This window comes from Peromyscus maniculatus, chromosome 21, assembly GCF_049852395.1.
Source record: "Peromyscus maniculatus bairdii isolate BWxNUB_F1_BW_parent chromosome 21, HU_Pman_BW_mat_3.1, whole genome shotgun sequence".
Lineage (NCBI taxonomy): Eukaryota > Metazoa > Chordata > Mammalia > Rodentia > Cricetidae > Peromyscus > Peromyscus maniculatus.
Genome location: NC_134872.1, coordinates 3,493,675 through 3,637,853, shown reverse-complemented (window position 1 = coordinate 3,637,853; position 144,179 = coordinate 3,493,675). Strand labels below are relative to the sequence as shown.

The 144,179-nt window shown below is 44.0% G+C and overlaps 4 protein-coding genes across 5 annotated transcripts; 2 read left to right on the top strand and 2 right to left on the bottom strand.

Moving 5' to 3' along the window:
- Positions 1-6,546: 6,546 nt before the first annotated feature.
- On the top strand, positions 6,547-13,469 carry LOC102911902 (rano class II histocompatibility antigen, A beta chain-like). The gene is made up of 6 exons (XM_006997038.4): positions 6,547-6,705; positions 8,285-8,557; positions 10,593-10,874; positions 11,231-11,341; positions 11,718-11,741; positions 12,715-13,469. Exons 1-6 carry the CDS (start codon positions 6,615-6,617, stop codon positions 12,726-12,728), a joined length of 795 nt encoding a protein of 264 aa, XP_006997100.3. The 5' UTR covers positions 6,547-6,614; the 3' UTR covers positions 12,729-13,469.
- Positions 13,470-46,989: 33,520 nt separating this feature from the next.
- LOC102913696 (H-2 class II histocompatibility antigen, A-R alpha chain-like) lies at positions 46,990-53,862 on the bottom strand. The gene is made up of 5 exons (XM_006997389.4): positions 53,708-53,862; positions 48,535-48,783; positions 47,845-48,126; positions 47,427-47,601; positions 46,990-47,263 (listed from the first exon to the last, which is right to left on the bottom strand). Exons 1-4 carry the CDS (start codon positions 53,787-53,789, stop codon positions 47,447-47,449), a joined length of 768 nt encoding a protein of 255 aa, XP_006997451.1. The 5' UTR covers positions 53,790-53,862; the 3' UTR covers positions 46,990-47,263; positions 47,427-47,446.
- On the bottom strand, positions 46,990-130,278 carry LOC102912661 (H-2 class II histocompatibility antigen, A-F alpha chain). 2 transcript variants are annotated; one of them, XM_015990498.3, is made up of 5 exons: positions 130,120-130,278; positions 127,156-127,404; positions 124,615-124,896; positions 124,202-124,376; positions 46,990-47,263 (listed from the first exon to the last, which is right to left on the bottom strand). In XM_015990498.3, the coding sequence occupies exons 1-4, from the start codon at positions 130,202-130,204 to the stop codon at positions 124,222-124,224; spliced, it is 771 nt and encodes a 256-aa protein (XP_015845984.1). In that variant the 5' UTR covers positions 130,205-130,278; the 3' UTR covers positions 46,990-47,263; positions 124,202-124,221. The 2 variants fall into 2 exon arrangements, with proteins under 2 accessions (XP_015845984.1, XP_042121511.1); XM_042265577.2 differs by lacking the exon at positions 46,990-47,263 and adding an exon at positions 123,768-124,043.
- On the top strand, positions 104,435-110,496 carry LOC102912969 (rano class II histocompatibility antigen, A beta chain-like). The gene is made up of 6 exons (XM_006997388.3): positions 104,435-104,595; positions 105,970-106,242; positions 108,219-108,500; positions 109,068-109,178; positions 109,574-109,597; positions 110,143-110,496. The coding sequence occupies exons 1-6, from the start codon at positions 104,505-104,507 to the stop codon at positions 110,154-110,156; spliced, it is 795 nt and encodes a 264-aa protein (XP_006997450.1). The 5' UTR covers positions 104,435-104,504; the 3' UTR covers positions 110,157-110,496.
- Positions 130,279-144,179: the final 13,901 nt, after the last annotated feature.

Genomic DNA, 144,179 nt, shown 5'->3' with positions numbered 1-144,179 from the left:
GACTTCTCTGGATCTTAATATGTGTCTCTTGTTTGATATTGTTTGAGTTGGTTGTAGTTCCATCTTACCTAGGTCATTATCCATTATTCCTCCTGGACAATATTTGATAATCATTCCTATTGTATATAGTTTTGTATTAGGTTAGAATTTTCTTATTTAGACAAAAGAGGGAGATGTAGTGGGTAGCTGTTACATCTTTGACCTCAAAGCACTGCCCCTAGTGTGGCAACAAGTAACTCTTACACCTGCCTATGACCTGCCCCTGGGGCGGGGCTGAGATAGGACCTCTTAAGACCCGAGGTGCTTACATGCTTGGTCTCTTGATTCCTCGTGGTCCTGGAGGCTGGATTGCAGACCAAGTCAGAGTTCTCCAGAGAACTATGCTGGACTGCACCTCATCTCTCTAAGATTCTGTAATCGACCCCTTACTGGTTGTAAATTACCTCTGAAATAAATCTCATTTAATTACCAGATAAACTATGTGGAATTGCCTCATTAATTGCCACTGTAGGTATGCACCCTTTTGCTAAGGGAAATCTTTCTTCTCAGCCTCTCCTTCCTCCTCATCCTTTTCCTCTTCTTTTCAATGCCAGGTTAGTTCTGACTTACAAAATACCATAGGTACATCTATAATGTAACTTCCCACAAATGTGGAGAAAGAAAGTATAGCACTGTAGGTTTTCTTTTTTCTGTTTTTTTTTGGGGGGGGGTTGTTTTTTGTTTTTGAGACAGGGTTTCTCTGTGTAGTTTTGGTGCCTGTCCTGAATCTCACTCTGTCGACCAGGCTGGCCTCGAATTCACAGAGATCCTCCTGGCTCTGCTTCCGGAGTGCTGGGATTAAAGGCATGCGCCACTGCTGGCCGGCTCTTCATGGGTTTTCATCTTGAAGAAGTTCCTGTAATTTATGAGAATTTACTGGTGCTCACATTTTGCCAGTTTGACTGAAGTAGGAAACCTTACCTCCTTTTATATACCTTTTGAACACTATCTTAGTGTTTCTATTGCTGTGAAGAGACATCATGACCACAGCAACTCTTATAAAGGAAAGCACTCAGCTGAGGCTGGTTTCAGAAGTTTTGTCTATTGTCATAACAGCAAAGAATATGGTGGCACACAGGCAGACATGGTGCTGGAGAAGTAGCTGAGATTTCTACATGCAGATCTGCAGGCAGCAGGAAGAGAGACTCTGGAGTTGGAATGAGCTTTTGAAGTCTCAAAGCCCACCCCCAGTGACATGCTTCCCCCAATGAGACCATGTGTCCTAATCCTTTCAAATATGTCACTTCCTGGTGACTAAGCATTCAAATCTCTGAGCCTTTGGGGGCCATTCTCATTCAGACTACCATACCCAATTACAATAGAACATCCTCAGCATTTCCTCTCTATAAGTGAGAACTACATAAGACACTGTGAAAGTTTTACTTCATACACAACATAATTTAGAAATCACAAAGGAAACAGAAGGCTTATACTTACATGTTTCTGCTCTTTTCACTGTTCTTTTCTCCTTCACTCTTTTTGTTTTTAAGTGTTTGTGGGTGTGTGTATGTGCATGTGCACAAGTGCACATGCATGTATGTGTGGGTGTCCTCAGAGTCCAGAAGAAGGCACTGGTGCCCTGGAGCTGGAGTCACAGGGACCTGTGAGCCAACTGATATGGATGATGGGAACTAAGCTTGAGTCCTGTGTGACAGCCTATGTGCTCTTAAGCACAGAGCCATTCTCCAGTCCATCCTTCAAACATTCTAAAAGTCCCCTTCAACCTTTTACAGATGTTTGGGTAAGCTCCTTTACCATCCTTTTGTAGCAGAGCTGGTGGTGAAAGATTCTCACAGTTCATTTTGGAAGGCATCTTCATGTCACATGTGTTTTTGAGTTCACAGTTTGTTTCTTTCAGCACTTGAAGACATGGAGCTGATTCATTCTGGCTTCAATAGGAAATCCACTGACACAGAAATTATTTTCTCTACATAGGCAATATGTCTTTTCTTTTGCTATTTTCCACTTTGTTAAAGCTTGATTTAGTTTTCACTATCATATATCTTCCCATAGATTTTGTGATTAACCTGTTTGGTTTAGTTCTTGGTGAATAGGTAGGTTTATGTTTTTAGGTAAATTGGGGGGGGGGTTGTTAGTCAACTTTCCATTACTCTAACAAATATGAGTTCATAGAGACAAAGGTTTGTTGTGGTTTAGACTGTTGGAGGTCTCCTCAGTCCATGAGCAGTTCCTGTTGCTTTGGATGTGTGGTAGGACAGGGCATCAGGGTGTGAGTGCCTGGCAGGGGAAACCTGTTTACCTCATGGCTGGGTAAAGAGAAGAGAGGAGAAGGGGAGAGGGGGGAAGAGAGGAGACATAAGAGGAAAGATAGATAACCTGTGGTTCCCATCCTCCCTCCCTGACTAAAAAGCTCCCAGTGGAAGTCACTAACGGTTCCACCACCTCCCTAGACCACCAGGCTGGAGACCGAGCCTTTGGGGACATTCCAGGGTCACACAGTAGCAGAGCACATGGAGCCGTTGTCTTCTGAGTGCTTTTGAGCTTTGTTTTCTCTCCAGAATTTCAGTGACGGGGAAGTTAGATCTCGTGTCTCAGTTCTACTGGTCACTGGGGCTTTTCCCCCAGGATTTCTTCCTATTACCTGGATTGGGTCTTTCTGTTCACATCTTCTAGTTTGATCTCTTCCCACCCTCTGTCACTCCATTCTGCTACTAAGTCCACCTAGTAAATCATGGTCATTTACTTTTCAACTCTCTAAGTTCCATTGGTTTTCCTTTATGACATCTGGTTTTGCTGGTTGAAATGGCTTCTTAGAGCTATCTTATGATTGTTGCTTTAAAATTCCTTTTGCACAATTCTAAAAGAGTTCAGTAAGTACTTAGAATTCAGGGTTAGATTTAAATTTAATTTAACGTGTGCTGTCTTTCAGTTGGCATACATGTTGTCATACTGGACTTTCAGTATTTTTCTTTTCTATTTATTTATAAGACTGGGTTTTTCTATGAAGCTCTTGGTGGCCTGGCACTTGTTAGACCAGGATAGCCTCAAACTCATGGTAATCCTCCTGTCTCAGCTTCCTAATTGCTGGGATTACAGGTGTGAACCACCACACCTGGCAATTATTTTTTTTTTCAATTTTAACCTGGACATTTATCTATGATGCTATGGGAATCCAGACCCTGATTCAATCTTTGGCTTCACTAAGTCTCTTCAGTAGATTGTGGTGTTATCAGCATCAGTCTACAAGGCGGGAAGTTTGCTTTGGCTCCCAGTCCAGAGGTTTCCTCCGGTGGTCCCCTGTCCCCATTACCTTCAGGTTGTAGTGAGGCAGATCCTTATGGTGGGACACAGAGGGAAAGAAACTGATTGCTTATGGAAGCCTTGAAACAAGGAGAGAGGAAGGGGCCAGAGCCTCTGTATCCCCAACACACTGATGGCCGATTTCCTCCTAGGCTTCACCTGCTGAAGGTTCTGCTGTCTCAGTAATGTGCTGGGCTAGGAACCAAGCATTTGATATGTGGATTGTTGTTAGCCATTCAAGATCAAGGCTCTACAGCAGAAAGTGATGTGTGTACAGGTTATCACAGATCACAGGAGTGTTCACAAACTACATCTGTGTGGTGGTATTGTGTTCCCTAAAATATTGTGCACCCCAATAAACCTATCTGGGGTCAGAGACAGAACAGTCACTAGATACAAAGACTAGAAAATGGTGGCACTCACACCTTTAATCCTAGCATTCCAGAGGCAGAAATCCCTCTGGATCTCTGTGAGTTCAAGGCCACCTTGGAAACAGCCAGGCATGGTGACACAAGCCTTTAATCCCAAGAAGTGAACCTTTAATCCCAGGTAGTGTGGACAGAAGGCAGAAATATAAGGCGTGAAGACCAGAAACTAGAAGTTTTTGGCTGGTTAAGCTTTCAGGCTTTCGAGCAGCAGTTCAGCTGAGATTCATTTGGATAAGAACTCAGAGGCTTCCGGTCTGAGGAAACAGGATCAGCTGAGGAACTGGCGAGGTGAGGTAGCTGTGGCTTGTTCTGCTTCTCTGATCTTCCAGCATTCACCCTAATAACTGGCCTCAGGTTTGATTTTATTAATAAGACTCTTTAAGATTCATGCTACATATCTGCTTCATGCAGTGGCCTGTGGCGTGCATTCTTTCTGTCAGTAAAGTTGATCTTCTGAGCTGAAATGGCTTTTCTGGATTCTCTGCTGCCCTTTGACTCTTTCTTTGGATTTCTAAAATGTGACTTAAAGAGAAAAACTCTGAATAATAATAAAATACATGTTTTATATTTATAACAGAAGTTAATATGACTCATTGCTCAAGAGTTGAATAGTGGAAATTTGTAAATAACTTCAAATAGACTAAGGAAGCTTGTGGGTAGTTGCTTGATATATTTTTTATTAAAGGAAAACCCAGGAGCATCCTTCCTGTTATATTAATACTGGTGTTAGGAGCCTCAGGGCCCCACAGGTGCACTTGACACAATGGAGTCCTGGATGACCGTTCTGGTGACAGATTGATTACTAGCTTCACACTTAATCCCACCGACTAAGTACTGATTCCCAGTGATGCTGGCTGAGGAGAGGGTTTCTTCTTGAGTTCCCTGGAAGAAATCCACAACTTTTTTCTTCTATGTCTATTGAACCGAAGGTGTTCCCTGTAAAACCTTGGCCAGTGTGAACAGCAGTTTATCTTCTACAGTCAGATGGAGTCTAGCCTGTTCTCATTCTAGGTGTCCTGTCCTCACAGAGCCCTACAGTGTGATCCAGGGGAGGCACTGTGGGGTGAGGTATTGGGATTCCCTCCCTTTCAAACCGGGACAGTAGCAGGTGACCATCCTGAGTGACACAGGAGGGACAGGAACCCTGCAGAGGATTCTAGAGAAGGCTGGGCTAGGCAGAAGGGGCTGGCAGAAGGCCAAGGCACCACATACCTCATGTGATTTCAGCCAATCAGAAAAAGCTTCCTGGTGACGCTTTTGTTGCTAGGTGAAAAGCCTGCGTGAAGAGGCCTGGGAGAGCTGGAAATCCCCTGTGTGACACAGACTTCGCTCCACAGCCCCAGGACAAAGCTGAGGAGCTTCTCCTTAGGACAGGAGTGGGAGAGGCAGAGCCCTCAGCTGATTGTTGGAGGTCTGAGGTGGGGGTGAGGACACAGAGAGCATCCATCTCCAAGGTCCCTGTATGGCCATGTTTGTCTGCCAACGGCTTACACCTGAGTTTATGATCCTCCTTTATGCTCCCTGCACAGGCTGAGTGATCTGTGTCCATCCTGAGCACCACTGCTGGTGGGAGCCCAGGGCTGTCCCTGTCTGGTTCTCTGCATCAGGGTGAGCAGTGTGGACCCCAGCAATGCCGCAGTTCACCTGCGCTGCCAGAGCCCTCAAGGGACATTCTTGCTGCCCCCCCCCCCCATTTCCCTTTTCCCTGGTCAACTCTGCTTTTAGGTCCTGTGCCCTGTTTAACTAGAATCTAAAATGATATAGTGTTATTGAATGAGGGGAAGAGACTTAATGTTTAGTCATTGGTGTTTGTCAGACACCGCTCTAGATGATTGATAATTAGACTTGGTAGTATCTGCTTAGATGAGGAGACATGTGTTGGAAGCACACACTGATGACTGCCACTCAGGCTGGCACAGTGGGACAAGCCTGTGGACATCCTTCCTGAAGCTGCTGGTTCACATCTTTGGCTCTTTTGTCCTTGAAACTAAAGGTGACTCTGTCTGGAAGTCCTAAAATGTTAAGGAGTTTTCCTTTGCTGACATCATTGGACCTATTTCATGGTTGTGGAGGATTTGAACAGCAGAAGAATTTATAAGAGAAAAGTTGGATTAATTAACTTCTGAAGTATTTTTCTTGGAATTTGAATACAATAGATTCCTGAATGAGGAAGATTCCTGAGTCTATAGGTCTGGGTCACACATTAACCTGCTATTTCCAACACACACACACACACACACACACACACACACACACACACACACACGCATGCACGACAGTTTTCATTATTAACCACATCACATTACTCTTTACTGTGTGTGTATGAAGATGTAGGTGTGCAGTGCATGGGGCATGGTTTACATTTGACAAGAAGTCCAAGATTAGAAAGAGGTTCAGTGACTTGTTGACTCCCCAAGAACTCTGCTTTCTCACCTGAGGCTCCTCAGAGTGTCAGACGTATCAAAGGCTAATCTCTCCCCAATACATGGCTTCTACTTAATTCCCCTACTAAACCTCTTAAATATAAGAACAGTAGTTTTAAAATAACTATCCCGAAGTTGTCTATACTTGACTCACTTTTCTCTTTTGGTTCTTTAGACCCCAAACACAGTGAGTCTGCAGTTTGGACAGTCTTACCCTGTAACTGAGAGGATCCGTCACCTCAAATGTTCACCCAGTGGGGCTCCATGAAGATATAGATCATGCACAGCATAGAGAGCCTTTGTAAACAAATGTCTGCCCAGAGACAGATGACACGCTTCAGCTCCTGTGCTGATTGGTTCCTCTCCTGGGACCTACCCCAGTACTCATAGAGGCATCTACAGATTTTTGCTCTCTGAAGGGGCACAGCAGGTCCTGGTGACTGCCATCACCTTTTCCTTCAGGATGGCTCTACAGGTCCCCAGCCTCCTCCTTGCAGCAGCTGTGGTGCTGACGGTGCCGAGCAGCCCTGGGGCCGAGGGCAGAGACTCCCCAGGTAAGTCCTGGGCAGAGCTCTCCAGAGGCAGCACCCTGGGGGAACGCCTCTGAGGGACCCTGGGATGTGGATAGGGGTGGTGGTGGTGGTAAGATCCCGGTTTTAAGAGTCCTTTATTATAGATCTCCTGTCTCTGGAAGAGAAGGTGAGGCTACATTCTCATTTCCATATTCTAGTATTGAAGTCAGAATCGTGCCTACTGCACAGGCCGAGTCTGGCCTATTAACGTAGGAGACAGAGTTAAAATCTAATACTAAGGACAGGACAGAGGGGCGCGGCGTTATGTTTGAGGAAACAGCAGGGTTTGCCAGAGCAGTCCCCAACCCCTACCCCTGCATTTTGTGGGGAGAGGAGGAAGTGCTGGATCCTGAGATGGGGAAACAATGGTCAGTGACGGTCTTGTAGTCCTGGTATTTGAGGAAAATACCTGATGTGGAGTGGAGGGTTAAGGGAGGCAAACTCTCGTCTAACCCTGAGAGAAGCCAGCAGACGGAGTCTTAGGTTCTTCATCAAATGAAATCTTGAGGCTCAGATACTTGGGTTGGTAAATCGAATCTCCAAGAAAAAATTAGACATAGAAAGGAAATATGTGATACATACAGGGGAGACCCCTCAATTCAGAGACAGGAGCTTTATAGAAAGCTCCCCTCACGACCCCCACCCCCACCACTTGCAGGGTGGTGACTTACCTTCCGCAGTTATTCTTAAGATGCTCCTCTGAATGACCCGTGCAGGCAGCCAGTCCCTCGAGGTCACCTGGGTCTCCTTTGTCTGTTTTGTAGTACAGACTCTCTCTGTGAATAAATGCCCCTAGGGTCGGGGAGAGCAGGGCTGTTTGAAGTCAGGAGAGACTCTCCCGTGGTTGGGTTGGGGTAGCAGAAGCAGCCAAATACTGTTTTTCTTCCGATCATTGTTTTTTGTTTTTGTTTTTTAAAGATTTATTTATTACACATACGTTCTGTCTGCATATATTCCTGCAGGCCCGAAGAGGGCATCAGATCTCATTACAGATGGTTGTGAGCCACCATGTGGTTGCTGGGATTTGAACTCAGGACCTCTGGAGGAGCAGCCAGTGCTTTTAACCTCTGAGTCAGCTCTCCAGGCCCCATCATTGTTTTATTAGTTCGTTGAAAATTTCGTACAATGTATTTTTATCATATTCACCTCATCTTCCAACTCCACCCAGACCCACCCCCCTTTCTACCCACTCAACTTTGAATGTTCTCTTAAAAAAAAAAAATTAAAAAAAATGCACCCAGTACAATTTGTGCTTCCAGGGATATTCTTGTCCGGACGAGCTCGGTCCCTACACTCCCTCTCTTGCACTCTTCTTTATGAGTATAGAAACCTCTCCGACATTCACTGGAGCCCCGTGGAGGCGGGGTCCACTCAGTCCCAACCCCTCTAAGTCAGGCGGGGCGCCCTCCCGACTGCCCGTCCCGAGGCTCTGAGGTCCGGGGACCACGTCGTCCCCTCCTGAAGCTCCGGCGCGGGGTCAGGCGGGGCTCCGGGGTCTCCGCTGCCCGGCGCCGCCCCAGGCTGACCGCGTCCGTCCGTCCGCCGGTCCGTCCGTCCGCAGGGGATTCCGTGTACCAGTTCAGGGCCCTGTGCTACTACACCAACGGGACGCAGCACATGCGGCTGGTGACCAGATGCATCTACAACCGGGAGGAGTTCGCGCGCTTCGACAGCGACGTGGGCGAGTACATCGCGCTGACGGAGCTGGGGCGGTCGTGGGCCGAGTACTGGAACAGCCAGAAGGATCTCATGGAGCAGACTCGGGCCGCGATAGAGACGGTGTGCAGACACAACTACGAGGTGACGGAGGCCATCACCTCCCTGCGGCGGCTCGGTGAGCGCGGGGCGGGTCCCACGGGAGGCGGCTGTGGGGGGCGTGGACCGGAAGGGACCCAGCGTGAGGAGCTGCCACAGACTCCCTGTCGGCTCTGACCCACACAGCTCCTCCCTGGAGTCTCCCTCCTTCCTCACCTTTGCCCTTTGCCCTGTGCCATTTGCTCCGTGTGGCCGATGCTCCCCTCTGACCCCAGCTCTGCTCTGAGACCTGCAGCCAGGACACCCGTCAGCGTTGCCAACTCAGGGAAGCTAAAGGAGGGAGAGACCACGATCCTGTAATAATGATTTTAACTTTTGGCGCCAAATTATTCACCGGTCTTTGTTTTCCTTGATTGTCTCTTTGAGGCCGAGGTTGTTTTGTGCCTGTTGTTTGCTGCCTGAAACTGACCTAAAAGCGGTTCTGTCGTGCTCTGCAGTAGACTGTGTTGACTTGGATCACGTAGATTTGTGTGACTCAAAATCTGAGGGGAAAATACTAAACACAACAGAAGAGGTGTCATCACTGGAACTCTGGAGCTGGAGTTACAAACAGTTCTGGGAACTGAACCCAGGTCCTTTGCAAGATCAGCAAGTGGCCCTAACCCCAGCTCTCTCGAGCTGACCTAGGCAGTGTCTCCTTGTGGAATTAAATCAGGAGACTTGTTATTACTGTTAGTCTTGAAAGTGGCTAAGGGAGAATCTGATTCCAGAGAAGGCCTTTCCTGAGGCTGTTCTCCAAATGCCTTGAATGTGTATGTCCAGAGAGTGATCAGTCCACACTGTTAGTCCTTCTTAGGGGAAAGTCAATTGGAAAAACTATGAAGGCACACATGATTTTCATAACAGAAGACAGCTGATATATAACAAGCCAAATAACACCAAATTGAAATTTGGCTTCCTCTGGAGGAATTCCTTTGCCATAACCAGCTGAGTTCTTATGATACATTCCTTCAGCCTACAGCAAGCAGTCTCTTTAAGGGATCCTGTTTCCATCTCGTGGGGACCAGGTGTATTCTGGATGAGTCCATGGCTGTGTGGGCATCATTACTTTAGCCCAGTAGACATCGCCTTCCTTGGCTCATTTCTACTTCTAACACATTTTCTTACTCTTGGAGAGCCTCTTAGACATGATGCCAATTAAAGGTTCGTGTGAGGCATCGTGTTCAGATTGAATATTGTACATCACAACTATATGAACAGTTAACTCAAAAGGTATGACTTTCCAGGCAACCTTGCTATTCAACTGAAATAGTCTGATGTTTGGTCCTGTTAGCAGCTAATTCCTCACAGCAAAGGATCACAGTGATGACAGCAGTAATTAACTCACTTGACTGTGGGGGAAAATGCGGGAGGAGAAAATGAGGGAACATAAGTGTGTCCTTAATTCTGAAACACATTAAGTACTTACAGTGTTTTCACCCTGAAAGGATAAAGGGAATGCAGAGAGATGGCTTCTGAGGTAGTGGGCATGGTGTATAAAGTCAGTCACAATTGTCGATTGTACATGATGGTCTGAGAAGAAGAAGGAAGTGATGTGTTTGAGTTATTTTTTCATTTCTTCTTCAAAAATTGTAGACTTGAAACCACAATATTTTTCTTTTGTTTTATATACATTTCATGTTATATAAGAGCAAGTTTACTGGGGCTGGAGAGATGGCTCAGTGGTTAAGAGCACTGACTGCTCTTCAGAAATCCTGAGTTCAATTCCCAGCAACCACATGGCAGCTCACAACTGTCTGTAATTCCAGTTCCAAGGGACCTGACACCCATGGCAAAACACCAATGCACATAAAATAAAAATAAATAAATTTTAAAAAAGATACAGTATTAAGAGCAAGGTCACTCATTCTTAAAGGTCCTAGTGACCTATATAGTGACCTTATAATTGAGGATCTTTCCTCAATGGATCTTTATTCAATATTAGAACCTAGGCATTCCCATCTTGCCTCTTCCTTCATGGGGACTTTCCACATGGATCCCATCTCACTCACTATGTTCCTATCCATGTGACCCCACATACTCACCTCACTGTCTTTTCTTATCTATTTCTCTAGAGCAGCCCAAGGTGGCCGTCTCCCTGTCCAGGAGGGAGGCCCTCAACCACCACAACATGCTGGTCTGCTCGGTGACAGATTTCTACCCAGCCCAGATCAAAGTGCGCTGGTTCCGGAACGGCCAGGAGGAGACGGTGGGGGTCGTGTCCACACAGCTTATTCAGAACGGGGACTGGACCTTCCAGATCCTGGTCATGCTGGAGATGACCCCTCAGCGGGGGGACATCTACACCTGCCATGTGGAGCACCCCAGCCTGCAGAGTCCTGTCACCGTGGAGTGGCGTAAGGGAAACTTTTTTCTTTCTTTGTGGGCCCCACAAGACATGGAATCTTTGCTGATATTACCCCATCCCTCTGAGAGATCACTACATACACTGGGAACTCGTCCCTAATATCCAGAGGAATTGACGGTGATAGCTGCTGACTGGGTATTCTAGCCCAAGATTATAGATAAGTCTGTGAGGTGCAAACATCACTTAGACCCTCTCACTCACTGCTGTATTTGACACTCCCCCACCACCCTGTGTTCTAGATCTCCTGGGTCCTCCTAGCTCTTTGACCTCTTATGACTTCAGTCTCTCAGTCAGGGCTGTTGTGATGTGTGGGGACAGAGCTGACACTCAGTTTCTGCTCTCCAGGGGTGCAGTCCGAGTCTGCCCAGAGCAAGATACTGAGTGGCGTCGGGGGCCTCGTGCTGGGGCTGATCTTCCTGGGGCTGGGCCTTTTTGTCCGTCACAGGAGTCAGAAAGGTGAGGAGCTCTGGGGAAACTGAGGGAGGTGGGCTGTGCTGAGGGAGGGAGCTGGGCTGGGAGGGCCACAGGAGACCCCAGGAGGGGGACACTGGAATCTGATTTTGCACAGCCACTCAGTCATGGTGGAGCTCATTCTGGGACATCCACCACTGTCTCACTGGCTCCTTTCCAGAAGTTTCCACCACTGAGAGAGCACGGGCCTTGCTTCCTCTCCTTCTGGCGCCAGTTTCACACAGTTTTTTGGGGTGCTCAGGGTCTTAGTGGACAGATGAGAGAACAACTTCAGCTAAGGCTCATGTCCTGTTGCCTCTTGGGCTACATGAGAGATCCCTGTTTTTATAACAAGACCTTTCTCTGTGACTTCCTTTTGTAGGACCTCGAGGGCCTCCTCCAGCAGGTAATATTTCAGCCCTTATCTGGTGTGGTGTGGTGTGGTGGTGGTGGTGGTGGTGGTGGTGTGTGTGTGTGTGTGTGTGTGTGTGTCTGCATGCAGGGGCATGGGTGTGAGGGAAAGGCATGAGACAGGTGTACCTGTCAGAGTCCTGGTTTATAGCCTTTCTCTGCTGTGGGGTTGAGAGTGTCACAGCTGCTGTCTTTAGGAAGCTCCAGAGGTTGTTCCTGAGCAGGCCTTTGCCACTGTAGCCAGAGGGTTCTCCCCCACCCACCTGTCCTGAATAATCACTCAGAGGCTTATATTAATTATAAATGTTTGGCTGATGGCTCAGGCTTATTGCTAGCTAGCTCTTACACTTAAATTAACTATTTCTATTAATCTATGTACAGCCACGTGGCCCGTGACTGACCGTTCTTTCACATCTTGCTTCTGCCCCAACTCTGCCCTTCTTCTCCCTGTATCTCCATTTGGCTTTCCTGCCCAGCTTTATTCTGCCTGGCTATAGGCCCAAACAGCTTTACTTATCAACCAATGAAAGCAACACATATTTACAGCATACAGAATGACATCCCATAGCATTCTTCACTTGAGTGGCATCTTAAGTGGACCCTGAGTCTCATCTTGAGTTTAGACACCAAGATGCTGCCTGCTCTGTGCCCCTCACTGGAGACCCTGACCATGGACATTGATAGTGACAGGAAGAGGCCAAAAGTCCTGCGGAGGAGATGGATCCCTCTGACTTACCAAAAAGATCGGATCCTTCATATTCCCTGGGGGGGTGGCTTCTCCTCCCCCCACCACATTTGTGTCCTGTGAAGCTCCTGCCCCCTTCAGCTGCCTTCCCCTCTGCACAGGTGATGGGGAAGGTGGCGTGGCCTGGACACCAGCTTCCTTTGTCTAACTCTGGGGATCCAGGAAAAGAGGCATCTCCAGGGGACCTTGTGTGACCACCCCTCCCTCCCTCTGTCTTCCACAGGGCTCCTGCAGTGATTCGTGAGAGTGTTCTGACTGAATTGGCTATTGCACTGTAAGGCTTACATGTCCCTGACCCCAGTTCCTGTCTGTGCCAGCCTGCCTGTCCTTCTCTGGTTCAGAGTCTAGCATGGTGCTAGTGTATCCACCAGTTCAACTTTTGTGATCCCCAAATCCCCAAGGCTCTGTTTTGCTCTCCTCCTGGACTGATTCCAGAGACCTTTTGTGTACTGCGGCCTGATCTACTCAGACCCCCAGGCCTTCTGTTTTCACTGTCCCATCCAGGCTGCTGAAGAGATGAGCTGAAAACATTTGTCTCTTTTTCATAATTAAACATGATTCTGAATCATGTGCATCCTGAATCTTCCTGAGCAGGGTTGGGTGGGAGTGGTGTGGGACAAGGTGACCTGTTGGGGTACCCTGCACTTAAGGTTATAGTCCACCATGTCTGGACAGCTCTCTGGGCATGGCACAAAATGGAGAACTCCCTTTCCAGCAGGGCCCCCTCCCTGAATAGTGTCGCTAAGCTCAGAGGCCTGACCTTATCTGGTAGCTGTCCCTAAACCTGGATGCCTATCTCAAGAGTGACCTTTGACACAGATGCTCCCCCCCCCCCAAGCCCATATGATAATTAGGTTTTGTGCTCCAGCTGTATGGTAGGACCTGGCTGCCAAATTCAAATAAGATGATACCCTGGCTGCTGTCCCCATTCTATGTATTTCTCCTCACTCTGGAATAAAGCTGAGCTTTAACACTGAAGCAGTCTCCCGGAAAGCTGTTTCCTCCTGCCGTATTCACAGGCTGTACAAAGCATTGCTTGCCGCTTCTGCCCACTTTGCCTGGTGGCCAATTGACTGAGGGGAAGAAGGGAATCCACAGTGGTCCAGCCAAACTGTGGATGGAAGTAGAGGTTTCTTTCTTTTTTAATTTAATTTAATTTTTTTTATTTTACAATACTATTCAGTTCTACATAATAGCCACAGATTCCCTTGTTCTCTCCCTTCCTGCCCCCCTCCCCTTCCCCCCAGCCCACCCCCATTCCCACTTCTTCCAGATCAAGGTCTCCCCCAAGGACTGGGATAGACCTGATAGACTCAGTCCAGGCAGGTCCAGTCCCCTCCTCCCAGATTGAGCCAAGCTTCCCTGCATAAGTCCCAGGTTTCAAACAGCTAACTCATGCCATGAGCCCAGGACCTGGTACCACTGCCTAGAGAGAAAGAGGAGGGTTTATATGAGCGAGAATTGTTGAAACCAAGGTTGGATAAAGCACAGGGACAAATAACCAAACAAATGGAATCACATGAACTATGAACCAAAGGCTGAGGGGCCCTCAACTGGATCAGGCCCTCTGAATAGGTGAGACAGTCGATTGGAAGTAGAGGTTTCTACTGCAAAGGTGATCGGAAGCACCCTGGGCTCCTGGTTAAGGTGGACTGAGGAGACAGGGACCAGCTGTCACATTTTCATGGCAGGTACTTCTGCTGTTTGGTGAGCTGTTCTCACACCACCCCAGCCTCTTCCAGGTTGGTGAGGACAGTGCAACCAAACATGATAGAATTGTTGGGGATGGATGCTGTGACCTCTCATCACCGGTGTTCCAAATGTGTCCCGTGAAGTCACATTGATTAAAGCTCACTTTGATTTTTTAAAGATTACAGTCAACAAAAGGTACTTTTTCTGCTTGCAAATGATAAGAACCCAACTTAATCTTATTTTGTTGATGTTGTAAGGAAGCTGGGTGTTGGTTTCAGAACTGACTAGACACATGTAACTAATGAGAGTCATCTCCCCTCAGCTGTCACCTCCATCTGTACTACCTCCTCCACTGCCTCTCCTGTCCCTGTCCCTGTCCCTGTGCTCTCTCCCTCTGTCTCTTGTTCCCCTCAGGTCTGTTTCATTGCACTGAGCCTTTTCTCTCCGTTTTCTCTGTCTACTCCTTTGTCATTTGCTCTTTTCTCTGTTCCTTTTGCATCTCTGTTTCTGTATCTCTCCTGTCACCTCAAATCTTATCTCTTGTTCTATGTGCATTTCTGACTCTGTTGTATGTCTACCAATGTTTTGACAATTTTAGGGAAATCCTTATGACCAATCCTGGGCAACATACACAATGTTGAAAGACACTATCACATCCCCAAGGATGTAAACAGCAGGCATTGTGTTCATCCTTCTTACTAGGGAAATGAATTTCCTCAGCATGGAGATAGTTACATCAGCCTCAGGGAGCACCTGGTCCTCCAGATCTCATCATGGTGTGTGGGGTAAAAAGTGGTTTGGTTTTGGTAGGCTTGTGATGATTTATGTTGACAGTCAATTTGGAGGAACATCTCTGGGCATGTTTGTGAGATGTTTTCTAGATTAGGTTGTGGTGGAAAACCCACCTTAAATGAGCTGAGGTCCCCAATAGGGAGAAAACAAAAGCAAGGGCAAGAGGGCCTTGGGCAGCCATCTCTCTCTGCTTCCCGACAGTGGACTCACTGTGACCTCCCATCCTGACACCAGGCCTTCCCCATTATAACCAGCTGAACCTCCTTGAACTGCAAGCCAAAATATACCCTGACTCCTGTTCTTCATTTTCAGATGTTTTGGCAGAGCAACCAGAAAAGTAACTAAGGTAAAACCCAACAGATGTAGGATAGCCATTTGTGGTTGTTGGTCCCCTCACTGGAGGAGCCAGCTCACATGTGGACCATATTACACAAGCACATGCTGTCATCGCTGAGCTGAAATTCTTAAGGGTTGGAGCCCCTATCACCTGTGAACATTGTGACTTCTCAATCTTAGTGTTATTCTCTGCCTGGTTACTAAGGAAGTCACCACACACAGTGGCCTCTTTGAAGTGGTGTCAACCCTGAGAGCTGGAGAACACAGTGAGCCTATCACTGAGATCATGAAAGACCGCACTTCCAAGGAGCATGCCCTCACTCACATACCTTGTCTACAGGATGTTAGCAGGATTTCCATCTTCTGGACCAGGTCAGAATGGGGAATAGCCCTTCATATCTTCTATGATCAGACTGCAATGCAGGTCGTCAGCCAGGGGCACTATGGGAGTTCAGATTGCACTTGGGGTTCTGCTCCCTGAGGTCATAGTCTGAGTTTTTCCAGAACACAATGTACACACACACACACACACACACACACACACACACACACACACTACCCACAGAGGCCAGAAGAGGCACCATATCCCTGGAACTGTAATTACAGATGATTGTGAGCCATCATGTGGGTGCTGGAGACTTAACTCAGTCCCTGCCAGAGCAGCCAGTGCTCTTAACCTGTGAGCATCTCTCCAACCCCCCAGTTAGAAGATTTGTTATCATCCTCAGTGATCATTGTTGCTTACATTATGGGACAAAGTGGGTGCTTTCCTCTTTCCCAAATTGACCAAAAAGACCACTTTTCTATTGGTTGTAATGGAAATAATGTGTGTTGGGTTTTCAGAGGAGCTCCCAGTCCTGTAGAGAGAACATTGCTTTTGATCTTGCTAAGGAAGGAATCAGGGCTGGGAGTAATCAGCATTTAGGGAGAACCTGAGGTGTGCTTTTTCTAGTTGAAACATAAAGAGGAGAGTAGGAGAATACATTCTAAGTCCAGCACTATCACACCACAGGCTGGAAAATTCTTGGGGTTGGGTCCTGGCAGCTGTATAGAAACATTATTTATTAGTGGACAGTATAATATTTAACTGATAATTCAATAAGTATCAAGAACAACATTTACAAACATATTTGGTAAGAAAAAGAACTAAGTCTTAGCAGGCACAGAGCTTGGAGAACAGCATATGGGTGACTAGAAAACAACAAATGGTCAGTTTTGAGCATTTAGTATTGAAGAACATCACTGAGAAGATGGGCATGGTGGTGCATGCCTTTAATCTCAGAAGGCAGAAGCAGGAGTCTCTATAAGTTTGGGCCAACTTGGTCTATAGAAAGATCCAGGACAGCCAGGGCTATATAGTGAGACCCTGTCTCAAACAAACAAACAAACAAACAAACAAATAAATAAATAAATAAATAAATAAATAAACATTAACATATCCTTTTGAACAATGATAATCATCAATATTGTATAAATATCTGCAAAAATTCCCAGGCTCCTCTGCTATTAAGTGAAAGTCAGGAGACTAGAACCAGCCAATAGGGTTCAAGGGGGTATGGCATGTCTGCATTGTCTCCTGCCACCAAGGATGTGGTGTCATCACTGTAGTGACGGTGTGTGACGTGATGTCATCACTGTAGTGACGGTGTGTGACGTGATGTCATCACTGTAGTGATGGTGTGTGACGTGATGTCATCACTGTAGTGATGGTGTGTGGGATGCTAGAATATCCACAACCTAAGGCTCTTGAATGAACTAAGTATTTTTTACTGAATTAAGCCATGGAGATTCACTCACTGTTGTGAGCTAAGAATTACTGCAGGATGACTTTGTTCTTCCTGACTATTGTGAAATATTTTGCTTAAAGAGGTGACTTAATAGTTGAGTCAACTGAGATCATAAAAGCTAAGAGATGCTACCCATCACCTCACATGTTTAATTTTGTGTGTTGTGAGAACATTTGAAATTTGCTCTTGTAGTAATTTTTAAACATACAGTACAATGCTAATGATAGATAGCATGATACATAATAAATTTCTAGAAATCACCCTTTCAGTCTAAGTAAAAATTTACTCTTGACTGACATCTCTTCTTTCCTCCTCCCTCCATTTCCACCCTCTGCCCTGGGAACCACCATTCCATGTGTGAGCTCATGCAGTACTGTCTTTCTGTGCTGCTTATTTTATTTCCTACTCACCCTTCAGGCTCATCTGTGTTTCTATAAATGATGGCATTGTTTTCTTTTTGAAGGTCAAATGGTAGTCATCACACACACACACACACACACACACACACACCACATTTTGTAATCCATGGAAATTTAGATGGTTTCTATGTCTTAGCTCTTTGTGAATATTGTTACAGTAAACATTGGCACGTAGATATCTCTTCAATATACTGATATTTTTGCATATGTACCTGTAGTCCAACTTTCTTTGGAATACCAGCTTCAAATAATGACACAGAGACTTCCTTTTTTTTTTTTTTTTTTTTTTGAGACTTCTTATTAAGCATGAAAGCTTGGCCTTTAGCTTAGGCTTGTTCCCAACTAGTTCTTAAAACTGAAATTAACACATTTATATTAGTCTATGTTCTGCCATGTGGCCCCTTACCTCTTCTCAGTACTGTACATCTGACTTCCTCTGTGTCTGGTGAACCCCCACCTCTCAGATCCCCCATCACCAGTTCCTCTCCTTACTTGGAAGTCCCACCTATCCTCTCCTGCCTAGCTATTGGCCATTCAGCTCTTTATTCAACCAATCAGAAGGTGCCTTAGGCAGATGAGGTAAAACAAAGACATCTTCACACAGGGTGACCAAATATCCTATAACATGTACCCACAAGCAGGATTGCTGGATTATATGGCAGTTTTATTTAAAATTTTAGGTGGTGAATTTTCAAAAGGATTTATTTGGGTGCTTTCTTTCACATGACTGGAAGTGTGTTTCTGTACTGGGTGCTGTCCTGTTTTCACACATCCTTATGGATCCAAAGCATTCTTTCATTCAATTAATCTCCCCAGGAATTGCCTGCTGTGGATATCGCTCTATATAAATAAAACACTGATGGCCAGTGACCAGGCAGGAAGTAGGTGGGACAAGGAGAGAGGAGAATTCTGGGAAGCAGAAGGCTGAGGGAGAGACACTGCAGCCACCGCCAGGACAAGCAGCATGTAAAGACGCCAATAAGCCACTAGCCACATGGCAAGGTATAGATTTATAAAAATGGGTTAATTTAAGATAAAAGAACAGTTAGCAAGAAGCCTGCCATGGCCATATAGTTTATAAGTGATATAAGCATCTGAGTGATTATTTTATAAATGGATTGTGGGACTGCGGGGCTGGGGGAACCAGGAGAAAAGCCCTCCAGCAACAAATGGTGCCCAACGGCTCAAGTTTCCACCTTAAACCTGAGAATATTTAATAACCAATTCTAAACAGAGCCAAAAACAGGTTCCTGCTTCTTGTCTCATACGGGCAGCTAGACGCTGCAAAATGCAGGTTTGAACACTGGTGGGTTCCTGGCGTGTACGTTTGACCGGCAGTATGGTGGAAATGAGGCGTCTGCCAGCGACACATTAAGCTGTGTGGAAGATTTAGTCTTTACTAGTATTAAAAAAAAAAAAAAGAGGTTTCTGGGCTACACGCTGCTTTGATAAAAGTGTAGGCCTACTATTTCTGAGAGTTGATGACTCCCAGAGCTGGAGAAAATGTACCACTGCCATGTTGGGAAGCTGAAGTGGGAGGAGCCAGCAGCCACAGCGCCTTTTCAGTCTTAGAATGGTATAGTTTAAATCAATAGGCTCAAGGAAATATAAAAAATAAGCCATGTAAAGATGGCTATCACACAAAGAATCTGGATTATGTTGTCTTTGATATTCGTAACTGAAGAAAAACATTTGATTACAAAAGCTGTTGAGTTATGCCAAAATGTATATTTTAAAGGTACCTTGACTTCAAAATTTGGATTTAAGGATATGTTGCTTTGGAAAAGAGGTTCTGCTTTTGTTTCCACAGAAAGCCAGAGGCTGTGGATTTGTTCCAGATTAAGATACATCAGGTTTCACCAGCCAAGACCCCCTGAAAGGTCTCCGATGACACCACGGCCCAGATGATCCAACATCCAGAGCGGTTTCAAGGCAACTGGTTCACACAATACAGCCTCACGGACTACCCCATAGGCCTAAAATTTTCTTTGCGTCCCCATAAGATACAGCGCCCCCCTCCAGCAGGAAGTAGTAAGAGATGCTACGCCCAAATTCCCAAATATACCAAGCTGGCTTTAGAGGTGGAATTGGCTCACTCCCCCTCTAAACCCAGATATATTGCTTAAAAAAAAATGGTTAAGAAATTCTTGTGTCCCAAATTAGAAGAGCCCTCTGGTGTGGGACAGAGAAAAACCAATATTTTTATTTAAAACAAGTTGATTATAAATGTGATCTCTTTCTGAAAAAGAAAAGGGGATATGATATAGATATATAGGAGGATATAGAGATGATAAGATAAAAGGGTAGATTAATGAACCTACTTTTAAAGAACAATTTGTTTAAAATGTTTTACATTGTTATAGATTTTAGTTTATGTTTAAAATGTTTTACATTGGTAAAAATTTTAGTTTATTGATACAAACTTAAAGTTAATTTTGTTATACTGTATATATATATATATTTATTTCCATTCTTGTTTGAGGTATTATGTTTAACTCATTTAAAATTGTAATGGATAATTAAAAATAGATTAATAATTAGTCATCTATGATAATCATATTTGTAGCCATGTTAGTTAAGTCTTCTAGGTATACATAGATATATTTCAGATAGATAGGTAATCTTCAAACACTTCATAGACCTAGAGAATATGGCATTTGAATAACTTAGAATTCTGTTGACATGAGACACAATTGCTCCTGGCTGCACCAATTGATCCCGAGAGAATGTTGGGCTTCTAAGACATTTCCATTTGGAAGTTTGTCTTTTTGGCACAAAATGGCCTACTGGGCAAAGAACTGCCCTTGCCTTGATGGCTGACAGTACAAATATAATGCTGTCCTTTCTGGACAAGTGGGACACAAGGAAAGCAACCACTGTACTCTGCCAAGACAGGGTAAGATGGCCTTTCAGAATTCCTGCTTCTGAAAATGGTCTGTCAGATACTCTAGGCCTGTAGCCAATTTGAATACACCAACAATGCTGAAAAACATTAGGTGACTGTCCAGGCTGCCAGCTGTCTTGGTCTACTCTTGCAAGATTCCCAAAAGTTGCTTGCATCCATCTACCATTTCTCAGGTACCATTATGTTCCTTCTCAGGTCTTTGATGTGGTTGAAAACAAGATAGTTGTAATTTCCTCAGTTATGATAAAAGATAAGTTAGATATAAAACCTTAAACTCACAAATATAAGATAGATAGGACATCTTCTTTAATATTGTAACTATAATTCTTGCTCGGTAATTGTTTTGTTATATGTAATTTTACCATGTTAAAGTTAAAACCTTCCTTTTTAAAAAAAGAAAAAAAAGGGAAGTGCTGTGGATATTGCTCTATATAAATAAAACACTGATGGCCAGTGACCAGGCAGGAAGTAGGTGGGACAAGGAGAAAGGAGAATTCTGGGAAGCAGAAGGCTGAGGGGGGAGACACTGCAGCCACCGCCAGGACAAGCAGCATGTAAAGACTCTGGTAAGCCACCAGCCACGTGGCAAGATATAGATTTATAAAAATGGGTTAATTTAAGATAAAAGAACAGTTAGCAAGAAGCCTGCCACGGCCATACAGTTTATAAGTGATATAACATCTGAGTGATTATTTTATAAATGGATTGTGGGACTGCGGGGCTGGGGGAACCTGGAGAGAAGCCCTCCAGGAACAGGAATTGCCTTAGGTGATGAGAGCTGCCTCATTGGATTTTGCTCCACTTGTTTGGGGTATAAACCTAAAACTTTACTCTAGTTTTGGCAGCCTCAGCTGCCTGTGGTTTAGATTATGTGTAGCTGGGCCCCACATTGGGTGCCATTTGTAGCTGGAGTTTTCTCCAGACCTCCCAGCTCCTGCAGCTGCTCAGACCCAAGAAAACACACAGAGACTTATATTACTTATAAACTATATGACCGTGGCAGGCTTCTTGCTAGCTAGATCTTATATCTTAACCCATTTCTATTGATCTATAAGTTGCCACATGGCTCATGGCTTACCAGTATCTTTACATCTTGCTTCTCATGGTGGCAGCTGGCAGCGTCTCTTAACTCAGCCTTCCACTTCCCAGAATTCTTCTCTCTGCTTATCCTGCCTATACTATATGCCCCGGCCACTGGGGTGTCAACAGGGGCGACCCACCTGTGGGAGAGAATGAAAGGGACGGGGGAGACACAAGAGAAGATAGCAAGACAGTGTTCTGATCAAGCTGCAAATTTTATTCCCCTCAGCAAGGCTTATATAGCATGGGAAGGGGAAGGAAGGAGGGAAGGGGTGCAGGACGTGCTGTATGTGCAGGTGAGGGGAGACGTGCAGGTGAAGGACTATGTGCAAGTTGTGAGGCTGCTTGTTGGTAAGGTCACTGGTCAGGGCCCATTGTTCTGTTGCTATGCTACCTGACCTGCTTGACCTGTTCTTTATCTTTGGGGGCATCTGGTTTAGGGCAGGGGCTTGTTCTCTGGCCTAGCTAGTACTTTTCCATGGTCCGTGTTTGGTCCCTGACATCTCCCCCTTCTATACGTATAGCAAGACAAAGAAAGGAGTCCCAACTGGTTTGCCGTGACGGGGGAGAGGTGACAGAGGCTCTATCCCTGATAAGTTCCATTGTTAACCGACGGTCCATGTAGGCGTCCCCACATGTCCCGAAGGAAGCTGGAATGATGCAGTTTTTTTTTTTTTAAACAGGGGATGGGTTTGAATCCAGGAGGAAAGAGTATAGGGTCTGCATAACTGCCGTGCAATAGAGCATGTCATCCAAGGCACCCAGGATGGTGGAGCACTTTAGTCTCCCTGCCTTCTGCAGTCCCAGCTGCACCCTCAATTCCCTATGCAGTGGGCTCCAGCTCCTAGGCACAGGTGCATCCTCCCCTGAGCAGAGGGGTCTGTGCTGATACAGAGTCTTTATCTGGTTCATCGAGACCACAATCATGGAGATCAAGGCGATGGTAATGAACCTGAATTTGTTTTGCCTGAAGTTCGGCCAGCTGACCATGCACAAATCGAGTTAGTCGAGACAAGGCCCAAGGGCTGAATGTCAAGACAAGAATGAGGTCAACCAAGGGTCCCAGAAGGGACGGCAGGAGGGTGGTTAACCAGGGAGATGCAGAGAACCAATTTTGGAACCAGCAAGCTCTTGATCTCTTTCTTTTTTGTGCTTTTCTAACTCTTCGCGGACCTTGGCCTTGCTACTCCTGTGTGATCAGTATAGAAGCAGCACTCTTCCTTAAGAGCTGCACAGAGGCCTCCTTGCTGTAAAAAGAGGAGGTCAAGCCCCTGGCGGTTTTGGATGACCGCCTCTGAAAGGGAGGTTAGAGAGGATTCAAGGGTGGAAATGCCTCGCTCAAGCTGCGCTATATCGTCATCTATGGAACTTCTAAGCTCTGAATAATGTTGATAGAGAAAACCAGGGAAGCTATGCTTGTACCAGCCCCTGCAGCCCTGACCCCCAGGAGGACAGCCAGAGTGACTACAGTCATGGGTTGGGGCATACTACGCTTTCCTCCCTCCAGTAAATTTTGCAATTGTGGGCAGTCTGACCCCACCCCCAGAGAAGAAAAAGAAAATTTGTAAGTGGGAGATATAAACTGTAGTCAGGTTGTATTCCTCCCAGTCCTTCTTGGCTTGTAGGCATTGGCAAATGTTGATCGCGTGCCATCACCGCCAGCGTGATCTCCTGAAGCTTATAAGAACCTTCTTAATAAACAAAATCTTAGACATGTTAGTAATATAACAGTGGTGAACTTTATCGGAGCAAAATTATGAATCCTTGGAGCCTCAACAAAACATCAGGATAGCCAGAGAATGAAATCTGAAATGTGTCATTTATATATCTCTCAAGTCTCATATATATTTTGACAAAAATTAATAAAATACATTTAGAACAGAATTATTAGTTCTAATCATATTTCTATAAGTTTTGATGAACAGTTCATCAAAAGGATCTGGAATTGTATCAATTTATTTATTCAAGTATGGTGGTATTCTATTTGTACTGAAATGTGATTTTAATTGTATATTAATAAATAAAGTTGCCCGGGGGTCAGAGCTATTAGAGCCATAGCAAGAGCGTGGTGGTGGTGGTGGTGGTGGTGGTGGCGGCGGCGGCGGCGGCGGCGGCGGCGGCGGCGGCGGCGGCGGCGGCACACGCCTTTAATCCCAGCACTTGGTGGAAGAGCTAGGTAGATGTCTGTGTGTTCAGGGATACAGCCAGCATTGGAGACACACGCCTTTAAGACCTGGAGGGCTATACATACAGGCAGTGACGAGGCAGTCACGTGTTTGGGTTTACAACCAATGAGAAGGCAGAACAGAAAGACTATGTAAAGACAAACACACGGGAAGTAGCTCTCTTTCGGAGAGGTAGGACCACCGCAGGAGGAAGGGTGAGATTTTAGCTCTGAGCTCTGACCTCTCGGCTTTCCCTTTTACATTGGTTCTGTGTTTCTTATTTAATAAGACGGTTGGTTACATCTACATCTGGCACCCAACGTGGCAAGAATCCATTAAAAACTGCTTGGCTTGGTGGCAGGTCTGGTTTCCTGCAAGGGTGGCTGGCTCCCTAGCCAGGCCGAGGTCGACTTGGCCTCAGGCTGGAATAACTGTGAGCTACTTGCTTAAAGCCGGTGCTACAAACAACTCAGGCCTGCCCTGCCTAACAGGGCTCCTGCCTGTAAAGCCAATGCATGTGGTCGGAGCTTAAGGAAGCCAGAGCCAAGCCTTGACTTGGCTCAAGAGGGAACACGTGTCTGGATTTAAGCTTTAGCCAGCTATGCTTTCTTGCTCTCTCTCTCTCTCTCTCTCTCTCTCTCTCTCTCTCTCTCTCTCTCTCTGCATTCACACCTCAGACACTAGGAGGCTGTTTTGAAATTCCCTTGGTTTTCTACTGTTCTATGCAGATTTGGTAAGTCACAACATATCAGATATTTTAAAGGAAATTAAAAGAGAAATTTTTTCCACATTTTAAAAAAATGTTTTTTTTTTTTGTTTTGATTTTCAGCTCTAGATGTTGGAGGCGGGCTAGGTTCTGGTGATGCTGTATTGCTCTTCATTTTGTTGTATGTACTTCTGCCTGATGTCTGCCCATCTCCTTGTGGTTCCTTCTTGGTCTTATCAGTGTACTTGGTTCAGACAGAGCTGACAGATTCAGGAAGTCTCTCTCTCTTGTCCAGATGGGAGTTCTCTTGTCCAAATGGGAGTTCTCTTGTCCAAATGGAAACTCTAGGGTAGGATGGAAGCTCTTATCTGGACTGGAAGTCTGGGAAAGGATGGGAGCTTTTGTTCAGACAGGAAGTCCAGGGTAGGATGTGCGCTCTTGTCCAGAAGGGAAGTCCAGGTCAGGATGTGAGATCTTGTCCAGGAGGGAAGTCCAGGGCAAGATGGGAGCCCTATCTCTCTGGTCCAGAAGGGAAGTCAGGGGCAGGATGGGAGCTGGGGGCCTGTCTCTAAGTCTCAGGAATTGGCTGGGGTCTCGGGCAGATGGGCGTGGGGGCAGGGCGTGGAGATTCCAGGGGTTGCCAGGGGGGGCTTGGAAAAGAGGATCCCTCCTGGTGGGGCTAGAAGGGGACCTGCCCAGTGGCCAGAACCTGGGGCCAAGTTGGGCAGGTCTTCCTGGAGTGGCTGGTGCCCAGGGATGGGGTCCGGGTTGGGCCCGGATACTCACCTCTGGTCCAGAAGGGAAGTCGGGGGCAGGATGGGATCTGGGGGCCGGTCTCTAAGTCTCAGGAAGTGGCTGGGGTCTCGGGCAGATGGGTACGGGGGCAGGGTTGGAGATTCCAGGGGCTGCCAGGGGGGGCTTGGAAAAGAGGATCCCTCCTGGTGGGGCTAGAAGGGGACCTGCCTGGTGGCCAGAACCTGGGGCCAAGTTAATAATAAAAAAAAGAAAACTACTCAAATTCATATGGAAAAACAAAAGACCCAGGATCTGTATGAATCCTGTATGATAAAGCAGCCTCTGGAGGCATCACCATCCCTGACCTCAAGCTCTACTATAGAGCTACAGTAATAAAAACAGCTTGGTACTGGCATAAAAATTGACATGTGGACCAATGGAATTGACTTGAAGATCCTGACAATAATCTGCACACCTATGAACATATAATTTTTGACAAAGAAGCCAAAACTATACAATGGAAAAAAGAAAGCATCTTCAACAAATGGTGCTGGCATAACTGGATATCAACGTGTAGAAAGCTGCAAATAGATCCATATCTGTCACCGTGCACAAAACTTAAGTCCAAGTGGATCAAGGACCTCAACATAAATCCAGCTACTCTGAACCTGCTAGAAGAGGAAGTAGGAAGTAGTCTTGAACGCATTGGCATAGGAGATCACTTCCTAAATATAACACCAGTAGCACAGACACTGAGACAAACAATCAATCAATGGGACCTCTTGAAACTGAGAAGCTTTTGTAGAGCAAAGGATACAGTCAACAAGGCAAAGCGACAGCCTACAGAATGGGAAAAGATCTTCACCAACCCCACATCTGACAGAGGACTGATATCCAGAATATATAAGGAACTCAAGAAATTAGACATCAAAACGGCCAACAGTCCAATTGAGAAATGGGCTATAGAACTAAACAGAGAATTCTCAACAGAGGAAACTCAAATGGCTGAAAGACATTAAAGGAATTGCTCAACATCCCTAATCATCAGGGAAATGCAAATCAAAACAACTCTGAGATACCACCTTATGCCTGTCAGAATGGCTAAGATCAAAAACACTGAAGACACTTTATGCTGGAGAGAATGTGGAACTAGGGGAACTCTCCTCCACTGCTGGTGGGAATGCAAGCTTGTACAACCACTTTGGAAATCAATATGTCGCTTTCTTAGAAAATTGGGAATCAATCTCCCACAAGATCCAGCTATACCACTCCTGGGCATATACCCAAGAAATGTTCAATCATACCACAAGAGCACTTGCTCAGCTATGTTCATATCAGCATTGTTTGTAATAGCCAAAACCTGGAAACAACCTAGATGCCCTTCAACTGAAGAATGGATAAATAAATTGTGGCACATATACACAATGGAATACTACTCAGCAGAGAAAAACAATGACATCATGAGGTTTGCAGACAAATGGATGGATCTAGAAAAAATCATCCTGAGTGAGGTAACCCAGACTCAGAAAGACAAATATGGTATGTACTCACTCATAGGAAGATGCTAGATGTGGAACAAGGATGACTGGACTGCTACTCACATCACCAGTGAGGCTACCTGGAAAACGGGACCCCAAAAAAGACATGGAGAAACAGATGAGATCTACATGAACAGCCTGGACATGAGTGGGAGCAATGAAGGGCGAGGGTCGAGGGAAAGAGAGCAGGAGATCCTAGCTGGATCAAGAAAAGAGAGGGAGAACAAGGAATAGGAGACCATGGTAAATGAAGACCACATGAGAAAAGGAAGAAACAAAGAGCTAAAGAGGCCCACAGAAATCCACAGGGATACCCCCACAAAAGACTGCTGGCAGTGGTTGAGAGACAGTTGAGACTGACCTACTCTGGTGATGGGATGGCTAAACACCCTAATAGTTGTGCCAGAAACCCCATCCAAGGACTGGGGAATCTGGATGCAGACATCCACGGCTAGGCACCGGGTGGAGTGCTAGGAGTCTAATTAGTGAGAAAGAGGAGGGTTTATATGAGCGAGAATTGTTGAAACCAAGGTTGGATAAAGCACAGGGACAAATAACCAAATGAATGGAAACACATGAACTATGAACCAAAGGCTGAGGGGCCCCCAACTGGATCAGGCCCTCTGAATAGGTGAGACAGTCAATTGGCTTGATCTGTTTGGGAGGCATCTAGGCAGTGGTACAAGGTCCTGGGCTCATGGCATGAGTTAGCTGTTTGAAACCTGGGACTTATGCAGGGACGCTTGGCTCAATCTGGGAGGAGGGGACTGGACCTGCCTGGACTGAGTCTATCAGGTTGATCTCAGTCCTCGAGGGAGACCTTAATCTGGAGGAGGTGGGAATGGGAGGTGGGCTGGGGGGAAGGGGAGGGGGGCAGGAAGGGAGAGAACAAGGGAATCTGTGGCTATTATGTAGAACTGAATAGTATTGTAAAATAAATAAATAAAAAAAATGGTTTTTATGTGTACATTGGAAGAATGGGTTTTGTTTGAAATTTTAGGCATTCTGACAATGGAACAACTATATGAGAAGATTAATATTGATCAAATTATGCAGTTTATTACTATGCTTATCCTCATTTTAATATTTAAAAAGATAGTCAATTTAAGTGCCAGGATGTCAGCTTTAGAAAAACTTGTTAAACCTGTAAATTTCAGACAGAAAAAATTAACAGTGAAGTTGTTTCAAGTTTGGATCATAAGGTTACAGAAAGAAAGCCTGTTTTCACACAGTCACCCTTAATTTATCCTGTAACCATACAGCAGTTGCCTGATCAAATGACTATACAAAATATTTGGGCTCCAATTGAAATGTTGGATTTAAAAAGGTTTAAGGAGGCAATAGTATCTTATGGCATGCATTCCCCATATGTAAAGCAAACGTTAAACTCTTGGTCAACATATAATAGGATTGTACCACAGGACTGGCGGGAGCTGGCACAAGCTGTTCTTGAACCCAGACAAAGGCTCCAGTTTTTAACTTGGTTCAAGGATGAGGCTAAAAACATAGAAAAACAATGGAGGGATAAAGGAATACAAGTTTGCCAGGATCAGCTTATTGGAGAAGGCCAATATGCTTCAGTACAAACACAATATTTATATGATGTCCAAACCCTAATTCTATGTTGAACGGCAGCCTTGAATGCATGGGACAGAGTTGAGGAACCAGGAAAAAAAAATGAGTTATTTACAAAGGTTATGCAAGGCCCAAAAGAATCTTTCACAGATTTTTTCCAAAGACTGACTTCAGCAGTAAAAAGAATGGTCTCGGATTCAGAAGCTAGTAAGATAATAATTGAATCTTTGGCCTTTGAGAATGGGAATGCAGCATGCAAAAGAATAATCAGGCCATTAAAGGCAAGATCTGCACCTTTGGAAGACTGGATTAGAGATACAGTTAATGTTGAGGCTCATGAGGATGATGATATGTGGGTAGGAGAAGCAATTTCAAAAGGTTTGAGAAATGTTAGATGTTTTGATGTGGAAAACAAGGACATTTGAAAAGGGACTGTAAACAGGTCATTCCTAGAAACAATGTTTCTTCAAGGAACAAAGGCAACAGAATGCCCCTTCCTTTTGGAGTATGCAGAAGGTGTGGTAAGGGAACACTGGACCAATGAATGTAGATCAACAAAGGACAGACAGGGTAATCCTTTGCCTCAGTCTTCAGGAAACTCCCAGAGGGGCCTCATGCAGGCCCCCATAGCAAATCCAGTTCAAACCTTACTGCAGCCATAGAGGAAACCCCTGCTCAGAGCAATTAAATAACCAAATGCTTATTGGAATAAGTTATGCTGGTCAAGAGAGAATAGAAAATTCAGGAGAAAACATAAAAATTTTTGGCAAACTTCTATTAATGAACAAAGACCAAAATTAACGATAAGAATAAATGGTGTTTTGTTGTCTGGTCTGGTAGACACAGGTGTGGGCATTACCATAATTGCACCAGAATTTTGGGATCCAACTTGGCCTCTTCAGGAGGTAAATGTTCAACTGTTAGGAATTGGGACATTATCTCAGGTGAAACAGAGTGCAAGATGGCTCAAATGTATAGGTCCAGAAGGACAGAGAGGAAAATTAAAACCATATGTGGCTAACATAACTATGAACCTGTGGGGTCGAGACTTGTTGCAACAATGGAATACTCAGATTAACATCCCTCCAATCTCAGAAACAAATCATAAACTAGCACATGTTTCTGAGAGAAATGTTAGAAGATATTGTTCTAATGAGTGGTCAACAGCCATGCATATTATACAAGAACAGGGCACAACAACTGATGATCTTCCAAAGACACCAACAGCTCTACCTTTAAAATGATTAACAGACAAGCCTGTATGGGTTCAGCAATAGCCCTTAACAACAGAGAAACTCCAGGCTTTAGAAGAGCTGGTAGAAGAACAGTTAAATGCTCAGCATATTGAAGAATCAACCAGCCCTTGGAATTCTCCTGTATTTGTTATTAAAAAGAAGTCTGGTAAATGGAGAATGGTAACAGACCTTAGAGCAATTAACAAAGTAATTCAGCCAATGGGCTCTCTACAATCTGGAATTCCTTTGCTTACTCTGTTACCAAAAGGATGGCCTCTCATAGTTATTGATTTAAAAAACTGTTTCTTTTCAATACCCTTATAAGAAAAAGACAGAAAGATTTCCTTTCACAGTGCCTACTTATAATAATTCTCAACCGGTTAAAAGATTTCAATGGAGGGTCCTCCCACAGGGAATGTTGAATAGCCCAACTCTGTGCCAATATTTTGTACATCAGCCATTGGAAATTATATGTAAAAATTTCCTAAATCTATAATTTATCATTATATGGACGATATTTTACTAGCTGACTCAAATGCAGATACTTTAGAAAGAATGTTTGAAGAAGTAAAGAAAATTTTGCTGGGGATTACAAATTGCTCCTGAAAAGATACAAAGAGGAGATTCTATTCATTATTTAGGATATAAAATAGAGCTACAAAAAATTAGACCCCAAAAGGTGCAAATTAGGAGAGATAGACTACAGACTCTTAATGACTTTCAAAGATTATTTGGAGACATTTCTCATCTACAAACTATTGTTGGGGTAAAAAATGATGAACTGAATAATTTGTTCAAAACCTTAGAAGGTGACAAGGACTTAAACAGTCCAAGAGAATTATCACCTGAAGCTGAGAAGGAATTGGCCTTGGTAGAAAAGAAAGTACATGAAGGGCACATGGATCATGTTGATCCAAAGCTGGATTGCATTTTGGTTATTTTACCTACAAGGCATTCTCCTACTGGAATATTAATGCAGAGGGAAGATATTATATTGGAATGGATATTTTTACCAAATAAACCAAATAAAAAATTAAAAACTTATGGGGAAAAAAACTCTGACTTGATTTGGAAAGGAAAATTGAGACTTCATCAATTAGCAGGAATTGTACCTTTAACTAAGGAGGACATTGAAAAATTATGGACAGAAAGTGGACCTTGGCAAAGAGCTTGCAGTAATTTCTTGGGAGAAATTAACAGCAAATATCCCAAAAGCAATAGAATTGATCTCATGAAGAGAGCTGATTGGATCTTGCCTCGAATTGTACGGCAAAAACCCATATCTGGAGTTCATACATTTTATACAGATGCCAACAAAGAAGGAAAGGCAGGTTACAAATCAGAAAATTTAAAGTGGTTCAAAGTCCTTATAATTCAGTTCAAACATCAGAATTGTATGTTATTCTGTTGGTATTAATGGATTTTTCAGAATCTCTCAACATAGTAACTGACTCTCAGTATGCTGAAAGAGTGGTATTACATTTTGAGACTGCAGAATTTATCCCTGATGCTTCAAAATTAACTTCACTATTTATTCAATTACAAGATACAATCAGGAAAAGGAATAATCCTTTATATATAACTCACATTCGAACCCATACTGGTCTGCCAGGCCCTCTAGCACAAGGCAATGATGAGATTGATAAATTATTGATAGGAAATGTGCTGGAGGCCTCAGAATTTCATAAAAAAACATCATGTCAATAGTAAAGGTTTAAAAAAGGATTTTTCCATAACCTGGCAACAAGCCAAAGAAATAGTAAAGAAATGTCCTACTTGTTCCTTCTACAATCAAACGCCATTACCAGCAGGATGTAACCCAAAGGGTACTCAGAGGAATGAAATCTGGCAGATGGACGTGTTTCACTTTGCAGAATTTGGAAAATTGAAATATGTACACCACACCATCGATACTTATTCAGGATATCAATGGTCAACTGCTTTGAGTTCTGAAAAAGCTAATTCTGTAATCACTCATTTGCTAGAAGTTATGGCTATCTTGGGTATACCTGCACAAATCAAAACTGACAATGCTCCATCATATGTCTCTGTTAAAATGAAACAGTTTTTTGCTTATTACAATATAAAGCATATTACAGGCATACCACATAATCTTACAGGTCAAGCATTTATAGAAAGATCAAACAGAACTCTAAAGGATATGCTAAATAAACAGAAAGGGGTAACAAAAACCCCCCAGAAATAGACTGCATAATGCTCTATTAACTTTGAATTTTCTCAGTGCCAATGAGAAAGGAACAACAGCTGCAGAGAGACATTGGATAATAGAAAAAACTACAGAATTAAATCAGCCTATATACTTTAAGGATGTGCTGACCTCAGAATGGAAACCAGGGTATGTGTTACATTGGGGACGAGGTTTTGCTTTTGTTTCTACAGGAGAAGATAAGCTGTGGGTACCATCAAAATTGATAAAGGTTTGATTTGAACAGGAGAAACCTCTTATTTAGAGGAGGTGATAGCTCATCAACCAGCATGAACATCCAATTTAAACTAACTTATACCAGTAACACATGCCTTTTCATTTAATCAGATAATAACTTGCCAAAAAGGAACATCCCCAAAATTAGTCTTGGGGAAAGGTTTTTGTTTTTGTCTTTTAGGAGAATGAAGGTTAAGGAATCTGAACAACACAAGACAAATGAGACCACTGAAGTAAAGGGACAAATCATCTATCCCAAGAAACAGAGTGAAATGGCATATGGGTATATATTATCTAAAAAATTTTATGTCTTCCTAAATGTTTGTTTCTGCTTTTCTCTAAAGATTTAACACTATTGGTCTTCTATTAGTCCCAGTTCAATTAAAATTTAAAGCTGACTTTGGAGTTGGAGAATGGCTCTCTCCTTCTTTAAACTCAAGCATGTTAAAAGGAAAATACAAACTCCCTGAAACATGCCAGAATAAAAGAGCCATCTTCTGCTATGGGACAGGACAAAAGCCAAATTAATTAAGGGACTATTCTATTACTAATCTCAACTCTTTGATTCTATTCTGATTCTTTAAACTTTTCATAAAGTATGAATTTTATATCAAAATTTACAAGATTAATATATATAGATATATATACATTTTAAACTTTGTTAAGATATGAATGGTCATAGAGAGTACTAACTAATTCTAGAAAAAAGGCTTCAATTAGCTGCATATATATGTCTTTGTGTTTGAGTCTCTTATCAGTTTTCTGCAGGAAATCACGGCCAGGCCTAACATCAACTGAAGTCTCCAGGAAGAAGATGGGGCCCCACAACAACAACAATTCCACGTGGACAATAATAATATCATTAAGCTGACAAACATCATCCACAGATCAGCTTTGAACTACAAGGTGCTTAGAGCAATTTTGAGATGATCCAGTCTCAAAGACTACTTGAATAAGGACTTGAGATAAACCCTGAACTTTGGCATTATAAACAGACTGGATAATGAAGGATATAGTTACCTTTCCTAGCATTTGACAATTAACCTAAAATTTTTCTTTCAGGATAAAGATAACTTCGCCCATACCCAGCAGGAAGCAATTTTAAGAATACGACGCCCACATTCCCAAAGAGGTGGTATGGGGCATGTGGTTTTTGTCCTTTTAATGGGTTTTGTGTCTGGGATAATTTTTCTTGTTTAGGGGGGTTGGTTACAAGTTGTTGTCAAGGGTTAGGAAAAAGGCTAAGCAAAGGAGATTAGATTTAAGGTTCTTGTTTTTTAAAAAAAGAAGAAGAAAAGAAAAAAGAAAGAAAGAAAGAGAGAGAGAGAGAGAGAGAGAGAGAGAGAGAGAGAGAGAGAGAGAGAGAAAGAAAGAAAGAAAGAAAGAAAGAAAGAAAGAAAGAAAGAAAGAAAGAAAGAAAGAAAGAAAGAAAGAAAAGAAAAAGACAATTACTAGTTTTAAATAGTCTACATTGGATTGGATTGTTTTATATTGTATACAAATTTGAAATTAATATTGTTAGAAAATGCTATATGTATATTTCTAATTGTATTTATACCATTCATTTAACAATGTAATGCAATTTTCTGATCTTTGAATGTTATTATTACCAACTATTAGGATATATAGAAATGAAAGTTAGTAGTTAGACATTACAATAGAACTTGTAGTTATATTAGATGTGTTTTAAAAATTGAGCAGATATATTTTAGACAGGTCATCTTCAAACCCTTTAGAGATCTACAGAATATGGCATTTAAAATGTTTTAATAACTTAGAAAATTTTCTTTTTTGAGACATGTTGGCTCCTGGCAGTACCAATCTACTTCAGAGAAAATATGGGCATTGAAGAAACTGCATATGGAGTTAACTTTCATTGTGGCAAAATTTACCCACTGGATAACAAAGTATCCTCGAATCAACAGGACAAAATGGACAGACAGAACACAAAACAAAGGACTACTGATTCTTTCCAAAACAAGTGTGGATATGGCTTTATCAAAAGGCTTCTTCTGAGGCCAGGACAATATGGCCCCATCCCTTAAGTGGCCTTCACAATCCGGAAAAGGTACAGTGCCCTTTTCTTCTAAGGCAGCTTAACAGGCAGAGGGCCGATGGCTTCTGTTGTGCAATGGAACAGCAGCTGAAAGCTCACACCTCTCAATAGTAGACTGGCACTTAATAGAGGGATGTGGAGAAGAAGGGGATGCTGAGATGAAGCCATATATACACAGCCAAGAAGAATGGACAGCTGAATTCAAAAACCATCAACAATTTCCAAAATTTAAAATTCTGAATCATGACATGACACTAGTGGAATTCAGGTGTTTCTGGTACATGGACTGCTCTCACCCAATGTGAGGTTGAACTGTTGACCTTGTGTACATCCTACTTCACAAATAATTCTGCCAGATATGCTAAGCCTATAGGCTGAAAATGATGCCCCAACACTGTGGAGAAACCTCAGGTGACTGTCAACTCACAAATTGACAGGTTTCTGTCAACTCACAAATTTTTTGGAAGTTGCTTGCATGCACTTCCTGTTTTTATTTTTGTTAGCTAATATTATTTCCTTCTTGGGTCTCTGAGGGAGTTGAAGATTAGTTAGTTATAGTTGAAGATTAGTTAGTTATAGTTGAAGATTAATTAGGATAGAAAGTGAATTAGATATATTTTGGACTTACCAAAATAGGATAGATAATGGAATTATTTTCTCTGATTTGTCACATACAAATGGACTAGACATTATTTAGGTATTTATTACTTGTATATATTGTATATAGTTATTGTAGTTTTGTATATAGTTTTTCTTTTGTTAGTTATAACCTTTTTCTTTTTTTTTCTTTTATTAAAATAGAAAAGGGGAAATATGATGGTGTTCTATTTGTACTGAAATGTGAATTTAATTGTATATTAATAAATAAAGTTGCCCGGGGGTCAGAGCTATTAGAGCCATAGCAAGAGCATCGTGGTGGTGGTGGTGGTGGTGGTGGTGGTGGTGGTGGTGGTGGTGGTGGCACACGCCTTTAATCCCAGCACTTGGTAGAAGAGCTAGGTAGATCTCTGTGTGTTCAGGGATACAGCCAGCATTGGAGACACATGCCTTTAAGACCTGGAGGGCTGTACATATAGGCAGTGATGAGGCATTCACGTGTTTGGGTTTACAACCAGTGAGAAGGCAGAACAGAAAGAACATGTAAAGACATACACACAGGAAGTAGCTCTCTTTTGGAGAGGTAGGAGCACCGCAGGAGGAAGGGTAAGGTTTTAGCTCTGAGCTCTGACCTCTTGGCTTTCTTCTTTACATTGGTTCTGTGTTTCTTATTTAATAAGACGGTTGGTTACATTTACATTCAAGGCTCAATATTTAAGAATCTAGAGGTAAATATCAGCCTGTATTTAGACTGGCAGCTTTAGAGTGCCTTTGTCCTGCAGCTGCCAATATATGGTGTGACCAGGCAATCCAGGGTTCATAAAGGTGGGTCAATGTCCTGTGAAGACATGTATCCTCCTCCTGACATTATGAAAACATCAGAACCTTTTTAAATACCAGTGAGGAGATCATAGAAGCTTAGGTGTAACTTTGTGACTTGGCCTGGTGGTGATGAAGAATACCTGTAGTGAGGGATATGAAAAATTAAGCACCAATTCTTAAGAGCTCTTGGAGTATATGTAAGGCTGTTGTCTATATATGAGCCCAAGGCATTCCTAAAATTAAAAAGCAGTGAAAGATATGGTGTATTATTTTTATTTCATAACCATAAATCTGTTAAATTTGTAATTGTTGGACAGACATAAAAGGTGCCAGTATATCATGTAGTGGTATCTGCCAATCCATTGACTCATAAGTTTCATAGTTTGGTATAACTATAATATCATCTGTGTAATAAATGTATTGCAAGATATATGTATATACATATATACATACATATATATATATATACATATTGTTAGGTTGGGGGACTATGAGGAAGCTATAATTGACAGTTTTGATAGTTAATCTGTATATATAATGAGGAACTTTGCTCAATGAATGAGTCCTGGATAAACAGAACTCGCATTTCCTGCTCTGTATGTCAGCTTTGGCCTGCATCATGGCAGGGTGAGTACGCAAGTTAAAAGCAAAATGATGACAATCTTTAGGTTGAGAAGGTATGGCAAAGAAGCAATCTTGTATATCTATGACAATTTTTTTATTTTTTTATTTCTGGGGATAGCCCTGGGAGATGGCAAGCCAGGCTGTGAGACTTTCCTTGGCTTTAATAAATTTTATTTAATTTTTTAAGGACCTGTAACAGTCTATAAGCCTGATTTTCCTAAATAAAAAGATATTGGGGTTATTTAAGGGCTCGTGGGGGACTTTATATGCCCAATATTTGTTTTCCTCCACCAGACAGGTAGCAATTATAATTTTCTCAACATTTAAAAGCCATTATTTGATCCAGATAGGAGCATTATATGTTCCTGACCTTCTGGCTACATTATTAGCTACATTATTAGCCTATAAAAGACAAAGAAGTAATAGTCATCTTAAATACTTGGCCAATCTTTTTCTGAAATATAAGAAACATCTATGTTTATGTCTAGCAAGCCAATTATCTTCTTTCCCTATATTTTAAGTGTTTAGTTGTTTGGAATATTTAATTTCCTGAACCCAGATGGCCATATCACTAGAATCCACACCAGCAGCTCCCTTAGGCACTGCTCTGTATGAATCTGAATTGTACAATGATCTTAATCTCTCCAGTAAAGTCAGAATCGCACATCCCTAGGGCAACCTTGTACAGCCGAGGAGCTACAGCCTATAATGAGCCCCAGTGTCCCTTCTGAGGAAGTCCATAGACTTTTGTACTAAGGCATACATAAGTTTATTTTTAAAGCCTATATATCTATCTCAGACCTCAATAAAAACTTTATCTATAGATCTAACTTAGGCATACATCCTCAATATCTTTAGGTTATTTATTGAGATTTATGTATCATTTTTAACATCTAGATGTTTATATGTTATATTTATTTCTCTATCCCAATTACTTGCCTTACATATGTAATAAATTATTTCTTAATGTTCTTAAACATTCTTTATATCTAATCCTTTATATCTTATAAAAACTTTACATCTAAAAGCATTTTTGTATTTAATTTATCAGGAGATAATAGGTGATTGATTACTGAGAGCAGCCAATGTGGTAAATTCCTTTAAAAAAAGGAACAAAGTTTATTTTGAAATCTGTTTGGCAAGCTACCTTTTCTATGAATTTGGATAGCAAGGCAAATTATGTTTTAGGCCTGGTAAATGGGGATATAATGTAAATGATCTCAAAGCATAGTTTGGACAAAAACCTGGCAATAAGGGGTATGTTAATTTTGTCCAAAGGTTAAACATTTTAAATGTTAGGGGGCTAAGTAATGAATTGATTATATGAAATTTAGCATACTCAGCATGTATATAAATATGATTTTGCATACATTAGAAGGTTTGATAATTTATGTTGATTAACCCTTAATTTGTATCCTAATAATTATCTCTAGTAGCTTATAGCTTAACTACAACTTATCCTTAACAGTTTACAGTTTAGGTCAGCCAATCAATCAACAAGTTTTACTTTTTAATTAGCTTTAATTAAAGTAAACTTATTCTTAACAATTTTTTTTTGTTTGTTTGTTTTGTTTTTTGTTTTTCGAGACAGGGTTTCTCTGTGTAGCTTTGCGCCTTTCCTGGAGCTCACTTGGTAGCCCAGGCTGGCCTCGAACTCACAGAGATTTGCCTGGCTCTGCCTCCCGAGTGCTGGGATTAAAGGCGTGCGCCGCCACCACCGCTATTCTTAACAATTTATAAGTTAGTTGTCTTTATAAACTTAGAACTTAGGTTTTATACCTGTCAGCTTTAGTCTTAAAAATATTAAGTTATTTTAATATAGAAACAGGAACTCATTTAAAATATAGTATATAAGGAGAGTAACAATTTAATAAATCCTTTAAGGTGTATCATGAAATGAGATAAGCACAATAAAACAGTAAAACAAAGGAGGATTTTTTTTTTTTTTTTTTTTTTTTTTGTAGCAGCTGCACCCAGTCTGTATCAAGCTAGATAGCCACCAGATATGGCAAGGTGAGGAGAAAGGAGGAGACAGGCAGAAGTGAGCTGAGATGCAGATAGCAGGTAGTTAGGTTCAGAGAGAAGAAGGCAGATGTTTAGGATTCCAACCCCCAAACGTCTTGGAGGTGGGGTGTCTGATGAATCCATACAGGTCGTAGCAGGGTGTCCCCTAAGCAGGACCTGTTTTTGCGATGAGTTAACTGAAGTTCTTGTACTTGGCCAAGATTTTTGTAAATTACCAAGAACTTCAAAGTCAACCTAAAAGGAGGAAAGAGAGAGAAAGGGACACTTTTTAGGAGAGCTAGGAGTTACCATTAGTTTTTAAACCGGCTCTGGCTGTGGCGCTTGCATTGTTATTTAAATGATGGCTGTTGGAGTGAGCGCCTAGTTAGCAATTTAGAAGTTTAGGCTCAAGTTGGTCCTTAGATCCATTTAGTTTTAGCAAAAAAAAAAAAAAAAAAAAAAAAGAAAAGAAAAGAAACCTGTTTGTAGCAGGACACTGCTGCTACGGAGAACATAGTGAACTTCATTAACTCTAGTTTACACTCTCAGGAGGTCGGTAGTGTGATAATATTGTGTTACCTCCTTGTAAGACCCTGAATGAAGTAACGGCAGGTTTCTCCCTAAAGGGAGGGGTTAGAATCTCTGCCACTTATCATAGCCTGACAGTAAATGAATTTCATAAGGTTGGCAGCTTTTAGGGGTCTCCTAAATATTTATTTATTTATTTATTTATTTATTTATTTATTTATTTATTTATTTATTTATTTATAAACTTTTGGATATCATTAACATCAATCATCCCTTCTTGGGGAAACCAGGGACAACAGTCCTCTAAGTGACTAAAGAATTTGTTGAGGTCTTTTTTTTACGAGGGCCTCTTTAATGCCCTTAAGGAAAAGGTCATGGGAAGAACTTCCCTGTCCCATGGTTAAGCCTAAATTTAGACTAACCTCGTCCTTCCCGCTCTCCTCCGGATCGTCAAGAAAGGGCGTCGAGTAGGGCAGTCTCAACGGACGATCAGCAAAAATATCTCCACCAGATGTCTGGACTTTCCTGGAGAAGGACGTTCAACTCCCAGCGAGGCGAGGGTCGAGCCATCACGTTGGGCGCCAGTTGCCCCGGCCAGCGGGGTGTCAACAGGGGCAACCCACCTGTGGGAGAGAATGAAAGGGACAGGGAGACACGAGAGAAGACAACAAGACAGTGTTCTGATCAAGCTGCAAATTTTATTCCCCTCAGCAAGGCTTATATAGCATGGGAGGGGGCAGGAAGTAGGGAAGGGGTGCAGGACGTGCTGTATGTGCAGGTGAGGGGAGACGTGCAGGTGAGGGGAGACGTGCAGGTGAAGGACTACGTGCAAGTTGTGAGGCTGCTAGGTGGTAAGGTCACTGGTCAGGGCCCATTGTTCTGTTGCTATGCTACCTGACCTACCTGACCTGTTCTTTATCTTTGGGGGCATCTGGTTTAGGGCAGGGGCTTGTTCTCTGGCCTAGCTAGTACTTTTCCATGGTCCATGTTTGGTCCCTGACAACTATACTTCTTGCCTGGCTACTGGCCAATCAGCATTTTATTTCTCAATCAATCAGAGCAACACATTAACAGCATACAGAAAGACATACCCAGCAATTATGAACTTGTGGCTGAAATCAGTCCACCTTCTAGAACCCTGCTTGATTTCATGGCTCACCTTATGAAATCCACAAGTTACTACAGTCAGCTAAATGTATTGACCTCTGTGTGTTCTTCCCTTACATATGGTTAATTAACAAATTCCTCCCAAGTGCCTGCCTTGAGGAGGATCCAGAGCAGATGCTTCAAGCAGCTAGGATACTAATCTGAGGGATATTCAATGAATCTAAGCACACTGAGTTCTTTAGTCCATTCACTTTATTCTTCTAAGTAAATTCTATCTACACAGTTTCTTTTCTGTTCTCATACTTAGCTCCTCTCTGTCCCTCCTGCTCTCAGTCCCTTCTGCTGTTCTCTCATCATTCTACCTAGTTCTTTCTGTCTTCATTCTTGTCTTGTTCTTTTCAATTTTCCAAATACTCTGAGGGAACCGTATATATATACATGCAGTAATTCTTTGGCAAAGCAATGCAAGGCTTGAAGTTTTCAGGGTTGCAGAGAGAGGTGATAAGGATCCACACATAAAGCAATAATTGTCATCTTCCAATTACTACCCCAAAGAAGAAGTGACTAAAGGAGAGTTCTCTGTTGGGGTCAACTAAAGGCTAAGATCAATCAGGGAATTTATGTGTTCAAACTATAATCTAGAAATGGCTAGGTACAATATTAGGGGTTCATAAATCACTAGAAAGTAAACTGTCTTTAGTGATGCTTTTCCTTGCTTGTCCTGGCTGCAGTTGCTTTCTGATAGGGAAGGGGACATATGCTTGGTGGCTAAGCAACCTATGTCAGAGCATGTAGCATTTGGTTAGTAAAAGTACCTTCGCTCAGAGTAATTGCTGAGGAGAAAATCTAGGAATAGCACCTGACTGGAGAGGAATTAAAACTTAATTTGCATAAGAAAGAAGCTTGGCACCTATGCCTGCCTGGCCTGGAGGCAATCTCCTTGGGTCAGTGGGAAGTAACTGCCTTAACTCAGTAACTAGCCAGTGACTAAAACTTCATTCCAGGAAGGCGAACTGTAAATCTCTTAAGTTAGGGTCTTGTATAAATAACCTAGGGTGAAGGTAAAAAGTTGAGGATTTAATTGTTAGTGGTTCTTTTCTCTATCTGTGAAATGAGCTAATGTTTATCTGCATTTGTCCTTGGAAAAAACGGTATCTTAGCTGAAATACTTTTGTCCAGAGAATGACTCTGGCCAGATTTATGTTTCCTGATTGACAGTTGTGCTTTACTATTTCATAACCTGAATCAACTTCCAATAAAATTATGTGTTAAGTAAATTTTATATCCTCTCACATCCAAAAGTATTTTCATCCTTTCTGCCTGTGCTTTAGAAAATGTGCAAAGTGTTAATAACAAACAGTTTTCTTTTAGATCTTAAGACTTTCCTTATAATCTTTTTTTGTTTTGTTTTGTTTTTTATTTTTGAGACAGGATCTCACTATGTAGCTCTGGCTGTCCCGGAACTCACTCTGTAGACCAGGTTGGACTCCCACATGCCTCTGCCTTTCAAGTGCTGGGATTAAAGTTGTGCACCACCACTGCCTGATGGTAAAATAATCTTTTTAAGGTATTTGAGTGTTTTGTATCTGTTTGTGCACCACATGTGTGCAGTGCCCAAGGAGGTCAGAAGAGGATGTTGGGTATGCCATAACTGGAATTGTAGAAGATTGTGATCTGCCATGTTGGTGCTGAGAAACAAACCTGGGCCCTTTGTAAAAGCAACAAGTGCTCTTAACCACTATCCAACCCCCAATATTTTACATTCCTTTTAAATTATTAGACCTATTATAAATATTTCTTTCTTTCTTTTTTTTTATGTGTATGTGTATGCTCCTGATATATACTTGATCCTGTGGAGGTCAGAAGAGGGTGTGTATCCCCTGGAACTGGAATTATAGCAGCTGTGAGCTGCCATGTGGGTGCTGGGAATTGAACCCAGGTCCTCTGGTGGAGCAGCCAGTGCTCTTAACTGCTAACCCTTCTCTCTAGCCCCCCCTTTTTTTTTTTACATTCTTGATTTTGTAGTTCCTGATTGTATAAATTACTTTTCTGTTGCTGTGATAAAACATCATTACCAAGGAAACTTATAGAAGGAAGGGTTTATTGGTTCCAGAGGGTAAGAGTCAGTCACCACCACAGTGGGGAGACATGGCAGCAGACAGGCATGGTGGTTAGAGCAAGGATGTTGAAAGCTCACATCTTGAACTACAAGCCAGAGGCAGAGAACAAACTGGGAAAGGCAAGTGAGAACCCTCAAGGCCTGCCCCCTGTGACACATTCTTCAGACACCACTATCATTCCATTTTTCCCAAGGCTCAGATAACATTGGAGACAAAGAGACAGGAAGACTGTAAGAGCAGGAGAGTTGGGGTGTGCTGTGCTCTGGACATGACTTGGCTACTGCACTCAGGGACTGCACAAGATCAAGCCAGCCAGAATTCCTGCATGATAGTTGGAGCTCTCCATTCCCCGCCCCTTGCAGAGAGGCTGTTGGCAGGTAGTAAATGCTGGAGGAGGGGAATCATTCTTTTTTGAGAGTATAGCCACTGGTGGGTTCCCACACCCCAGTGGGTGGCTCCGCAGCTTTGCACATTAACTAGACGTGAAGTTGAGATGGGGATGTTTTAAGAAAGTATTTGGGGGTGTAGAAAGGGGAAATGGTGGGTGTATATGATCATATTTCATTGTATCTATGCAGGAAATTCTCCAGAATAAAGAAAACTTAACTTTAAAAACCACTCATTATGATTTTAAAAAATCCCACTCAAGCAGTGTATTTGTTACACTATGTTAACACATCATTATCATTCTAAATATGGTCTATATTTCACTTAAAATATTTATTAAATTTATGTATACAGGTGTTTTGCCTACTTGTATGTCTATATATCATGCGTTTGCAGTGCCCATGGGGACCAGAAGAGGGCATCAGATCCCTTGGAGCTGGAGTTAGAGACAGTTGTGAGCGGCTGCTGGTATTGGGAACTGAACCTGGGTCCTCTACAAGAGCAGCCAGTGCTCTTAACCACTGACCATCTCTCCAGTCCTGTGATTCACAGAATGTTGGTACATTCTGAGGATTTGAACAAGTGAATGACATGTACCAGTCATTATAGCGTCAAATAGCTGTTTCACTGCCTTATAAATCTGTGCTCTCTAATATACATTTTTATGTTCAGATTCCCTGGGCTTAATAATTTCTATCTGATTTTTAAATTATTCTCTTCTACCTCATAGGTAACTTTCCCTTCTTGAATCTTGCCCTTCCCTTCCCTAAACAAATAGACACATAGAGTTGTCACATATAACATGGTTTGACTAAAAGCTGACAGGTCACAGGAGGGAACATACCTTTACTAGAAAGAAAAAAACCTAGCTAGACAGTCTACCCTCTTTTCATAAGGGCTCCCTTACCTGTTGGACTGTGGTGTCTCATAGACATTATCACTCTGTCATAGGTAATTTCATTTTAACTCTTTTTATGTTCACGTGTGTGTGTGTGTGTGTGTGTGTGTGTGTGTGTGTGTGTGTGTGTGTGTAGCAGGAATCTTAAAGAGTCTTATTAATAAAATCAAACCTGAAGCCAGGTATTGGGGTGAATGCTGGAAGATCAGAGAAGCAGAACAAGCCACAGCTACCTTACCTTGCCAATTCCTCAGCTGATCCTGTTTCCTCAGACTGGAAGCCTCTGAGTCCTCATCCAGAATGAATCTCAGCTGAACTGTTGCTCAAAAGCCTAAAAGCTTCACCAGCCAAATGCTTCTAGTTTCTGGTCTTCATGCCTTATATACCTTTCTGCTTTCTACCACCACTCCCTGGGATTAAAGGCGTGAGTCACCATGCTTGGCTGTATCCTTGAACACACAGAAATCCAGGTGGATCTCTGCCTCTGGAATGCTAGGATTAAAGGTGTGTGCTACCACTGCCTAACCTCTATGTTTAATATTGTGGCTGTTAAATTCTCTAACCCCAGATAAGTTTATTAGCGTGCACAATATTTCGGGGAACACAATACCACCGTGTGTGTGTGTGTGTGTGTGTGTGTGTGTGTGTGTGTGTGTGTGTGTTTAGGAAGCTTCTATAGTAGTAGATTTCCATAGGACTTTTTTGAAAGGCCTTTAGTATTATTTATCCTTCCCCACATGCCCTCACCAAATTTAGCCCTCCCTATCCCACTATTCTCCTCCTCACTTTATCCCACTACATTATCTCCCCCATTTTGGGAACTCCTCCATGGTCACAAACTAATTTCCTGACCTCTGTGGGTATTCCAAAAGAAACATATCTGAAGATTCAAATTAATTTTAGCCTATGAATAATGACACCGTGACAGTCTCTCTCACACACATCAGATGGATCATGCTTTTGTTTCCCTCCACTATATTCTACATCCCTCTCCCTCACTTGTCTCCTTCCTCCCCTTCAGATATGCCGTCTGCTTTCATTTTATAGCACAGTCCATTCCTTTAGATAATGTAATAATGGATATAAATATGGAATATTGAGATGCTTATCAATAATTGTAAAGAAACTATAATAATTCCCAAATTGTAGATGGGATAAGACTATGAAATATTAGATAACTGATGTGAAGTTTAATGTATTAGCTATAATGTATTGAGTCCTGCCTGTGGGTGTAGGTTTCTTTGCACTAAGCTGTTCTGTGTATCTTCTGTGCTAGCATTTTGTGTTTCTAAGCTTACCAGTGCAGTTGACATGGACAGAAATGCTCTCAGGTTTTATAACAACCTTCATTGTCTTCCTAGTGCTAATCATGCAGCCAGCAGTTGTGGGGGGATGGGAAAGGGAAGGGGGAGACAAAGGTAAGATATTTTAAATGACTTCAGTGACACAAACTTTCAAGTCAGGTGACATAACTCTCAAAAGTGAGTCTTGGACACACCCAGGAGAGTCTGGGATACACATCTGTTGGCTCAGTTCCTCTGGAAAAAATTTCCCTGGGGGACTTTGGGGACAGTGTGTCCAGAGGAGGATGCAGCACCCATAGGTGCTGCCACAGATTCTAAACTGTGTCTGCTCTCCTGGAGTTTCATCTCACAGACCCATGTCTCTTTCACCAGGAGGAATGAGGGGCATAGGGCTGGGGTGAGGTGTTCAGTTACTCCCAGGACAGAGGGATATGTACAGGGGATTCTGTGAGCCCCACTTGGGCTAATCTGCCTAAAGGCATCCTATAGTTACATTCACCCCACTGTCTTCAGCAGCCTTTTGTGGTGCACAAAATCTATATGGCATCTGTTCCAGCTTCACTTAGGAGGTGAGGCACCCACACCTCTGTCTGGCTGCTAAAAGCCTGTGGTTCCTCTTTCCTCTACTATACCCACATATTTTCTCTACTTCAAGTATTTACACTATTGTCCTTTCTGATGCTCTTGTAACTGGCCTCCATCTCCTTTCCTGCCTTGGGAATTCTTATCTTTTTATTGCGAGAACAAAGGAAATTCACCTTGTCACCTTCACAAACATAAAGCTTTCTATACTATGTATTATTTTAATACTCATCTGTATATTTTATGAAAGTCTAAAATACAGTCATAGCCATATATATATATATGTATGTATGTATGTATGTATGTTTGTATGTATGTATGTATTAGACAGGACCTTCCTATATAGCTCTTGCTTGCCTTGTGTAGATCAGGTTGGTCTTAGACTTCTGAGGATTCTTCTGCACCGTCTCTGGAGTTCTGGGATTACTGGTGTTCGCCCTGTGCCTTGGCATTTTCTTACAGCAAGTGTACACCAGAGGCAGATTTCACACCCTACCTCCCTGGTGCCTGACTGGGGACAGATGACAGTGGTCAGGGCTGGGAACAAAAAGAAGAAAGTTCAACAATGGGTAAGATTCTCAAGCATCCTAAGGCTGTATTTGGTTGTTCCTGTGTTGCTGCGGGCTGCAGGAATATATCATAAGAACTCAGCTGGTTATGGCAAAGCCACTACCTGGAGGGATCAAGGAATTCCTTCAGAGGAAGCCAAATCCCAAGGAGCTTTTGGTGTTGCTTGGCTTGTTATATATCAGCTGTATTTGTTATGAAAATCATGTGTGCCTTCATAGTTTTCCCAATTGACTTTTCCCTAAGAAGGGCTAACAGTGTGGACTGATCACTCTCTGGACATACACATTCAAGGTATTTGGAGAACAGCCTCAGGAAAGGCTTCCTTCCCTCCAGCCCATCTGTTTCTCCCCCTTCAGCACTGGAATCAGATATTTCCCTTAGCCACTTTCAAGGACTAATGGAAATAACAGTCCAGAACACCACATGCTAGTCTCCTGATTTAAGGTAAATTCCACATGGAGACACCGCCTAGGTCAGGTGGATGTTAAGTAATAGCTTTACACAATTTAGCTCGGACCCTCCTTTCTTACAGCCTTACTAAGTTTATAGACCTCTAACTCCTTACCTAACCACTTCTAGGAATACTTAGATAACCTTCTGTGCTGACAGCTATGCTCAGCCAGAACCCCAGTTCAAGCCTCCCTTAATTATCATAATTGGCAGCATCTGGCCAGGTCCATCCCCAGATGGAGGAAAGTACCTTATCAGAGATACCTCTGTACTCTCTAAGAACAGACTTAAGCATCCAGACTACCTGTTTGAGAAGGCCTGGTGGATGTGCCAATTAAGCTTAATTACCTCCTTTCCCAAATCTTACCTCTAGTTCCAGATCTCCCTTTAACTATCACCAGAGACATCTAGCTGTACACAGGTTGCCTAGAAACTGAGCACACTTTCCCCCACCCTGCAGAAAAAAATGGCAGATAGCTTGGACAGATAGGAGCCACAGGAAAAAAAAGAAGGCAGTTTTATTTTCTCCCATTGACCTAGCAACTTATAGATTCTTAACATTTTCTACCATTCACACTTAAGATTATAGTTGAGCACATAAGATCCCTCTTCTTAGATATTACCTGAATTTAGCCTTTAGTTAATTCATTTCCCCATTAGTCACTTCCCTTTGGGGTTGCAAATGATAATTAACAATTACTGCCCCTCTATGTGATTCTTATCACCCCTCCATTTGACCCTGGAAGCCTGGCTTTGCACTGCCAAGGGATCACTGCTTATAAGTGTATCTATACCGGAACTCCCAGGGCACAGGAGGATGGAGAAGAAGATTTGGAAGAATAAATGACTGGACTAAGAGCTCTGTGTGCTGAGATTCTATTTCCCAAAAATAGTCCTTGCCATTTGTAGTTCTCTCTCCTGAGCCCCTGGGATGTATAATATTAAGGCTGGTCCCGCTAATATTATGCAAGACTGTGTCACTGGGCACAGTAAGCTTCAAGATGAAAGACAAGAAAAACAAACAAAACAAAAACCAGTAAATGACTTATAAAAGGTAATTTATTGGTTTTGTGGAGCTACTGAATCAGGGTCACTGAGAGATGCTACAGCAGATATGATGTGAAAGATGCCCAAAACCAAAACTCAGGTCAGGGAGAATTCTGAGGGTCTGTGAGCTGTGAGGGGGACAGCCTCAGGTCCAAGAGAAAAGGGAGATGGAGGACACTTGGGGAAGACATGATCAATATTTCCCCCCCAAAACACCCTGTGTCAGGTCATCCAGCACACCACTTCTGCCCTGGAGAGGGCCACACACCTGCAACAAAACAGATAGGAGAGGGGTGTGTTCCAGAGCCTCCTGAGTGTGATCACACCAGTGCACAATCCTCCAATAATGCTCCAACCATGTTTTCATCAGCATCCCCTCCCCTTGCTCTCCCTGTCTGGTGGCTTTGGCTCCCACAAACACAAACCCTTACCTTCCTTCCCAGGGTGTGGCTCACAAGGGCCCTGGGTGTCTGGAGGGGCCGCCTGATCGCAGGCCTTGAATGATGAAGACGGTGCCCACCACGATGCCCACGATGCCCACGGACAACCCCAGGGCGCAGACCACAGTCTCCGTCAGCTCTGACATGGGGGCTGGAACCTCGGGTTCTGGGAAAGTGAAGTGTCTGAGTCAGGAGGGAGTGTGTTCATGTATGTGTATGTAAGAGGGCCTGTGTGAGGATGGAAATCAATCCACACAGACTTTGGGGCTGGGCTTATGGGAGAACATGAAGTCTACCGCTAGAAACTCTATAAGAGTGGAGATGAGTTTGGCCACCAGCGCCAGAAGACAGGCTGTTCTAGAGATGACATGTTCAAGGAAGTGCAGAGGTGGGTAGAACTCACACATACCCCAGTGTTTCAGCACGGGCTCCTCCAGGCCCCAGTGCTCCACCTTGCAGTCATAGACGTCATCGTCAGAAGGGATGAAGGTGAGGTAAGCCATCTTGTGGAAGGAATAGTCACGGTTGGTGAGAAAGCTGGTCTCATAGATACCTTCTGTGACTGACTTGCTGTTTTTTAGCCACGTGATGTTGATCACAGGAGGAAAGATCTTGTCCACGAAGCAGATGAGGGTGTTGGGCTGACCCAGCAGCACAGGGGACTTGGGGAACACAGTCACCTCGGGAACCTCTGTGAAAAGGGAACAGCCTAGATGTGAGTGGCTGATGGGAGTTTCTCTCCTCGATGTTCTGCACTGTCTGGTGTGGAAGCCCCCTTGACAATGCCACATGCATAATTGATCACCCAAGAACCTGAGCGTCCCTTCTGCTTGGAGCTAATGTGTATTGCATCTACTTTATCCCTGTGCCCTTCTCTCTAGGGTGTTAGGGTATCTGTTGGGGCCTCTTCAAAAGTTTCAAGGAGTGCATTATGGGGACAAAGAGCTTCATATTACATGGAATATGTGGTGTGTAAGAAGAGAGAGGATGAAGGTTCAGCGATGAGGAGATCTGGGTGCTCCTTAGAAAGGATTTTGTAGAGCAGTATATCATGTTCCTACCAGGGAAGGGAGAGAGGAGCAGGGGGCTGAGCACCTACCATTGGTAGCTAGGGTATAATTGGACCTCTTGAACAGGATATCCAAGCTGTGCTTCATTATAGCTATATTTTGCAGTCCATGTTGTGGGTCAAAGCTCAACAGTTGGGCAAACTCAGGAATCCTCCAGACTGTCTCCTTCTTACCCAAGTCCACATAGAACTCCTCATCACCATCAAATTCATGTGTGTACTGGCCATTGGGTCCATAAGACTGATAGACATTTATACCATAGGAGCCTACATGGTCAGCTGGTGAATTGAGATGGAAAACGGAAAGAAAAAATAATGTTATTAAACAAAATGATAGAAAATACTTTAAAAATACCATGAACTAGCCAGGCAGTGGTGGCGCACACCTTTAATCCAGCACTCGGGAGGCAGAGCCAGGCAGATCTCTGTGAGTTCGAGGCCAGCCTGGGCTACTAAGTGAGTTCTAGGAAAAGGCGCAAAGCTACACAGAGAAACCCTGTCTCCAAAAACAAAAACAAAAAACAAAACAAAAACAAACAAACAAAAAAACCCATGAACTTCATTTTTTGGCACATTTTCATCATCTGCTCCCCGAACCCTCTCAGTGTTGGTTACAGTCATGTCTTTTCCTCTATGACACATGCCACACAATGGTGGAATGTCATGTGTGTAATTTCTGCTGTCCTGACTCCATCAGTGTCTGGTATATGATGACCTAAGCCAAGTAGCTCACAACTGAACAAAGAGGAAAATGTCCTTCCAAAGAGTCAGTCTGTCTGTTTGCTTCTTATGTTTTGTGTCTCATTGATCTTTCATCAGTTAATAACACATCTATTTGATATTTCATTTCCCTTCTAAAAAGAACATTTTCCTCACAGAGATCCCTTCTCATTTTTTTAACAAAAGGAAAAATATATAGAATTCTATAGATCCTAAAGAGAACATCATTACAAAATATATAAAAACTATTGTGTCTAAAGTTCCTGCATTGTTGAACATGAGGGTCCACAGGACAGTTTTCTGATTTCTTCTGGAATAAAATAAATAGAGACTTTATTGGATTCTATGCTTCTGTCAATCCTTACCTCTTAATTTTTTTCCAAATCAGCACTGACATTCACTTGCAGATTCATGGTGAATTAAATAAAGCTTTTTCCCCAACAGTGAGCATGTGTGAGATGCCATAGTGAATGGCTGCCAAGCAGGCAATTCCACCCAAAAGATGCTAAATAGACATTATTGTTAAGGTATGGTGGTATTTTATTTGTACTGAAATGTGATTTTCATTGTATGTTAATAAATAAAGTTGCCTGGGGGTCAGAGCTATTAGAGCCATAGCAAGAGTGTAGCAGTGGTGGCACATGCCTTTAATCCCATCACTTGGTAGAAGAGCTAGGTAGATCTCTGTGTGTTCAGGGATACAGCCAGCATTGTAGACATATGCCTTTAAGACCTGGAGGGCGGTACTTACAGGCAGTCATGTGTTTGGGTTTACAACCAATGAGAAGGCAGAACAGAAAGACTATTTAAAGGCAGACACACAGGAAGTAGCTCTCTTTCAGGGAAGCTAGGAACACTGCAGGAGTTAAGATTTTAGCTCTGAGCTCTGACCTCTGACCTCTCGGCTTTCTCTTTTGCATTGGTTCTGTGTTTCTATTTTAAAAAGACGGTTGGTTACAGTGAGCATGTGTGAGATGCCATAGTGAATGGCTGCCACGCAGGCAATTTCACCCAAAAGATGCTAAATAGACATTATTGTTAAGGCATAGATTTTAGTATTTAGTTTTTTATCTTTTCTTCAATCTTCATTTATTAAGTTTCAGCAAATGTCAGACATGGTGCTGTGTAAGGAGTCACTGGTCTGCACTCACCATGATTGGTGAATGCTAGGAGAGGTGGGTTGGTAGATGACAGAGTACATGAAATGTGCTGTGAGTGGCTGTGGGCAAGTTATAGTATGGTATTCTGCACAAGCAACTGCCAGTCAAAATTAACTGCATCATCCTCTCATGGCTCTGCTGTCTGCAGGGACCTCATTGTAGGGAAAAGGGGCTGGCTAAAGAAACCCACCCTGACCCTGGAGCCCAGAACTAGGGAAAGATGGCTCAGATCAGGGTAGAAAGAAATACAGTTTGGCTTAGTCAGATCAGAGCCATCTCTGCCCCTGGCCAACTGACTTGTGAAACCAGAGCAGGATAGTACAACCCTGGGCCCGGGGTTGACTCCACCCCCAAGACTTCCTGTGTAAACCTCCCTGCCTAGTCAGAAAAAAAGGCTGTTCTCTCTACCCTGGTAGAGGCAGCTACTCTCCTGGATTCCTCCTTCCCAAATAAAATCTCTTTCTCAAAAGAGTTTTGGGTGTGAAGATCTTCATTCACTGGCATAGAGAAGATCCTTGCTGAGACGTCCCTCAGTGGACAACACAAGAGAGCTGAAAGAGCAGAGCAAGGAGAAGATCTTTGCTGAGATGATCTCAGTGGACACAGCTGAAAAGTAATGCTTTTCTTTGGAGCCAAAGGAGATTGCTACATTTCTGCAGGGGTTTCCCCTTTTGCAGAGTGAAGCAAAAGAAGCAACATCTTAGGCCAGAGAAGCAGAGCTCTGCTAGGAAGCCCCATTAAGTGGGGGCTGAGCAAAGCTCAGCTGCAGAGGCTCTCCAGGAGAGGAACAGAATTGCTGTGTCCTGGGGGGAGACCATCCCCCATCACACCAGGTATACCTTGACTTTTCAGAAGAGTCAGGATACCCTTCCCTGCTGAAGCAGTTCCAGGCCTGACTTTCCCAAGAAGTCAGAAAAATTTCCCTTCCAGGGTTGGGCTGCTTCTTAGCAGTTCCAGCCATCAGAGCTGTACTAAACAGCTCCAGGTGTCCGAGACACCTCCAGGGCAGAGCTGTTGTTCTGAGCAGCTCAAGGTGTCCAGGATACCTCACCCTCCAGGGCTGAACTGTCTTCTAGCAGTTCAGCCATCAGAGCTGTCCTAAGCAGCTCAAGGTGTTGCCTGACTCCCCAGGTAGTCAGGACACCAAACCCAGAGTTTTTGCAACCAGTTTACTAACATTTTTGGTGCCAAACCTGGGACATCAAACCCACAGAGTTGCAAAACTCATGTTTTGCGACCATTTTACTAATACTCATCCTCTCATGTCCTGCTGTCTGCAGGGGTCTCTTTTTCTCATTGAACCAAGGTTGTTATTGTTTTTCGATGTGCTGAAATCTCTACTCTGGAGGTTTCTGCTCAATTTTAATTAATAGGCTTCCAACCACAATATGACCCCCAGCCCTCTTTCTCTCTATCCACATTTGACTGCTTCTTTGGCTCTTTACTTTCCAGTATGGCCATTTTGGTTGGTCTTATCAGCCCTGTGCCCTGACACACACACACACACACACACACACACACACACACACACACACACACACCACATCTCCCCCTCAAAGTTTTCTTATTCATTATTAATAAATCTTCTTGACTTCTTTTCCAAATATGGATGTACACAGAGTTTGCTCCAGCATGTGCTTGTCCTGGGCCACAAGTGCTGCTGAGTCACACTGCAATGTCTCCTGCTGTTACAGTTTTGGCTTCAGCTGGGTCCACACTCCTCAGCAATGGCCTTTCTGCTTCCTGACCTTGGCCTGTGTCCACCACTGGTCTACACATTTCCCAGGGGAAGGACATTTACTAGGGACAGGATACCTCCTAGGGGCAGGCAGCGGTGTTTATATATTTCAGCACTCACATCTTAGTTGAGCTTTACAAAGGGGAGCATTGAAGTATCATTGCTAGTTATGGACCATGAATGAATTGGGAATGACACACAGGTGGCAGAACCATATGAAAGTCAGGTTCTGTAATGAGCCAGGCTTCATTAAGACCTGTGCACCCCAAGCATTTAGCTTTGGGGCCCTTCCTTGATGAAGTATTGAAAGTCATATTTTATATATAAGACACATGTAATATAGGCTGAATTAAAAATCAAAACATTTTCTTAGATCTTGAAACTTCACTTTTTTTCTTCTAAACTCGAAAGAAATGGGGATATTTTCACACAGCCCCCAGGTCTGTGGTTCCTCGGAACGGTGCCCCCTGTGTCTGCTCACACCTGGTTGGGGCACTCTCGTGTGACACTGAAGAAATGAACTGGGGGCAAAAGAGCCAAGGTCCCTGGAGAAGCAGGTGGACGTCCACCTCCCCACAGAACCGGGGTGAGAGCAGCCATGGGTCACAGGTCACTCCATCCTTCACTTCCTGTTTCAAACATCTGACTTTTCAACCAACACTTTACAAAGCTACTATTAATATCTGTAAAATGGCTCAGATTTAGGGAGGGATCCTGAGAGAGGGCAAGGAATGTACACAGGGAGTGTGGAGAGAGGAGGGGCAGCACAGGCTGAGGGACCACAGGCTCCTGTGTCTTGTGTTCTCCTGTGTTGCTGTTATAGAAAGTCAGTAGATGGGGTAATAAAATAGACAGCCTATATTCCTTTCTTTGTTACAAAAATATAAAACTATATCTGGAATGGAAACAAGGAAGAAAAATTAACATTTAAAGGCATTTACTAATGAATTAAGGACTAAAGTCCTCAGCCTGTAGCCCAGGCTGTCCTTGAACTCACGATCCTCCTGCTTTGGCACCTAAGCACTGAGTTCCCAGCATGCACTGCCAGGCCCAGCCTGGTTTTCACTATTTTTAAAGTACATGTACATATGTGTTTGCCTTGGTCACTTGTGAGGTGACTCATGAGGAGGACTGTCCTGTAAAATGGTGGCCCCTTCTCTCACTTCCCACCAGGGCCAGTTCCTAGGGTGACGAATACAAACTCCAAACACGAGGAAGTTTTTTCCGTACATTCGTGTACATGATTCACGGAACTGTTTTCCCTAGGATACACTGCAGGAGACTGGTGCGAAGGGCTTCAGACACTCTTAGGGAAATTTGAGAGTAAAAGTTCGTGGATTTTAAAAATGAAAAATCATCCTTTTGTGGAAACACCCCCAAGATCCCTCCACACTTCCCTCACCGGACCCACTGTTAGAATCATGGCTTGGTGAGCACAGCTCGCCAACCAGAGCCTCCTGAAGACGGGGTCACAGAGTTCTTAGACCGCCCAATACTGAGAATTCGTATCTCAGCCGATTTGCGTCTCCCTCTTCTCTCCATTCCCATTTTCCGGCTCCAGGCGTCCCTCAGCCATACAACTCACCCTTAATGTCGTCGTCACCTCCGCAGGGGCTGAGCACGGTCAGGGCGAGGATCCCCAGAACCAGAGCTCTGCTGGGCGTCATCCTCTTCCCTGGTGGTCTCACAGCTGCTGCTCTGAGTCCTCAAGAGAGTGTGAGGATCCAGCCAAGGAGGTCTGACACCAACCCAAACCCGCCAGACCCAATCAGAAAATTCCTTCGTGATGACGTCACAGTTGCCAGGTGCAGAGTTTGTACTGAGAGGCCTGGAAGAGGCCAGGGGAACTCCCTGACCTGCTGCAGCCTCTGCTCAGAGAGGAGCTGAGGGAACGCCCTGGGAAGGAGGAGGTTCCACGCCAGACTCTTTCTTGTGTGCATGTGTGTGCAGCTGGCAAGAGAGGAGGGAATTTCTGAAAAGCCTCATGGACAGGTGAGCTCTTCTATAATAATGATGTTCTTTAGAGTTTTCTGGGCTGTATGGTCCAGGAAGTCTCCCCTGAATTTATTCCTTTCCTGGGGCTTCCCCAACCCCTACACCCAGCCACTTTCTCAGGCTCACATACATGAGTTAGCTGTTTTTTCTTTTCTTTATTTCTTTTCATAGTGTGTACAGAACACTCCAGATTGTGAGCTGACCACCTAACCAAGGGTCCCCACAGATGGTGGCCAGTCAGTGTCTTTGATCTTTCTACTGTGTAAACCCGAGTGGGGAGGCTCTTTGCTCCAGATCAGAATCCCTGGTGTTTCAGGTTGGAACCAAGAGGCTTGGGGACCCACAGCTGCCATCAGGACTTCGTGGTGTTTTATCCAGATTCCTCCCCTCCCTTCTTTTGAGTAATCTTTGTGCTCTGTGTGTTGATGCACTGACTATGTCTAAAGGATGTTTAGGGGAAGTGAACACACAAAAGAAAGTTCTGGCTAGCTCAATTACTCTTAAAATATTTTTTAATGTAAGAATGTTCAGTCAAACAATGAACAGAATTTTTATAACTTAGGAAAGTCTTTCTTCCCCAAACTACTGGGTTTTCCACATTTGTTATTCTTTTATGTGAATATTTCAGACAAATGTGAGGGATTGAGGATTAAAATCAAGGCAACCATTAGGGGTTCTGTTCTTCATAGAGACTGAGTTTTCTGCTTTCTGTGGAGGCCACAAGTTCCTGATCAGTCAGGACCAGCTATTCTGTCCTCATTACAGTGTGTGAGCCCTGGTCTTCACAGAGGCGGAGACTGTGGAGGGGTGAGACAGGGCACCCCAGCGCCTGCCTGGGTGCAGTGAACTATGTGCTGCTTCAGCTTTAGCCTCACCGTGGACTTGGCTCCTTCTGGGCAAATGTATTAAGGTAAATTTTATTAATTTATTAAGGTAATCACAGAGTTTTCCTATTTGCCCCACCTGGTGATAGAATGAGGGAAAATTCCCTTTTTATAATGTAGGGACCAGTTTTGAGTGTCTGGGATACAGTGCTCTGTTGTTCACCCATCCAGGTGACTGTGAAGGTATTTCGTGGGTGTGATTAATTCTGTAATCAGTTGATGCTAAGTATGAGAGATGACCCTGGACAATCATGGGCTGAGTTGGCCAGAGCTGGGAAGAGTGAGAACTGAGACTTGACTGAGCAGGGAGAGTCACTGTGGCCTCCGCCCTGCTGAAGACCACCTGCCCAGGGGTCCTCGGACATGCTAGTTCATTCCCACATCCGTGTAAGCAAATTTCTTTAAACAGTTTTCCTAGTATATATCCTCACAGGCTTTACTTCCTTAGTTCCAATAGGCCGATACCCAGAGAGGCCCTGGGATTCTCGCTGATGAGTTTTCTCTTTTGTTTCTTGGCTGATTTTTGCCTAGAGGTGTTAACAGACCTTACTAGATGTTTCTGTAACTTCCTGCAGAGACCTGAACAAATTCGGGACCCAACAGGACACAGACAGCACACTAATGAGATGACTCCACCCAAGTCAAGCTTGGTGAAGCTGCTACTTTGTCAGAATTCCTGACAGGATCACAGGAGAGGAGTTGCTTACAGGCACATGGTGACCCAGAGGCAGCTAGCTACACACACACACACACACACACACACACACACACACACACACACACACCACCCCAGCATGGGGAATAACTCATGAAAGCTGCATCCCTGCAGTCCCCTGCACAACTTGCTTGTAGCTCCATAGGAGAGCACCCTGTGGAGAAAAGAGGGAGGAGCAAACTGTGGTTAAGTTCTTACTGAGGAGCTCCACTCAGCAATAAACAGGAAAAACCACAGACAGAAATCCAAAGCAGAGATGAGGGGTGGAGAGACGGCTCAGCCTTAAAGAAGAACACTGGCTGCTCTTACTGATGCTGGGAATTCAGATCCCAGCACCCACAAGTCAGCTCACAAACACCTGGGACTCCAGCTGCAGGGGATCTGATGCCCTCTTCTGACCTCTGAGGGCACAGCACACACATGTGCTCATGGAGAAAACCAGGCACACACATACAAATAAATAAATGTAAAAATAAATAAAAATAAATCAATGTAAAAAAGAATAAAAGCAAAGATGAGCACAAACAAAACAAAGAAAAGCCAGGCCCATGAAGACATTCCATGAGGTCAGAGACATGGCTCAGTGGCTAAGAGCACTGACTGCTGCTACAGAGGACCTGGGCCCTTCCCAGTATCCACATGGGGGCCACAGCTGCCTGGAACTCTAGTTTCAGGGCACCCTGCGGCCACTCTCAGCACCTTAATGTGTGTGGTGCACATAAACTCACATAGGCACACACATGAACATAAATAAAAACAGTAAGTAAATCTTTTAAAGAGAATATATACTCTATGATTTATGGTGGTATTTTTATTTGTACTGAAATGTGATTTTCATTGTATGTTAATAAATAAAGTTGCTCGGGGGTCAGAGCTATTAGAGCCATAGCAAGAGCGTGGTGGTGGCGGCAGCGGCGGCGGCGGCGGCGGCGGCGGCGGCGGCGGCGGCGGCGGCACACGCCTTTAATCCCAGCACTTGGTAGGCAGAGCTAGGTAGATCTCTGTGTGTTCAGGGACACAGCCAGCATTGGAGACACACGCCTTTAGTCTCAATACCAACCATAGAAGACCTGGAGGTCTGTACAGACAGGCAGTGACTAGAGGTCATGTGGTTGGGTTTACAACCAATGAGAAGGCAGAACAGAAAGTCTATATAAAGACAAACAAACAGGAAGTAGCTCTCTTGGCTGAAGAGGACAGCTGCAGCAGTGAAAGGTAAGGCTCTTAGCTCTGACCTCTTGGGCTTTCATCTTTGCATTGGCTCTGTGTTTCTTATTTAATAAGACAGTTACTTCTACAATGATTCCTTCTATTAGAAATCTCAGAGCAGACATGCTTATTCTATAATGTAAATTGGGATAGTATCAGGTGTGCTAAGTCCACAGTGAACTCTGTGTGAAGTTCATGAAGCATATTTCTCTGTTTTAACTATTGTTTTTATTTTTAATTATGTGTATTTGTGTGTCTCTGTATTTGGATAAGTGTGTGCATGTGGATACCCGTGAAGTCCAGAAGAGACATTGGACCCCCTGGATCTGGAGTTACAGGCAATTGTGAGACACCCACCGAGGGTGCTGGGAACTGAACTCAGGATCTCTGCAAGAACAGTCAGTGCTCTTAACCCCTGAGCCATCTCTGCAGCCCCCTCATCCCTTTTAAAATAAATTGTTATCGGAGCACAGTCCTTGTACATGGTATTAGGTTATGCAAACACACTTTAATACAAATGTGTCAGGCACCTTGACATGTTCCTCCACCATTCCCATTTTCCTCCTCTGCTATTTCCAATCATTCCCCTAGACAGTATCACTCCTACCTGACCCCACAGATATGATTTTTATATGTATCTAGAAAACCATATTGTGGTGGTATTCTAATTGTACTGAAATGTGATTTTGGTTGTATGTTAATAAATAAAGTTACCCGGGGGTCAAAGCTTTTAGAGCCATAGCAAGAGTGTGGCGGTGGTGGCACACGCCTTTAATCCCATAGATCTCTGTGTGTTCAGGGATACAGCCAGCATTGGAAACATATGCCTTTAAGACCTGGGGGGCTGTACATACAGACAGTGACGAGACAGTCACATGTTTGGGTTTACAACCAATGAGAAGGCAGAACAAAATACTATAAAAAGACGGACAGACAGAATATAGCTCTCTTTCGGGAAGCTGGGACACCGCAGGAGGAAGGGTGAGATTTTAGCTCTGAGCTCTGACCTCTCGGCTTTCTCTTTTACATTGGTTCTGTGTTTCTTATTTAATAAGACTGTTGGTTACATCTACATCTGGTGCCCAACGTGACAAGAATCCATTAAAAACCGCTTGGCTTGGCAGCAGGTCTGCTTTCCCTCAAGGGCGGCAGGCCAGGTGGTCGGCTTCCTAGTCCGAGCAGCAGCCCCCTAGTCCGAGCGGTTGGCTTTCTAGCCCGGGCCTAGGTCTGCTTGGCCTCAGGCTGGACTAACTGTGAGCTGCTTGCTTAAATCCTGCTTGCATAAAGCTGGTGCTACAAACAACTCAGACCTGCCCTGCCGAACAGGGCCCTGCCTGTAAAGCCAATGCACGTGGTCGGAGCTTAAGGAAGCCAGACCCAAGCCTTGACTCGGCACAAGAGGGAACACATGGCTGGATTTAAATAAACAAAGCAGGCTTTAAGTGTCTACAATCTCATGGGACAATGAATCTGGCTGCATCCTCAAAGACCATGGACTATCCCTCCCCAGAAGTCATCAGCTACTGCAGCAGCTCCTCAGCTAAGGGTAGGACTTTAGGAGTTCCTCCCATGCTGGAATTTTGGATGGCTTGATCTTGGGCATGTAGAGACTTTCTTAATGACTCTTAGCTTGTTTTGAAATAAATTGTAGTTTAGTTGGTGGGAGATTTTTTTCTGGTGCATTTTCATTGTCTGAAGGGATATTATTCTGTCTTAAATGGTCTGAACATTTGTTCCACATTGCCAGTAAAGAACATCAACTGCTTGAAGTAGATAAAGCCTGAGCCATTTTCTAGTGCTTATTTTTAATGTAAAACTGTTTTCCCTGCCTTTTCTGAGGACCATGTGCCTCTGTGCCTCCTGTGTTCTGCCACAGAGTCCAAAAGAAACTCGGCGATGCCCAGCTTCACTTCAGTTCTTCTTTCCAACTCCTTCCTGGTTTAGTTTTGATTCTATTCTCCACAATTTTCATTCTTTGGATATTCCTGCCTGAAGATTTTTCCTCTAAAAGTCTTATGATTTTATATTTTCTGCTGTAGTCTATAACCATCTAAGTTTTTAAATATAAAATGTAAAGCTTTTTGCCTGTAGTTGTTTTTTTTTTGACAGAATCTCACATAGCCCAGGCTGGCCTCAATATCACTGTGAAGCTGAAGTTGGTCTTGAACTCCTGACTCTCCTGTTTCCACCTCTCATGTGTTAAGTTTACCAGCATGTGCCATCAGGCATGGTCCTTTTACCTACAGGTGTTTAATTCCTTCAGTACCACTTGTTGAAAATTCTACCTTCTGTGGTGATATTGTGTTCCCCAAAATATTGTTCACCCTAAACTTATCTGGGGTCAGAGAACAGAACAGCCACTAGACATAGAGGCCAGAATATGGTGGCACTCATACGCCTTTAATCCTATCTCTTGGGAGGTAGAGATCCCTCTGGATCTCTGTGAGTTCAAAGCCACACTGGAAACAGCCAGGCACGGTGACTCACGCCTTTAATCCCAGGAAGTGATGGCAGAAAGCAGAAAGGTATGTAAGGCGTGAGGACCAGGAACTAGAGCTGGTTAATCTTTCAGGCTGTGAGTAGCTGAGATTCATTTGGATGAGGACTCAGAGGCTCCCAGTCTGAGGAAACAGGATCAGCTCAGGAATTGTTGAGGTGAGGTTAGCTGTGGCTTGTTCTGCTTCTCTGATCTTCCAGTGTTCACCCCAATACATGGCTCCAGGTTTGATTTTATTGATAAGAACTTTTAAGATTCGTGCTACAACCTTCTCTAGAACATTTTACATTTTTGTCAAAAATTATTTAGGAGCTGCAAGATGGCTTGATTTGATCCCAGGGACCCACACAGTGGAAGGAGAGAACTGACTCCCACAAGTGGTCTTCTGACCTCTGACACAGCACAGTGGCATGCACACACTACATACACATACATACATACATACACACACACACACACACACATACACATACATACACACATGCTTGTGCACATATACACTCCTACACATACACATGCATACATGTGCACACACACACATACACACATGCACTCCTACACATACTCGTGTACACATACATGCATCCCTACATACCCCCCACATATATACACACATACACACATCCACCCCTACACACATGTACAACATGCACACATATGAACACCTAAACACACATGTACATACGCACACACAGGATATAATAAACAAAATGCTAAACATTTATTTGTGCACACTGCACTGGCCTGTATCTGGATTTTTATCCTATTCCTTGGCCAGTGTGACACATCTTCATTTCTGTAGCTGTATAAGTCTTAAAATTGGGCAAGTGAATTTCAAACTCTTTATTCTTTTTCAAGATAGTTTTAGCTGTTTGAATCCCTTGCCCTCAGTCTATGTTTGCAGAGACGGTGACGAGTTTGAAGACTGTCCCCGTCTTTACTGTGCTAATTCTTCCAGCTCACAATCAGCATGCTTCTTCATTCATTTGCCATTTCATTTATTGATTAGATTTATTCACTTTATTTTGTGTATGAGCATTTTGCCTGCATGTGGGTGCAGTGCCTGTAGAGACCAGAAGAGGGCACCAATGCCCTGGAACTGGAGTTACAGTTGTGATCCACCTTGTGGATGCTGGAACTGAACCTGGGTCCCCTGGAAGAGCAGCCAGTGCTCTTAACCCCTGAGCCATGTCTTCAGTCCCTGTGACTTATTTAGTGTGTAGTTTTCTTCAATAGTGGGTTCTCTGTTAGACCTACACCTAAATATTTAACTTCTGGAATTAGTTGACAAAACAACCTCATGGTGTCAGTATGATTTCCTGCATTTTTCTTCTCAGTGCTGAGAGTGAAGCCAGGGACCCTGTGACTGCCGCACTTCCACCCTGAGCTACATCCCTGCCCTCTCGGCCATTTTACTTGATTTAAATTTAAAAGCAGGGTCTCACTAAGTCGACCTCAGTGGCCTTGAGCTCATTTTTCAGCCCTTGTTTGGCCTTGATCTTTGGATCTTCCTGCCCTAGTCAAGGACTGTGCTGTCAGCATGAAGTTCATGGTTCCACACCCAGTGATACAAATAAAGTGACAAAATAAAACCAAATTAAAATCAACCTAAAACAGACAAACAAAAATTGACAAAACCAGAAAATGTTCAAAAACTTGGACCTGAATCCCACGGTGCCGTTCTAAGGATGCAATGCTGAACTCAGCCGCTAGGTGGCGATGGAAGAAGAAATTAAGTCAGTTTTTCACCTTTCTCCCCGACCTTAACCCTGCAGACTATGCATGTAAATATAATAATAATAGATATATGTAGAATATAATGATATAATAGAGTTCCTGTGGTCATGATGTCTCTTCACAGCAACTGAACACTGACTAAGACAGATGATGTGTTTAATCCCCCTTTGTCAGCTTTTACATTTTCCTGAATATACATATGCATACCACCGTGTGATATTTATTGAAAAACATCAAAGCCCTTTATTTACCTGGAGTATGCTGCAGAGTTCAAATTTACTTAAAAAAATTGGGACAAACTGCAATTCAGTTCTTGTTTTTCCTTTTTTTTTTTTTTTAAGTTAGAGCCTCATGTTTTTAAGGAAATGGGAATGAAACACTATTATCTGACCGATCATTACACATTTTGTACATGTCTTATTATCACATAATAGCTCATCGATATGTAAGGTTGTTACATATACATAGAAAAACTAACTTATTGTAGATAACGAAAATGCCCTCTTGTGTTCATTAAAAGTTAAAATTATGGGTTAGAAGCGTGACAGTTTTGTCACCCTGACACAGCCTAGAGTCACCTGCACAGAGAGGCTCAGTGAAGGACTGTGAAGATCACCTTGACCTGTGCGCACATCCGTGGGGTCTTGTCTTGCTTGTGTGTTAAATGATGTGGGAAAGCCCAGTCCACTGTGGGTGTCACCATTCCCTAGGCAAGAGATCCTGCACTGTGTGAACACAGAGAGTGAGCTGAGCACAAGTAGACACACACACACACACACACACACACACACACACACACACACACACATTTGTTCTCTCTGCTTTGGATGATGCTTCAAGTTCTGACCTTGGCTTCCCTCTTGTGATGGACTGTAACCTGGAATTATGAGCTAAAACCAACCTCCTCTCCCAAAGCTGCATTTTATTGGGGTGTTTTTTAAAATCACAGCCACAGAAAAGAAACTAGAAAAGAAAGTGAGGGATGATCCAGATTAGCCCTGAGTAGAACCCAGGTCAGGAGACCAAGCTGATTGATGAAGAGAGGAGTAGACAGGGGAGGGGATGTTGGGACGCCCAGGGTCACCAGGATTCAGGAGACACAGACATGTCAGGGACACCTACAGAGAAGAGCACCTGGAGAAACACCTCTGGGCACATCTCTGAGAGAGTTTCTAGATCAGGTTAAGTGAGGCTGGACGACCCATCCTAAACGTGGGCAGCACCTGGGCAGCACTTTCCATGGTCTGGGGGCCCAGAATACACAAAAAGGAGAAAACTCAAGTATTCATCTCTCTTTGCTGCCTGACTGTGGATGAGTGTGAGCTGCTACCTCAAGGTCCTGCTGTTATAACTTTACCACCACGAAGGACTGTCCCCTCAGACTGTGAGATAAACCAGCTCTCAAGGGTTTTGTCACAGCAACAAGGAACTTAACTGATACCGTCAGATACAGAGGTGAAGGAGCCTCTCTAGGGACTAAAGGTGGCAGAGGTGACCTTAGCTCTTGATCGGCGGCATTCAAGTCCCGACAATGGTGAAGTGCCCACCCTTCACTTTGACATGTTATTCACCTTTGTGATCAATTCCACTGCACTCCCAGGGTTTATGTTCTGAAGCAGACCAGGAATGTGGACTGTTAGGGACTGTGTAAGTGGAAGAAATACGAAGATGTTCGACTTAACGTACCCACATGTCGACATCCTTAACCCCAGCAAACTGCCTGGATGCACGATAGAACCTGGAGAAGACACGGGAGGGGCCTGGGGGCAACGGGCAGAGAGAAAATTATCCTTGCAAAAATAACCTTCCAGCCCGTTGTGGTGGCGCACAGCTTTAATCCCAGCACCCGGGAGGCAAATACAGGTGGATTTCTGTGAGTTCGAGGCCAGCCTGGTCTACACAGTGAGAGTTCCAGTACAGAAGAGCTGCATAGTGAGAAACTGTCCCCCAAAACTATAACCTTCCGTTCTGACCGGGTTCATTATGTAAACAAGTCTGCGCCTTCCACACAGCTGCGCTGTATTCCGGGGTTGCTGTGGGGTCTGAAGAGGGAAAAATGGGGGCGGGGGGAAACCGGAGGAGACTGACTGTCTTGAGAAGCATTAATCTAGGGAGTGAATTAATGAATTCAATGGTGGAAACTCCGAGAATCATGGTTTTAAAGAGAAAAAGGAAGATAGTGGGCCAAATTAATCATTTCCAGAAACAAGAATCATAGAGTCAGAGGACATCGACTTTTCCCACATCGTTAATGAAGCAGCACTGCACTGCGGTCACACTAGAGGGCGACCTTGAGCTAAGAAAGCCTTCCATGTTAACCTGGAGGCAAGAGCTGACCATGGAGGGTGCTGCTTACTAGCTTGCTCATCATGGCTTCCTCAGCCTGCTTTCTTATAGAACTCAGGACCATCAATCCAGGGATGGCCCCACACCTGGGCCTTCTCACGTCAATCACATCAATTAAGAAAATGCCCTACAGCCAGATCTGATGGAGGCATTTTCTCAATTGAGGTTCCCTCATCTCAGATGATTGCAGCCTGTGTCAGGTTAACACAAAATTAGCCAGCACAGGAATAAAATTCCAGAGTTGTGCATGCTAGGCAAGCACTCTACCACTGAGCCATATTTACAGCTTGGAGAGAGAGAGAGAGAGAGAGAGAGAGAGAGAGAGAGAGAGAGAGAGAGAGAGAGAGAGAGAGAGAGAAAGAGAGAGAGAGAGAGAACAAAATTTGTGGTGTTTAGTAGATTTCATAATTTCAAGGGGAGACAGAAGGGACAAGGTGGAGACAAGGTGGAGAGAGGACCCTGAGCAGAAGCTGTGGGAGGCAGACGGGGAGGACAGAGATCACTAAAATGTTTTCCTAACTTCAGAATTCTCACTGCCACACAGTCAGAGACTCAAGTCCTATTTGGTCTTTGTTTTCATGTCAAACTGTGACAAAATACATTGCCTCATGACATTCCCAGAACAGCTACAGCTTTGAGTGTGAAGTGGACCACACACCAGCAGGTGGCCACAGTGTGCTTCTGACAGTCAGGGCAAGCAGCTGAGGTCCCTTCCCTGACTCACAGGTCTGGACCGGGGAAGGCCAGCATTCCTGTCCCAAGGGTGTGGCCGGGCGCTCATCTCACTGACTGCTCCATCAGGGTTCCAGTGGACTAAGCTGCCTGAGAGGTGGGTTTGGATGCTGCAGAAGGAAAGAAGCATGAGACGGAGGAGCTTGAGTACACTTTAGTGTGACTGCACTGAGCTCCGAGAAGACAAAGTTACACATTTAAAACCGAAGCTTGAGAAAGGGCTGAACAGATGGTTAAGGGCACTTGTTCTTGCAGAGAACCTGTGTTCATTCCCAGCTCCACATGGTGGCCACAGACATCTGTAACTCCAGTGCCAGGAGATCTGACACCCTCTGGGCTGCTCAGGCACCAGGCACACACATGGTGCACAGACATACATGCAGCCTAACATTCATACATGTGAAATAATAAATAAATATATAAAAACAAACAAATGATAAAAAATATCCGCCTCTGAGCTGTCACTCAGTGACTCCGTTTCCAGATTGAGTTTTTGTAATTCTTTGTCAAATGTATTCTTGATTAGCAAATGTAATATTTTATCATTTAAAATTAACAGGATATATGCACATAGTTCAAAAATTAAACAACAGGTATGAATTTTAATGAAAGTAAGAGCCCTTCCTACATTATACATACTATACACTCCTGTTTTATTGGGTAATTTTATACATGGACCCTGAATTATGTCAAATGGTTTTTTGAGGGGATATCTAAGGATCTGTAAGGATTCAAATCACAGGAAGCTTTACTATGATTTACTGTGTGGGTTAGTTTCTTGTCAACTTGATATGAACTGGAGTCACCTGGGGAGAGGGACACACGGTTGAGGAATTGACTCCATCAGAGTGGCCTGGGGGCAGGTAGTCTGTGAGGGTGTTTTCTTCATTAATGATTGGTACAGAAGGGTCCAGCCTATGCTGGGCATGTGGTCCTGGGTTCTATAAGAAAGCAGGCTGAGCAAGCCATGAGGAACAAGCCAGCAAGCAGTGTTCCTCCATGGTCTCTACTTCAGGTCTTCCCTCCAGGTTCCTGCCTTGAGTTCCTTCTCTGACTCCCTTCATGATGAACTATAGCCTGGGATGTGAAATAAACCCTTTTCTTCCTGAGTTGGTTTTGGTCAGAGTTTTATCACAGCAACAGAAAACAAGCTGGGGCATTTATTTGCTGACAAAAATGAAATTCAAATTAGAAGTTAATGCAAAACATGTCATCATATATTTGTAAGTGAAAAACTGGGCTTCTTTTGAATGAAATCTCAGGCAGAGGAGAAATCAGGACAGGAATTTAAAGGTTGTGGCACATGCGTTTAATCTCAGCACTCAGGAGGCAGAGGTAGGCAGATGTCTGAGTTTGAGGCCAGCTTAGTCTACAGAGAGTGAGCTCCAGGACAGCCAGGGCTGCACAGAGAAACCCTGTCTTGAAAAACAAAACAATATTTTGTAATGAATAAAACAAACTGCAACATGACACAGTGTTTCAATCAATAGTGAGTTTGCCCCACAGGCCAGAAGTGAAGAAGGGCTCAGGTCAGCTGGCTAAGGTTTTCTTTAAGAAATAAGAACACGAAATAAAAGCTTTCACCCAAAGGATCAGAAGAAAAGGGATAACAAGAACCAGAGCACAAGGCTAGGGTGTGGAAATCAGAGACAATCAGTGGAACAAAACCATGACCATTTAGGAAGTCACTAACACTTGTGATCTCCAGTGAGAATGATAGACCAGGAGTTAGACAGACTCCCTGGCAGACAGACAGATAGGGAGGGGCCAAGGTTAGGTAATAAAGGTGGTGACTTCCATGATGGCCAGTGTCTTCCTTCCTCAGCCTCCTGATTTGAACTTTTGTCTCCACCAGGAGGCACCCTGAGGATGGAGTGGCTCACGAGGTTCAAGGCTGGATCAGGACATGTCACACAACAGTCGTGGACAAGTCAACCACCTGTCTTCAAACTGTCAAACCTGAAGAAGGGCAGGGAAACTCTCCAGAGCTCTGAACCCCAACCCTGGATAAGAGACTGGGTTTGCTGTGCAGAGTCCTGTTCAAGTGTCTGCTGTGTGTGTGTGTGTGTGTGTTTTCTCTCCACCGTAAATGCCTTCCTTTAACTGATCCTGCCTGTACTGCTTGAAATTTCTGCTGCTACCTGTTGAGTTTCAGAGTTTTCCTACTTTTTAGTTCTTTAACTGGCAGAGAAAACAAACCTGATCCAGACCCTTAGGCTCTATCATCTTGAGACCCCTAGACTCTATCAAGACCAACCAGGAAGAAAGAAAAACACAATAATATCAAGAACAAGAGAAGGGACATAATTATATATTGTGAATAATTATATACATGTATAACAGTCTAAGAAAATCTTCATGTGGTTTAAGAAACAAGGTCGAGGTTTTTATGTAGACATTCAATAACCAGTCCAGACACATCCAGATAAAAGTATCAAAGCTCATACACCTCAAAAACAGGCACCGACTAGATTTGGTCAGCTGGCCACTGCTTGTCAGTCTCCTATATGAAGTCTTCATAGAGTCCACATACAAAAGAAAAAATGTAAAGGAAATGCTTCAGGACACAAACTCAACAATGGTTGTCAACTTAATATCCATGTATCCATAATAAATTCAAAAATTAAAATGTATAATTTTTACTAATAGTGCATCAAAGATTTTTATTCGGAATACCACTTATTTAAGGATAAATTTGATAAACAGTATAGGCAACCCATATACTGAAAACTATGAAACAGAGCTGAAGAAAATCACAGAGTAGTAAAATATTGGAAAGATGAACCATGTTCATGGAGAAGAGCCAGTGATGTTGATGATTAATTCTCTCTTAATTTATGTATGGACTGGACATAGTTTCAGTATAAATCTATGTGATTTTATTGAAGAAATTGATAAATTTACATGGGAAATGCAAAAGATGGAATAGAAAGAACAATTTGGAAAAAATAAAGGATGGAGGATTAGGACACCCGATTTATGAGACTTTTTATACAAGTTACATCAAGACAATGTGGTATGAATGTAAATATATATGTGTATATTGTTATGCCCAGATTGTGACCCCAAAGAGACCACCGAAGACCTTGGATGTCTAGAATGCAACAGCAAGGTTTATTCTGTAGATACAAGTCTAGACAGGGAACTCATTCCTACACCCAATACAATGAGGCAGGGAGGAGTTGCTCTTTCTTTGTGGGGCTAGCTTTTTAAAGGCAAAAACCACAAGCTCTTCAGGGCGGTTGGGGGGGGGGTTTGCACGGGTGCAACTCGGATTGGTTTATATTTTATCTGTGTTCTCTTTTAACTGGGTAAGGGTATGTAACCTTTGAATTTACTGGTTGGTGGTTACAATTATCACTTTGGGGGCAGTCCAGCACAAGTCCCAGGCTTTGTCCTTGAGCCGCCATGGGGACTGGCTGGCCAAGCACGTACTGACTGTGGGGGCTGGCTCAGTGGTCTAGGCTCTGTCCTTGACTCACTCACATAGCTCTAAGTTGGTGAGGGATCACAGACAGTAAACATCTGGCTGAACTTTGAGCAGTCGGAGTACAGGCAGAAAGGGAGCTACTGCAAGGACTGTGTCTTTTGTTCACGGCCCTCCCAGAGACTGCTTGCTCAGTCTCAGGAAACTGAATTGAGGCCTGATCTCTGAGAGAAGACTGAGCAGCCTGTTAAAGCATCTACTTGGTTCTTTCATATATGTGTGCGAGAGACACACAAATATTAAGTATTTAATCAACCATTCTTTGACAAAAGTGTGCAGTGGAGAAGAGTTGGTGCTGGAATAACTGAGTAGCTGTGCACAACAATTGAATCAATACCCTATCTCACATAAAAGTTAGCCAAAGATGGATCACAGCTGTCCAGGTTCCAATGTGAAATGTCCCCCACAGGAGCACATGTTTGGACATTTGGTCACCAGCTGGGGGCGCTGTTTTGAGAGGCTGCAGAACTTTAGGGACAGTGGCCTACTGAGCAGAGTGGGTTGCTGGGGATGTCACCTTGAAGGTGACATCTTGAAGGTTGCATCCACTTCGGGTTCCTGTCCACTTCCTGATCTGTCAAGACGTGAAGAAGCTGCACAGGAAGCTGAAGTCGCTATAGAGGAAGCTGCCATAAATGGCACCATCATCTCGCCCGCCATGATCACCTGAGCCCCTCCTAAAGGAAAGCAGAAATTAGTCTTTCCACCTTGCTTCTGTCAGGTGTTCATCCCAGGGACCTGAAGAGTGATAGGATAGCTCTTCACACAATAGGGAAAACTTAAAAAACAAAAACAATTCAACAAGACATGAGTGCCCAGGGGCACACATAGCAAGCCAGTAGGGGGTGGTGCTTCAAGACCAGGAGTGCGCCGGAGACTGAGGAGGGCAGGGTTGCCAGGCTCTCCATCGCTTCCTCTGAGTCCATGGAAAGCCTTGACTTCAGATAAGAACCGGAGGTGAGGATCAATGGGGCCAGAGAGAACCCAGCACTCCAGTGGCTGCAGAGGGATTTACAGATCGTGCCAGGGAGGGTGAAGTGGGAAGACTGTGCTGACTGATGATGTCAGGAAGAGGATGGATCTGAAAACAGGGTTGGGATTTTTGATGGATGAGGTGCAAACCATCTGAAATGTGTTCAGTGTGGACACTGGGCACCAGCTCACAGATGACTAAGTAGCTAGCTAACTATATAAACTGATCACAAGGACTCTGTGGTGAAGACATGAAGGACACAGGAAGCAGCTGGAGAAGGGAGTCCTCCTCTCGTCTCCATGAGCATCAGCACACATGTGACATTGACTCATGCAGACACACAGACATAGACATAAATAAAAATAATAGAACATCAATCTTAAAACTTTCAAAAATATTCTGGGGATTTTGATTGTTTCTTTAAATCTCTGAATATGACGCATCTTCCCTTTACTATAGGATCCCACATGTTTATAATTTCAAATAATCTCACCTATCACTTATTCTATGCTTCTTCCCCTAATTGCTCCTCTGTTCTTCTTGCTGGCAGTCTTGGTGACTTAGTCTGCTGGAGACCAGTGATGCTGCCTCACACTCCCTTCTCATTGGTTGGATCAGAAACCACCATCTGTAAAGCTTCTTTGCCGTTGATGTCTTTATTTCAGCTTTCGTGATAAGTGTGGTGTTTAAATGTTAGAGTTTTGGGGAAGGAAAACAGCTGTAGGAAGTCCCCTCCTACAGGCTCCTGCCTTTCAGAGTGTCCTGCTCTGTGTCTACAAAGTTTTCAAAGGGAAACAGTGGGATCAGTAATAGGATTGGGGGGCACATTCCTCTCTAAGTCACTATCAGGTCATTGACCTTAATCTCAGGGTGGTCTACATTAGATATGGTAGAAGTAAATGAGTTTTCAGGGTCACTGCCTCAGTGTGCTTCCCTGTGAGGAAATCTAGGAGACAGTCTAACGGGATGAGACTGACTCAGAGTCACCCGTGTGCTGTTCCTGGTCTCGGCTCTAACCAGTGAAAAGGAATGGCTTAGACCCATTGTGAGCAGCTGATTCTCACAGCTTCTGAGGCAAACAAGATTTCATGGTTTGCTAGGAGTGAGAAGAGAGCTGGGGACAGGAGGGACAACTAAGCCTCCATGACACCCAAGGAGTCTAGAGGGCTGCAGAGGGAAGGAAGAAATGACTTCTAGTCCAGTCCTCTACTCCACTCAGCATTAAAAACAAAACCCAAATCAAACCTGGCTTCTTTCTGTTCTGTGCTCTTAGAACTGGGACCCTGTTCCCAAACCCACAAGGATCCTTTGGAGTCAGACATGTGGGCAGGTGCGTTACCAGGTCCTGCAGCCACAGCGGTATCTACAGTGTCTCTCTTCTTCTAAGAAGTTTTTCTACTTTTATTGTGGGAAGCACACCTCTTGCCAAGTACCTTGCTGTGTACTTACAAATACTCACTCCTCGAGTGAGGAGGGATTGTGACAATCACTGTTCACATTTACAGTTGAGGAAGCTGGTGCAGAAGAGCTAAAGAACCTGTGTGAGGTCACATGAGTGAATAATGAGACCACAGTCAGCATCCAGGCAGTCTGGTTTCAGTGGAACACATTTTAATGATCTGCTCCACGCACCTGACCTTGCTGTGGGCCAGTCTTTTATATGACCACATTCACTCCTCACACGAGACAACTGAATGAGTCTGCCTTGACTTCCCTCTACCTTCCCCATGTCCTGCATGATCCTGTCTTAGAGAATGGATATTTGCACTGCTGTTGCTGAGTGGGCTGTTTCCTCCAGGTCCCTAAGGGAGAAGTCTGTGCAGACAGCTGTGAGGACAGCACAGTGTCCACAGTTGTTATAATGTCTGGTGTCTGCTTAAGTAGCTGTCTAATGAATAAAATCAAACACTTTAGAAGTGAGCATAAGCATGCAGGCATGAATACTAATGTACACAGTAATGATTGTGCAGGTTGGGTGTAGCAGTAACACCCACGTTACTACCCGTTCACCATGTCTGAGCAAGGGGCTGAGGATTAAAAACAGAGACAAGACAGTGGGGTCATTCATCTCAGCAGAATGCCAAATGCCATTTATTGAAGGAGGGAGGAAACCTTAAATACAGGCTTACAGCACAATGGGAGAACCCCAGAGGGCAGAAGTTTGCTACTTGCATTCTAGCTGTTTACACAAAATGCAGAATACACAAACAAGGAACCTCTGTAAACTGTTTCAGGGGGAAGGGAACTGGCAGGGAGTCAGCATAGGGAGGATATCTGGTCAAGATCAGCAAGCAAACAATAGTCATCCAAGGAATGGGGGGCCAGAGGCCCAACAGTTGGGGAATCTGAAATTATACTTAACTTTTTTCTTTTAGGTAGAATCTTATTATGTAGCCCTGACTGATTTATAACTTGCTCTGTAGACCAGGCTGGCCTAGAACTCACAGAAATCCACTGCTCCTGAGTGCTGGGATTAAAGGCGTGTGCTGGCTGGCCCAGCTATACTACATTATATAGACATATAAAGGAACTGACACCATCTAAGGTTAATAAAAATTGTGTTTTCTTTTTGCATAAAGAATTAACCACAATTTAAGCTGGAGATGCTGAGCTGTGGCATAGTATATGATAGTTTGCTAGCCCTCCCCTCCCCGGAGGGCCTGCCCTCTCCTAGTTTTCCCATCTCAGCATTTACATTTTCCAAATTGATGGGGCTTGGCTCATGTAGAACATGAGAACTCCTTATCTTCTCTATTCTGAGTGACAGATGAGGTAATGGCATTCTGATAGAAGATTTCATGTGAGAGGAAGGAGAAAGGCTGATGACAAAGGTCATGGAAAGGACTGGGACGTGGGTTTAGCAGCTCACATGACACTGAGTGTTGTCGTGACTGCAGGAGACCCCACAGCCTGATGGAGATGAACACGTGGAAGATTTGATTCCTTGGCTCTGGGAATTCCAAGTTTTTGTGGCCGCTGGCTCTCGTTTGGACTCTGGTTTGGGGCAGTGAGGAATGACTGGGTTAGAGGAAGGTGGGAAAGAGCTATCTATCTGTCAATCCTGTCTGTGTCCGGGCCGGGTTTGGTTTCTCTAGACAGGCCCTGGAAAGCTGAGGTTGTGCTCAGCAAGGCCACAGGTGTCACCAGGAGGCTCCCTCTGACCTCTGCAGGGTTCTGTCACCACTTCCTTCAGCTCTCAGGCTTGAGATGTTCCTGGTTTCTTTTCTGTTGCTGTGATAAACATCCTGACTTAGGAGAGAAGAGTTTATTTTGGTTTTTATGATCCTAGCAGGATAGAGTTCTTCACGGCAAGGATGGCCAGTCAGCAGGAGCAGAGAGCTGGCTGGCCACACTTTCATACAGGAAGCAGAGAGAGGAAGAACAGGAAGAGAGGCAAGGCTATTCACCCTCAAAACCCACCCCCCAGTGACATCCTTCCTCCCATAAGGCTCCACCTGTTATACCCAGATCACAACCCCAAAGAGACCACTGAAGACTGTGGATGTCCAGAATGCATCAGCAAGGTTTATTCTGTAGATACAAGTCTAGACAGGGAACTCATTCCTACACCCAATAAAGTGAGTCAGGGAGGAGTTGCTCTTTCTTTGTGAGGCTAGGTATTTAAAGGCAAAAACTGCAAGCCCTTCAGGGCAGTTGGGGGGTTGGGGGGTTTGGCACGGTGCAACTCGGATTGGTTTATTTTTATTTTTGAAGATCTCTGTTCTCGTTTAATTGGGTGAGGGTATGTAACCTTTGAATTTACTGGTTGGGGGTTACAGTTATCATTTGGGGGCAGGCCTGGACAAGTCCCAGGCTTTGCTGAGCTGCCATGGGGGCTGACTGGCCTAGCATGTACTGGCTGTGGGGGCTGACTCAGTGTCCCAGGCTCTGTCCTTGAGCTGCCATGGAGGCTTCCTGGCCTCGCACGTTTACATTGACCCATGCACATAGCTCTAAATTGGTGAGGGGTCCCAGACAGTAAACAATTGACTGAACCTTGAGCAGTCAGAGTACATGCAGAAAGGGAGCTACTGCAAGGACTATGTCATAGTTCTCCCAGAAACTGCTTGCTCAAGTCTCAGGAAACTGAAATTGAGGCCTGATCTCTGAGAGAAGACTGAGCAGCCTGTTATGGCGTCTGCTTGGTCCTTTCACACCCTCTAAAAGTTCTGTGACTTTTCCAAACATCACCACTGCTGTGGACCAATTGTTCAAATCCATGAGCCTATGAGCACATTTCTTATTCAAACCACAAGACAGTAGCTGAGGCAGCTGTAAACTGCTCCCCCTAGCCCTGTGCGCCCCTGTGATTGGCTGTTCTCAGATGTCACAGCTAGTAAATAGGTCCTGACCAGACTCCTCTCAGAGAAACAAAGCTAAGTTTGCCATCTGTTTCCTGCCTGGACCCTGGCTGGTGCATGTGTGAACCCAACTTGCAACTGCTTCCCAGAGTGCCGCCTGCTCTCAGGCCCAGACCCTGAGTGGTCAGCTCCCCTTCATGTTAGAATCATAAAATTCTAGTACCTGCCCCCAGCCACGAGCCTGAGCAGGACACACCGATGATTTCTATCTGTGGTGTCAGTAAACAAAGTTCTAGGATAAATGATTCATTTTCAATGTGAGAAATGCATGAATAACGAAAGTGTAAGAAATGAAGACACCCACCAAGGCTGCAGTGACATGTGGTGGGAAGCACATCACCTACACTAGACACACAAGTGTGTCAGAGAATTAACACAACAGAAACACACAGGGCTCAGCATTCAATAGAGGTTTTAAGCTGTCAGCCACAACCAGAGAAACCGCAGCTACCACTGTGAGTGAAGCTGACACACAAGCTTCATGAAGATATCAGATGAGGATGAACCACACTAGGAAAGCCAGAATTATTCCCTGAAGCTCAAAGAAACAAGAAACAGCTGTTAAATTAATTTAGAAATTGTTAGACAAGGTCAATGTTGCTACGGGCCGTAGGAATATATTATAAGAACTCAGCTGGTTATGGCAAAGTCACTACCTGGAGGGATCAGGAAATTCCTCCAGAGGAAGCCAAATTCCAAGGAGTTCTTGGTGTTATTTGGCTTGTTATATATCAGCTGTCTTCTGTTATGAAAATCATGTGTGCCTTCATAGCTTTCCCAATTGACTTTTTCCTAAGAAGGGCTAACAGTGTGGACTGATCACTCTCTGGACATACACATTCCAGGTAACTGGAGAACAGCCTCAGGAAAGGCTTTCTCTGGAATCAGATATCTCCACTAGCCACTTTCAAGGACTACAGGAAACACCGCCTAGGTGGGCGCCCAACTTCCAAGGACTAACAATGATAACAGCCCACAAATCTCCTGACTTAAGGTAAATTCCACAAGGAGACACCGCCTAGGAGAGGTGGACGTTAAGTAATAGCTTTACACAATTTAGCTTGGACCCTCCCTTCTTACTTATACTGGGACTTCCAGGGCATGGGTAAAAGAAGAGAAAAGAAAATGGAAAAACTAGATGGGTAAGAACTTGAGAGGAACAAACTGAGATGGGGAAGAACTAGATTGAAGAGCTAAAAGAGAGGACAAGAGGAACGAGATGGAAGATAAGAAAGAGTCAGATGGGGAAGAACAAGATGAGGAAGAGCCAGATGAGAGAGAAGGAGACGAGAGAGGAGCTGATAGGGGAAAGAACTAGATGGATGAGAACCTAGAAGGGACAGAACTAGATGAAGGAATTAAAATAGAACCTAGAGGGGACGGTAGATAGATGTAGAGAGAAATCAGGCAAGAAAGGAGCTAGGCATGAAAGCAGGATAGAAGCTGTGTAGAGAGAGAACTATCACAGAATAATAAACTGTATGAACTAAGGAGTTTCGTGTACACAGATTCATTTCTTTTCATTAATTATCAGCTGGTTGTAGATTCTTTCTGGACCCTGGGAGGGGACTATCGAGGGGCTGGACCCCCATAGTCCCCAATACACTGTCAAATTAAATAACTAAAAATTTTAATTGCTATTAAAACAAGAGCAGACAGCAACAGCTCATTATTGACTATTTTCCTAGCTGTTGTGACGATACAAGTCTGAGCTTACTATGTCTACCATAGGGAATTATGGAAACATTGCATGTCAGTGAGGAGGGTGGGGTGTGGCTCTGGGGCAGAGCATGTGCAAGGGCCTGGGGTGGATCTCCAGCAAAACACATTCAAGCACACACACACACACACACACACACACACACACACACACACACATATGAATGCATAGGCATGCATACACAAACTCATACACTCATACACATGTGTACACACTCACACAAACACACACACTTCTATACCCTCACATATGCCCACTTACACTACACACATTCATGAATACTCATACTGACACATGCACACATGCACAAACACAGGTGCACACACCACCTACACACTTGAACATGCACACATGGGCACACACATGCACACACACTCACACATGCACACTCACACGTGAGCTACTGTGCACCTCTTCCCAGCTATGCATGTGGTGACATAGACTACTAAGTTAAAATTGGTGGCTTTGGAGTCCTTGCTATGGAAGTTGTTTCAGAAAGGCACAGGACAGTCTCTGTCACAACTGGATCCTCAGGACTGGGCAAACCCATCTGTCCCACAGATGCAGCCTGATGCAGGGACGGCAGCTCAGCAAACAATGAAAGAGCTGCAGTGTGCGCATTTGCACCAGCGCTGAGCAGGCCAGGATGGAGCCTGCTGCCTCCTCCTGTGCAGTCACATGTCAAGTCCTGCTCAACCTGATGAACAGGTTCTGTGTAAGACGAATTGCTAAATGGTCTTATTAATAAAAAAAAAACTCAGAGTCAGATATTGGGGTGAAAACTGAGAGATCAGAGGAATAGGACAAGCTATAGCCAACCTCACCTCACCAACTCCTCAGCCTCCAGAGAGAGCTACTTCCTGTATACCCACACCTATATGCCTTTCTGTCCCTGCCATCTCATTTCCTCTCCCCTAGCTACATCACTTCCTCTTTCTGCCCATCTCAATCACTTCCTGTCTGCCTATAGAGACCTCCAGGCCTCTATGGTTAACTAGTGCTGGGATTAAAGATGTGTGTCACCATGCCTGGTTCTGTTCTCAGTGTGGCCTTGAACTCACAGAGATCTGGATGAATTTCTGCCTCCTGAATGCTAGGATTAAAGGCGTGTGCTACAACTGCCTGACCTCTATGTTTGATATTGTGGCTGGCTTTTTCCTCTGATCCCCAGGTAAGCTTTATTGGGATACACAAATAAAATATCACCACAGTGAAGAGGGGAGTGTGGAATTGGGAAATTCTAGCTATGAAATATAGAGATAGATGAGGAAAAAGAGACACGGGGTAGCTTTAGGAGTTTCTGGGTCAGTACTGCAGTCAAAGGCTCACAGCCTTTATATACCCAAAAGGAGGGGGGAAAGACCTCCCCCTTTCAAGGACATTACGTTTCAAAGTACAAACTACTGTTAAGTATGAACACCTCCTTAGTACTCTAGACATCTGGTGACTACACCTTTCAGCAAAGCATTCTGTAAATAGGCCTTGAGGTATAAGATACCTGATAACCACACCTTTGGCCAAAACATCCTATTATGCAGCCTTGCAGAGGAAAACAAGCTCAGGCTCTCTGACCTTGAGTCAAGATGAAAACAAGCCACAAGCTGGGGTCTCTGTGAGCTCCCACAGTCACAATAAGGTCCAGTTTCCTTTGATCATCTAGAAAGAGAGTGTGACTCCGGCCCTGACGTTTCTTTATCTGTTCTCCCTGGCAGATAAGGCACCCAGGTAAAGGCCTTCCTGTCTTGGTAGCACCAGAAAAATGTAAAGAAGGAGCTGGAGAGTTGGCTCCATGGTAAAGAGCACTGTCTGCTCTTACAGAGGACCAGGGTTCAGCTCCCAACACCCACTCCCCCACAGCCTAAAATCACCTGTAGTTCCACTTTAGAGGACTGACACCCTCTTATGGCCTCTGCAGGTGCTGCATGTATGTGGCACACAAACATTTAGGCAGGCAAAGCACTCATACACATAAAAGAAAATAAATCTTTTTTAAAAGAAAGGAAGAAGCCTGTATTAGTCATTGTTCTGTTGCTATGAGGAGACACATGACAAAAGCAACTTATAGAGAAGTTGGGCTTCTTATATAGAAGGGGGCTTATTTACAGTTTCAGAGGGTGAGTCCATGACCATCATGGTGGGGAGCATGGCAGCAGGCAGGCATGGTGCTGGAGGAGTAGCTGAGAACTCACATCCTGATCCACAAGTTGGAAGCAGAGAGAATTAGACTGGGTCTGGTGTCGGCTATTGAAACCCCAAAGCCCACCTCCAATGACACACCTCCTCTTCCATCAAGGCCACACCTCCTAATCCTTCCCAAACAGTTCCACTACTGGGAACCAAACATTCAAATATATTAGCCTCTAGGAACCATTCTCACCCAAACCACCACAAAGCCCTTTAGCACTGTGACCTGGAGAGCAGAGCAGGATAAATGTCTTCCTTTGTCCAGGGTGATTGACCCAACCTCCACCTGAGAGGACCAGTTGATCCAGGGAAGTGCCTGCCACTCTGTAACTGGAAGACACCAGATGGGACTGAATGGGCCCAGGATTAAGAATGTGATGAAAAGAAATGGAGTGGGACAGCCATGTCCTGGAATGAAAAAATTGCTCTTGGAGCCTGTCTTAGGATTTCTGTTGCTGAGACACCATGACCACAGCAGCTCTTATAAAGGAAAATATCTAACTGTGGTGGTTCACTTACAGTTCAGAGGGTTAGTCCATTATCATCATGGTGGGATATGGCAGGATGCAGGGAGATGTCTCGCTGGAGCTGACAGTCCTACATATTGATGCTCAGGCAACAGGAAGTGAACTGAGACACACTTCTTCTAACAAGGTCACACCTCCTAATAGTACCACTCCCTATGAGATTATGGGGGCCAATTACATTCAAACTACCACAGAGCCATAACCAAAAGTCAGTCAGGACCTATGTGTGGAGCCAAATAAGACACTTGCCCAATAGTAAAATTGCTTATCCAGCACTCAGAATCTCTTAACACAGTTCTCAACTGTCTAGGATATAGCAAAATGCCACACTCACCACACAGTCAGGGAAATCACAGCTGGAATGAGAAAATTAAACTGTTCCAATATGAAGATGAGTCAGATGTTTGAAAATTACAATAGGACATTAAAGTAACATCACAAAATACTTTAGTAAGAAATGATGAGTTCACCCAAACAGATAAAAAAAAAAACAGTGAAAACACAAAACAGTTGGTCTAGCTGAATAAGTATTACAGATTGAGGGGAATTAAATGGAAATTACAGAACTGCAAAATTAAAAATAATTACTGTGCCCAACAGCTGAGTGAACATGACAGACAATAGAATGCATGAGCTCAAAGACAGGTAACCGGATTCATTGAGTCTGATTGGCAAGGAGAAAACAGCAGAAAGGATGTGTACAGAGCCCTGGAACTCTATAGGACAGCAGAAGTCCTAACACTTGCCCCACTGGGGTCCCAGAAGAAGAGAAAAAGGGGGAGGGGCTGAAGAAATAATCAAAGAAATAAATGCTGAGACCTTTCAAAGTTTGGTGAGACAGAATTTTATGGATTTGGGAGCTGAATAAAACAGTATCAGGTAAATCCAAAGCCTTGGTGAGAAACTTAAGACTCCTAAGAGAGAAGACAAGGTTAAAATCGGATGACCATGTATTTCCCACCTCAAGTCCCCGAGACCGCAGAAGCCGCACAACAGCTTTCAAGTGCTAAGGTAAGAGCTGCCATGATGGACTTTATATCTGACCAGACAGTCCTGTGAATGCGTTCTTAGATAAGGGAACAAACAAACTTCCCCTAGAGTCAGTGTCCTCAGCATCATGCTGTCTCCCCACATACCTCTTCTTTCTTTCCACCATAGGTGCCTCAGTGGTTCAGTGAGCCTCTGACTTGTCTCCTGGCTCACACCCTGCTCACCTACACTACCTGTAAGGCCCTGACCCCCATTTTGGGTAGCTGTTGCCTTGCTTGCTGACCTTGACCAGATGTCCTCCCTATGCTGATTCCCTGCCAGTTTTCTTCCTCTTGAATGCTTAAGGGAAGTTCCTTGTCTGTGTATCCTGCATAATGGGTATTAACAGCTTAGATGCAAGAATGTAGAACATCTGTAGCGAACTTCTGCCCTCCGGGGTTCTGCCATTGTGCTGTAAGCCTGTATTTAAGGCCTCCTTCCTCCTTCAATAAACGGCATCCGGCATTCTGCTGAGGTGAATGACCCACTGTTGTAGATGTAACCAACCGTCTTATTAAATAAGAAACACAGAAACAATGTAAAATAGAGAGCCAAGAAGTCAGAGCTCAGAGCTAAAATCTCACCCTTCCTCCTGCTGTCCCAGCTTCGCGAAAAGAGAGCTACTTCCTGTCGGTTCGTTTTTTTATAGTATGTTGTTCTGCCTTCTCATTGGTTGTAAACCCAAACACATGACTGCCTCGTCACTGTCTGAATGTACAGCCCCCTAGGTCTTAAAGGCATATGTCTCCAATGCTGACTGTATCCCTGAACACAGAGATCTTATGGGATTAAAGGCGTGTGCCACCACCGCCACACTCTTGCTATGGCTCTAATAGCTCTGACCCCCAGACAACTTTATTTATTAACATACAATCAAAATCACATTTCAGTACAATTAGATTACCACCACACACTGTCTCTTGTCTCTGTTTTTTAATCCACAGCCCCTTGCTTGGACATAGTGAACGGGTGGTGGTAGTCCGGGTGTTACCTCTATAAGTGGAGGTCCCACCGAGATCCGAGAAAAAAGGGATGTGCTGATGGACATCCGAAGTAAGGCTGGCCAGCATTTTAAAGAAAAGAGAAGGTAAGGGTGAATTGTTATGTATGGGTGCAGCTCGCTCGCAGTCGCTCCTTGAGGATCAGTTAATTGGACTGCTGAAGCAACAGCAGGGCACCTGTTAAGAGCAGGACAGCTAAAGATTTCATGAAAATCAAAAAGGAAATCTTCCCAATAGAGAAGAGGGAAGGAAAGGAAATTTCCCATTAGAAAAGGGAGAAAATTTTAATCAAGAAAAAAAGGATTTTCCTGGTAAAAAGGGGAAAAATTTTGAAACTAGGCCTAAAGATTTTGGGGCCCTGTAGAGAAAGGATGAAGGAAAGAGAGAAGCCTCTTCCCAGAGGTAATGGAGGAAGAAAAGGCTCTTTCTGATATAAAAGTTTCAGGATAGCTGAAACTCTGAGCTCTTCCTGCCTGCCAGTGCAGAGCAGCAGCATCTGAATTACAAAAATTCAGCAGGTGGTCTCACTGCTGCTGGCTGAACAAACAAGCCCAGAGGTTAGAAGTTTTGTTGTCTGTTTGTTTAACTTTGGTTTAAATGTTTTTTTGTAGGTTTTTTTTTTTTTTGGTTGGTTTTTTTTTTATTTTCCCCTCAGAACGGGAATAATTCAATATTAAAGATCCCTTCGTGGGAAATGGTTTTTGTTTTTTTCCCTTATGGTGGAAATAACTCATTATTAGGTAATCCCTTCATGGGAGTAGGAAGTTTAAAAGGAAGTGCGTGGCAGACAGGTATGCACAGGCGGGAGGTGGAGTCTCAAGGCCTACCAGGGGAACTGACTCGCGGGCGGGCAAGTGAACAGAGGCCTGGGGAGGAACAGGCGCTAAAAGTTTAAATGGGCCAACTTCTGGTGAAAAATGGTTTTGGTCAGGACACGGAATGCTAAGTCAATGCTATTTGAATTTCCAGGAATATTAATCATTCATTGTATAGAGGATATTCTGTTCTTTTGATTGTCTTAATAAATGTTTGGATGAATGTTTGATTTTCATGGTAGATAAACTAAAGAAACAAAATTCATAATTTTTTTTGAGTAAAACTGAAATTTATTATATGCCACAGTCGTCCTAGGGACTTCCATGCTATATATATAGCCTCTATGGTTCTATGGGTTGTGGTCTGATTGTTTTTTATTTTATATCTAGAATCTACCTATGAGTGAGTACATACCATAACTGTCTTTCTGGGTTTGGGTTATCTCACTCAGGATGATTTTTTCTAGTTCCATCCATTTGCCTGCAAATTTCATGCTTTCATTGTTTTTCTCTGCTGAGTAGTACTCCATTGTGTATATGTACCACATTTTTTTTCATCCATTCTTCCGTTGACGGGCATCTAGGTTGTTTCCAGGTTCTGGCTATTACAAATAGTGCTGCTATGAACAGAGCTGAGCATGTATCTTTATGGTATGAATCAGGATTCCTTGGGTATATGCCCAAGAGTGGGATGGCTGGGTCTTGAGGTAGTTCGATTGCTAATTTTCTGAGAAACTGCCATACTGATTTCCACAGTGGTTGTACAAGTTTACATTCCCACCAACAGTGGAGGAGTGTTCCCTTTGCTCCACATCCTCTCCAACATTGGTTGTCATTGGTGTTTTTGATCGTAGCCATTCTAACAGGTGTAAGGTGGTATCTCAGAGTCGTTTTGATTTGCATTTCTCTGATGATTAAGGATGTTGAGCATTTCTTTAAATGTCTTTCAGCCATTTGTAGTTCTTGTTTTGTGAATTCTCTGTTTAGCTCTTTAGCCCATTTTTTTTTTTTTTTTTTTTTTTTTTTTTTTTTTTTTTTTTTTTTTGGTTTTTCGAGACAGGGTTTCTCTGCGTAGCTTTGTGCCTTTCCTGGAGCTCACTTGGTAGCCCAGGCTGGCCTCGAACTCACGGAGATCCGCCTGGCTCTGCCTCCCGAGTGCTGGGATTAAAGGCGTGCGCCACCACCGCCCGGCTCTTTAGCCCATTTTTTAATTGGACTGTTCAGTACTTTGATGTCTAGTTTCTTGAGTTCTTTATATATTGTGGAGATCAATCCTCTGTCAGATGTGGGGTTGGTGAAGATCTTTTCCCATTCTGTTGGCTGTCTTTTTGTCTTATTGACTGCAAAAGCTTCTCAGTTTTGAGAGGTCCCATTTATTAATTGTTGTGCTCAGGGTCTGTGCTGTTGGTGTTTTATTTAGAAAATGGTCTCCGGTGCAAATGCACTCAAGAGTGCTTCCTATTTTCTTTTCTATTAAGTTTAGTGTAACTGGAATTATGTTTAGGTCTTTGATCCACTTGGACTTGAGTTTTGTGCATGGTGACAGATATGGATCTATTTGTAATCTTTTACATATTGACATCCAGTTATGCCAGCAACATTTGTTGAAGATTTTTTCTTTGTTCCATTGTATAGTTTTACTTCCTTTGTCAAAAACCAGGTGTTCATATGTGCATGGATTAATGTCAGGGTCTTCAATTCGATTCCATTGGTCCTTATGTCGGTTTTTATACCAGTACCAAGCTGTTTTTATTACTATAGCTCTATAGTAGAGTTTGAGGTCAGGGATGGTGATGCATCCAAAGGTTGCTTTATCATATAGGATTCTTTTAGCTATCCTGGGTCTTTTGTTTTTCCATATAAAGTTGAGTATTTTTCTTTCCAAGTCTGTAAAGAATTGTGCTGGGATTTTGATGGGGATTGCATTGAATCTGTAGATTGCTTTTGGTAAGATTGCCATTTTTACTATGTTAATCCTACCTATCCATGAGCATGGGAGATCCTTCCATTTTCTGATATCTTCTTCAATTTCTTTCTTTAGAGATTTAAAGTTCTTATCAAAAAGGTCCTTCACTTGTTTAGTTAGTGTTATCCCAAGGTATTTTATATTATTTGTGGCTATTGTAAAGGGTGATGTTTCTCTGACTTCTTTCTCAGCCCTTTTATCATTTGTGTATAGGAGGGCTACTGATTTTTTTGAGTTGATCTTGTATCCTGCCACTTTACTGAAGGAGTTTATCAGCTGTAGGAGTTCCCTGGTAGAGTTTTTGGGGTCACTTATGTATACTATCATATCATCTGCAAATAGTGAAAGTTTGACTTCTTCCTTTCCAATTTGTATCCCTTTGATCTCCTTTTGTTGTCTTATTGCTCTAGCTAGAACTTCTAGTACTATATTGAATAAATATGGGGAGAGTGGACAGCCTTGTCTTGTTCCTGAATTTAGTGGTATCGCTTTGAGTTTCTCTCTATTTATTTGATGTTTGCTGTTGGCTTGCTATAAATTGCCTTTATTATGTTTAGGAATGTTCCTTGTATTCCTGATCTTTCTAAGACCTTTATCATGAAGGGGTGTTGGATTTTGTCAAAGGCTTTTTCAGCATCTAAGGAGATGATCATGTGGTTTTTTTCTTTCAGTTTGTTTATATGGTGTATTACATTGACAGATTTTGGTATGTTGAACCATCCTTGCATCCCTGGGATGAATCCTACTTGGTCGTGATGGATGATTGTTTTGATATATTCTTGGATTCGGTTTGCCAATATTTTGTTGAGTATTTTTGCATCAATGTTCATGAGGGAAATTGGTCTGTAGTTCTCTTTCTTTGTTGCATCTTTGTGTGGTTTGGGTATCAGGGTAATTGTAGCCTCATAAAAAGAGTTTGGTAGTGTTCCTTCTGTTTCTATTGTGTGGAACACTTTGAAGAGTATTGGTATTAGTTCTTCTTTGAAAGTCTGGTAGAATTCTGCACTGAAACCATCTGGTCCTGGGCTTTTTTTAGTTGGGAGACTTTTGATGACTGTTTCTATTTCTTTAGGGGTTATTGGTCTATTTAAATGGTTTATCTGGTCTTGATTTAATTTTGGTATGTGGTATTTATTCAGAAAATTGTCCATTTCTTCCTGGTTTTCCATTTTTGTGGAGTACAGGTTTTTGAAGTATGATCTGATGATTCTCTGGATTTCCTCGTTGTCTGTAGTTATGTCTCCTTTTTCATTTCTGATTTTGTGAATTTGGGTGCTCTCTCTTTGCCTTTTGGTTAATTTGGCTAGGGGTTTGTCTATCTTGTTGACTTTTTCAAAGAACGAACTCTTTGTTTCATTGATTTTTTGTATTGTTCTCTTGTTTTCTATTTCGTTGATTTCAGCCTTCAATTTGATTATTTCCTGGCGTCTATTTCTCCTAGGTGAGTTTGTTTCTTTTTGTTCTAGAGCTTTCAGTTGTGCTGTTAATTCATTGGTATGGGATTGCTCCATCTTCTTTACGTGTGCATTTAGAGCTATGAATTTTCCTCTTAGCACTGCTTTCATAGTGTCCCATAAGTTTGGGTATGTTGTACTTTCATTTTCATTGAATTCTAGGAAATCTTTAATTTCTTTCTTTATTTCTTCCTTGACCCATTGATGTTTCAGGTGGGCATTATTCAGTTTCCATGAGTTTGTGGGTTTTCTATAATTTTTGTTGTTGTTGAGGTCTAACTTTAAGGCATGGTGGTCTGATAAGATACAGGAGGTTATTCCAATTTTTTTGTATCTGTTGAGATTTGTTTTGTGGCCAAGCATGTGATCAATTTTTGAGAAGGTTCCATGGGGTGCTGAGAAGAAGGAATATTCTTTTGTGTTAGGATGGAATGTTCTGTAGATATCTATTAAGTCCATTTGAGTCATAACATCTGTTAGGTCCTTTATTTCTATGTTAAGTTTCAGTCTGGTAGATCTGTCTTTTGGTGAGAGTGGTGTGTTAAAATCTCCCACTACTAATGTGTGGGGTTTGATGTGCATTTTAAACTTTAGTAGTGTTTCTTTTATGAATGTGGGTGCTTTTGTATTTGGAGCATAAATGTTTAGAATCGAGACTTCATCTTGGTGGATTTTTCCTGTGATGAATATGTAATGTCCATCCTGGTCTCTTTTGATTGATTTTAGTTTGAAGTCTATTTTATTAGATATTAGGATAGCTACACCAGCTTGTTTCTTAGGTCCATTTGCTTGGAAAACCTTTTCCCAGCCCTTTACTCGGAGGTAGTGTCTGTCTTTGGAGTTAAGGTGTGTTTCTTGTATGCAGCAAATGGATGGGTCCTGTTTTCTTATCCATTCTGTTAGCCTGTGTCTTTTTATAGGTGAGTTGAGACCATTGATATTGATGGATATTAATGACCAGTGATTGTTAATTCATGTTATTTTTTGTGGTTGTGTTGTGTTGTCCTTCTTTGGTGTATGTTGGTGTGGGATTATCTATTGCTTGATTTTTCATGGATGTGTTTAGCTTCTTTGGGTTGAATTTTCCCTTCTAGTGCTTTCTGTAGGGCTGGGTTTGTGGACAGGTATTGATTAAATCTGGTTTTATCCTGGAATATTTTGTTTACTCCGCCTATGGTGATTGAGAGTTTTGCTAGGTATAATAGTCTGGGTTGGCATCCGTGGTCTCTTAGTGTCTCCATGAGGTTTGTCCATGATCTTCTAGCTTTCATAGTCTCTATTGAGTAGTCTCGTGTTATTCTGATGGGTTTGCCTTTATATGTTACTTGGTCTTTTTCCTTTGCAGCTCTTAATATTTTTTCTTTGTTCTGTGTGTTTAGTGTTTTGATTATTATGTGGTGAGGGGACTTTTTTTTGGATCCAGCCTATTCGGTGTTCTGTAAGCTTCTTGTATCTTCATAGGTATTTCTTTCTTTAGGTTAGGAAAGTTTTCTTCTATGATTTTGTTGAATATATTTTCTGTGCCTTTGAGTTGGTATTCTTCTCCTTCTTCTATCCCTGTTATTCTTAGGTTTGGTCTTTTCATGGTGTCCCAAATTTCCTGGACGTTTTGTGTTATGACTTTTTTGTCTTTAGTGTTTTCTTTGACTGACGAATCTATTTTCTCTATCGTGTCTTCAAGTGTCAGAGATTCTCTGTTCAATCTCTTGCATTCGGTTGGTTATCCTTGTTTCTGTAGTTCCTGTTCATTTAGTCAGGATTTCTATTTCCAGCCTTCCCTCAGCATGTGTTTTCTTTATTGTCTCAAATTCATTTTTCAGATCTTGGAATGTTTCTTTCATCTGTTTAATTGCTCTTTCTTGGCTTGATTTGATTTCTTCCCATTTTTTGTTCATTTTTTCTTCCATTTCTTTAAGGGAGTTTTTTATTTCCTCTTTAATGGAGTTTTTCATTTCCTCTTTAAGGGAGTTTTTTTATTTCCTCTTTAAGGAAAGTTTTTATTTCCTCTTTAAGGTAGTTTTTCATTTCCTCTTTAAGGAAAGTTTTTATTTCCTCTTTGAGGGAATATTTTATTTCTTCTTTAAGGGCCTCTATCATCTTCTTAAAGTCATTTTTAGGGTTGATTTCTTCTGTTTCTTCTGTCATGGTGTGTTTCGGTCCTGCAGGTGTAGAGTCACTAGGTTCTGATGTTGCCATATAGGTCTTTATGTTGTTGCCTGTATTTTTGCACTGGCGTCTACTCATCTCTTCCTCTGTGCGGTGCAGGTGGTGTCTGTGTCTGAGAGTGCCTCTCTTGTTCTAATTTTTAGTCTTGGTTTAGTAGGGGTTCTTGGTTAAATTGGTGCTATTGGGTATTTCTTTAGGGGCAGCTGATTTCAATCGGTGAATTATATACTTACGATTCTGGTGATCTGGTTTGGTGGCTGGGTAGCACCTTCTTCTGTGTTCCCAGGTCACGTTTTGTTCATTTGTCAACTCCTCAGCTGATCTTGTTTCTTCAGACTTTAAACTGTAGGCATCTGAATCCTCTCCCAGATGGGTTTCAGTTGAGCAGGGTAGTCTCACCAACAGCTCCAAGTTGTTGGGTTTCACAGGATCAGCAGCTGGGCCCTGGGTTGTCCTCAGACGGAGTGTTCTGATTCGTTCTGGTTCCGACCCACGTAGATAGCTTCTTCCCCAGGTGTTGGGGTTAGGGGCGTCCCTGTTCCAAGCTGTGTCTGCTTGTCTCCATCCCTGGGCCTGTCCACTACCTCTGCGGTTTGCCTCCGGGCCTGTATGTCCCTGTCAGCCGCCGCTGCCGGGCCCGTCTACCTCTGTGGGCTGCCGCTGGGCCCGTCTACCTCCGCGGGCCGCCGCTGGGCCTGAATGTCTCTGTCAGCTGCTGCCGGGACTGAATGTCCCTGTCGGCTGCCACCGCCGGGCCGTCTACCTCAGCGGGCCTCTGCTGGGCCCGTCTATCTCCATGGGCCGCCGCCGCAGGCCTACCTGCATCTGCTTGTCTTCTCCGCCGGGCCTGTCTACCTCTGTGGGCCGCCACTGGGCCTGAATGTTTCTGCCGGCTGCCGCTGGGTCTGAATGTCCTTGTTGGCCGCTGCCGCCAGGCCTGTCTACCTCTGTGGGCCGCCGCTGGGCCTGAATGTCTCTGCTGGCTTCTGCTGGGACTGAATGTCCCTGTCGGCTGCCGCCGCCGTCGTCCGGCCCGTCTACCTCCGTGGGCCGCCACCGCAGGTCTACCTGCGTCTGCTTGTCTCCGCCGCCGGGCCCGTCTACCTCTGTGGGCTGCCGCTGGGCCTGAATGTCTCTGCTGGCTTCTGCTGGGACTGAATGTCCCTGTCGGCTGCCGCCGCCGTCGTCCGGCCCGTCTACCTCCGTGGGCCGCCACCGCAGGTCTACCTGCGTCTGCTTGTCTCCGCCGCCGGGCCCGTCTACCTCTGTGGGCTGCCGCTGGGCCCGTCTACCTCCGCGGGCCGCCGCTGGGCCTGAATGTCTCTGTCAGCTGCTGCCGGGACTGAATGTCCCTGTCGGCTGCCGCTGCCGGGCCCGTCTACCTCAGCGGGCCACAGCTGCAGGCCTACCTGCGTCTCAAAATTCATAATTTTAAACTATAAATTAGATGTGCTCTTGTCTGTTGATCATTACTGAAAATTTGGCTCTGCTCTTTAAGTTGCTTTCTAGAAATTCTTCATTTAATCCTAAATATAACACCTAAAATGAATTGGGTTGTTAGCTTATTAAATAATGTTGTTGCTAAGATAAACCCACAAAATTAATCTCTTACTGATAAAGAGGTTACAAATTATTTTTCCAGTAAATAAAATACAGATAAATTGTTTAATCCACATTGTTAATAATTGGTGATTTACATTAATGTGTTACTGGGGAGCTATTTTTAAGATTTTATAAAAATACTCCAGAGTATTACCTAAAGTTACCTCTTCAAATCCTATAGAGTTTAAATTAAATTAAATCCTATTGTATTTAATGCTTTTATAATTGACATATATGAAAAGGACCATAGAAATAGAAGCTGGTGATAGAATTGCTCAATTATTATTGCTTTCATATTTTAAATGCAAAATGGCGCCTATATGTAGAACTGGAGACTTTGGAAGTACAGGAGAAAAGGTGTTTTGATAAACAGTTATCAACGATAAACAGCCTAAATTAAAAATAAAATTATATGGGATTGAGATTAAAAGATTACTGGATTCTGGTACTTGATATATCTATAATTTCACAAAAATTCTGAGATCTCAACTGGCCTCTACAAAAAGTCAGGGAAATGGAGGCTATTACAAGATCTTAGAGCTGTAAATAATACCATGCTTCTCATGGGAGCAACACATCCTGGTTTGCTTGCCCCTGTGGCAATTCTTAAACATTGACATTTAATTGTGATTGACTTATACAGATGATATTTTATTGGCTGCTAAAGATAAAAAAAAACAACAACTTGTTTTTGATGCCTTTTCTAAATTACAAAAGGTTCTTAGCCTGGCTAACTTACAAATAGCCCCCCAAAATGTACAGGTATCCTTTCCCTATCATTATTTAGGTCAGGAATTGTTACACACAGGTATACTTCCACAAAAGATTACTCTGCATACGGATCAGCTATGCATGCTTAATGATTTCCAAACATTTCTGGGAGATATTCAATGGCTTCGGTCCATTTTAAAGATTCCAACAGGTCAGCTTCATCCTTTGTATGATGATTTAAAGGGCAACCCTGATCCTTTATCTCTCTGTAAATTAACAGCTGAAGGGTGTACAACCTGTACAAGAGGCCCTGGAGCAGGCTCATGTGCAGTATATAGATCTTTCTTCTCCCTTATTGTATTTGATATTTTGTTTTTCTCATTCACCTACTGGAGTGTTTTGGCAAACAGGTCCTATTCTATGGGTACATTTCCCAGCTTCTCCAGTGAAAACCATTACTCCTTATCCTCGGGATGTTGCTCAGATTATATTTAAGGGAATCAAGATTAGTATTCAAACTTTTGGTAAGGAGCCAGATATTGTGGTGACCCTATATACCCAGTCTCAAATAGCATGGTTGCAAGCTAATGATAATGATTGGGCCATATTGACATGCTCCATGCAGGGTCAAGTTTGATACTCACTAACCCTCCAATGATGTGTGTCAATTTTTTAAATTGCATCCTGTTATATTACCCAAGATAGTACAAATGACTCCTATTCCTCAGGCCCGTGTGCTATTTACTGATGGCACTTCACATGGTTTGGCTGTGGTAGTTTCTGGTAACATAGTAAAGAAAATAAAAGTCCAGGGCACTTCTGCCCAGATGGTGTAGGTACAGGCACTGTTGCTTGCTTGCTTTACAGATGTTTTCTGATGAGTGTATAAACATTTATACAGACAGCCAATATGTGGCAAATGCAATTATACCTTTGGAGACAACAGCCTACATACCATCCAGCTCTCCCATTCATGAATATTTATTGCAAGTGCAAGGACTCATATGGTCCCGCTTATATAACCTTTATGTGGGCCATATTAGAACTCATACTCAATTGCCTAGACCTCTAAGCGAAGGTAATCAGAGGGCTGATGCCATTACTCATATGGCTGTCACATTAATTTGTTCTGCCTTTGAAAAGGCTACTCAGTTACATCAACGTTATCATCTTAATGCTGGATCTCTCCATCATCATATGGGCATAACCCAGAAACAAGCCCATCCAGATAGTTAAATCATGTCCTATTTGTGTTGAATTTTTACCTGTTCCTCATTTGGGAGTTAATCCCCGAGGACTTTTACCTAATCATGTGTGACAGATGGACGTCACACACATGCCTTCCTTTGGAAAATTACAATATGTCCATGTGTCTATTGATACATATTCCTAATTATTGCCTCTGTCCATTTAGGTAAAAAGGTTTAGGATTTAAAGAATCATTGTCTTCATGCTTTTGCTTATATGGGAGTGCAAAAATACATAAAGACTGATAATGATCCCGCCTACAGCAGTACGGGATTTTCAAAATTTTGCCAAGATTTTTCTATTGTTAATAAGACTGGTATTTCTTATAATCCTCAAGGACAGGCTATAGTAGAATGCTGCCATTGTACCTTAAAAACATGTATTACTAAAATAAAAAGGGGCGGTCTAGGGGCTCATCTTTACTCTCCACATTCTATTCTTTCCCATGTTTTATGTATTTTAAACTTTTTATCAGTGGATTCTACTGGAGTATCTGCTCCAGATAAGCACTGGAGGGCTCCTGTTGCAAATCATCCTCTGGTGTGATGGAAGGATCTTTCTACTGGTACTTGAGGGGACCCGGTCTGGTGTTGGTGTGGGCCCGGGGATCTGTTTGTGTCTTTCCACAGGAAAATGAGGTTCCTCTTTGGGTTCCTGAGCACTGTGTGTGCCCTGTGGCTGCTGCTGAAGCCCAACATGGCAGAGACCTATTGTCTTTGTGAAAAACTCTCCCCTTCTGATGCCAATGGGGATTGAGAGCCCAATATGGCCAGCCTTGGCAAGCATTAACATAAGCCTAGGAACTGTAGCCATGTGGTTGGATTCTCCAGAGGGTACTGTATGGTAACTGCTTTTTCAAGTATGTTTGAGAACGTGTCACCTAGACACCTTGGAGATTAAGGATAACCCTGAAGGTCACTGACCTCCATTTGTTAACAGTACCATGCCAGCTAAGCCTTTTCATTTCCACAATCTTCTTCAAGCTTGTGTAGTTCTTACCTTTTCAGGAGTGGCTCTGTGCAACATTTATTGGCCTCCTGAAATTCATTTAGCCCTCTTTCGAAGATACCTTAAAATTTGTGAGCCTAAAAGTAGCCATTATGAGACCATTAGTTCTACTCCTTGTGTGCTGTCTGTTTTTTCTTTGTGGTTCTTAGTTGTTCTTTTGCAGAGCTGCCAGCTTAAGTCAGTCTGGGATCAAGAAATATGGGCCTTGGTGGTTCGTGTTTCTGGAGGTGTGTCCATGGCAGTGGATGCCCACACACTCCAGAACAGAATTTGACATCGCTGCCACCATTGTTGCTATTATAGTGACTGTTGCTACTGTTTCTGGGATTGCCATTTCATAATTGTTTACTACAGCTAACACAGTGGAGACCCTGGCAACAAAAGTAGCTACCACAGTTAATTATTCTTTCATTCTATTAGGCATGATAAATTTAATTCAGCAGTTATATACATTTCAATTGGCTTTAAAAGTTATAAAATTTAAAACCCAAGTTCCATTTGCTTTTGGGATACCATCTTACAAGGACTCCAGTTTTCAGTAAGGCTCTTTAAGGAAGGGAATGGCTCAGTTGCCTTTAGCCTACTGGCTATGGGTGGGTTAGGACCTCTGTTGGTCTTTTCTGTGTCAAACACACAGATTGCAAGCCCATTGCCACTTTGAAATCTTTGACAGCAGTTAACTCTACAGCTCACACACGGTTGAGCTTGTATGATAATGAGTATTCAGGGACCGGTAATGCCTGGGGGGCACTCACCAACCTAAGACAAAGAGCCTATGTGGCCTGGGCAGGTGTCTCCACGAGGGATAAGGTGACCTACTGACGTCCCATGCAACCTAACTCAGAAGCTCAGTTTTTAGTAAAAAAGTGGGGGGCCTGTAGGGCCCTGGCCCCCATTTTGGGTAGCTGTTGTCTTGCTTGCTGACCTTGACCAGATGTCCTCCCTATGCTGATTCCCTTCTGGTTCCTTCTTCCTGAATGCTTATGGGAAGTTCCTTGTTTGTGTATCCTTCATACTGGGTGTTAACAGCTTAGATGCAAGAATGTAGAACATCTGTAGTGAACTTCGGCCCTCCAGGGATCCTCCATTGTGCTGTAAGCCTGTATTTAAGGTTTCCTCCCTCCTTCAATAAACGGCATTCGGCATTCTGCTGGGGCGAATAACCTGCTGTCTCTTGTCTCTACTTTTTAATCCACAGCCCCTCTCTCGTACATGGTGAACCGGTGGTGGTAGCGCAGGCACTACTGCTACAACTACCCACTGCCCTTTACCCCTCAAACCTCAACTCCTATTTTTATTAATAGTTTTTTAAATCATCATATAGAATGGTGGGTTTCCATCCCTGACCTCAAACTCTACTATAGAGCTATAGTAATAAAAACAGCTTGGTACTGGTATAAAAACCAACATACAGACCAAAGGAATCGAATTGAAGACCCTGACATTAATCCATGCACATATGAACACCTGGTTTTTGACAAAGGAGCCAAAACTATACAATGGAAAAAAGAAAGTATCTTCAACAAATGGTGCTGGCATAACTGGATGTCAATATGTAAAAGATTACAAATAGATCCATATCTGTCACCATGCACAAAACTCAAGTCCAAGTGGATCAAAGACCTGAACATAAATCCAGTTACACTAAACTTAATAGAAAAGAAAGTAGGAAGCACTCTTGAACGCATTGGCACCGGAGACCATTTCCTAAATAAAACACCAACATCACAGACCCTGAGCACAACCATTAATAAATGGGACCTCTCGAAATTGAGAAGCTTTTGCAGGGCAAAAGACACAGTCAATATGACAAAAAGACAGCCAACAGAATGAGAAAAGATCTTCACCAACCCCACATCTGACAGAGAATTGATCTCCACAGTATATAAAGAACTCAAGGATCTAGACATCAAAATAGTAAACAGTCCAATTAAAAATGGGCTAAAGAGCTAAACAGAGAATTCACAAAACAAGAACTACAAATGGCTGAAAGACATTTAAAGAAATGCACAACATCCTTAATCATCAGAGAAATGCAAATCAAAACGACTCTGAGATACCACCTTACACCTGCTAGAATGGCTACGATCAAAAAAACCAATGACAACCAATGTTGGAGAGGATGTGGAGCAAAGGGAACACTCCTCCACTGTTGGTGGGAATGTAAACTTGTACAACCACTGTGGAAATCAGTATGGCAGTTTCTCAGAAAATTAGCAATCGAACTACCTCAAGACCCAGCCATCCCACTCTTGGGCATATACCCAAGGAATGCTGATTCATACCATAAAGATACATGCTCAGCTATGTTCATAGCAGCACTATTTGTAATAACCAAAACCTGGAAACAACCTAGATGCCTGTCAATGGAAGAATGGATGAAAAAAAATGTGGTACATATACACAATGGAGTACTACTCAGCAGAGAAAAACAATGAAAGCATGAAATTTGCAGGCAAATGGATGGAACTAGAAAAAATCATCCTGAGTGAGGTAACCCAAACCCAGAAAGACAGTCATGGTATGTACTCACTCATAAGTGGATTCTAGATGTAAAATAAAGAACAATCAGACCACAACCCATAGAACCATGGAGGCTATATATATAGCATGGAGGTCCCTAGGACGACTGTGGCTTATAATAAATTTCAGTTTTACTCAATTATTGAAAAAAATAGCCTAACGAATGGAAACACATGAACTATGAACCAAAGGCTGAGGGGGCCCCAGCTGGATCAGGCCCTCTGAATAGGTGAGACAGTTGATTGGCTTGATCAGTTTGGGAGGCAACTAGGCAGTGGGACCGAGTCCTGTGCTCATTGCATGAGTTGGCTGTTTGAAACCTGGAGCTTATGCAGGGACACTTGGCTTAGTCTGGGAGGAGGGGACTGGACCTGCCTGGACTGAGTCTACCAGGTTGATGGCAGTCCTTGGGGGAGGCTTTGTCCTGGAGGAGGTGGGACTGGGGGGTGGGCTGGGGGGAAGGGGAGGGGGGAGGGGGGAGAACAGGGGAACCCGTGGCTGATATGTAGAACTAAATGGCATTGTAAAATAAAATAAAATAAAAGGAAAAAAAAAGAATGGTGGGTTTCATTTTGGCTTGTTCACTGTGTACTTTTGTTGACCCTCCTCCCCATTCCTCCCCATGCCCCAGCTCTACTCTTCCTGGTTCCTGCTGTAGTGGGTCCCTTTATTTTTATGTCACATGATGCCTTAGCTGGGTTTCCATTGCTGTGGTGAAACACTGTAACTAAACAAACCAGGGGAGGAAAGGGTTATTTCATCTTATACTTTCACACCACTATTGGTGGAAGTATTAAGGCAATTCCACGTAGTTAAAAGGGAGGTTTATTTTGTGGGGTAACTTACAAATGAAGGGACAGGTTACAGGATCTGGGAAAGGTGTAGCACAGTCCAGCGGTGTTTTCTGGAGAACTCTACTCAATCTACCTCCAGCATCCAGGATTCAGGAACCAAGGGTAACAGCACATCCAGATCTCGGGTCTTAAGAGCTCCTCTCTCGGCCCTGCCTCATAGGCATGACAGTTACTGGAAGCCTCAATGCGGGCAGTACTTCCAGTGCAAAGCTGGAACAGCTACTTATACATCATAGTCTGCTGTGGGGTGCTGAGTATGCTGTGAATACGTGTTGCTCTGATTGGCTGATAAATAAAACACTGATAGACCAGTAGCCAGGCAGGAAGTATAGGCAGGGTGAGCAGATGAGGAGAATACTGGGAAGCTGAAGGCTAAGTGAGGAGACACCAGTCCACTGTCTAGGGACCAGCATGTAATCACACACAGGTAAAGCCATGGAACTTGTGGCAACATATAGATTAACAGAAATGGGCTGACTTTAAATGTAAGAGCTAGTTAATGGTAGGCCCGAGTTAATGGCCCAGCAATTTTAATTAATATAAGCCTCTGTGTTTACTTGGGTCCAAGCAGCTGTGGGACCTGAGGGTCAGAGAGATTTGTCCCACAGGCCAGGTGGGAAACAGAAAAAACTTCAGCTACAAGAGTCCATCTTCAAAGGAAGTCATTGCAGGAACCTGGAGGCAGGAGCTGAAGCGGAGGCTATCAGGGACTATAGGGGCCCAGCCCCTTGATAGTCCCCTCCCAGGGTCCGGAAAGAATCTACAACCAGCTGATAATTAATCTTTGATGAAAATAAATGAATCTATGTACACAAAACTCCTTAGTTCATACACTTTATTATTCTGTGATAATTCTCTCTCTACACAGCTTGTATTCTGCTCTCATGTTTAGCTCCTTTCTTGCTTGATTTCTCTATATTTATCTACCGTCCCCTCTAGGTTCTATCTTAATTCCTTCATCTAGTTCTGTCCTTTCTAGGTTCTCATCCATCTAGTTCTTTCCCCTATCAGCTCCTCTCCCAACTCCTTCTCTCTCATCTGGCTCTTCCTCATCTTGTTCTTCCCCATCTGGCTCTTCCTCATCTTCCATCTCATTCCTCTAGTCCTCTCTTCTAGCCCTGCAATCTAGTTCTTCCCCATCTCGGTTTGTTCCTCTCAAGTTCTTACCCATCTAGTTTTTCCATTCTCTTTTCTCTTCTTTTACCCATGCCTTGGAAGTCCTGGTATATAAAGGAAGGGTCCGAGCTAAATTGTGTAAATGTCCACCTGAGCTAGGCAGTGTCTCCTTGTGGAATTTACCTTAAGTCAGGAGACTTGCATGTGGGCTGTTATCATTGTTAGTCCTTCAAAGTTGGGCATCAACCTAGGCGGTGTCTCCTCTTAGTCCTTGAAAGTGGCTAAGGGAGATATCTGATTCCAGTGCTGAAAGGGGAGAAACAGATGGGCTGGGGGGAAGGAAGCCTTTGCTGAGGCTGTTCTCCAAATACCTGGAATGTGTATGTCCAGAGAGTGATCAGTCCACACTGTTAGCCCTTCTTAGGGGAAAGTCAATTGGGAAAACTATGGAGGCACACATGATCTTCATAACAGAAGACAGCTGATATATAACAAGCCAAGTAACATCAAAAACTCCTTGGGATTTGGCTTCCTCTGGAGGAATTCCCTGGTCCCTCCAGGTAGTGACTTTGCCATCACCAGCTGAGTTCTTATGATATATTCCTGCGGCCTGCAACAAGAGGCCATGGAGGAACGCTGCTCGCTGACTTGCTTCTCATGGCTTACTCAACCTTTTTTCTTATATAACTCAGGGCCATGCAGACCATCCCACAGCACCTATTTCTATGTGTTTATTGCTTTTGAGGAAAAAAAAAAACATGAATGTTCAAGTTAAGGCGTGCCCACCATGTCTGCAGATGTGTGGGAAGTTTCCTGTTGAAGAACCCGGTGTCATCGTCCCCTTTCTTCAGTCTGCCTGCTCACATAGCTGGTGGACATTTTATCATCTGTTTCTCCCACACTTTAATCTTGTTCTGAAGTTCACTCAGTGCCTTACTCTGCCTGAGACAGAGATGCTGCCCACACCTCACATGTCTGGACCAGGGATGCTGTGTGATCATCTGACTGAAGCAACTTCTAATCTTTTTTTTTATTAATTAATCTACTTTTTATTTCTAAAGGATAGCCCACATTTGCTTCTGTCCTGGTCCTGTAATGACTACCTTCAGCCAAGGCAACACTTCTCCTTTACGAGGCCTGACATGTGATAAAAACAAAACAAAACAAAAGGAAACGGAACACCTTTGTGTCCCTTGGTAGTCCTTCTTGTCCTGTGTGTATGGACTGCTAATCTTATGCACCTATTTTCTTCCTTTTTGTTTTGAAGAGCAATTTTTATTGACAAATTTGGAAAGACAGTTTCTTACTTTCTATGATAGTAAAAATGCTGAAGTTGGATGCTGTAAAGACCATGTGGTGCAGCAATGGCCACAGCATTTGGCTGGTGGGGGACAGGCTACAGTGACAGCTGGGGAAGTAAAGGACACAAGTGCTAAGAGAAGAGCTTCTCTGAGCTGACACTCCCAGTGCACCCACCAGGATGATGACTCAGGAGGGGGAGGGCAGGGCTCTCCTGTCACCAAGATTAACCCCCCAAATGCCTTTGCACAGCACAATACACAGCAGCAAACTGAATTCTTATCCTATGTCAAGGTATGTGAGCCTTGGCTATCCCATCCAGCCCTAGTGCCGATACTGCTCTGTGCCCATCCCTCACCATTGATATGTACCCTTTTCCTATGGGAAATCCTTCTCAGCCTGTCCCTCATCCTCCTCTTCCTTCCTTTCCCTCCTCCTCATCCTCTTCCTCTTCTTTGCAATGCCAGGTTAGTTCTGACTTACAGGATACTGCTGTGGGATGATCTGTATGTCAATTCTGTTGCTCTGATTGGTCAATAAATAAAACACTGATTGGCCAGTGGCCAGGCAGGAAGTATAGGCAGGACTAACAGAGAGGAGAACTGAGAGAACAGAAAGGCGAAGGGAGACACTGCCAGCTGCTGCCATGACAAGAAGCATATGAAGATGCCAGTAAGCCACGAGCCATGTGGCAAGGTATAGATTTATAGAAATGCATTAATTTAAGATATAAGAACAGTTAGCAAGAAGCCTGCCACGGCCATACAGTTTGTAAGCAATATAAGTCTCTGTGTTTACTTGGTTGGGTCTGAGCGGCTGTGGGACTGGCGGGTGACAGAGATTTGTCCTGACTGTGGGCAAGGCAGGAAAACTCTAGCTACAGAATACCATAGGTGTGTCTATAATGCAGCTTTCCAAAATTGTGAAGAAAGAAAATATAGTGCTCTTAACCACTGAGCCATCTCTCCATTCCTCACAAATAGTGTTTCCAGTGTTTGTTTTCAGTTTGAAGAAGTTGCTGTAATTTATGAGAATTTACTGGTGCTCACATTTTGCCAGTTTGAGTAAAGTAGGAAACCTTACCTCTTTTTGTATGCCCTACCCATTGTCTTAGTCAGTGTTCTACTGCAGTGAAGAGACACTATGACCATGACCATGGCAACTCTTTTTTTTTTTTTTTTTTTTTTTGGAGCTGAGGACCCAACGCAGGGCCTTGCGCTTGCTTCTAAGCAAGCGCTCTACCACTAACCTAAATCCCCAACCCCAACAACTCTTATAAAGGAATGCATTTAACTGGGGCTGGCTTACAGTTTCAGAGGTTTAGTCCATTATCATGGCAGGGAGTATACCAGCACATAGGCAGACATGGTGCTGGAAAAGTAGCTGAGAGATCTATGAGAGATCCGCAGGTGGCAGGAAGAGAGACTCTGGGCTTTTGAAGCCTCAAGCCCACCCCCAGTGACACATTTCCTCCAAAAGGCCACATGTCCTAATCCTTTCAAATATGCCACTTCCTGGTGACCAAGCATTCAAATTTCTGAGCCATTGGGGGCCATTCTCATTCAGACCACCACACCCATTTTCAGTAGAATGTCCTCAGCATTTCTTCTCTATAAGTGAGAACTACATAAGACATGGTGAAAGTTTTGCTTCACACAACATAATTTAGAAATCACAAAGGAAACAGAAGGCTTATACTTACATGTCTTCACTCTCTCCATTGTTCTTTTCTCCTTCATTCTTTTTGTTTTTAATTGTGTGTGTGTGCGTGTGTGTATGTTCAGGTGCCCTCAGAGGCCAGAAGAGAAGGCACTGGACCCCCTGGAGCTGGAGTCACAGGCAGCTGTGAGCCAACTGATATGGGTGATGGGACCCAAGCATGGGTCCTGTGTGACAGCCTATGTGCTCTTAAGCATGGAGCCATCCTCCAGCCCATCCTTCAAACATTCTAAAAGTCCCCTTCAACCTTTTACAGATGTTTGAGTAAGTTCCTTTCGTAGCAGACCTGGTGGTGAAAGATTCTCACAGTTCATTTTGGAAGGGCATCTTCATGCCGCACGTGTTTTTGAGTTCACAGTTTGTATCTTTCAGTACTTGAAGACACAGTGCTGATCTTTCTGGCTTCAATAGGAAATCCACTGACATGGAAATTATTTTTCTCAGCACAGGTAATGTATCTTTGTCTTGTTGTTTTCCAGTTTTTTAAGTTTGATTTAATTTTCATAGGTTTGATTATCATGTGTCTTATTACAGACTTTGTGATTAACCTGTTTGGTTTAGTTCATGTGAATAGGTAGGTTTATGTTTTTGGGTAAATTTGGGGATGTGTTAGTCAACTTTCCATTACTATAAAAAACATTAGTTCATAGGGACAAAGGGTTTGTTTTGGCTTAGACTGTTGGTGGTTTCAGTCCATGAGCAGTTCCTGTTGCTTTGGATGTGTGGTAGGACAGGGCATCATGGTGTGAGTACATGTTAGGGGAAGCCTGTTTACCTCATGGCAGAGTGAAGAACAGAGAGAAGGTGAGGAGAGGTGCAGAGGGGAAGAGAGAGGAGAGGATGGGAGAGGGGAAGGGAGGAGATAGGAGGAAAGACTGAGAACCTGTGGTTCCCATCTTCCCTCACTAATGGTTCCTTTAAGTTAATTTCACTAATGGTTCCTTTAAGTAAGTTTTGCAACTCTGGGAGTTTGGTCCCAGGTTTTAGTGCCAAAATGTAAGTAATTGTGTTGCAACTCTGGGGGGAAAGTATCCCGACTATTTGAGGGGTCAGGTGACACCTTGAGCTGCTAGGACAGCTCTGACAGCTGGAACTGCCATGAGACAGCCCAACTCTGGAGGGTGAAGTATCCCAGATACCTAGAGCTGCTAGGACAGCTCTAACAGCTGGAGCTGCAATGAGACAGCTCATCCCTGGAAGGGAAGGTATTCTGTCTGCTCAGAAGAGTCAGGACTGTTGCTGCTAGGACAGCTCAGCAGGGAAGTGCATCCTGACTGTTCAGGAGTCAGGCTATACCTGGTGTGGTGGAGGATGGTCTCCCAGCAGGATATAGCAATCCTCACTTAAGGGGGCTTCCTAGCAGAGCTCAGCTTCTTCTCTGGCCCAAGATGTTGCTTCTTTTGCTTCACTTTGCAAAAGGGGAAAGCCCTGCAGAAATGTAGCAATCTCCTCCGGCTCCAGAGAAAAGTGTTACTGTTTCAGCTCCCCCTTGCTCAGCCCCCTGAGGGATGTCTCAGCAAGGTTCTATTCAGCTCCTCCTTGCTCAGTCCCCAGAGGGACTTCTCAGCATGTTTTTTTATTTTTTTTCTGCTCAGTCTACTATGGGACATCTTAGCAATCTTTCCTGCACCAGCAAATGAAGATCTTCACACCCAAAACCATTTGGAGAAAGAGATTTATTTGGGAAGGAGGAGTCCAAGAGAGTGGCTGTCTCTACCAGGGTGGAGAGAACAGCCTACAACTGAACAGGCAGGGTGGTTTGCATAGGTTCTCTTGGGGGTGGAGTCGACCACGGATTGGTCATTTTTTTCTGCTCAGGGATTGGTTAGTTTTGTGGGTCAGAGATGACCCTGATTTCAGAGCCAGGCTGTTTCTTTCACTGGCTTCTCTTGGCTTTTTGACACTAATTCTAAGGCCAGGGCAAATTTCTTTCACTGGCTCTGATTCTAGGGACCAAGAGTGTTTCTTTGGTACTGGTTTCAGAGTCAGGGCATGTTTCCTTGGTTCTGGGCTTGGGGATAAAGTGTTTCTTTCTCTGGCTCAGATCCCAGACCCAGGCTGTGTTTCTTTCCCTGGCTCTGGGCTCCAGGTTCAGAGTGGGTTTCTTTAGACAGCCCCTTTTTTCCTATAGCTCTACCATCTACCCAGAACAACAGGCTGGAGACCAAGCTTTTGGGAACATTTCAGGTCCAGACTGTAGCAAAGCATGTGGAGCTGTCATCTCCTCAAGTGCTTTGAGCTTCATTTTCTCTCCAGAATTTCAGTGACAAGAGAATTAGATCTTGTGTCTCAATCCTGCTGGTCACTGGGGCTTTTCCCCAGTATTTTTTCATATCACCATCTCTGTTCATATCTTCTAGTTTGGTCTTTTCCTACCCTCTGTCACTCCATTTTGCTGTTAAGTTCACTTAGTAAAACATGGTCATTATATTTTTCAAGTCTGAAGTTTACACTGGGTTTTCTTTATAACTTCTTGTTTTGCTGGTTGTACTGGCTTCTTGAAGCTATTTTTATGATTTTTTTCCTTAAAATTCATTTTGCACAATTCTAAAAGAGTTCAGTTAGAACTTAGAATTCAGGATTAGATTTAAATTCAATTTAACATGTGCTATCTTTCAGTTAGCATACATATTGTCATATTGGACTTTTAGTTTTTTCCCTCTCTATTTATTTAAGACTGGGTTTTTCTATGAAGATCTTGGTGGCCTGGCACTTATTGTTAGATCAGGATAGCCCCAAACTCATGGTTATCCTCCTGTCTCAGCTTCCCAACTGCTGGGATTACAGGTGCAAACCACTTGGTAATTTTTTTTTCAGTTGTAACCTGGACATTTATCTATGATGCTATGGGAATCCAGATCCTGTTTCCATCTTCGGCTTCACTAAGTCGCTTCAGTGGACTGTGGTGTTATCAGCATCAGTCTATAAGGCTGGAAGGTTGCTTTGGCTCCCAGTTCAGAGGTTTCCTCCTGTGGTCCCTTGGCTACGTTTCCTTCAGGTTGTAGTGAGGCAGATCTTATGGTGGGACGCAGAGGGAAAGAAACTGCTCACTTATGGCAGCCTGGAAACAAGGAGAGAGGAGGGGGCCAGAGGCTCTGTATCCCCAACACACCGATGGCTGATTTCCTCCTGGGCTCCACCTCCTGAAGGTTCTGTTGTGTGTACAGGTAGGTTATCACAAATCATAAGGATATCCACAAACTACATCTTCTTCATGCAGTGGCCTGTGGCGTGCATTCCTTCCTTCTGTCCGTAAAGTTGATCTTCTGAACTGAAATGGCCTTTCTGGATTCTCCGCTGCCCATTCAACTCTTTCTTTGGATTTCCTAAAATGTGATTTAAAAAGAAAAGCTCTGCATAATAATAAAACACATTTTATATTTATAACAGAAGTTAATATAACTCATTGCTCAAGAGTTGAATAGTGGAAATACGTAAATAACTTCAAACAGACTAGGGAAAGCTTGGGGATGGTTGCTAGATATATTTTTATTAAAGGAAAATCCAGGAGCATCCTTCCTGTTATATTAATCCTGGCGTTAGGAGCCGCAGGGCCCCACAGGTGCACTTGACCCCTGAAGTGGACACAATAGAGTCCTGGGCGACCCTTCTAGTGACACATTGATTACTAGTTTCACACTTAATCCCACTGACCAAGTACTGGTTCCCAGGAATACTGGCAGAGGAGAGGGTTTCTTCTTGGGTTCCCTGAAAGGAGTCCACACCTTTTTTTTTTTTCTTCTACTCCTATGAAACTGAAGATGTCCCTACAAAACCTTGGCCAGTGTGAACAGCAGTTTGTCTTCTGCAGTACGATGGAGTCTAATCTGTTCCCTTTCTAAGTGTCCTGTCTTCACAGAGCCCTACAGTGTGATTCAGGGAAGGCACTGTGGGGTGAGGTATTGGGATTCCCTTCCTTTCAAGCCAGGACAGTAGTGGGTGGTTGTCCTGAACCCTGCAGAGGACTCTATAGAAGGCTGGGTGAGGCAGAAGGAATTGGCAGAATGCTAAGGCACTGCCTTGCTAATGTGATTTTAGCCAATCAAAAAAAGCTTCCTGGTGACGCTTTTGTTGCTAAGTGAAAAGCCTGTGTGATGAGGCCTGGGAGAGCTGGAAATCCCCTGTGTGACACAGACTTCCCTCCACAGCCCCAGGACAAAGCTGAGGAGCTTCCCCTTTAGGATAGGAGTTATGGATATAAGATAAAAAATTGAATCTACTTTTAAAAAGGAACTACTTGTTTTAAATAGGATAAGTAATGAAAATTTTTGTCTGAGTTTATCAAATGTTACTGGACTGGACATTGTTAATATATATAATGGAGTTTTTGTCTGAATCTGTCAAATATTAGTGGACTAGACATTGTTAATGTAACTCTTGACTGTATATATTGTATATACTTATTGGATAGTTTTTCTTGTATTAGTTATAAGCTTTTTAAAATTTTAGACAAAAAAGGGGGAAATGTGGTGGCATTGTGTTCCCCAAAATATTGTGTACTCTAATAAATTTATCCGGGGTCAGAGACAGAACAGCCACAATATTAAACATAGAGGTTAGGCAGTGGTAGCACACACCTTTAATCCTAGCATTCCGGAGGCAGAAATCTGTCTGGATCTCTGTGAGTTCAAGGCCACATTGGAAACAGCCAGGCATGGTGACACATGCCTTTAATCCCAGGAAGTGAGCCTTTAATCTCAGGCAGAAAGCATAAAGATATATAAGGTGTGAGGACCAGAAACTAGAAGCATTTGGCTGGTTAACCTTTTAGGCTTTGAGCATCACAGTTCAGCTGAGATTCATTCTGGATGAGGACTGAGGGGCTTCCAGTCTAAGGAAACAGGATCAGCTGAGGAAGTGGCGAGGTGAGGTAGCTGTGGCTTGTTCTGCTTCTCTGATCTTCCAGTATTCACCCCAATACCTGGCTCCAGGTTTATTTTTATTAATAAGACTCTTTTTTTTTTTTGTTTGGTTTTTCAAGACAGGGTTTCTCTGTGTAGCTTTGAGCCTTTCCTGGAACTCACTTGGTAGCCCAGGCTGGCCTCGAACTCACAGAGATCCACCTGGCTCTGCCTCCCGAGTGCTGGGATTAAAGGCGTGCGCCACCACCGCCCGGCTAATAAGACTCTTTAAGATTCATGCCAAAAAAAAAAAAAAAAAAAAAAAGATTCATGCTACAAGGAATAGGAGAGGCAAAGCCCTCAGCTTATTGTGTGGAGGTCTGAGGTGGGGGTAAGGACACAGACAGCATCCATCTCCAAGGTCTCTGTATGGCCCTGTTTGTCTGCCAACCATTCACATCTGAGTTTATGATCCTCCTTTATGTTCTGTGTCCATCCTGAGCACCACTGTTGGTAGGAGCCCAGGGGTGCCCTTCTGGTTCTCTACACCAGGGTGAACAGTGTGGACCCCAGCAATGCCGTAGTTTACCTGCGCTGCCAGAGCCCTCATTGCTGCTGGGTCCCCACCCCCTTTCCTTTTCCCTGGTCAAACCTGCTTTTAGGTCCTGTGCTCTGTTTAACTAGGATCTAAAAAGATAGAGATAGTGTCATTGAACAAGGGGCATGCTGGCTGGCACCGTGTGACAGGCATGTGGACATCCTTCTGAAGCTGCTGCTTCACATCTTTGGCTTTTTGTCCTTGAAACTCAAGGTGACTGTGTCTGAAAGTCCTAAATGGTTATGGAATTTTCCTTTGCTGACATCAGTGGACCTATTTTATGGTTGTAGAGGATTTAAACAGCAGAAGAATTCATAAGAAAAAAGTTGGATTAATTAACTTCTCCATTATTTTTGATGGAACATCATGAATGAAATAGATTCCTGAATGAGGAAGATTTCTGAGTCTGGGCCACAATTGACCTGCTATTTCCAACACTCACACTTGACAGTTTTCATTATTAACCACATCACATTACTCTTTACTGTGCATGTGAAGATCTAGTGTACAGTTCATAGAGCATGGTTTACATTTGACAAGAAGTCCAAGATTAGAAAGAGGTTCAGTGACTTGTTGACTCCCCAAGAACTCTGCTTTTTCACCTGAGACTCCTCAGACTATCAGTCATAACAAAGGATGATCTCTGTCCACTAATACATGGCTTCTGTTTAATTTTCCTACTAAAACCCCAAGTATAAGAATACTCGCTTTTAAATAACTATCCCAAAGTTGTCTATACTTGACTCATTTTTTTCTTTTGGCTCTTTAAACACTAAACACAGTCAGTCTGCAGCTTGGACAGGCTTACCCTGTAACTGAGAGGATCTGTCACCTCAAATGTTCACCCAGTGGGACTCCATGAAGATACAGACCATGCACAGTATAGAGAGCCTTTGTAAACAAATGTCTGCCTAGAAACTGATGACACACTCCAGCTCCGGTGCTGATTGGTTGCTCTTCTGAGACCACGCCCCAGTACTCACAGAGGCATCTACAGATTTTTGCTCTCAGAAAGGGGCACAGCTGGTGTGAGTCCTGGTGACTGCCATCACCTTTTCCTTCGAGATGGCTCTACAGGTCCCCAGCCTCCTCCTTGCAGCAGCTGTGGTGCTGATGGTGATGAGCAGCCAGGGGACCGAGGGCAGAGACTCCCCAAGTAAGTTGGGAGTGGGGTGGGGGGCTCTCTGGAGCCAGCACTCTGGGGGACCGGTTCTGAGGGACACTGAAATGTGGGGGGAGGGGATAGTAAGATCCTAAATTTAGAAGAGTCTTTTATCATAGATCTCCTTTCTCTGAAGAGAGGGCGAGGCTACATTCTCATTTCTAGGTTCTAGTATTGAAGTTGGGATCGTGCTACTGCACAGGCCGAGTCTGGCCTAGTGAAGTAGGAGAAAAAAGTAGGGGACAGAGTGTAAATCTAATACCAAGGACAGGACAATGGGGCGCCGGGTTATGCTTGAGGAAACAGCAGGGTTTGCCATATTACCTACCCACCCCCTGCGCCCCGTCCCACCAGCACTTTCTCTGGGGAAGTGCTAGATCCTGAGATGGAGAAACACGGGGCAGTGACGGTCTTGTAGACTTGGTATTTGAGGAAAATTCCTGATGTGAAGTGGAGGTTTAAGGGAGGCAAACTCTCATCTAACCCCGAGAGAAGTCAGCAGACGGAGTCTAAAGTTATCCACCAAATGGAAGTTTGAGGACAGGACTCGTGTTGGTAAAACGAATTTGCAAGAAAAAAAATAGACATAGACGGGAAATGTGTGATACATACGGGGAGACCCCTCAATGCAGCGTCAGAGGAGTACTTTATAGGAAGCACCCCTCCCAACTCCGTAAAGCCCGTGCACAGGGGTGACTTCCCTTTTGCAGTTATTCTTAAGATGCTCTGCAGAGTGACCTCCCCCCCCCCCCCCAGGCAGGCAGTCCCCCAGGTCACCTGGATTCTCCTTTGTCTGTTTTGCAGCGGGGCTCTCTCTGAGAATAAATGCCCCCTAGGGTCCGGGAGGGCAGGGTCGTTCGCAGTCAGGAGAGACTGTCATGTGGTTGGGTTGGGGTAGCAGAAACAGCCAAATATTCTAGTTTTCTTCCTATCATAGTTTTATTACTTCGTTGGAAATTTCGTACAATATATTTTATTTTATTCACCCCGAATTCCAACTCCACCCAGACCCAACCCCTCCTTTCTATCCACCCAACTTTGAATGTTCTCTTATTTATTTATTTTTTTAACACACCAAGTACAGTTTGTGCTTCCGGAGATATTCTTATCAGGACGAGAGCTCAGTTGCTCGACTCCCTCCCTTGAACTCTTCTTTTTGAGGACAGAAACGTCTGTGAGGTGCCCCGGAGCCCCGTGGAGGCGGGGTCCACTCTGAGTCCCGACCCCTCTAAGTCAGGCGGGGCGCCCTCCCGACCCCGGGAACCGAGTCGTCCATCCTGAAGCTCCGGCGCGGGGTCAGGCCTGGCTCCGGGGTCTCCGCTGCCCGGCGCCGCCCCTGGCTGACCGCGTCTGTCCGTCCGTCCGCAGGGGATTTCGTTTACCAGTTCAAGGGCCAGTGCTACTACATCAACGGGACGCAGCGCATGCGGGGTGTGGACAGACAGATCTACAACCGGGAGGAGTTCGCGCGCTATGACAGCGACGTGGGCGAGTACATCGCGCTGACCGAGCTGGGGCGGTCGTGGGCCGAGTACTTCAACAGCCAGAAGGATTACATGGAGCGGAAGCGGGCCGAGATGGAGACCGTGTGCAGACACAACTACGAGGTGACGGAGGTCCCCACCTCCCTGCGGCGGCTCGGTGAGCGCGGGGCGGGTCCCCGGGAGGTGGTGGCCGTGGGGCGGGTGGGAGGGGACCCCGCAGCCAGGGTTCCCAGCGTGAGGAACCACAGCCTCCTCTCTGTCCGCCCTGCGCCACACAGCAGCTCCATGGAGTCTCCCTCCTTCCTCACCTTTGCCCTTTGCCCTTTGCCCTGTGCCGCCCAAGCTCCCCTCTGACCCCAGCTCTGCTGCGAGCCCCTAAGCCAGGACACTGGTCAGCACCGACTCAGGAGAGCAAAAGGGAAGGGGGGCGGGGAGGCCACGATCCTGTAACTATGTGATTTAACTTTTGGCGCCAATTGTTCACCGCCCATCGGTTTCCCTGCTTGTCCCTTTGAGGCTGAGGAGGTCTTGTGCCGGCTGTTTGCTGCCTGGCACTAGCCGGAAGTCATTACTGTTATGTTCCTCGTGCTTTGAAGTAGACTGTGTTGACTTGGATCACATTAAAAGTTTGTGATTCAAAATCTGAGGGGGAAATACTAAAAACAACAGAAGAGGCGTCACTGGAGCCCTGGGACTGGAGTTACAGACATTTCTGGGAACTGAACCCAGGTCCTGTCTAAGAGCAGTATGTGTGTAGCATGAATCTTAACAGGTCTTATTAATAAAATCAAACCTGAGGCCAAGTATTGGGGTGAACACTGGAAGGTCAGAGAAGCAGAATAAGCCACAGCCACCTCACCCCGCCAACTCTTCAGCTGATCCTGTTTCCTCAGACTGGAAGCCTCTGAGTCCTCATCTGAATGGGTCTCAGCTGAACTGCTGCTCAAAAGCCTAAAAGCTTAACCAGCTCTAGTTCCTGGTCCTCACACCTTATACCTTTCTGCTTTCTGCCATCACTTCCTGGGATTAAAGGTGTGAGTCACCATGCCTGGCTGTTTCCAGTGTGGCTTCTCTGCCTCCCAAGCAATAGGATTAAAGGTGTGTGTGCCACCATTTTCTGGCCTCTATATTTAGTGGCTGTCCTATTCTCTGACCCCAGATAAGTTTATTAGGGTGCACAATATTTTGGGGAACACAATACCACCACAGTATGTGGCCTAACCCCAGCTTTCTCCAGCCCCCAGGCTTCCTTTCCTGAGGGGAGGGCGGCTGCACTTTGCCTACACCACCCTAGAACTAGCAGTTTCTTTAAGGGATCCTGGCTCCATTTCATGGGGACCAGCAGCATCCTGGATGAGGCCATTGCCCTGTCAGTACACTCCCTGATACTCTGAGAATCTCTTAGACATGATACCAATAAAAGGGTCTTGTGAGGCATCATATTCAGTCAGATTTAATACTGTACATCACAACTAAAGGCTAACACAAGGTGCTTATGTTTTTCCCTCTTGCTTTCGGGGCAACCTTGTCACTCAACTGAACTAGTCCATTGTTCAGTCCATTGACACTCAATTCCTGATAGCAAGGGAATGAATGCAGTGATGGCATCGGTAATTAACTCACTTGACTGTGGAAACAGAGGGGTTGGGCATGAGAGAACATAGGATGTCTTCAGTTCATGAAATACACTAAGTATGTACACTGTTTTCACCCAGAATGGATAAAGGGAATGCAGAGAGATGGCTTCTGAGGTAGTGGGCACAGTGTGTAAAGTCAGTTGGGAAAGACGTCTGTCCAACTGTGCATGACGGTCTGAGGAGATGAAGGAAGTGTTCTACTGGAGCTATTTTTGCAATTTTTCTTCAAAAATTGTAAACTTGAAATCACAATCTTTTTTTTTTCTTTTGTCTTACTACATTTCACATTAAGAGCAGGGCCACTCACTCTTATTTTCCTAGTGACCGTTAAGTTTATATTTGTGGAGTGGATCTTCATTCAGAATTAGAACCTAGGCATTCCAACCTAACTATTCCCCATTGGGAGACTCTATGTGGTCCCCCATCTCACTTACCGGCTCCCTGTCTATATGGCCCTCCCCACCTCAGTCACCATCTTTTCTCATCTGTCTCCTAGAGCAGCCCAAGGTGTCCATCTCCCTGTCCAGGAGGGAGGCCCTCAATCACCACAACATGCTGGTCTGCTCGGTGACAGATTTCTACCCAGCCCAGATCAAAGTGCGCTGGTTCCGGAATGGCCAGGAGGACACGGTGGGGGTTGTATCCACGAAGCTTATTCAGAACGGGGACTGGACCTTCCAGATCCTGGTCATGCTGGAGATGACCCCTCAGCGGGGGGACGTCTACACCTGCCACGTGGAGCACCCCAGCCTGCAGAGCCCTGTCACCGTGGAGTGGCGTAAGGGGAACTTTTTTCTTTCACTGTGGGCTGCACATGATGTGGGATTTTAACTGTTATTACCCCATCCCCAGTGCTACCCACTTCTATCCCTTGTCTTTCTAAGTCTGATTCCACTACTGAGCTGAGAACTACAGGAAACTAGATCTCTTGCCTCATAGTAAGGACATCAAGAGACCCCTGACCTAATTGTCTCTACTGACAGGAGTTCTGAGAGATCACTACATAACTGGGAACTCATCCCTAATATCCAGAAGAATTGACAGTGATAGCTGGTGACTGGGTATTTGGGCCCAAGATTATAGATAAGTCTGTGAGGTGCAAACATCCACTTAGCCCCTCCCTCTCACAGCTGTGTTCTACATCTCTTATCTGGCCACCCTTACTCATTCCCTTCATCACTGTGTTCAGATCTCTTGGCCCTTCCTTGCTCTAGACAGGGTCAGAGCAGAAAACCGAGTCCTCCCAGCTCCTTCACTTCTTACAACACGGGCTGGACTTCAGGCTCTCAGTCAGGGCTGTTGTGATGTGTGGGGTCAGAGCTGACACTCAGTCTTTGCTCCCCAGGGGTGCAGTCCGAGTCTGCCCAGAGCAAGATGCTGAGCGGCATTGGGGGCTTCGTGCTGGGGCTGATCTTCCTGGGGCTGGGCCTTTTCGTCCGTCACAGGAGTCAGAAAGGTGAGAAGCTCTGGGGAAACTGAGGGAGGTGGACTGTGCTGAGGGAGGGAGCTGGGCTGGGGAGGGGCATGAGAGACCCTGGGGGAGGGTGGTCACTGGAATCTGACTTTGCTGATTGTGTGGCTGTGCCACAGTTATGGTGAAGCCCATCCTGGGACTTCCATCACTGTCCACTCTCACTGGCTTCTTTCCAGAAGTTTCCACAGAGAGCATGGGCCTTGCGTTCCCTCCTCCCAGTGGCAGTTTCCCCCATTGGGTAGGGGTTGGGGGTGCTCAGGGTCTTAGTGGACACAGATGAAAGAACTTCAGCTAAGGCTCATGTCCTGTTGCCCCTTGGGATTTATGAGAGATCCCTGTTTTTATAACAAGACCTTTCTCTGTAACTTCTTTTGTAGGACCTCGAGGGCCTCCTCCAGCAGGTAACATTTCAGCCTTTCACGGGGCGGGGGTGGGGTGGGGTGCAGGGATATGGGTGTGAGGGAAGTATAACTAACACAGTCCTGGTTCATAGCCTGTCTTACTGAGGGGTTGAGAGTGTCACAGCTGTTTTCTTTAGGAAGCTCCAAAAGTTGTCCCCAAGCAGGAATTGAGTGGAACCTGAGCCATGCCTTGAGTTTAGATAGTAAGATGTTGCCTGCTCTGTGCCCCACACTGGAGACTTTGGACATCGTTAGCGCCTGGAAGAGGCTGACAGTCCTGTAGAGGAGATGGATCCCTCTGACTTACCAAAAAACTCAGATCCTTCATATTCCCAGGAGTGGGAGGGTGGCTTCCCTTCCACCCCCCACACGTTTGTGTCCTGTGAAGCTCTGTCCCCTTCAGCTGCCTTCCCCTCTGCACAGGTGATGGGGGAGGTGGCGTGGCCTGGACACCAGCTTCCTTTGTCTAACTCTTGGGATCCAGGAGGAGAGTCAGGAATCTACAGGATACCTTTTGTGACCACCTCTCCCTCTCTTTCCCACAGGGCTCCTGCAGTGATTCATGGTGTTTTGATTGAGCTGACTGCCACATTATAAGACCAACAGCCTGCCTGCCTCTCCCTGCCCTCAGTTCCCGCCTGCCTGTGCCAGCCTGCCTGTCCCTTTCTGATTCAGAGTCTGGCATGGTGCCAGTGTGCCCACCAGCTCAGCTCTTGTGATCCTCGACTCTCCAGGGCTCTGTCTTTGGCTCCTGGACTGATTTTAGAGACTGTCTGTGTACTACAGCATGATCTACTCAGACCCCCAGACCTCCTGTTTCCACCGTCCCACACGGGCTGCTGAAGAGATGCGCTGAAAACATTCACCTCTTTTTCATAATTAAATGTGATTCTGAATTATGTGTATCCTGAGTCTCCCACTGAGTGGGGTTGGGTAGAGATGTGGGACAAGGTGATTCATCCACACTGTGTCTGGAAGTAGTGGTTTCCACTATGAAGGTAATCGGAAGCATCTTGTTAAGGTGGGCCGAGGAGACAGGCACCAGCTGTCACAACTTCATGGCTCATACTTTTGCTGTTCAGTGTCCTGTTCTCACACCACCCTAGCCTCTTCCAGGTTGGTGAGGACAGTGCAACTAAACATGATAGAATTGTTGGGGACTAATACCGTGACCTCTCATCACTGGTGTTCCAAATGCGTCCTGTGAAGTCACATTGATTGGGGCTCATTTTCATTTTTTAAGGATTAGAGGCAACAATAAAAGTAATTTTTGTAGTTGCAAATGATAAGAACCCAACTTAGTCTTATTTTGTTGATTTTGTAAGGCAGCTGGGTGTTGGTTTCAGAAGTGACTAGATACATGTAACTGATGAGAGTCATCTCCCCTTAGTTGTCACGGCCATCTGTACTATCTCCACTGCATCTCCTTGTCCCTGTCTCTATGGTGTGCTCTCTCCATCTTTGTCTCTTGTTCCTCTCAGGTCTGTTTCATTGCACTGAGCCTTTTCTCTCCATTTCTCTATCTACTCCCCTGTCATTTGTTCTTTTCTCTGTTTCTTTTGCATTTCTGTTTTCTGAATCTCTCCTATCACCTCAGATCTTATCTCTATGTGCCTTTCTGACTCTGTTGTATGTCTACCATGTTTTGACAATTTTGGGGAAATCCTTATTGACCAATCCTAGGTAACATACACAATGTTGAAAAACATTATCACATCCACAAGGATGTAAACAGCAGGCATTGTGTTCATCTCCCTTATTAGAGAAATTAATTTCCAGAGTCTCAGCATGGAGATGGTTAAATCAGCCTCATGGAGCACTTGGATCTCCAGATCCCCTCACAGCAGGGGATAAGGGATGATTTGATTTTGGTAGGCTTGTGGCAGTTTATGTTGATGGTCAAATTGGAGACCCATCTCTGGGCATATTTGTGAGAGACTTTCTATGTTAGACTGAGATAGGAAAACTCATCTTAAATGGGCTGAGGTCCCCAACAGGGAGAAAACAAAACAAAGGCAAGAGGGACATAGACATTCATCTCTCTCTGCTTCCCAATGGTGGATGAGATGTGACTTCCCATCCTCCTACCAGCCTTCCCCATCATAATGAGCAGTTTGAATCATAAGATAAGAAAAACCCCTGACTGTGTAGCTCCCTGCCAGGTGTTTTGGCAGAGCATTGAGAAAAGTAACTAATGTACAACCAAACAGAACAAGTGGCCCAGCTGTCTGTGGGGTTCTTGCTTCCCTCACATGCATACTATCAATACACAAGCACATGGTGTCATCACTGTGCTGAAATTCTTAGGGTTGGAATCCCTATCACCTGTGAACATTGTGACCTCTGAATCTTACCGTCATTCTCTAGCTTGTTATTAGGGAAGTCACTGCATATGGTGGCCTCTTTGAAGTGATATCAGCCCTGAGAGCTGGAGCACATCTTCAAGCTTTCCTTTCACCAACAAAGTGAGCCTATGGCTGAGAACATGGAAGACCACACCTCTAAGGAGCACGCCCCTCATTCACACACTTTGTCTAGAGGATGTTACCAGGATTTCCATCCTCTAGACCAGGTCAGAATGGGAAAGTAGCCTTCTTATCTTCTGTGATCCAGGCTGCAATGCAGGTCATCAGTCAGGGGCACTATGGGGTGTACAGACTGCACTTAGGGCTCTTCTCCCTGAGACTGTAGTCTGTTTTTCCAGAACAAGACACACACACACACACACACACACACACACACACACACACACACACACACACACGCGCGCACACACTGCCCACAGAGGCTCGAGAGGGCACCAGGTCCCTGGATCTGTAGTTACAAATGATTGTGAGCCACCACATGGGTCCTGGAAACCTAACTCAGGTCCCTGCCAGAGCAGCCAGTGCCCCTAGTCTGTGAGCGTCTCTCCTGTCCCCAGTTAGAAGATTTGTTATCATCTTCAATGATTCCTGTTGCTTATATTACAGAACCCAGTGGGTGCTGTCCTTTTTCCCAAGTTGACCAAAAAGACCACTTTCCTCTTGGGGGAATGGGAACAATTTGTGCTGTATTTTCCTCAGAGCCCCCAGTTCTTATAAAGAGAACATTGCTTTGATCTTGCTAAGGAAGGAATCAGGGCTGGGAGTAATCAGCGTTTAGGGAGAACCTGAGGTGTGCTTTTTCTAGTTGAAACATAAAGAGGAGAGTAGGAGAATACATTCTAAGACATGCTTACAGTTCAGTAACTATCACCACAGGCTAGAAGATTCTTAGGGTCGGGTCTTGACAGTTATATAGAAACACTATTTGTTACTGGGCAGTATAATATTTAACTGATGATTTAATAAGTAGCAAGTGCAACATTTACAAAAAAATTTGCTAAGAAAAAGAATCAAGTCTTAGTAGGCACATAACTGGAGAACAATGAATGGTCAGTTTTGAGTATTTAGTATTGAAGAACTTCACTGAAGAACTTCTAAAATATATTTCTGTTTGACCTTGAAAACATACCTAATATGACTACAAGTTCAATTGTAATAGATGACTAAATACTAACTTGCATTTCTTTATATCCTAATTAGTTGATAATAACTTTCAAGGACTAGAAAATTACATTACATTGTTAAATGAGCTGTATAGGTACAATATCTTGAACAAGATTAGAATATATATGCAGCATGTCCCAACAAAATTAATCTCAAATTTGTATTAATATACAAAATTTGTATACAATATACAAAAATCCAATCCAATGTAAAATATTTAAAACTAGTAGTTGCTTTTTAAAAGTAGGATTCAGTAATCTACCTTTTTATCTTATCATTTCTATATAATACATTTCGATATCATATCCTCCTTTCTTCTTTTAGAAAGAGATTGACTATGACCAATAATAATTTTTAAGCAATCCCTAAACAAAGATGAACATCCATAATTTTTTTGGGAATGTGTGTGTAGTTTTCTAGGCTACTTCCTGCTGATTGGGAGTGCTGGTAGTCTTATGGGGACACAAAGAAAATTTAGGATTATGGTCAAGTCCTAACTGGAATAGTCTGTGAGGCTGTATCATCTCAGCTAGCCATCTCGATATTGTCCTGAGCAGTATTTAGTCCAAAGCCAATCTTTGTGGGAGGCGTTTGTCAGTTTAATGGCATTATCACTATCCTGATAGAATTTTCGAGCCAGGCAGTGGTGGTGCACGCCTTTAATCCCAGCACTCGGGAGGCAGAAGCAGGCAGATCTCTGTGAGTTTAAGGCCAGCCTGGGTTACCAAGTGAGTTCCAGGACAGGCATCAAAACTACACAGAGAAACCCTGTATCAGAAAAAAAAAAAAAAGAAAGAAAGAAAGAAAAAAGAAAAGAATCATCACTGTGGGACCCTATCATTATTTTGGAGACTTCAAAGTCTATGTTAGGTGTGGTCATGGTTCACTGCAGAAAATCTTTTTTTGTGGGACATTTTTTTAGATGATTTGTCCTTTTCTTTCATACGTCTCATTTGTCCAGTGTTCTTCAGATTCCATAGCCTTCATTCTCCTGAAAGACAAAAGCAAAACCCTTCCCCAACCCTAACTTTGTGGAGTTTCCAAATCTAATCTTTATCATTTTTAATTTATAGTTTCTCCTGAATTTTTTATTCTCTCTTCTATAGCTGTTCTATCACTCTAAGCAGTATGGGTTTTTTTTTTTTCAATAGGCATTAGGTTCTTTAATTGCTCTGGGAAGGAGTTTCTTCCACAATGACAGGAAAAGATTGAACGGAATTTGACATGGGGGCCTGTGAGAGGCCCCCCCAGGGAGTTTCCCAACAGCATAGGTAAGGGATTATCTTATCTGTTCCTTGTTGATTTACACTCCTTAGTCCAATGTCTGCCTTTGCCATACCTGCATAATCCAGAAGGGGTGTTCTGTTGGGATTATTCCTTGAAAAAACATTGTTTCTAGGAATGCCCTGTTAACAGTCCCTTTTTAGGTGAGCACATGTTGCTGGTTCTGCAGCTGGGATCCCATTGTCTCTGATCTTGGGGGTAGGGGTGGGCAGACACAGAACCAATGGCACAGGCTTCTGGGAAAATGCAAACAATCTCATTTACTAAACAAAGGACTGAGGTTTTGGGTTTTTTTTTTTTTTAAATAAGATTTATTTATTTATTATGTATACAGCATGTATGACTGCAGGCCAGAAGAGGGCACCAGATCTCATTACAGATGGCTGTGAGCCACCATGTGGTTGCTGGAAACTGAACTCAGGACCTCTGGAAGAGAAGTCAGTGCTCTTAACCTCTGAGCCATGTCTCCAGCCCCCAGGACTGAGGTTTTTAATGTGTGGATTTTTTTGGCAGACTCTGCTTCCAGCTGCTCTGGCATTTCTTGCTTGGCTCCAGGCTGCATATCATCATTTTTTGGTCTGGAGCTTATGGGTCGGGTTTCCCCTGGCCAGAATGCTCTCTGTGCATGTCACAGCTCTTTGTTTAAGGCATGGTTCAGTGCTTTCAACCTTACCTACCTCAGCCATGTTTACCACAATTAAAACATTTGACATTACTATTTTTCTTCAAACCTCTGTAAGTCTCCTCTCCTATTCAACATCATTATGGTCATGAGATTCAATATTAATTCTATCTTGAATCCATTCCTCCAATGGTGCTGATCTTGCCTTTAACAGCCTAATTACCTTTTTGTGTTTTGCATTAGCATTTTCAAAAGCCAGAGATTCAATTATTATCTGTCTAGTTTCTGAATTTGGTATCATTCTACTTACTATTGAAGTCAGTCTTTGTAAGAAATCAGTGAATGTTTCTTTTGGACCCTGTATAACTTTAGTAAATGATTCAATTTTCTTTCCTTCTTCTTCAGTTCTGTCCCAATCATTCAAGGCTGCTGTGTGGCATAAAGTCAGAGTGTGGTCATCATGTAAAGATTGTCTTTGTATATCAGCATAATTGCCTTCTCCAAGAGGTTGGTCTTGGAAGATTTCCATACCTCTGACCCTACTTTGTTGTTCAATGGTCTTAGCTTCATCTTTCCACCAGGTTCTCCATTGTAACTGGGGACCAGCCTCTAGGACTGCTATAACCAAATCTCTCCAGTCTTGAGGGATAATTCTATTACAAGTGGACCATGAATTTAACATCTGCTTCACAAATGGTGAGTGCATTCCATATGAGACCATTGTTTCTTTGAATCTCCTCAAATCTAACATTTGCACAGGAATCCATTCAGCTCTTATACAGTCTGGGGAATATGTATCACTTGGCAATTCCTATAAGGTTACTGGATAGATTAAGGTTGGCTCTTTGAAAGCCTTAGGCTGTTTATCTGTAACCTTATAATGCAATGCTAAAATTGGTTCTCCTATAAATTCTTCTGAGTCTGAATATCTCTATGATTTGTTTTAATAAGTTTTTCTAAAATTTTTATTTTAGTACTCATATTAGCCAACTTTTTAAATGATAAAACAGAAATGATCAAACAAATAATGTTTATAATTGACATTATGTAAATACCATTAACATTAACTATCCTCTCATTTAATTCCATTTTTAGACTTTCTAATATATTATCAGAAACCAAACATGCTCCATTGTAAAATTGTTTCCCACTTTTAATGTGGGAAAATTTTTTTCTTTTAACTAATTTCTCCATTTAAGAAATCCCAATGACTCAACAGATCTGCTGACAATGATGATTAAGATGACAGTGTGGCAGCAGCCCAAGGAGGGGTTCAAGGAAAGCCAGAACTCACCAGGAGAGGAAAGAAGCGAAAGATCCAGCTGTCTGCATGGGGGAAGTGTGTGAAAGTGGCTAATGCCTGTGTTTTCTGGAGCCCCAAAACCCATGGCATTTACTGCAGAGAGGCTGCAACAGAAATTTAGCCACTGAGATAGGGACTCTCAGCCCAGATGGGGTGGTGATTCTGGCCGAGTGTAGCTTTTTTGTGAACTCTTGCCCCCAAAGTTGGACACCAGATGTTGAACAAATTCCTAAATGGTCTTCTGATATAAAACCCAGGCCACATATTGGGGTAAATACTGAAAGATCAGAGAGACAAAGGAACAAGCCACTGCCACATCTCACCTCACCAACTCCATGAATCCTTTGACTGAAATCCTCTGAGACCTCACCCAAAAGGCTCCAACCAAAACAGCCTTTAGTTCCTGTCTCCTCACGTCCTACATACGTTTCCCTGCCCAGCCATTAAAGGCATGTGTGCTTCCCAAGTACTAAGATTAAAGGTATATGCCACTACTGTCTGGCCTCTATGCTTAATCTAGTGGCTTGTTCTGTTCTCTGATCTTCAGACAAATTTTATTAGGGAACACAATATATCACTACAAGTGGTAGTCATCAATATTGTATCTGTAAAATTCCCAGGCTCCTCTGAGGGTTACATGACTTAGAACCAGCTAATGGGGGAACAAGGGGGTGTGTGTAGTATGTTATGTCTGCACTGTCTTCTGAAGCCACAAATGTGTCATCACTGTAGTGATGGTGTGTGTGACGTGATGTCATCACTGTAGTGATGGTGTGTGTGACATGATGTCATCACTGTAGAGATGGTGTGTGTGACGTGATATCATCACTGTAGTGACAGTGTGTGTGACGTGATGTCATCACTGTAGAGATGGTGTGTGTGATGTGATGTCATCACTGTAGTGATGGTGCGTGTGACGTGATGTCATCACTGTAGTGACGGCGTGTGTGATGTGATGTCATCACTGTAAAGATGGTGTGTGTGATGTGATGTCATCACTGTAGTGATGGTGTGTGTGGGACTCTAGAAGCCCCACTCCTAAGGCTCTTGAATGAACTAAGTATTTTTTACTGAATTAAGCCATGGAGATTCACTCACTATTGTGAGCTAAGAATTACTGCAGGATGACTTTGTCCTTCCTGACTATTGTGGAATATTTTGCTTATGGAGGAGACTTAATAGTCAGTCAACTGAGTTAATGAAAGCTAAGAGATGCTACTCATCACCTCTCATGCTTATTTTGTGTGTGTTGTGAGAACATTTGAAATTTGCTCTTGTAGTAATTTTTAAACATACAGTACAATGTTAATGTTAGACAGCATGATACATAATAAATCTAGAAATCACCTTTTCAGTCTAAATAAAAATTACACTTGACCGACATCTCTCCTTTCCTCCTCCTCCCTCCATTCCCACCCTCTGCCCTGGGAACCACCATTCCATGTTCTATCCCTTTGACTGTTTTTAGGATTCCATGTGTGAGCTCATGCAGTACTGTCTTTCTGGGTTGCTTATTTTATTTCCTACTCACCCTTCAGGCTCATCTGTGTTTCTATAAATGATGGAATTGTCTTCTTTTTGAAGGTCTAATAGTAGTCATATCTCTCTCTCTCTCTCTCTCTCTCTCTCTCTCTCTCTCTCACACACACACACACACACACACACACACATACACATGCACACACACCACATTTTGTAATCCATTCATGGAAATTTAGGTTGTTTCTATGTCTTAGCTGTTGTGAATATTGTTACAGTAAACACTGGCATGTAGATATCTCCTCAACATACTGATACTTTTGCATATGTACCTGTAGTCCAACTTTCTTTGGAATACCAACTCCCAAATAATGACATGGAGACTTCTTATTAAGTGTGAAAGCTTGGCCTTAGCTTAGGCTTGTTCCCAACTAGCTCTTAAAACTTAAATTAACCCATTTATATTAATCTATGTTCTGCCACATGGCTCATTACCTTCCTCCATACTGTACGTCTGATTTCCTTTGCATCTCGCTGGTGAATCCCTGCCTTCCTGGTTCTTTTCCCAAGATGCCTTCTCTCCCCAGAAGTCCTGCCTATCCTCTACTGCCCAGCTATTGGCCATTCATCTCTTTATTAAACCAATCAGAAGGTGCCTTAGACAGGTGAGGTAAAACATAGACATTTTCACACAGGGTGATCAAATATTCCACAACATGTACCCACAAGCAAGATTGCTGGGTTGTATGGCATTTTTATTTAAAATTTTAGGTGGTGAATTTTCAAAAGCATTTGTGTGTGTGCTTTCTTCCACATGAGTGGAAGTGTGTTTCTGCGGTGGGTGCTGTCCTGTTCTATGCACATCCTCTTTGGGACCAAAGCATTCTGTCATCTAATTCTGCTCCCCAGGAATTGCCTTAGGTGATGAGAGCTGCCTCACTGGATTTTGCCCCAACTTGCTTGGGGTGTAAACCTGGAACTTTACTCTAGTTTAGGCAGCCTCAGCTGCCTGTGGTTTAGACCATGAACTTCCTGTGGCTGAAATCAGTCCACCTTCTAAAGACCTGCTTGAATTCATGGCTCACCCTGTGAAATCCATCAGTTACTACAGTCAGCTAAATGTGTTGATCTCTGTGTGTTCTTCCCTTACATATGGCCGATGTCTTTCATCCCCCATCTTAGACGAAGGCATCAAAGTTTCTATCCTTCTTTTTCTCTTCTCCTTTACACTTCCATGTGTCAAATTGAGCTTTCTGACCTTAATGACTCTAATTTTACAAACACCATTGGTCACTCAGTGTCCTTGGTTTGTCATGGAATCGTAATAGTGAGGTTCTTTGCAGTCATTTCCTGACTTCCTGTTTCCTGATTGACAATTATACTTTACTATGTCATGATCTGAATCAACTTCCAATAAAATTATGTGTTAAGTAACTTTTATGTTTTCTCACATCCAAAAGTATTTTTATCCTTTCTGGCTGTGATATAGAAAATGTGCAGTTAATAGAAAATATTTTTCTTTTAGAGCATAAGACTTTCCTTATACTCTTTTTACATTAAAATTTTTTTTTTTAATTTTCTAAACAGGATGTCACTATGTAGCTCTGGCTGTACTAGAACTCACTTTGTACACCAGGCTGGCCTCAAACTCACAAAGATTCACCTGCCTCTGCCTCCCAAGTGCTGGGATTAAAGGTGTGCACCACCACCACCAACTGGTGGTAAAATAATCTTTTAAAGATTTTTGAGTATTTAAATATTTAAATACCTAAGGTATTTGTATCTGTCTGTGCATCACATGTGTGCAGTGCCCAAAGAGGCTGGAAGAAGGTGTTGTATCTGCTGTATCTGAAATTGTAGAAGATTGTGATCTGCCATGTCAGTGCTGAGAACCAAACCAAACAAGTGCTCTAAACCGCTGAGCCATCTCTCCAACCTTCAGTATTTTATATTCCTTTTAAATTATTAGAACTATTATAAATATTTATTTCTTTTTGTTTTTTATGTGTATGTGTATGTGCCTGAGTGTATGTGTGCACCACATGGATACAGGATCCTGCAGAGGTAGGAAGAGGGTGTGGATCCCCTGGAACTGGAGTTACAGACAGCTGTGAGCTGCCATGTGAGTGCTGGCAACCAAACCCATGTCCTCTGGTGGAACAGCCAGTGCTCTTAACTGCTAACCCTTCTCTCTAGTCCCTATTTATTATTATTTTTTAACATTCTTGATTTTGTAATTTCTGATAGTATAAATTACTTCTCTGTTGCTGTGATAAAACATCATGACCAAGGCAACCTGTAGAAGGAAGGGTTTATTGAAGCTAATGGTTCCAGGGGGTAAGAGTCAGTCACCACCATGGTGGAGAGGCATGGAAGCAGACAGGCATGGTGGTTAGAACAGGATGCTAAGAGCTCACATCTTGAACCACAAGCAGGAAGCAGAGAACAAACTGGAAATGGCAAGTGAGAACCCTCAAAACCCAAGTACCACACTCTTCAGACATTTCTATCAATCTATTTCTCCCAAGGCTCAGAGAACATTGCAGGTGAGGAGGCAGAAAGAATGTAAGAGTGGGAGGTTCGGGGGTGGGGAGTACTGTGCTCTAGACATGACTTGGCTACTGCACTCAGGACTGCACAAGATCAAGCCAGCCAGAATTCCTGCGCAGATAGGGAGGTGCTCTCCAGGCCCCGCCCCTTACAAAGGAGATATTGGCAGGTAGTAACTGCTGGAGGAGAGGGAATCAGTCTTTTTGAGAGAGTAGCCACCTGTGAAGTTCTCACACCCCTGTGGATGGCCTCACAGCTGTGCACATATGGGCAGCACTGACTAGACATGAAGTTGAGATTGGGGATGTTTTGAGAAAGTATTTGGGGGAGTAGGAAGGGGAAATGGTGGGTGTATATGATCATATTTCATTGTATCTATGTAGGAAATTCTCCAGAATAAAGAAAACTTAATTTTTAAAAGCACTTTTGTTATGATTTTAAAAAATTCCACTCAAGTAGTATATTTGTTACAGTTAATAAACCTATGTTAACACACCATTATCATTCTAAATACAATTTATAATTCACTTAAAATATTTGTTAATTTTATGTGTACAGGTGTTTTGCCGACACATATGTCTATGCATCATGTGTTTGCAGTGCCCATGGGGGCCAGCAGAGGGCATTGGATCCACTGGAACTAGAGTTACAGACAGTTGTGAGCCACCACTATGTGGGTGATAAGAACTGAACCTGGGTCCTCTGGAAGAGCAGTTGTTGCATGAATTGTTAGAAGGTCTTGTTAATAAAAACAAACCCAAGGCCAATTATTGGGGTGAACCCTGGAAGATCAGAGAAGCAGAACAAGCCACAGCCACCTCACTTGCCAATTCCTCAGCTGATCCTCTTTCCTCAGACTGGATGCCTCTCAGCTGAACTGTGCTGCTCCAAAGCCTAAAAGCTTAACCAGCCAAATGCTTCTAGTTCCTGGTCCTCACACCTTATATACCTTTCTGCTTTCTGCCATCACTCCCTGGGATTAAAGGCGTGAGTCATTGTGCCTGGTTGTTTTCAGGGTGGCTTTAAACTCACAGAGATCCTGATGGATCTCTGCCTCCCAAGTGATAGGATTAAAGGCGTGTGTGCCACCATTTTCTGGCCTCTGTATCTAGTGGCTGTTCTGTTCTCTGACCCCAGATAAGTTTATTAGGGTGCACAATATTTTGGGGAACACAATATCACCACAAGCAGTCAGTGCTCTTAACCACTGAGCCATCTCTCCAGCCCCATTATTCACTTCTGATGCTGGTACATTCTGAGGATTTGAACAAGTAAATGACATGTACCAGTCATTAAAGTGTCAAACAGCTATTTCATTGCCTTATAATTCTGTGCTCTCTGATACACATTTTCATGTTCAGATTACCTGGGCTTAATAATTTCTAACTGATTTTTAAATTATTCTCTTCTACCTCTTAGATATCTTTTCCTTCCCTTCCCTAAACAAATAGACACATAGAGTTGTCACATATGACATGGTTTGACTATAAGCTGACAGGTCACAGGAGGGAATGTACCTTTCCTAGAGAGACAAAGACCTAGCTAGACAGTCTAGCTTCTCGTCATAAGGTCTCCCTTACCTGTGTCTCATAGACATTATCACTCTGTTGTAGGTAACTTCATTTTAACTCTTTTTATGTTTGTGCATGAATGTACTGTGTGTGTGTGTGTGTGTGTGTGTGTGTGTGTGTGCCTATGTGTGTGTGTGCCTGTGTGTGTGTGTGTGTGTGTGTGTGCATGTGTGTGCCTGTGTGTGTGTTGGAAGCTTCTACAGTAGTAGATTACATACATATTTTGAAAGGTCTTTAGTGCTGTTCATCCTCCCCCACATTCCCTCTTCTAGTCTTCTCTCCCATGCTCACCCCAATTTAACCCTTCTTATCCCACTATTCCTCATCCTCCCTTTACCCCACTGCATTTTATCTCCCCTCTTTTAGAAGCTCCCCGCTCCATGGTTACATACTAATTTTCCTGACTTCTATGGGTATTCCAAACGAAACATACATCTAAAGATTCAAATTAATCTTATCATATAAAATAATGACCTGTCTTTGAATATAGGTTTCTTTGCACTAAGGTGTTGTGTATTTACTGTGCTAGTGTTTGTGTTTTCCCTGTTGCATTCTAAGCTCACCAATGCAGCTGGCATGGACAGAAATGCCCCCAGGTTTATAGCAACCTGCAGTGTCTTCCTAGTGCCAATCAGAGTTGTGGGTGCCTCACCTCCTAAATGAAGCTGAGAGACAATGGAGTGAATGTAGCTATAGGATTCCTCTAAGCAGATTAGCCCAAGTGGGACTCACTGAATCCCTTGTAGATATCCCTGTGTCCTGGGAGCAACAGAATACTTCACCCCTGGCCCTGTGCCCCTCATTTCTCCTGATGAAGGAGCCATGGGCCTGTGAGATCCAACCTCCAAAGAGCCAACACAGTTTAGCATCTGTGGCAGCAGCTGTGGGTGCAGCATCCTCCACTAGACACACTGTCCCCACTGCCCCCCAGGGAAAACTCTGTTGTAGGAGCTGCTTCTCCTGCTGCTGTAACAAATACATGACAGTAGCTTCTTAGGGAGAAGGGAGACGGGGAGGGAGGGGTTGAGGGAGGGAAGGTTTACTTTGGCTCACAGTTTGGGGGGAGACAGTCCACCACGGCAGGGAGGCAGAGAGAGCATGAAGTGTTTGGTCACATTGCATCCACAGTCATGATGCAGAGAGAGATGAAGGCTGATTACTTTCTCCTTGATACAGCCCACAAGACACTGCTAAATATATTCAGGTTGGCTCTTGCCACCTCACCTAAATGTTTCTGGAAATGCCCTCATGGACACACCAGGAGGTGTATCACCTGGATGATTCCAAAAAATTTTGAGAACAATCTTAACTTTTGATAACATTTAAAAATACTTTTATCACTTTTGAGTTTCAAAGTTCTTTTCATTAAATCTTCTGTAAAATACATGTAGTTTTTTCTTTTTCACACACACACACACACACACACACACACACACACACACACACACACGTATTTAGACAAACTCTTCCTATATAGTTCCTGCTTGCCTTGTATAGAGCAGCTTGGCCTTAGACTTGTGAGGACTCTCCTACTCTGTCTCCAGAGTACTAGAATTACTGGTGTGTGCTCCATACTTGGTATTTTCTTACAGCAAGTGTACACAGAAGCAGATTTCACACCCTACTAACCTGTGCCTGACTGGAGACAGATGACAGTGTTCAGGGCTTAGAACAAAAAGAAGAGAGAAAGTTCAAACTTGGCTAAGATTCTCAAGAATTCCAAGGCTGTATTTGGTTGTTCCTGTGTCACTGGCATGGGATTATGTGGCCTGATTCCAGCAAGCTCCAAAATGAAAAACAGGAAAAACATAACAAAACAAAAACCAGTAACTGACTTACAAAAGGTGATTTATTGACTTTGTGCAGCTACTGAATCAGGGTCATGGAGAGATTCTACAGCAGATACAATTTGAAAGATGCCAAAAACCAAAACTCAGAATAGGGGAGAATTCCAAGGGTGTGTGAGCTGTGAGGGGGACAGCCTCAGGTCCAAGAGAAAAGCGAGATGGAGGACACTTGGGGAAGAAGACAAGATGATGAACTGGGCCAGAAACACACTGTGCCAGCCATTCAGCACATCGCTTCTGCCCTGGAGAGGGCCACACACCTGCAACAAAACAGGAGAGGGGTGTGTTCCAGAGCCTCCCGAGTGTGATCACACCAATGCACAGTTCTCCAACAACGTTCTAACCACGTTTTCATCAGCCTCCTTTCCCTTGCTCCCCCTGTCAAGTGGCTTTGGCTCCCACAAACACAAACCCTTACCTTCCTTTCCAGGGTGTGGCTCACAAGGGCCCTGGGTGTCTGGAGGGGCCACCTGATCGCAGGCCTTGAATGATGAAGACGGTGCCCACCACGATGCCCACGATGCCCACGGACAACCCCAGGGCGCAGACCACAGTCTCCGTCAGCTCTGACATGGGGGCTGGAACCTCGGGTTCTGGGAAAGTGAAGTGTCTGAGTCAGGAGAGTGTGTTCATGATGTGTGTGTAAGAGGGCCTGTGTGAGGATAGAAATCAATCCACACAGACTTTGGGGCTGGGCTTATGGGAGAACATGAAGTCTACCATTAGAAACTCTTTAAGAGTGGAAATGAGTTTGGTCACCAGAGCCAGAAGACAGGCTGTTCTAGAGACAGAGGACAAGAAAGTGCAGAGGTAGGTAGAACTCACACACACCCCAGTGTTTCAGCATGGGCTCCTCCAGGCCCCAGTGCTCCACCTTGCAGTCATAGACATCATCGTCAGAAGGGATGAAGGTGAGGTAAGCCATCTTGTGGAAGGAATGGTCACTGTTGGAGAGGAAGCTGGTCTCATAGACACCTTCCGTGACTGACTTGCTATTTCTCAACCACGTGATGTTGATCACAGGAGGAAAGATGTTGTCCACAGAGCAGATGAGGGTGTTGGGCTGACCCAGCAGCACAGGGGACTTGGGGAACACAGTCACCTCAGGAACCTCTGGAAAGGAAACAGCCTGGACATGAGTGGCTGATGGGAGTTTTTCTCCTGATGTTCCTGCACTATGAGGTGAGGGAGCCCTCTCACCAAGACTCGAATACATGATGGTCCAAGAGCCTGAGCTTCCCTCCTGCATCCACTTTATCCCTGTGCCCTTCTCTAGGGTGTTAGGATGTCTGCCAGGGCCTCTTTGAGATATTCAAAGACAGATTCCAGGAGTGCATTGTGGGAACAAGGAGCTTTATATTACATGGACTATGTGATTTGTAAGAACAGAGGATGAGGGTGATGAGATCTGGGCATGTCTTGGAAAGGAGAGGTTTTTTTTTAACTTTTGATTTTTTGTGGATTTCACATCAGGCATTCCTATCCCACTTATCTCTCTGTCCCCTTGCATCTGCCCTCTGCCCTTGCAACCTCCCCCAAAACAAAACCAAATTAAAAAAATAATCAAAAACCAAACAAAACAAAGAACCAAAACCAAAACAAAAGAAGGAGGAGGAGGAAGGGGAGGAGAAGAAGAAGAGGAGGGGGAGGAGGAGGAGGAGGAGGAAGAGGAAGAGGAAGAGGAAGAGGAAGAAGAAGAAGAAGAAGAAGAAGAAGAAGAAGAAGAAGAAGAAGAAGAAGAAGAAGAAGAAGAAGAAGAAGAAGAAGGTCACTGAAGCTGTAATGTGGCCCCGTGAGTCACACAGTTTACCCTTTAGTCCCTACATCTTTATTTGTAAGTGTTCATTGCTATGAGTCATTGGTCTGGTTTGAGGCCTCTGGCTTCCGCTACACCACTGGTAATGGGCTCTCGCTGGGACTCTTCTTGGATATCCTGTTGTCCCATGTCATGGAGATCCTGCTGATTTAGATCTGTAGGTTTGTCCCCTTCACATGCTCCAACAGTTCACAGATGAGGTAGATATTGGAATGGGCCAACTCATAGCCCAGGTTCTGGGCCTGGGTGGTAGCTGGGTTGGGCAGCTTGCTAGCTTTCCCTCTTTGTCACCACCCAGATGATCTCTCCAGCACTGCCTCAGCCAGCTCACCCAGTGCAGCCTGCAGCAAGGAGTGAGGACCAGTTCTCCTGCTTTCAGCCTTCTCATTCACACTGTCAGGGTGAGCTCTACTGCTTTGCCCAGGCAAGGTGCAGGGCCCTCTCTCCCCACTGCTATAGGGGGCATACAAGGGGTATGTGTGTGTCAACTCTCCTGCTTCACCCCCCACCAGGACTGGCTCATCTGTGTCCCCAAAACAAGGTCAATTCTAGTGTGCTGTTAAGGTGGGTGCAGGGTCCTCTATCCTGTGTTCTGTAGCTAGTGTAGGGCAGGGCTAGTTCTCTTACTCTTGTGACCCCAGGGCCAGATCTCTCATCTGCTGCCAATGGTAATGGGTGAGGAGGGAGGGCATCTTTCCCTCACCCATACCACCACATGGCAGATGAGTGGGGGCAGGGTCAACTCTCCTGCTCTCATGCCCTCAGGGATGGCTCATCTGTGTCTCTGACCACAGGATCAGCTCTAGTGTGCTTCCCAGGTGAGGTGCACACCTATGGTGAGGGGTGGGGTCATCTTTCTTGAGTGTGGGGTTGCAGTGGGGAGGGGATGAGTTCTCTGAGGGGTAGGGCCAGCTTGCCTTCTGCAATACCCAGAAGGGGGCAGGATCAACCATTCCTGGGCCATTGAAGGGCAGAGCTGGTTCAGCACAATGATCCCTATACTAATACTGGCCATGGATATCACTACAGACCGCAGCTGCAGCAGGACCATGGACCCAGATATGGCCCTCAGCAGCAGCTCAGGCCCTGGTGGCAGCACAGTCCCCTCAGAGTATGACTGGCAGCAGCATGGCTCCCAGGCATCAACTGAAGCCATGGATACCACCCTAGACCCTGGCCTCTGCAGGGTCACAGACCCAGACATGGCCCTAGACAGCTGCTCATGCGCAGATGTCTCTATGGTTCAGGTTGCAGTACCAGACACCGAGATCAGCATGGCATGGTTCTCAGACACTGACATTGTCCAAGGTGGCCAACCAGATCCTGGTCTTCTGCATGGCCCTCAGTGACAACAGGAGACCTGAACATCAATGCAGACCCTGACTGCCCAGCACCAAGGCTCTTGGTTGGGTCACAGTGGCACTTCCATACTGCCCGCCCCAGTCATAAGGCATGATGTGGTGCCATTGCCTTTCCTCAAGAAGAGGATTTTATAGAGCAGTGGCTCACATTCCCCATCAGGGAAGGGAGGGAGGAGTGGGGTGTTGACCACATACCATTGGTAGCTGGGGTAGAATTGGACTCTTTAATCATGGTGTCCAGGTTGTGTTTTGCTATAGCTATCTCTTGTAGTCCACCTTGTGGGTCAAAGCTTGTCAGTTGGCCAAACTCAGGAATCCTCCAGATTGTCTCCTTCTTATCCAAGTCCACATAGAACTCCTCGTCACCATCAAATTCAAATGTGTACTGGCCATTGGGTCCATAAGAATGATAGACCTCTATACCATAGGAACCAACATGCTGGGCTGATGAATTGAGATGGATAGCAGAAAAAAAGGAAAACAGAAAGATAAAAAAGAATGTTAAACAAAGAAGATAAACAAAATGATAGAAAATACTTTTTTAAATACCATGAACTTCGTTTTTTGGCACATTTCCATCACCCACTCCCCCAACCCCTCTCAGTGTCAGTCACAGCCCACTCTTTCCCTCTATGTCACATGCTACATGGCAGTGGAATGTCACATGTGTAATTTCTGCTGTCCTGACTCCATCAGTGTCTAGTACATATGATGGCCTAAGCCAAGCAGCTCACAACTGAATAGAAAAGGAAAGCATCCTTCCAAAGAGTCAGTCTTCTTAGGTTTTGTGTTTCGTTGATCTTTCATCAGTTAATAACACATCTGTTACATTTCATGTCCCTTCTAAAGGACATTTTCCACACAGGGAGCCCTTCTCACCTTTTTAACAAAAGGAAAAGCTTATAGACTCATAGAAAGAGAACAACGACATCATTACAAAATATATGAAAACTGTTATAAAGTTCCTGCATTGTTAACTGTGAGGACCCACAAGACAGTTTTCTGATTTCCTCTGGAATAAAAGAGAGACTTAATTCAATTGTATGCTTCAGTCAACCCCTAACTCTTACTATTTTCCAAATCAATACTGGCGTTCACTTGCGGATGCATGGTGAATTAAAGATTTTTCCTCCAACAATGAGCATGTGTGAGATGCCAAGGCCAAACAGGCAATTCCACCCAAAGGATGTCAAATAGACATTATTGTCAAGGCATAGATTTTGGTAGTTAGTTTAGTCTTTTCTTCCTTCTTCATTTATTGAGTTTGTGGGACCTCATCCTCTCATGGTCTTGCTGTTGCTGGAATCTCTTTTTCTCATTGAAATCAAGGTTGTTGTTGTTGTTTTTAATTTGTTGAAACCTCCTCTACTTTGAATGTTTCTGCTCAGTTTTAATTCATAGGCTTCCAACCACACTATGACCCCCAATCCCTCTGTCTCCTATTCATGTTCTATTGCTCCTCTGTCTCCTCCCCTCACAGCCCAGCCATTTTGGTTGGTATTATCAGTCCCCCACCCCAACCCACAACATTGTACCTCCCACTTAAAGCTTTCTTATCCATTAAAAATAAATCTTGACTTCTTTTCCAAATGTGGTTGTACACAGCATTCCCTTTAGCAGGTGCCTGTCCTGGGCCACAAGTGTTGCTGAGGACCCTGCACTGCCTCCCACTGTTACAGTTTTGGCCTCAGCTGGGTCACTGTCCTCACCAACAACCTTTCTGCTTCCTGACCTTGGTCTGTGCCCATCACTAGTCTGCACTCTTTCTAGGAGCAGGCAGCAGTTTTACATATTTCAGCACCCACATCTTAGCTTAGCAAGTGCTTTACAAAGTAGAGGATCGAATGATTATAACTAGTTTTGGAGCCCATGGAGACTCTGGGAATGACACACAGATGGCAGAACCATGTGAAGTCGGGGTCAGCGATGACCTGTGCTGCATTAAGACCTGTGAGCCCTATGCATTTAAGGTTCCCTCCTTGATAAAAATATTGAAGGTCATTTTTAATATATAAGACAAATGTAATATAGATTGAGTTAAAATCAAAGCATTCTTTTAGATCTTGAAATTTCACTTTTTTTCTTCTAAATTCAAAAGAAATGGGAATATTTTCATATAGACCTACAGTTCTGTGGTTCCTTGGAACTGTGTCCACTGTGACTGGTCATATCTGGTTGGGGCACTCTCGTGTGACACTGAAGAAATGAACTGGGGACAAAGGAGCCAAGCTCCCTGGAGAAGCAGGTGAGACATCCACCTCCCCACAGAACCGGAGTGAGAGCAGCCATGGGTCACAGGTCACTTGGTCCCTTTCACTTCCTGTTCAAACATTTGAGTTTTCAACTGATGTTTTACTACTATTAATATCTGTACATCTGTAACAGCTACTATTAACACCTGTAAATGGCACAGAGTTAAGGAGGGATTCTGGAAGAGGACAAGGAATTGCACAGAGAGTGTGGCCACAGGCCTTGTCTATGTTGCTGTTACAGAACTTCATTAGATGGGGTGCAGGACAGGCAGCCTGTATTCCTTACTTTGTTACAAAAATATGACACTATATTTGGAATGGGAGCAAGGAAGAAAAATTGACATTTAAAGGCATTTATTAATGAATTAAGTAGTAAAAGTCTCAGTATGTAGCCCAGGCTGTCCTTGAACTCACGATCCTCCTGCTTCAGCACCTAAGCACTGGAGTTCCCAGCATGCACTGCCAGGCCCAGCCTGGTTTTCACTATATTTAAAGCACATCTACGTATTTGTTTGCCTTGGTCACTTGTGAGGTGACACATGAGGAGGACTGTCCTGTAAAATGGTGGCCCCTTCTCTCACCTCCCACCAGGGCCAGTTCCTAGTGTGCAGAGTATAAACCTCAACACAAGGGAAGCGTTTTCTGTGTATTTGTATCCGTAATTCAAGGAACTGTTTTCCATAGGATACACTACAGGAGATGATCCCTCCACACTTCCCTCCCTGGACCCCACTGTTAGAATCATGATCTGGTGAGCACAGCTCGCCAACCAGAGCCTCCTGAAGACGGGGTCACAGAGTTCTTAGACCGCCCAATATTGAGAATTTGTATCTCAGCCGATTTGCGTCTCCCTCTTCTCTCCATTCCCATTTTCCGGCTCCAGGCGTCCCTCAGCCGGGCCACTCACCCTTAATGTCGTCTTCACCTCCACAGGGGCTGAGCGCGGTGGTCAGGGCGAGGATCCCCAGAACCAGAGCTCTGCTGGGCGTCATCCTCTTCCCTGGTGGTCTCACAGCTGCTGCTCTGAGTCCTCAAGAGAGTGTGAGGATCCAGGCAAGGAGGTCTGACACCAACCCAAACCCGCCAGACCCAATCAGAAAATTCCTTCGTGGTGACGTCACAGTCGCCAGGTGCAGAGTTTGTACTGAGAGGCCTGGAAGAGGCCAGGGGAACTCCCTGACCTGGGGCAGCCTCTGCTCAGAGGAGCTGAGGGAATGCCCTGGGAAGGAGGAGGTTCCACGCCAGACTCTTTCTCCTGTGCATGTGTGTGTGGCTGGCAAGAGAGGAGGGAATTTCTGAGAAGCCTCATGGATAGGTGAACTCTTTGATAATAATGATGTTCTTTAGAGTTTTCTGGGCTGTATGGTCCAGGAGGTCTCCCCTGAATTTATTCCTTTCCTGGGGCTTCTCCAACCCCAACACCCAGCCGTTTCTCAGGCTCATGTACATGAGTTAGCTGTTGTTTCTTTTCTTTATTTATTTTCACTGTGTGTACAGAACACTCCAGATTGTGAGTTGACCACCTCCCCAAGGGTCCCCACAGACGGTGGACAGTCAATGTCTTTGATCTTCCTATTGTGTAAACCCTGGTCGGGAGGCTCTTTGCTCTGTCACAGAAACCCTGGTGTTATCATGCAAAGCCCATTTCAGCAAGAGCAATAACTCATGAAAGCTGCATCCGTGAAGTCCCCTGAATAACTTGCAGCTAGCTCCATAGAAAGTGCCCTGTGGAGAAAAGGAGGGACGATCAAAGTGTGGTTAAGTTCTTACTGAGGAGCTCCACTCAGCAATAGACAGGAAAAACTACAGACAAAATCCAAAGCAGAGATGAGAGTCGGAAAGACGGCTCAGCCATGAAGAAGAGCCCTGGCTGGTCTTGCTGAGGCCAGGAATTCAGATCCCAGCACCCACGTGTCAGCTCGCCACCACCTGTGACTCCAGCTGCAGGGGATCTAAAGCCCTCTTCTGCCTTCTGAGGGCACAGCACACGCATGTGCTCATGTAGAACAGCTGCCCCACACATACAAATAAATAAATGTAAAAATAAATAAAAATAAAAGCAAAGATGAACACACACAAAAGAAAAGAAGCCAGGCACAGGAAGACATGCCATGAGGCCAGAGAGATGGCTCAGGAGTTAAGAGCACTGAATACTGCTGCAGAGGACATGGGCCCTTCCCAGCACCCACGGGGGGTTGGAGGGGTGGACACAACTGCCTGAAACTCCAGTTCTAGGCCATCATCTGGCCACCCTTGACATCTTTATGTGTGTGGTTGCACATAAATTCATGCAGGCACTCACATATACATAAATAAAAACAATAAATAAATCTTTTGAAGAGAATAATTATGTAAATAGGTTTAAAAGTTTTATTTCCTATACACAGCTTTTGCTGGCTTTGTGACATGCTGCCTTTGTCTGTACAGTGGTCCTGTTCCTGCGAGTCCCAACAGCTTGTTCTTCCAGAGACAAGTGACACAGTCCACACCTGCTCCTCATTGGCTGAAGAGAACGCGTCCAATGCCAGAGGGTTTCACTTCAGCATTACTCAGGCTGAGGCTCCTGGTAGTGAATCCCTGAGCTTCTGCTTCCTTGGTGGGATGATGCACCGGTTGGGGAGCGAGGGGGTGGGTAGAGAGCAGAGGGCCCAGCGACACTGCAAAGCCGCTCTGTTGTCCTGAAGCTATCTTTAAAATTAACTCTTTATTACAGAACTATAATTAATATCACTGTTATAGATAATATAAAATAAATGAAAAAAATGTCTCCATATAAGAAAAAAGAAAAATAAACAGAACCCTGAAAAATTAAGCAACATGTTAGTAGGGAAGGCTAATTATTCTACAAAATCACTCTAGTCTTAGATTTGCATGTGGGAGTGTGTGTGTGTGTGTGTGTGTGTGTGTGTGTGTGTGTGTGTGAATGTGTGTGTACTCCCTTTTCATATTGATTCCTAGAAAAACAGCAACTTTATAAAAATTCATGTAGATGTTGGTGAAACTGCTTTAAATGTATACATTATATTTATTTTTAAGAACATAGAAGTTTTCAGTCTCAAAAATTTAAATAATATTTTAATAATCCATTATATTCCTTACTAAACACATGAATTCAGATTTCTTTTTATGTGTTTAATGATAATTTCCCCCTAATAACTAGATCTTCTTTCCATAGATCCTCATAATGTCTGATTTTAGTGTTGTTTGGACCCAGTTTCTGCACAGCTTGCTTGCAATGGAAGCCTGGCTAGACAGGAGTGGGGAGGTGAGTTTGGGGTTTGGTCAGGGAGATACGGATGGGACTCAGTCATGTGTGTCTCCTTCTGAGGGCTTTGTCTGGGACAGGGTTCTACATGAGGTGGGGTCAGCAGGAGGGTGGGCACAGGTGCTGCCTTTGAGCGGTGGCCACAGTCAAGGTTTGGAACTGGTTGGCTCACTCCCACAGGTCTGCAGTGAACGGGTGTTTGTAAACAAGAACAACTTAAGGTGACCTCTCTTCCACCATGGGAATGCAGAGGGCCTTCATTTCTGTGTCTGTTCAGTCCCAGGGGCTTCCAGGACCCCCCAGGTTAGCTCTGCTCTGCTTACTGAACTGCCAGTGAGGGGCTGGAGAGATGGCACCATGGTTAAGAGCACTGGCTGCTCTTACAGAGGACCCTGGTTCTGTTCCCAGCACCCACATGGCAGCTCACAGCCACCTGTAACTCCAGTTCCAGGAGACTTGATGCCCTCTGCTGGCATCCTCAGGTATTGCACACATATAGTGCACAGTTAGACACAGCAACATACCCATGTATATATATATATAAAAAAAAATGCCGAGGACAATTTCAAGAGCCATGCCATATTGCCTGCCTGAGTTAAGTTTCTGTTGTCCAGTATTGAGCCCCTAACCAGAAACTTTCGACATGCCTGGACAAATCCTGAGTTATTAGAAAATAACTTAACATTTCCTTATCTTTCTGCTATAGTGACCACTAGTAACAATGTTTTGTGGTTAGGTTGCTTGGTTGGGTTGCTTGGCAACTCAACAGTCCCCTGATCTTTCCCAAAGAAAGTTTCCTGATCTGCTTACTATAAGACCCACCTGAGAAAAATAAAATTTTGCAGCTTGATCAGAATACTGTCTTGCTGTCAATTCTTTGTGTCTCTTGTCCCTTCATTCGCCATTCCCCCTTCTAGGGTCTCTGCTGGAGATCCTGCTGGTCAGGACAAAAAAAATTTTTTTGAACTACCAATAAGCCCACAAATGAACTGCATTGGTCTGAGTCAGACCCTCACAGTTTAAGTCAACCAGAAAGTCTGGATTGTGTTAATGGTAGAGGTGAGAGCATGAGCCCAAACGTGTCCAGGAGTTCATTTTGAAAGTGACCACACTCACCCAGAACCAAACAAAGCACAAATGGACAGCCCTCCATTCCCACTCAGTACAGAGAATTCCAGTCTTACTTGGCTCCTGGTCCCTGAGACTTTCTTCCCAGAGACAGCAGGTTCTCCTCTGCCAAGACAGTGAGAAAACAAAGACACTGGAAGGTGACCTGTCAGCCACAAGGACCACAGTGGCCAATGACATAATAATTAATAATTACTATGACAACAATGATGATGACTCTCTTCTCTTTCTACTCTATTAATACCTTCATGTGTCCTGTGAAGTGGAACCTTTCTGTTCTTCCCTTTTCCATTTTACCCAGGTAGCCTAAGTCTGAGTAATGCGCCAGACCAGCAGTTGTGATGCACCACGGTCCTAGGAGAATTTATTCCACACTTCCTCTCATGGGCACCACAGATGTCAAAACATCCAGTTGATTCCTCCAGTGATGAGGCTCACGGGAACCCACCACCTACACCCTTGACCGACTTCCCTGTTCTGTGGACTCCTCACCTGCAGCCAAGGGCTCTTCTTTCTCTGAGCTCTGACACAGTGTTAGGTGCAGGACTGGGGCTCCTGGTGGGTCCAGCATCGCTCAGCTGCCGGCAATGTTACAGAGTTCTCATAAGTAGGCAAGGAATCAGAATAGAAACTCAGTTGGATTTGCTTGGAACTATTGTGTACTTTGAGGCTAGTGACCCTTTTCAGTTTCATCAAAACCCAAGTAAAGGTTCTTGAGCCCAGACCATAAAAGGCAGAGTTGGGGTTTGGGTCCAACCTGGGTCCAACTGGAAGTTTCTGTAGTTGGCCTGAGATAGGAACTTTCCTTCTTTGGGCAGGAAAGTATGAAAACTCCAGCAGGGCGTGATCCAGTCTCTCCTTGGGGACAATGAGAGTTGTTCACGTCTGTCTCTGTGAAGAATTATACTAATGTGAAATCTGTATGCTATCACTGTAGCACTATTTTTATCTTGTACTTCCAAGAACAAGTAGATAAAATATAGCATGAGAGTGGAAGATGAGAAGTAAAGATGACTAAAGAACTGGACAGTGGGTTTGAGTTTTAACCCCCCACCCTCACCTCCCACCCCCACAGTCCTGCAGCAGAGACAGAGGCAGAGATAGACATTAGCATCCAGGGTGATTCCAGCAGGTGTGACAGGAATTCTACTCCATATGCAACCACCCTGAAGTGAGAATTCTCAAGATCACAAACCTTAGTTCCTCAGGTCCAATGAGACTTAGAATAAGGCCAGGGCAATGCCTGTCCAGGTGAAGGGGCCTGACACCAAGTCTGGGTTCTGTCTCTGGTAGGAGAGACTGACTTCTGCAAGTTGTCCTCTGACCTCCACATACATGCACACACACAATAAACAAACAAATAAATAAATATAAACAAATATTACTTGACTTTATGGATTATATCTCCATCCAGATTAGTGATATCTTTTCACTTATGATTCATTGTTTTCCTTTTGGTAAATTGTCATTTTCACTTCATTTTGGTTATATGTATTTCCTCTGAAAATTATCCTTTGCTCCCAGGTGTTAATGGCACTGCAGCTTTGGGTGTGTCTTCCCAGTTAGGGAGTCACCAGAGACTGCTGATGTGGCCTCTCTACTTTGCCTATTAGCTGGGAAGAAAAGTAATTAAGAAAATGTCATGGTTTCCTAGGAGATCTCTTCTATTTACCCTTCCCAGGGAAATCTATGCATCTCTCTTTGGGCCCTACTGGTTACCTAGCTTCTCTGGGGTTGTGGATTGTAGTCTGATTATCCTTTACTTTACAGCTAATATCCACTTATGAGTGAGTACATACCATGTTTGTCTTTCTGGGTCTGGGTTACCTCATTCAGAACGATTTTTTCTTGTCCCATCCATTTGCAAATTTCATGAGGTCATTTTTTTTTCCTGCTGAGGAATACTTCATTGTGTAAATGTACTTTTTTTTTTATCCATTCTTCTGTTGAGGGGCATCTAGGTTTTTTCCAGGTTCTGTTATGAATAACAATGCTATCAACATAGTTGAGCAAGTGTCCTTGTGGTATGATTGAGCATCCTTTTGGTATATGCCCAAGGTTGGTATAGCTGGGTCTTGAGGTAGATTGATTCCCAATTTTCTGAGAAACCACCATACCAATTTCCAAAGTGGCTGTACAAGTTTTCTGTCCCACCAGCAGTGGAGAAGTGTTCCCCTTACTTCACATCCTCTCCAACATAGGCTGTCATTAGTGTTTTTTATCTTAGGGTATCCCTCTTCTTGCGAGTAACAAACATATTATTTATTTTCTGAAGTTCTCAAGGTAAAGTTTAGACAACTAAATGTCTTTTGTTCAACCCAACAATCTTCACACAAGACATAAAAAGCATGAGAACAAGACTGTTCATAAATAATGGTGTTGGGGAGTGTAGTTCAGAGCTGTGATTGCTGGGAAGACCACACTTGCATGTTTTTTTCTTTTAGGCCACCAACCAGCTCCCAAATCATTACAAAAAGACTTATTAGTTTTGAATGCTCAGCCTAGCTTGGGCTTGTTTCTGGCTAGTTTTTTTTTTTTTTAACTCAAATTAACCTGTTTCTCTTTATCTACCTTTTGCCTTGGGGCTTTTTACTTTTCTTTATTTCTGTGTATCTTTCTTTCACTGCTTCTTCATGGCTAGCTCGCAGCTGCCTGGCTTCTGACCCTGAGAATGTACTATAGGAGACTATGGGGGTCCAGCCCCTCGATAGTCCCCTCCCAGGGTCCAGGAAGAATGTACAACCAGCTGATAATTAATCTTTGATGAAAAGAAATGAATCTATATAGATGAAATTCCTTAGTCTATATACTTCATTATTCTGTGTCAGTTACACACTTATACTCTGCTCTCAAATTTAGCTCCTTTCTTGCCCAATATCTCTTTACATTTATCTGTTGTCCCCTCTAGGTTCTATCTTAATTCCTTCATCTAGTTCTGTCCCTTCTAGGTTATCATCCATCTAGTTCTTTCCCATATCAGCTCCTCTCCCATCTCCTTCTTTCTCATCTGGTTCTTCCTCATCTTGTACTTCCCCATCTGGCTCTTCCTCATCTTCCATCTCGTTCCTCTAGTACTCTCTTCTAGCCCTTCAGTCTAGTTCTTCCCCATCTCAGTTTGTTCCTCTCAAGTTCCTACCCATCTAGTTCTTCCATTCTCTTTTCTCTTCTCTGTCCTGTGCCCTGGAAGTCCTGGTATGAAAAGGGAGGGTCTGAGATCAATTGTATAAAGCTATTACTTAATGTCTACCTGACCTGGGCAGTGTCCCCTTGTGGAATTTACCTTAAGTCAGGAGACTTGTATGTGGGCTGCTATCACTGTTAGTCCTTGAAAGTTGGGCACCCACCTGGGCGATGTCTCCTTGTGGAATTTGAGTCAGGAGACTTGCACGTGGGCTGTTTTTATTGTTATCCTCAGAAGTTGGGCGCCCACCTGGGTGGTGTTTCCTATAGTCCTTGAAAGTGGCTAAGGGAGATATCTGATTCCAGAGAAGGCCTTTCCCGAGGCAGTTCTCCAAATACCTGGAATGTGTATGTCCAGAGAGTGATCAGTCCACACTGTTAGCCCTTCTTAGGGAAAAGTCAATTGGGAAAACTATGAAGGCACACATGATTTTCATAATAAAATACAGCTGATATATAACAAACCAAGTAACACCAAAAACTCCCTGGAATTTGGCTTCCTCTGGAGGAATTCCCTGATTCCTCCAGGTAGTAACTTTGCCATAACCAGCTGAGTTCTTATGATATATTCCTGCAGCCTGCAGCAATGAACCTCTTTTTCTCTCTCATTCTCTCCTTTATCTTCTCTCTCTTCCCTTTCTAGATTCCTCCTCCTATTTATTCTCTCTGCCTGCTAGCCTCACTTATCCTTTCTCCTGCCTAGCTATTGGCCATTCAGCTCTTTATTAGACCAATCAGGTGCCTTAGGCAGGCAAAGTGAAATAGCAACACAAATTTACATAGTTAAACAATGCAGCATAAACAAATGTAACATAGCTTTGCGAAGTTAAAATAACATTCCACAACACAACTACAGTAAGATGACTTTTTATAGGATGCTTACTGGGCATAAGAATCTGATGTGGCTGGGTGGTGGTGGCTCAGGCCTTTAATCTCAGCACTTGGGAGGCAGAGGCCAGCCTGGTCTATAGAGCGAGATCCAGGACAGGCTACACAGAGAAACCCAGTCTCAAAAAAAAAAAAAAAAAAAAAGAATCCAATATGACCAACCTCATCTCAACAGCCCAGTAGTGTTCTATAGGATTGCTTTGCTGTTTTGCATTTCTCTGTGAACTTTAGAATCAGCTTGATACCTATTGAGGATTCATTTGAGACTCTGCTGGAGGTTACACTGATTAGAGATCTTTTGGGATATTGCCATGTTAGGACTGTAGTCTTCTAGTCCATGAACTTAGTGTGTCTTTTCTGTTAATTTTTATTTAACTACCTTCAACAGCATTCTGTAGTTCTTAGAGTGTTAATTTTTAGCACTTCTTTGTTAAATTTGTAAATTTCTTTGTTAAATTTGGAGCCATTGTGAGCATCCATGTGGGCTCCTGGAATCAAACCCAGGCCCTCTGGAAGAGCAGTCAGTGCTCTTAGCCACTGCCATCTCTCCACACCCCCAAACTAACATTTTTTAAATTCCTAGAATTTAGTTTAGGCAGAACTGGGTTTGAACTATTAAAAAAAAATGTTTCCCTGGATCACTAAAAAGGATTAATTCTTAGTATCATATCCAATTAATTAATTAAAAATATTTATTCAGTACCAGGAACTGTCACAGGTACTAAAGATCCAACAGATGACAAAAATACAATAAAAAATTCTAGTGGTGATTAGCTGTGATGGGAGCGCAGGCAGGGCTGGCCCGTGGTTACACAGCTTCCCTCACCTTGTCCCATGACGATCAGGTGTGACCATGGACTTTTCCAGTTCCCACCTCATCCACCCAGGTACCAATGCATCACTAGCAGGGAGCGGCCAGCATCACAGTCACTTCCTTCCCCTAACACTGACCAGGGACTTCCTACAGACTCATGAAGAATGTCCGATGTCCTTCCCACCCCTCTAATATCACATAGGAAATCCTCCCTCTCTACCCTTTCAGCACCGCAGATCTTCCTTTTCCCACTAAACCAACTTGTCAGCGAATCCCCTCATGGCCTGTCCTTGTTCCTCTCCTCCACACTTTCTCTTTTTAATACCTGCATCAGGCTCAGACCTTCTTAGCAGTCACATCTGCTGGAAACAAGTGACGCTGCTTCGCTCTCTATTCCTATTGGTCGAAGGAAAGTCTGCTGCCCAGACGGGGTTTTCCAAAAACATTTTTTCTTTCCTAAATGCGTCAGTGCAGAAAATGCTGGGCCATTTTCCCAATAGGAACTAACTAGCTGGAACCGAGACCCATGAGGTGGATTCTGGGTTTGAGGGTGGGGACCGTGGGGGCCATGGGAGAGAGGGAGGGAAGAAAGATGTCAGGAAGCTCATCTTTCTCTATTTCTTCAAGTTATATTTTCTAGTATAATTATGAGAATACTGGCCACTCAGTAAATCCAAATCCTCATTCCACCTGTCACTACCTAGCTTTACACCTACCCTGGGATCCTGGCTGACACCTGGTGATTCCCACTGTCTGCAGCTACAGAATTCATTTACCTTTGCCATCTGGTTCTACCCTGTGTAGGGCCTTTCATTCCTTAAACACACCCCATGACACCCCTGTGAAATCATTCGATGTTGTTTCTTCTCTGCCCCATATGGTCATTTAATTGACTTAAAACATACTCATTTCTCTAGTTTGTTTTGTTTTGTTTTGTTTGTTTGTTTGTTTGTTTGTTTGTTTGTTTGTTTTGAGGCAGGGTGTCCCAGGCTGGCCTCAAACCCACTATGTGGGAGAGGTCAACTGTAGCCAGAAGTTTCTCCAGGCTCACCCAGCCCTGAAGTCCCACAGCCACTTATAAAATAATCACTCAGAGGCTTATATTAATTACAAACTGTGTGACCTATGGCTTAAGTTTCTTGCTAGCTAGCTCTGTCATCTTAAATTAACCCATTCTATTAATCTATGTTTTGTCACATGGTTGTGGTGTTACCAGTCTGCTGGCATGTTGCTTCTTGGGTGACGGTCTGGCACCTCCCCCACCTCTGCCTCTCTTCTTCCTGTCTCTCTCTTGGATTTCCCATCTAGCTATAACCTGACTTGCCATAGACCAGAGCAGCTTCTTTATTAACCAATCATAGCAACACATATTCACAGCGTACAGAAAGAGATCCCACAGCAGTCAACCTTGAACTTCTGATTCTCCTGCCCTCCACTCCCCAGTGCTGGGCTTACAGGTGTGTGCTACCAATCTTGATTCACATAATGCTAGGGAATCGAACCCAGGGCTTCATGCATTCTAGGAAAGCAGTCTACCAACTAACTTTCTCTCAAGCACACAGAGTTACAATGTAAAAGTCTTCACTGTTCTCATGGACTCATACATAGTAAAACAACTTTGCCAGCTTTTACAAACTCATAGTACCCCAACTCTGTGCTCTTGGTTTTTAAACAAACCTACTGTAGTTCTCGATGCACGTCAGCACAGTGAGTTTACACTGGCTCTGGAGTCCCAGGAAACGAGATTTGCTGACCCCAGTCACACCTGCGATGTCATTGCCCTGAAGAATGTTTGCACAGTTGCAGCACCAGTGCATTAAAAATAAATTTATACCCTCAAAAGAAAACTGTTATAAATATCTTCTCTTTCCTTCTTTGTTGTTCTTTCCCTCCTGAGATATGGTCTAATTCTATAGCCCAGGCTGTCCTGGAACTCATGGCAATCCTCCTGTATTCAGCCTGTGTGAGCCACCATACCAGTCTTATACTTTTCTTTTGGATGTCAGGATGAACTTCCCCTAGTCCTATGGACTTCTCAGTGTGAAGTCCCACTGGCAGGGTTGTTACACAAAGTGAATGAGGTGATTGCCTCGTGGAACCTGCAGACTTCATCTCCTGCACTTCCTGCTGGTGAGATGAGCCTCTCTCAACCTCTGTTTCTCCCCTTTCAATTGTCCCCAGAGATTTTAACTTCCTAGCTGTAATGAGATACCAGCACCACCACCATCTCTGACCCCTCATTGCTGCGTAGGGGTTTTCCAGCCACAGCTGACAACCAACCCCCCTGATTCTACACTTGACATCCACCCAAGTCCAACTGGAAGTGAAAAGTGAGGTATTCTTGGCAATCTGCAGCTACATCCTGTTTCTACCCACTAGCCTGGGGTATTAGACCTGTCTCTACCTTGGTCACATCAGCCACCCCTACTCTACCTCCTCCTGGGGTCTTTAAAGCTGACCAATCATCAGGCTACTGTAACGGTATCTTTGCTGCAGACAAATGAGCCGCCTCAGCCACTGGCTGTACAGGAAAGAAACTGGCAGCCACAGTTTCACACAGCGCTTTTGCTCAGAAGGATGATCTACTTCATAGCACCACAAAGTCATGTCCCAATTCTTCCATTGAAGGAAATTATCAGCCTTAAAAAATAGATGAACATCAATGTGTGGCCTGGGAGCAGGGCTCACGGGTAGAGTGCTTGTCCAGCATGTGTGAGGCTCCAAATTCAATCCCCAACATGGAACATTACACAAAACCAACATTTACAAAATGTTTTCACCAACTGTCTTACTCCAGTTTCTCTCAAGATTCACATGTGTCTGCTGGAGACAGCTGATGCTGCCCCACCTTTCATCCCCATTGGTGGAGAGGAATTATCTGAGAAAGGAGGGGACTTCCAGTAAGATCTCACTCCAGTGTCTCACCCGAAAGGAGGAACCTAACTTGGACTCTAAAAGAAGGGTTGCTTTCTTTGGGTGCTGCCTCCAAAAGGAAGGGCGTCATGCTCCCACTTTTCTATATTTGCTATTTTGGTACTTGCCAGCACAAGTTTGAAAAACACCCTTGGGGACCAAAAAGGTGTGTGGACATCCTCCTGTGTGTTCCTGTTGACACCACTAATCTCCACGCCCAGCCCTTCCTGATGACAGTTTCACTGGTTAGCATTATTTCTACCACTCCTCCATTTCTGGGAGACATAATTTCTTCTCCAAATGTCCACCACCTCTCATCGTGGACTGAGCGCCAGTGCAGTTCAAGGACTTTGGAGTCCCGTCAGTCAGTATTCCTCCCTGCTCACCCCTCCTTGCCCTGCGCCCCCCACACACGCTTTTCTCTGCTGCTCTAGTTTCCCAGCTTAACTCTCATCTCTAACCTGAAGCCTGACCCTTCTACCAATCCCGAATCATTTCCTCTGGCACACACCTGTATAAATCCTCCCTTGAGGAGGTTTGAGACAAGGTCTCACTCTGTACCCCAGCATGGCCTGGAACTATGCAGCCCTGGCCGGCCTCAGACTCCCAGCAATCCTCCTGTCTCAGCCTCCCGAGTGCTGGGATTGCATACATGAATGATGTCCAGCCCAATTCTTCTTTCTTGGTGTAAATATTGGAATTGGTTTAATTTTAACCATTCTGTTTTGTTTGAAAACATAACTCAACCATGGGATTGGAGAGACAGCTCAGTGGTTAAGAGTAGGTACTACTCCTTCAGAGAACCACAAATGCCCCAACACCCCTGTCCCTGTCCCTGTCCTAGCTGATGCTGCTGCTGAGGTGTGGCTTCCTTGACTGAACAGACTTTGGTGACCTTGGCGCAAGGAGCCATCTTGTCTCATCCTCCCACCTTGTGATCCTCTGTGACCCATGTGCAGAGTGTAACACTTGCTCCCCCGGGAGACCACAGTGTGATGCTTGTCTATAGAGAACATTTTGGAGGGCTTTAAAAAATACTGAATTTTTCTATTTTTACCCAAGACAAAATTTAACTTACTTTATGAACTGTGATAAACAACATTTTACTGTATTTAACTTCCTATTTATTTTGTGTGTGTGTGTGTGTGTGTGTGTGTGTGTGTGTGTGTGTGTGTGTGTAGATATATGAATATTTGTGTGTTGGCATGTGGAGGTCAGAGGTCAGAGTTCGGTGTCATTTCTCAGTTGCCCCTAACCTCGTTCTCTTGAGACAAGGTCTGTCACAGAGACCTAGAGCTTTTGGACCGGCAGGCCACTGACCCTGGGGACCCGCCTGTCTCAGCCACTCCAGTGCTGGGACTAGAAGAGCACACTCTGTCTCTGTTGTTTATGTGGGTGCTGGTCCCCCACTCAGGTCCTCACGCTGGTATGGCACGTCTTACAAACTTAGCCATTCCCCAGCTCCAGGTTGGTCAGTTTCTACAGTGTCCTCCACACCACATGGAATTACTGGATAGTGAGGCATGCTATGACATGTGACCCCAAAACACACACACACACACACACACACACACACACACACACACACACACACACTTGTGACAGATGAATATATGTAAAAATATTTAAAACATTAACAATCCTCCTACTTGGACTTTTTAGCACAAGTCTGAGATCTCAGTTATTCCCAGGATTAAGGCAGGAGGGTCACAAGTTCAAGGCTAACCCGGGCAACTTAGTGAACCCTGCCCCAAAGTAAAGAGGAGTCTGGGGCTGTAGCTTCATGGCAGATACTTGCCCAGCATGCATGAGGTCATAATTCCAACCCAAGTGCTTTAATCTGCCCAGTGTGAACTCTGAATTCTTAGTATCAAGTCAAAGCTATCGGCCAAGCATTTATAACTAATAATTAGTCTCTGTGTTGGTTACTGGGGAGCCAGTGATCCCACAAAAAAACTCCATCTACACCCAGCCTCTGCTTTGAGCTTCTCCCTTGAGGACTGGGCTGTGGGTAACCACAGGGACCCTCGCCTGAACTTCTGGAGGCTCCACTGAATCAGAAATGGTTCAGGGACTGACCTGGAAATGCCCCCTGCAGGACTAGACCATGACTAACCTTCAGTTCCCTTTAGCTTGTCAGAGATTTCCCTAGCTGAAGAAGTACAGATTCCACTGTCCAATCAAGAGCTGGCGTTCTGCCACATCATCAGTTACCAGGGAAGGCTGCTCCTGGAGATGGTCCTAACACCACAGCCTTCTCCAGCTACAGGAAATGTGAGAGACAGGGGCGACTCCACCTGAAGCAGACGCAGTTAAATCATTTTTGACATCTACACCACAGAGCTGTGGGGGCAGTAAGTGCCAGGTTAAAGGTCATCTTCCTTCATCTCCTTTGATCTCACAAGCTTCAAACACACAGTTGTCCCATCAGCCCTGTGTAGGAGAGGTGAACGCTCCCCAGGTGCTCAGACTGGTGAGTGAATGACAGACCATCGCAGAGCTGGCTCAGCACTGTGGCCGGATGAAAGTGATTCAGCTGCGACTGGATCAAGATTTAAAATACTAAAGAAAATGGTCCTTTTAAAAACAATGTTTATTCTTTGAAAAAGTTACACGTGTCTACAATGTATTTTGATCCTAATTCACCACCCACTACCTCCTTCCAGCTTCCCCGGGACCCTCCAACATGCTTCCCTCCCAACTTCATTTTCTCTTTAAAAAAATGAACAGTCCACTGAGTCCAGTTAGCACTGTCCACATGCACATGGGTGTGGGGCCA

Bases quoted from the DNA above. Each gene is read 5' to 3' on its own strand.
- LOC102911902 (XM_006997038.4), top strand. From the start codon at position 6,615: ATGGCTCTACAGGTCCCCAGCCTCCTCCTTGCAGCAGCTGTGGTGCTG. The intron at 6,706-8,284 runs GTAAGTCCTGGG...GTCCGTCCGCAG, and splicing joins CGAGGGCAGAGACTCCCCAG to GGGATTCCGTGTACCAGTTC. The intron at 8,558-10,592 runs GTGAGCGCGGGG...CTATTTCTCTAG, and splicing joins CACCTCCCTGCGGCGGCTCG to AGCAGCCCAAGGTGGCCGTC.
- LOC102913696 (XM_006997389.4), bottom strand. From the start codon at position 53,789: ATGACGCCCAGCAGAGCTCTGGTTCTGGGGATCCTCGCCCTGACCGTG. The intron at 48,784-53,707 runs GTGAGTTGTATG...TCAATTCACCAG, and splicing joins AGGTGACGACGACATTAAGG to CTGACCATGTAGGCTCCTAT. The intron at 48,127-48,534 runs GTAGGTGCTCAG...CCCTTTTCACAG, and splicing joins TTATACCCTAGCTACCAATG to AGGTTCCCGAGGTGACTGTG.
- LOC102912969 (XM_006997388.3), top strand. From the start codon at position 104,505: ATGGCTCTACAGGTCCCCAGCCTCCTCCTTGCAGCAGCTGTGGTGCTG. The intron at 104,596-105,969 runs GTAAGTTGGGAG...GTCCGTCCGCAG, and splicing joins CGAGGGCAGAGACTCCCCAA to GGGATTTCGTTTACCAGTTC. The intron at 109,179-109,573 runs GTGAGAAGCTCT...CTTCTTTTGTAG, and splicing joins CCGTCACAGGAGTCAGAAAG to GACCTCGAGGGCCTCCTCCA.
- LOC102912661 (XM_015990498.3), bottom strand. From the start codon at position 130,204: ATGACGCCCAGCAGAGCTCTGGTTCTGGGGATCCTCGCCCTGACCACC. The intron at 124,897-127,155 runs GTATGTGGTCAA...TTTCCTTTCCAG, and splicing joins TTCTACCCCAGCTACCAATG to AGGTTCCTGAGGTGACTGTG. The intron at 124,377-124,614 runs GTGTGTGTGAGT...TCACTTTCCCAG, and splicing joins GCCCATGCTGAAACACTGGG to AACCCGAGGTTCCAGCCCCC.